General features: G+C 40.2%; 1 protein-coding gene and 1 long non-coding RNA gene across 2 annotated transcripts; one reads left to right on the forward strand and one right to left on the reverse strand.

Moving 5' to 3' along the window:
• Positions 1-32,954: 32,954 nt before the first annotated feature.
• Positions 32,955-82,284, forward strand: LOC306847263 (tripartite motif-containing protein 16-like). The gene is made up of 6 exons (XM_079381111.1): positions 32,955-33,617; positions 34,696-34,791; positions 34,918-35,151; positions 62,953-63,103; positions 72,307-72,354; positions 81,431-82,284. Exons 1-6 carry the CDS (start codon positions 33,042-33,044, stop codon positions 81,958-81,960), a joined length of 1,635 nt encoding a protein of 544 aa, XP_079237237.1. The 5' UTR covers positions 32,955-33,041; the 3' UTR covers positions 81,961-82,284.
• LOC306847268 lies at positions 41,069-48,653 on the reverse strand. Its single transcript, XR_013782139.1, has 2 exons — positions 43,915-48,653; positions 41,069-41,308 (listed from the first exon to the last, which is right to left on the reverse strand). It is a non-coding gene; the product is annotated as an uncharacterized lncRNA (long non-coding RNA).
• Positions 82,285-144,179: the final 61,895 nt, after the last annotated feature.

Raw genomic sequence — 144,179 nt, forward strand, 5'->3', positions numbered from 1 at the left:
GTACAAGGATTATTAAAGTATAAAACAATCGTCAGGCTGTTGGCGTCCCCTGCAGGCATTTGTTATAATGCGTAATGTACATGAGCTCCATTGTTTATAATACATTATGGCCTGGTTTCACAGACAGGGCTTAGACTAAGCCAGGACTAGGCAATAGTTCATTTAGGACATTTAAGTAATTTTTATTAGCGTGCCTTAAACATTACTGGTGTGCATCTTGAGACAAAACAGAGGCACTGATCTATTTTAAGATCAGTCAGTGCAAGTTTCTTTCAGTTAAACCAGCTCAGACTTACACTTTAGTCTGGTACTAGGCTTAAGCCTCGTCTGTGAAACTGGGGGTAAGTATTTTAATAGTTAACAAGTTCAATAATTTAATTACTTGCTTTTGATACTTTATTTGAAATAATTATTTTTGCCTCATTGCTATGTATCGTTATATACTGTATGTATTTTAAGTCATTTTAAAAGCAATTTTTCAATTAGGTCTATTTTTAATACCACAAAAAAAAAATATTATAATTATCCGATTACTCAATTAATCATCAGAAAAGTGATTTTATCAAAATAGCCAAAAGTGATTTTGCATAGGGTGTCAAAATGGCTAGAAACGGCCCGATTGTGATATACCGCAAACCTACCAGGACACCATAAATCAAGGCAATGGAAAAATGCCATGGACAAAGAGATGCGATCACTGGAGGAAAACAAGACCTTCACACTCACTCAGTTGCCACCAGGAAAACAACCAGTTGGAGGAAGATGAGTTTACGCACTTAAAAGTGACATTGATGGATCTGACAAATACAAGGCAAGATTCATTGCAAAAGGCTACAGTCAGAAACTAGGGACCGACTATGATGAAACATTCTCACCCAAAGCTGACATAAGTGTGAGAGTGGTTATGCAGAAGGCAGTGCAAGAAAATTTGATCTAGAATCAGATGGACGTTGAGACAGCCTATTGGCATGCACCAATTGATCACAAAATTTATATGGAACAGCCAGAAAGTTATGAGCAAAAATCTGAAACTGGTGAAAAGCTAGTATGCAAGTTAGAGAAATCTCTCTGTGGTCTTAAAGAATCAAGCAGAAACTGGAATGCTGCATTACATGAATGTTTGAATGAGATTGGTTTTGCGCAAAACCCAGCTGTTAACTGTGTCTATACAAAATAAACGCACAATGAGAACGTAATCCTTATAGTATGGGTTGATGACCTAATCATAGCAGCTAACAGTGAAAGCGTTCTGGAATGTTCTCTAAGAGGTTCAAAATGAAGGACATTAGAAGATTGAAATATTTCCTGGGTATAAATTTTGAACAAGCTGAAGGTCTACCCTGCAAACAAGCCTGCACTGGCCCTTTATGAGCTGCCAGAGATCAGCCTCTGGATGAGATCAGTGAATCAGGACACTACATTATGACTGAAACATCAGTAAGGAACCATCCCCATCTGAACAGTTTGTCTTCTCACAACTTTTGCTATAACAAACATGCTTCAGAAACACACAATTATAGCAGCCAAAGAAACATTACAATTAAAAAGTCAAGGGTCAAGAGCCCAACTAAAGCAAGTGTTTATCTCCATAACGGTGACTTCAAACTTTATTATTTTCAATAAAACAGTGCTTAGGCTTCCTGGAGGCTAAGTGAGGGCTGCCCGTGCAGGACCCCTGAGAATTTGCTCATTGGCAAAACGTTGCCCCCTATAGCACTGGCCCTGCACAGGCAGCCCTCACTTAGCCTCCAGGAAACATATGAACACTGAGCAGTGTGGGGACTTTGCTGTGAATTATTACATTAAACTTACTTTCAGACTTTCATTCACGTATGACTGATGCATATGAATCGCATTAAGTTTATTGATATATGTTAAAACTATGTAATCTAAATGGATAGAAAATTGTTATGCATTACATAAAATTACATAATTATGTATACATTAATGTAATTACATAAATTACATAAAATGTAAATTTAGGCCGAATCATTTTTTTGAGTGCAGGCTCAGAAAGGATCTCTAGTCTTAGAGGGTACTGGAAATTTAATAATAATCTTCTTAAGGATGATAACTTTAATGCTTGTGTTAAAAATATTGCCAAATATATTTTTGTAGGAATAAATGGGGGATTTAAAAATAAATGGGATTTTTCATATATAATGTCAGAAAGATTGTGTTATGGAAGGGGATGTACGCGCTGCGGAGGTCTAGCTTCGTGAAAATGGTGGCTCCGCAGAGATGTTCCAGAGCCGCTGGGACGAGAGGAAGGGGGTAGCGAAACTTCCCGATGATGTTGTTCAGTGCCCGGTAGTCTATACAAGGCCGCAAGCCTCCGTCCTTCTTGGCCACGAAGAAAAATCTCGAAGCAGCAGGGAAAGTAGAAGGGCGGATGTAACCTTGTTCAAGAGCCTCGCTGATATACTCCTCCATGGCCCTCTGTTCCGGGAGTGAGAGAGGGTAGATCCTACCCTTAGGCACTGGCTCACCTGGTAGGAGATCGATCGCGCAGTGCCATGGCCGATGAGGAGTGAGTTTGGAGGCCTTCTTCAGGCTGAACACGTCTCTGAAGGGGGCATAACATGGTCCTCCCTGGTGCGCCAGTAGACCTGGGGTTCATACTGTACGAACCAAGGGCGTCCGAGGACGATGTCGGTGTGAGCTCCCTCCAGAACCAATAGGGTGATTTTCTCCTCGTGCAACTGACCGAATCTAATGTGGACGGGCCCAGCGTGGAACCGGACGGTGGTCCTACCGATGGGCTTGCCAGTTATCGAGCGGATTTGATAGATGGTCGGGTTGGTAACTTTTGGGAGGTTGAGCTGGCGGCAGAGGTTGCCAGAGATGAAGTTACCGGCGGAACCGGTATCAAGGAGGGCTTGTAGTGGAACGGAGACATTAGAAGCAGTAAGCAAGACTTCGACTGTGAGTGGCTTTATATTTTGATTGATAGGTTGGAGGGCACTCACCAAGAGTTGAGGCGGACGGACTGGGCATGTGGATTGGATATGCCCGCTCTGACCATAGTATAAGCAAAGTCCCTCCCTGAGTCGCCTCTGCCGCTCGAAATCCGTTAGGTGGGTTCGGTCAGTTTGCATGGGCTCCTGGCTGGGTTCTGGAGGGAGACTGGGCGCTGGGTGGCGGAGAGGTGGAGAGCAACGAGCTAAGGAGGGTTGTTCCGCAAGGCAGGATTGCATGCGAGTGGCACAACGAATAGACTGTTGGATGAAGCTCTCCAAGCCGCAGTTGTCATCCAGTCTGGGTTCTAATCCTTGCCGGTAAGTGGTGAGTAGAGCTCTTTCATTCCATCTGCTGGCCGCCGCCAGGGTTCGGAACTGGAGAGCATATTCGAAGATTATAGCATATGTCGGAACAAGAACTCGTCGGAGGTGATCCACGAGCTCCTGAAACGGATCGGGACTGCTCATCTTGCTGTTCGGTGTGGTCTGGTCTTCTGTTATGGAAGAGGACTCAACACAAGAGAGATTGTAAAAAGGTAAGATTTATTAAAGCTGATGAGCGGTGATTGATGACTGACTAGGTGAGTTCAGATAGCAGATACTTTGAGATGACTGGATACTTGAATGACTGATCTTGGTGTCTTGACAGGAGCTTGTGGATATCGATGGTGCCACACACCTTACTTCTGGCTGGACAGAGACTCGGGAGAAGGATCTGGATCCTGGACACTGATGACGACAACACTTGGAGGAAACACAAGAGGTAAGTACACACACAGGTTGGTAACAGGTCGATAGCTGCGATAGCATATGTGAGTCAACTTCGTCTGAACAAGACCGGACGTCTGACGGTTGTGAGGTGTGTGGTTTTATAGTGGCTGGTGATGAGGTGAAGATTCAGTGCAGGTGTGCTCATTAGTACTCTGGTGAGGGTGCTCGCTGTGATTGGATGGACTGAGAGCCTGGTCGATCTGTGACAGATTGCTGTTAAACGCAGTAAAAATAAATAAATAAACAAACAAAAGGAAATATAATTATTATCCAATATATAATGTATATTGGAACAGAAGCAAATTCTTACTAAAGAAGATGAAGTTGAATTAGCTAAAATTCAATCTCAACTAGATCTGATCTACCTTGATCTAGCTAAAGGTGCTTTTATACGTTCAAGGGCAAAATGGCTAGAAGAAGGTGAAAAAAATACAAGCAATTTTTTCGCTCTAGAGAAGCGAAATCTTAAAAGAAATACTTTATCAGCTTTAAATATTAATGGAATCACTTAGAGACCATAAACAAATTTCTGATTCTGTTTTTTATATAGTAATTCATATAACTCTAAATTTGATCTGTTTAATTTTGAAAATTTAATTAAAATAATTCATCAGAACATACTATTGATAAATAATTGCATGATTTATGTGATTCAAACATAACCCGTCTTGTGGTTAAAGATGCCCTTCTTAGAATGAAAAAAAGGAAAGCACCTGGAATAGATGGGCTGACAGTAGAATTTTATTTACATTTTTGGGAACAAATTGAAAATACCCTTTATAATATGTTCATTGAATGTATTAATAGTGGGGAAATGTCTAATTACCATGAAACAAGGAGTCATTTCGTTAATTACTAAACCTAATAAAGACCCACATCTTTTAGAAAATTGGAAGACGATCTCCCTTCTAACAATTGATTATAAACTAATTACTTCGGTTTGCTAACAGATTGTGGAAAGTGTTAAATAACATAATCAGTGCATATCAAACAGGCTTTCTAAAAGGTCGTTATATAACTAATAATATTAGGTTGGTGCTTGACCTTTTGGTCTATGCTGAGAATGTAGAAGATGGTGCTATCATTCATTTTTTTTTTTTTTTTTAAGGAGTTCGACACAGTTGAACACAAATTCTTGTTTAAAACTATAGCACTTTTTGGTTTTGGGAATAATTTTCTAAAAATGATTAAGATGTTTTACACTGATATTAGTAGCTCTGTGATTCTTAATAACCCCACCACTAAAATATAAAAAAAAAAAAGGCCAGCCACAATAGTATGTTCCTGCACAACCGGAGGCTGCAGTTTCAGGACCGAAGTTCTAGGACCCTGTTTTTTTTTTGTAACAGCGCCACCTACCAAATTGGATAACCAAAGATGGACGACATGGACAGTAATCAGAGTGTAAGTAACTATATCGATTTTCAATTAAGTTTTATTTTATAACGTTAAAACGATGCAAAGTTTACAAAGTGAGAACTGCTAAGAAAAAATAATTAATTCCCACAAATTAAGAATTCGTTTGCTAGTTTTGATTATTATGATTTTCTTAATTCGTGGCCATGATTTAATTAAGGCTGGTTGACTTAATGACTGTGATAAGTAAATCTAGCCAGCATATTTATTAAACTTAAAAAGATGATACAAGCATGTTGATGTGAGATGTGTCAGATTTGCCTGTAGCTTGCTGTATTAGTGTGAAAACTTGTTTAATACTCATTGTTTTACCATATTAAGTATAAATTATCTTTCATAATTAAACTGCTGACTGCTTGGTTGCACCACGATATGTGCTATAAGACTGTCGTTTTGGCAGTACTTTAAATTAATCTTGTTGATGTTTGAAAGGCATGGTCAGTGGATTGCTTTCTGGACTGATGAGGCCAGAAACTTGCTTCAAGGAATTCTCCAGCCAGTGTACAAAGTCCTATCTCTGAGGAAATCCACATTCAGGCCTTCGATGACTGCACCGCAGAGGAAAAGAGACTGGTGGACTTCATTGTAAAGTTACTGGGCGCTGTTACTGTTATTCACGTCGGCGCTAATGATGTTCGACTTCGCCAGTTGGAGATCACTAAATATAATGTTAAAGAGGTGTGTGAACTTGCAAGTACGATGTCAGACACTGTAATATGCTCTGGCCCGCTCCCTGCTTACCAGGGTGATGAGATACATAGACAACCACCCATTGAGTGACGACAGTCTGCTAAGTGGTGCCCGCAGAATAACATAGGTTTCATAGACAATTGGAAGAATTTTTGGGGCAGACCTGACCTGTTGAAAAGAGATGGTCTTCGTCCCTCTTGGGGTGGTGCCACTCTTCTCTCTGGAAATATGTCACATAGTCTTAGAGTTCGTACTTGACTAACTGGGGCCCAGGTCAGGAACCAGACAGACTGGCTAAACCGACCATCTGCTAGCTGCCTCAAGTCACAGAAGTCAGTTAATTCTCAGCACATAGAGACTCTTTCACCTAGATATCACACTATAGAGACTGCGTCCATTCCCCAAACTAGAAAATACAGAAAACAAACCAAAGTCAGAGTAACAATTTAATTGATGTTCAACAAATAAAAAAACAGATATAATACAGATAAACAAATGATAAAGCTTGGCCTATTGAATATTAGATCCCTTTCTACAAAAGCACTTTTTATAAATGATATGATCACTGACCATAAATTAGATGTGCTTTGTTTGACAGAAACCTGGCTGAAACCAGATGACTACATTACTTTAAACGAGTCTACCTCCCAAGATTACAGTTACAAACATGAACCGCGTCCAAAAGGTAAAGGGGGAGGTGTTGCCACAATTCATAGCAATATTTTCAGTATTTCTCAGAGGTCGGGTTTCAAGTATAATTCGTTCAAAGCAATGGTGCTTCATATAATTTTATCCAAATACACAAGTGTTAATGATAAATCCCCTGCGATGTTTGTACTGGCTACTGTGTACAGGCCACCAGCGCACCATACAGACTTTATTAAAGAATTTGCTGATTTTCTATCTGAGGTACTGCTGGCTGCAGATAAAGTCCTAATTGCTGGTGATTTTAATATCCATGTTGATAATGAAAGAGATTCGTTGGGATCAGCATTTATAGACATTCTGAACTCAATTGGTGTTAAACAACACGTTTCAGGACCTACTCATTGTCAAAATCATACTCTAGGTTTAATACTGTCATATGGAATTGATGTCAGTGGCGTTGAAATATTGCAGCAGAGCGATGATATCTCAGATCATTATCTAGTTTTGTGTAGTATATTCCATATAGCTAAAGCTGTAAAGCCAACTCCTTGTTACAAATATGGTAGAACCATCACTTCTACCACAAAAGACTTATAAATAATCTTCCTGACTTATCTCAATTCCTCAGCATATCCAATAGCTCAGAACAACGTGATGATGTAACAGAAGCTATTGACTCTCACTTTTCTAGCACTTTAGATACGGTTGCTCCTTCACGCTTAAGGAAGATTAAGGAAAAAGAGTCCAACACCTTGGTATAATGAGCACACCCTAAAGAGAGCAGCCCGGAAGATGGAGCGCAGCTGGAGAAAAACTAAATTAGAGGTATTTTGTTTTGCTTGGTGGGAAAGTACCCTATCCTGCAGAAAAGCATTAAAAACTGCTAGATCTGCTTACTTTGTCTTTTTTAGAAGAAAACAAACACAACCCCAAGTATTTATTTAATACAGTGGCTAAATTAACAAAAAATATAACATCAGCAGGTGCAGACATTACCCAGCAGCACAGTAGTAATGACTTTATGAACTACTTTACTTCCAAGATCGAAACTATTAGAGATAAAATTGTAACCATGCAGCTGTCAGCCACAGTATCGCATCAGATGGTGCACTATAGATCCCCTGAGGAACAATTCCACTCATTCTCTTCTATTGGAAATGAAGAATTGTATAAACTTGTTAAATCATCTAAACCAACAACCTGTATTTTAGACCCTGTTTCATCTAAGCGCCTAAAAGAGGTGCTTCCAGAAGTAATAGATCATCTTCTGAATATTATTAACTCATCATTGTCATTTGGATATGTCCTAAAAACCTTCAAACTGGCTGTTATTAAGCCTCTCATTAAAAAAACACAACTTGACCCCAAATAATTAATTAATTACAGACCGATCTCAAATCTCCCTTTTCTGTCAAAGATATTAGAAAAGGTAGTATCATCACAACTATGTTCCTTCTTAGATAAAAATGCTATATGTGAGGATTTCCAGTCAGGTTTTAGACCATATCATAGTACTGAGGCTGCTCTCATTAGAGTTACAAACGACCTGATTTTATAATTTGATCGTGGTTGTATATCTCTATTAGTGCTACTGGATCTTAGCGCTGCGTTTGACACTATCGACCACAACATTCTTTTAAATAGACTAGAAAATTATTTTGGCATTAGAGGAAATGCACTGGCATGGTTCAAATCGGACTTATCTGACCGCCATCAATTTGTGGCACTAAATCAAGAGGTATCATACCAATCACAAGTGCAGTATGGAGTACCTCAAGGCTCAGTACTTGGTCCCTTACTTTTCACGCTTTACATGTTATCCTTGGGAGATATCATTAGGAAACATGGTGTTAGCTTTCACCGTTATGCTGATGATACCCAGCTCTAATTTCTTACTGCTAAATTCTGAAAAAAACAGGTGTTAATTATTGGACCAAAAACCTTTGCATGTAATAACCTAGATCACTGTCTAATACTTGATGGCTACTCTGTAAATTTTTCGTCATCAGTTAGGAAGCTAGGCGTACTTTTTGATAGCAATCTTTCCTTCGAAAAACATGTTTCTAGCATTTGTAAAACTGCATTTTTCCATCTTAAAAATATCTAAATTACGACCTATGCTCTCAATTTCAAATGCCGAAACATTAATTCATGCATTCATGACATCGAGGCTACATTATTGTAATGCTTTATTGGGTGGTTGCTCTGCACGTTTAATAAACAAACTCCAGCTGGTTGAAAATGTCAAGTCAAGTCAAGTCACCTTTATTTATATAGCGCTTTTAACAATGTAAATTGTGTCAAAGCAACTGCACAATATCAAAAAAGGAAAATAGTGTGTCAATAATGTAAAATTAAAAGATTAAAAAAGATTTTCAGTTAAAAGCATTTCATTATTGAATTCAGTGATTTCATCATCCAGCTCAGTTCAGTTTAAATAGTGTATTTGCAATCAGGTCGACGATATCGCTGGAAATGAAGTGTCCCCAACTAAGCAAGCCAGAGGCGACAGCGGCAAGGAACCAAAACTCCATCGGTGACAGAATGGAGAAAAAAACCTTGGGAGACACCAGGCTCAGTCGGGGGGCCAGTTCTCCTCTGGCCAAACAAACCAGCAGTTCAATTCCAACTGCAGCAAAGTCTGATTGTAAGGCTCAACTGGTTCCAGTGGTCTTTTCCCGATGGCTGTCTAAGTGGCGGGGTCCTCTCTAGGGATCTGTCTCTGGCGCTCATCTCGGTATCCTGGTCTCTGCTGATGTTCAGAATCAGAATCAGAATCAGAATCAGAATGAATCAGAATGAGCTTTATTGGCCAAGTATGTTTACACATACAAGGAATTTGTTGTAGTGACAGAAGCTCCACAGTGCAACAGAAAGACAGTAACAGGACAGGACACAGGTAATAAAACAAAATAACAAGAAATAGCCAATAACCAATGTACAAAGCAGCAAAAAAATAAAAAATAAAAAATACACAATATATAATATAGGCGACTATGTATGTACAGGTCAAGTATGTGCAAATTAGAAATGTTCCACGTTTATTTATTGAGTGTTCATGAGATGTATTGACTGAGGGAAGAAACTGTTCCTGTGTCTGGTCGTTCTGGTGCTCAGAGCTCTGTAGCGTCGACCAGACGTTAACAGTTCAAAGAGGTTGTGTGCTGGATGTGAGGGGTCCAGAGTGATTTTGCCAGCCCTTTTGCTCACTCTGGATAAGTACAGTTCTTGGAGAGTGGGGAGGGTTGTACCAATGATTCGCTCAGCAGTCCGGACTATTCTCTGTAGTCTTCTGAGGTCAGATTTGGTAGCTGAGCTGAACCAGACAGTTATTGAGGTGCAGAGGATGGATTCAATGATGGCAGAGTAGAACTGTTTCAGTAAGTCCTGTGGCAGGTTGAACTTCCTCAGCTGGCGAAGAAAGTACAACCTCTGCTGGGCCTCCCTGACAATGGAGTCAATGTGAATATCCCACTTCAGGTCCTGAGAGATGGTGGTGCCCAGGAATCTGAATGACTCCACTGCAGTCACAGTGCTGTTCATGATGGTGAGTGGGGGGAGAGCAGGGGGGTTTCTCCTGAAGTCCACGATAATCTCCATAGTTTTGAGCGTGTTAAGCTCCAGGTTGTTGAGACTGCACCAGACAGCCAGCTCCTTAACCTCCTGTCTGTAAGCAGACTCGTCACCGTCCTGGATGAGGCCGATCAGTGTGGTGTCGTCTGCGAACTTCAGGAGCTTGACAGAGGGGTCTTTAGATGTGCAGTCGTTGGTGTAGAGGGAGAAGAGCAGTGGGGAGAGAACGCAGCCTTGAGGAGCTCCAGTGCTGATGGTTCGAGTGCTGGATGTGAATTTGCCAAGCTTTACTAACTGCTGAATGTCTGTCAGGAAGCTGTTGATCCACTGGCAGACGGAGTTGGGGACGGAGAGCTGAGTTAGTTTATTTTGAAGGGTTTCCGGGATAATGGTGTTAAAAGCAGAGCTGAAGTCCACAAACAGGATCCTCACATAAGTCCCTGGTCTGTCCAGATGCTGCAGGATGAAGTGCAGTCCCATGTTGACTGCATCATCCACAGACCTGTTTGCTCTGTAGGCAAACTGCAGGGGGTCCAGTAAGGGTCCAGTGATGTCCTTCAGATGATCAAAACCAGTCTTTCGAATGATTTCATGGCTACAGACGTTAGGACCACAGGTCTGTAGTCATTAAGTCCAGTAATTTTGTGTTTCTTTGGGACGGGGATGATGGTGGAGTGTTTGAAGCATGAGGGGACTTCACACAGCTCCAGTGATCTATTGAAGATCTGTGTGAAGATGGGGGCTAGCTGATCAGCACAGATTTTTAGGCAGGCTGGTGACACACCATCTGGACCAGGTGCTTTCCTTCTTTTGTTCTTCCTGAAGACCTGGCACACATCATCTTCGCTGATTTGAATTGTAGGTGTGGGGGAGAGAGGGGTTGCTGGAGGTGTGAATGGTTGTGTGGAGGGGTGTTCTGGGCGGGTGTGGGGTGATCGTTCAAAACGACAAAAGAACTCGTTTAAGTCGTCTGCCAGGTGTTGATTCAGGGCTGTAGAGGTCGTCTCTGGGTGGTGATCCACCATCTGATCTGGATACGGACTCGATCTGGTGACTGCAGTTACCATCTGGGCCGGATACGGACCGGATCGGGTGACTACGGTGACTAGGGATATGTCCCCGGGGCTCATCCAGGTGTCCGGCCACATACATCATCTCCCGGCGCCGATACACCATCTGATCCGGACAATAAATCTAGAGTATGATTTTGACAATGAGTAGGTCCGGAAACATGTTGTCTAACCCCAATAGAGTTCAGAATGTCTATGAATGCTGATCCTAATGCATGTTTTTCCTTATCGACATGGATACAGTATTAAAATCGCCAACAATTAAGACTTTATCTGCAGCCAGTACTAACTCAGATAGAAAATCAGCAAATTCTTTAATAAAGTCTGTATGGTGCCCTGGTGGCCTGTATACAGTAGCCAGTACAAACATCACAGGGGATTTATCACTAACACGTGTTTCTCTAGATAATGTTATACGCAGCACCATAACTTCAAACGAGTTATACTTAAAGCCTGCCCTCTGAGAAATACTGAGAATATTGCTATAAATTGTAGCAACACCTCCCCCCCTTTACCTTTCGGACGAGGCTCATGTTTATAGCAGTAATCTTGGGGGGTGGACTCATTTAAAGTAATGTATTCATCTGGTTTTAGCCATGTTTCTGTCAAACAGAGCAAATCTAGGTTATGATCAATGATCAAATCATTTATAAAAAGTGCTTTTGTAGAAAGGGACCTGATATTCAGTAAGCCAAGCTTTATCAATTGTTTCTCTGTATTGTAAACATTTTTTATTTGTTGAACATCAATTAAATTGTTACTCTTAATTTGGTTTGGACGTTTTCTGTATTTTCTAGTTTGGGGAACAGACACAGTCTCTATAGTGTGATATCTAGGTGAAAGAGTCTCTATTTATGAGAATTAACTGACTTCTGTGACGTGAGGCAGCTAGCAGACAGTCGGTTTAGCCAGTCTGTCTGCTTCCTGACCTGGGCCCCAGTTAGCCAAGTACGAACTCTAAGACTATGTGCCATATTTCTAGAGAGAAGACCGGCACCACCCCAGGAGGGATGAACACCATCTCTTTTCAACAGGTCAGGTCTGCCCCAAAAACTCGTCCAATTGTCTATAAAGTCTATATTATTCTGCCGGCACCACTTAGACATCCAGCCATTGAGTGACGACAGTCTGCTATGAATCTCATCACCCCAGTAAGCAGGGAGCGGACCAGAACATATTACAGTGTCTGACATTGTACTTGCAAGTTCACACACCTCTTTAACATTATTTTTAGTGATCTCCGACTGGCGAAGTCGAACATCATTAGCGCTGACGTGGATAACAATCTTACTGAATTTATATTTAGCATTAGCCAGCACTTTTAAATTTGCCAAGATGACAGGCGCTCTGGCTCCCGGTAAACATTGGACTTTGGTGGCTGATGTTCCGTACAATAGAATCGCCAATAACTAGAGCACTTACATCAGGTTTCTCAGTGGGTGCATCACTGAGTGGGGAGAATCTGTTTGATGTTCTGATCGGAATGGAAGAATGGTGTTTTGACCCGTGACTAGGCCGCCTTACAGTTACCCAGTTGCCCTGCTGCACGGGCTCAACCGGAACCGAACAATGTACAGGAGTTAGTCGCATCCAAAGCAGTATCTACAGCCCTCACATTCTTACTTTCCTCAACTAAAGTTTGGATGCGTGTCTCTAATTCTGAAATCTTCTCTGTCAGCCTAACTATTTCCCTGCATTTATCACGTGTGAATCCCTCATCGCCGACAGAGAGAGATAAACTATACATGTGAAATTAAGTGCAAACAACAATAGCAGGAGAAGAAGCCATTACTCACCGTGACTGATGAATGATACCAACTTATCTTACCACTTACCAATGTAGTTTGATGAACTCGTGAAAAACGGAGCGAGAGAGAAATGAAAACGGAACGAGAAAAAAGAAAACAATAATAGGCGCGAATGGAAATGTGAATGGAACCGCCAGTGCAGCGCATCAGCTGGTTAGTTTGTTACTCACGGTTCCATTCACATTTCCATTCGCGCCTATTATTGTTTTCTTTTTTCTCGCTCCATTTTCATTTCTCTCTCGCTATAACAATAATAGGCGCGAATGGAAATGTGAATGGAACCGCGAGTAACAAACTAACCAGCTGATGCGCTGCACTCGCGGTTTTAAAAAGCGAACGATCAAATTAGTTAGATTAGTTTGATAGATAATACCAGAAATATGGTGGGAATTAATCAGGTCAGAGTAGAATATGAATTACTTTTTGCACAGTGCCCAGTGCACCCTTTTGTTACTGATATTTCTTTTAACCCAACAGTGATTGTTCTCTGATAACTATTTCAGTGAGGAATAAGATTTTAATAGAAGGATTGATGGTGACACTTTCTATGAAGCCTATATTAATAATACAGTAATGAATGAATAATGCATTATAAGGAACCTTGTAATATGTTGTATCATCTTATAAATAATCACAATAACTGTTTTAATGTATTATAATACTTATGTGTGGTTAAGAGTATGATGATTTATAACACAAATCAACATATTGCATCCACTTAAGTTACAATTAATTATATTTCTCATAGTTATAATGTATTAGGTGTCTTAGCTTGCCATTGTTTAAGATCTGCACAATAACTTATACATCTTATTACTGTTTTTACTGTAAAATAACAAATACAAAGTCTTCATGAAAACATTTCAAAAGGCTTTATAATGTGGTTGTATTATTTGGTCTTTGTCATGAAAAAAATATCATGAAATAAATGTTCCTGAGATTCAATATCTTTAACAACATGCATAAACAGTAATACAAACTAAACCACCAGGGTCCTAAAAATGCGGTCCTGAAACTGCAGCCTCCGCTATATCATCCAATTCGGTAGGTGACGCTGTTACAAAAGAATAGGGTTCTAGACATGCGGTCCTAGAACTGCAATCCTGAAATTGCAGCTTCTCCTATTGAAGGAACACCCTTCTCAGGCCAGCGGCTGATGATTATCTCATCATATAAAAACAGCTAACAGCTGTTCATTGCAGAGCACTGACCTCTCTGCTTTACAACACCACAGGCATTGCTACAGAGAAAGATTTAACACAGGAGTCAAGGGCCCAACTAAAGCAAACACTGATCTCCACTTTTGTGATGTTTATTCAAATGATTTAAAAGCAGAAAGTGTAAGCTAATCTGCTACCTCAAGCTTTTAATTCAGCAATATACAAATGTTTGCTGTGAAACAATACTACAAAACCTTAAAAGCAAATTACATTGAATTATTAAAAGTGTCAAGAGCCCAACTAAAGCTAACACTGATCTCCATGATGGTGGCATCATTTTAACCAATAAAACATCAACATCTGATCCTCTGTAATTCTCAATAACAGCAGGTGTTCATCACTAATGATCAATCATCATTTAATTAGTCACTTAATTGTCTCATTAACTGTAAGTCTTTGAGGACTTGGAATTCGACTTGAGACTTGCTTGTGACTTGAAAGGAATGGCTTGGTTCCTCCTCTGGTGAAATCAGCTGCCGAGTTCATGGGTGGAATAAACATATGGCAGGACTTTTACTTTCTGACCCCTGGACTATCCACCTCTGTCTAGAATTTATTGTTAACCTTTTTATTTTATTAGCAAAATTTCACATACATAAACTATACAATACAATACTATACAAAACTATACAATTTCACATACAAAAATTTCTTAATCTCCTATGTTACATTTGTTTTGTTCTGACTGTGACTTTTATATTTCTTCAATAAGACAAAAATCTGTGAAAACCTGGAAAAGTCAAGGAATTTTAAAACAGCAGTTTCCAGGCCTGGAAAGTTTTGGAAAAAAAATAAAGAAACCTGGAAAGTTTTGAAGTCATGTTTCACAATTCTCTGTACAATAGAATTATGTTTAATCAGGTCCTGAATTTCAGTACAGTATTGCGCATATCGCATAACTCATTCTCGCAGCTTTCTACTTTAAAATGAGGGAAATTCCTGCAAAACATTTATTCAATATAACGTGTAAATAAATTCACACAAACCATCAAATCAAATCAGTCATTTGAAAACAGCGTGAATGATTCAGCTGTAGCCTACCAAGTCCTCTCTCTTTTACTTTCTCTTCACCGGCGCATCTAGTGCTGCTGCACGCTGTGATACAAGACTTAAGTTTGCGTTTCGGTACAGTTGACAGAATTGTCAATTGCCTAATCGGTCATTGTTGCATCATCACAAAAATGTATTATTTGCACGTCTTTTTAAACCTTTCGGTACTCGCGTGCTCCAGAGGAGCTTTTCTGTACGCTCATAGTCACATCCAAAGCGCTTGCTGCGAGTACCAATTTGAGTTTGGTAGCTTGTTGTGCTTAAGTGGCCAAATACACACAAAATTACGTCAAAATGGTCATCCTGGCGAGTATCCTCATAAGCACTGCAGGTTTTGTCTTAAGTTAATGTAAACAGTTGCGAATGAAAACGCATGTGAATCAGTAATGGAGCCGTGAAACAGGCCTTGTGACAGCAGCCTAATAAAGCTGTGCCATCTGTCATCAATGTTAATCAAACAACAAAAGACAGAGAAAATCCCTCACTGCTCTTGACTAAATAATGTTTTGTTGAATAACTTTAATATGTTAATTTACTGCTTATTCAATTTGTGTAGCCTATTTTTAATACACGTTCATATTTTAGAAAATGTAGTTAATATTTGCATCATTAATGATTTATCTTACCCACCCGTAAATAATCAGAATGCAATTTTTTATTACCCGACCCACCCGACCTGCGGATTTTCCGCAGTGCCCGTGGATATAACCGCCATCCGTGCATCACTACAGTAGCCTGACTACGTCAGACTTCGTACTTCCGCTCAATTTCAGTTCACTTCTGTATTCAGTCTGATATGGCAAACCAGCTCCCAGATTATCTCCGGCTCCGCACCAACCGTCCAACCAACGAACAGAGGGCGGGCTGAGAGCCGTGACGTAGATGCTAAGTGCCGAATTTAAGATTGTAGTTTAGGTTAGGTAAATCTAAAATGACAGCGGACATGGAGACACGGGATGCTATTCGCTCTGTTGTGGAGAATATTCCCGGCATTTGCCAGGTCAGTGTCTCCTTTCTTTTCCAGTCCATGAATATTGACATGTCATGCTGTCATCTTGCAATTAAGTTGCAGCATTTCCGACAGACTCTAAATGAACGTAGAGCTGTGTTAAACAGAACTAATCCTAACTTTGACAGTTGGCTGCAAATATTTTCTTGTTTCTCTCTACTGTCAAATATTAGTTTAGATGCACTAATTGTACCGTGGATGTGTAGATTTACTTCACATAATCTGCAAAAGTCTTTCACAGCCATCTTCACTCCGGTATTTCACTCAATGGCTTTGTTTTCGCCGCATACTTGTGTTTACAGCAGAAGTTTGAGGCGGCTGAGCTGGCCGAGCTGGCGCATAACATGCGTCATAACCAAACGTTATGTGATTGACTTACGGGTACACCAATGATTTTAAACTTCAGACTGGTTCAATGGTTCATTGAATCATTGATTCAGTCGATTCGTTTAAAAATGTGGATTTATTAATGAAACGCTGCTGTGTGTTGATCAGAGATGCACAACAGCGGTCTGTAGCACAAAGCGGTTTCAGTTTTTACCCAGGTAAGTTCACGTTTAGTTTGAGCAAACTCTGAGTTTTCGGCCTCAAGGAGGTGGGTTGGTTTTTAGCAGGTGTCTTCACCATGTAACTTGTGCTACACAGCTACTCTGCTCTGGAGCAGGTTTTATTCTGGGTAAGAGATGCAAATCCAAACCTGACCAATCAGCTGTGAGCAAAATGACATATATCTGATGTAGGGGTGGCATGGTACACGGATAACAGATATATACACAGATATATATGTACACATGATACACAGATATATATGTATATCAAGATGGCGCCGCGTATGGCTGCTGTGGTGTGGAACGCTCCCGTGCTTTTGTTGTTTTTGTTTGTTTGTTCTGTGTTTAGTCATTCTCTTACTGTCAGTTTTACCAGAGACGAACTACTGGACATAAGGCAACACACACCGGACAATTTTTTTCCGGTTTTTGATTATTCAGACGCTTTGTTGGATGTTTTGGTCGGAGGGGCAGCGGTCCTAGTCAAACACGCACTCAGACGGAAAAGAGGGAAGCGCGCCGGCGCGCTGGTTAAACTCCTCGAACGCAACTTCCGAACTGCGCTCCCAAGTATTCATCTAGCGAATCTCCGATCCCTTCCTAACAAAATGGATGAACTACTTCTCCTCACCCACACAAATAAGGACTTTTCAAACTCTGCTGCATTGTGCTTCACTGAAACCTGGCTGAGTGAAAACATCCCGGATAACATGCTTCATTTGCCGGGATATCAGCTGTTCAGATCAGACCGCATCACGGAGCTAACGGGGAAAACGAGAGGTGGTGGACTATGTTTCTACATAAATGAAGGTTGGTGTTCAGATGTAACAACTCTGAAGAAGATGTGTTCTCCTAATTTGGAGGCCTTCTTCATAAACTGTAAGCCGTTCTATTCACCCCGAGAGTTTTCCTCCTTCATTCTCGTGAATGTGTACGTGCCTCCGGACGCGTGCGTGAGCGCCGCGATGCAACAGCTGGCCGAACAAATATCTGAAACAGAGCAAAGGTACCCGGACTCTTTTTTAATCATTCTTGGAGATTTTAATAAAGCAAATCTCTCCCGCGAACTGCCAAAATACAGACAGCACGTTACATGTCCCACCAGAGACAGTAATATATTGGATCATTGTTACACAATAATTAAAGATGCATATCACTCTGTCCCACGGGCAGCTCTGGGGCTCTCTGATCACTGTTTGGTTCATCTCATACCGACCTATAGGAAAAAACTCAAATCTTCTAAGCCTGTATTAAGAACTGTTAAGAGATGGTCTAATGAAGCAGAGCAAGATTTAAAAGTTTGTTTTGACCTCACTGATTGGAGTGTTTTTGAAGCCGCTGCCACCGATCTGGATGAACTCACAGAGACTGTAACATCATATATCAGTTTCTGTGAGGATATATGCATCCCCGCCAGGACATTCTTATCATTCAATAATGATAAACCGTGGTTTACTGGGAAACTCAAACAGCTTCGTCAGGCCAAAGAGGACGCTTACAGAAGTGGGGATAAAATCTTGTATAACCAGGCCAGGAACAGACTAACAAAGGAGATCAGAGTGGCTAAAAAGAACTACTCTGAGAAGTTGAAAAAAGAACTTTCAGCCAACGATCGGTATGGACTGGTCTGAGGAACATCACCATGTACAAGACACCACCCCCACAGTCTGTGGAGAATCAACAACTGGCTGACGATCTCAATGTGTTTTACTGCAGATTTGAAAAGGCCAGACTGACACCCAGCACCCGCTCTGATCTGCACTTCACACATTCACCTTCCCCCCCTGCAATCCCCCTTACTCCCTCCCCCACCATTCTACCTGCGTTTAAAGTCTGTGTAGAGGATGTGAACCGGGTCTTCAGAAAACAGAAATCTAGGAAAGCTTCAGGACCAGACGGTATTTCACCTGCCTGTCTAAAGGTCTGTGCTGACCAATTGGCCCCCATCTTTACACAAATCTTCAACAGATCTCTGGAGCTGTGTGAAGTTCCCTGCTGCTTCAAACGCTCCACCATCATTCCCGTCCCCAAAAAGCCCAAAATCACTGGACTTAATGACTACAGACCTGTCGCACTCACGTCTGTGGTCATGAAGTCACTTGAGAGACTGGTCCTGGCCTACCTGAAGGACATCACTAGACCCTTGCTGGATCCTCTTCAGTTTGCCTATAGAGCAAACAGGTCTGTGGATGACGCTGTCAATATGGGACTGCATTACATCCTGCAACACCTCGACAAACCTGGGAATTATGCAAGGATCTTATTTGTGGACTTCAGCTTGGCCTTCAATACCATCATACCTGACCTTCTCTCAGACAAACTGAGACAGCTCTCTGTGCCCTCCTCCATCTGTCAGTGGATCACCAGCTTCCTGACAGACAGGCAGCAGCTAGTGAGTCTGGGCAAACTCACATCCAGGACTCTCACCATCAGCACTGGCGCCCCTCAAGGTTGCGTTCTCTCCCCACTGCTCTTCTCCCTCTACACGACCCCTCTGTCAAGCTCCTGAAGTTTGCGGACGACACTACAGTCATAGGCCTCATCAAGGACGGTGACGAGTCTGCTTACAGACAGGAAGTTGAGCAGCTGGCTGTCTGGTGCAGTCTTAACAACCTGGAGCTGAACACGCTCAAAACTGTGGAGATGATAGTGGACTTCAGGAGAAACCCCCCTGCTCTCCCCCCACTCACCATCATGAACAGCACTGTGACTTCAGTAGGGTCATTCAGATTCCTGGGAACCACCATCTCCCAGGACCTGAAGTGGGACAATCACATTGACTCTATTGCGAAAAAGGCCCAGCAGAGGCTGTATTTCCTCCGCCAGCTAAGGAAGTTCAACCTGCCTCAGGAGCTGCTGAAACAGTTCTACTCTGCAATCATCGAGTCTGTCCTATGTTCTTCTATAACTGTTTGGTTTGGTTCAGCTACCAAAACAGACATCAGAAGACTACAACGGACAGTTAGGACTGCTGAGAGAATTATCGGTGCCCCTCTGCCCAGCCTCCAAGAACTTTACACCTCCAGAGTGAGGAAAAGGGCTAAGAAAGTCACTCTGGACCCCTCACACCCAGCTCACTCTCTCTTTGTACTGTTGCCCTCTGGCCGGCGCTACTGTGCATCTGTAAATAACCCATCAAACCTTCATCTGTACATAGGACACATGCACATTCACAGTTCTGTCTATGGTCATGTCTCTTTTCTGTATATTTTTATTTTTATTACTATTGTTATTCTTAATTATTGTATATTCTCTTCATTAGTGTTCTTTATCACCTTAATTATATGTTGTCTGCACTATGTTTGTACTTTCTGTACTGGAAGCTCATAACACCAAGACAAATTCCTTGTGTGTGCAAACACACTTGGCAATAAAGCTCTTTCTGATTCTGATTCTGATTCTGATAACACGGTACGTACCTCGTACCTCGTTTCGGGGGTCACGGTTCGATACGATTTCGGTACAACATATCATCATAGCAGCCATATCACCCTGCAGCCCAAGACTGGTTGCCCACTGAAGCCAAGCCGGGTTGAGCCTGGCCAGTACCTGGTTGGGAGACCTCCTGGGAAAACTAGGTTGCTGCTGGAAGAGATGTTAGTGAGGCCAGCAGGGGGTGCTGACCCTGTGGTCTGTGTGGGTCCTAACGCCCCAGTATAGTGAGGGGGACACTATACTGTAAAAAGCACCTTGTTAATCTTGTTTATCGGATGAGATGTTAAACCGAGGTCCTGACTCTCTGTGGTCATTAAAATTCCAGGATGTCCTTCAAAAAAAGAGTAGGGGTGTAACCCCGGCATCCTGGCCAAATTTGCCCATTGGCTTCTGACCATCATGGCCTCCTAATCATCCCCATACACTGATTGGCTGCATCACTCTGTCTCCTCTCCACTAATAAGCTGGTGTGTGGTGGGCGTTCTGGCACAATATGGCTGCCGTCGCATCATCCAGGTGGATGCTGCACATTGGTGGTGGATGAGGAGATTCCCCCCCTTCCATGTAAAGTGCTTTGAGTACCCAGAAAAGCGCTATATAAATGTAACAGATTATTATTATTATTACAACAGGAAAAAAACAACAAATCTACTATGCTCGGTTTATTTTCATTTATTTTGAACAGAGAGTAGTACAGTAGTAATACTAAATATTATATTACATTATATACACTCACCTAAAGGATTATTAGGAACACCATACTAATACTGTGTTTGACCCCCTTTCGCCTTCAGAACTGCCTTAATTCTACGTGGCATTGATTCAACAAGGTGCTGAAAGCATTCTTTAGAAATGTTGGCCCATATTGATAGGATAGCATCTTGCAGTTGATGGAGATTTGTGGGATGCACATCCAGGGCACGAAGCTCCCGTTCCACCACATCCCAAAGATGCTCTATTGGGTTGAGATCTGGTGACTGTGGAGGCCATTTTAGTACAGTGAACTCATTGTCATGTTCAAGAAACCAATTTGAAATTATTCGAGCTTTGTGACATGGTGCATTATCCTGCTGGAAGTAGCCATCAGAGGATGGGTACATGGTGGTCATAAAGGGATGGACATGGTCAGAAACAATGATCAGGTAGGCCGTGGCATTTAAACGATGCCCAATTTGCACTAAGGGGCCTAAAGTGTGCCAAGAAAACATCCCCCACACCATTACACCACCACCACCAGCCTGCGCAGTGGTAACAAGGCATGATGGATCCATGTTCTCATTCTGTTTACGCCAAATTCTGACTCTACCATCTGAATGTCTCAACAGAAATCGAGACTCATCAGACCAGGCTTTCCAGTCTTCAACCGTCCAATTTTGGTGAGCTCGTGCAAATTGTAGCCTCTTTTTCCTATTTGTAGTGGAGATGAGTGGTACCCGGTGGGGTCTTCTGCTGTTGTAGCCCATGCGCCTCAAGGTTGTGCGTGTTGTGGCTTCACAAATGCTTTGCTGCATACCTCGGTTGTAACGAGTGGTTATTTCAGTCAAAGTTGCTCTTCTATCAGCTTGAATCAGTCGGCCCATTCTCCTCTGACCTCTAGCATCAACAAGGCATTTTCGCCCACAGGACTGCTGCATACTGGATGTTTTTCCCTTTTCACACCATTCTTTGTAAACCCTAGAAATGGTTGTGCGTGAAAAATACTCAGACCGGCCCGTCTGGCACCAACAACCGTGCCACGCTCAAAATTGCTTAAATCACCTTTCTTTCCCATTCTGAAATTCAGTTTGGAGTTCAGGAGATTGTCTTGACCAGGACCACACCCCTAAATGCATTGAAGCAACTGCCATGTGATTGGTTGATTAGATAATTGCATTAATGAGAAATTGAACAGGTGTTCCTAATAATCCTTTAGGTGAGTGTATATAATCTGCAGTACATACCTGTATATACATACAAGGAATAAATGTAACATTTGTAACAAAGCCTTGTAACATATATGCTGAGTTTCAGTTAATTTTTGTGACAGTCTTAATTTGTTCACAGAAAGGAAACTCAAATGTGTTGTGATACGTAATATGTTACGCTATGTGCATGTACCTGAAGTATCTGTGTAGTTGAACATGTGTTGAGCACCTAGTGAAGACATTCATACCTACTTATATTGTCGTCCAGTAATACTTCATTGTGGCAGCGATAAACAACTACAGTTTCACCGCGTGAGTGTTCGTGACCAGTGAAGCGGAAACTTACTATGCTGCGAGTCTAATAATAACTGTGGCTGCTGTGCAACGTGCGAGTCCTCTCCACGACGCGATCTCTTGTACACCAATGCAGGACCGGGAAGAAGCACATTGTCTGCATGATAACTGCTAAAAGGTCCAGAGTAAACTTAAAACAAAAAACACGGAAAGTAAACGACTGCTTTTAACTTGAGTACAAGATAAACGCAACAAAATGGCATCACATTTACCGATGATGTACTGATCTGACCCCGATCTGAGTGAAGCAATGTCTTTATTCAGACAAAAAATTAATCTGTACCTGGAGGATGAAGAGATAACAGATGCAGAAAAACAAGCTAGGAAAATTTGTAGAGGAATTGGAGATGAAGGATTGAAACGACTCAATGCAAGTGGACTCAGTGATGCAGATAAGAAAAGGCCTGACACCTTGTGGACTTTTTTTAAAGGACAACTAAAATTAAATGTGAACTTTAGAATTCACAGACTCTATCTCATGCAATACAGGCAGAAATCAAATGACAGCATTGATGATTTTTTGACTAGAGCCAGACCTTTAGCACTAAATTGCCAATTTACTGACAACAAGCTTAATGAACGTCTCGTTGAGCTTATCATTGCCAGTACTCCTTTTGATGCTCTCAGAAATTATCTCTACAGCAAGCCCAAAGGCCATGTCATTGCTGACGTACTAGCAGAGGGGAGAAAGTATGAAGCCTTAGTAGCTGGAAACGAACAGATACAACAGCTTGGCATGTCAAACACTGAAAAAGTCCATACTGTAACAAGAGGACGAACATGTCAAAACCGTACCACGAACCACAAGCCAAGACACTGTCTGGCACAGAATGATACATGCTCTATGTGTGGTAATAAGAGGCCACTTGGCGAAGTGTTGTAAAAAGAGCAGACAACAAAGACAGCTGTCCAACCAGCACAGAAGGAGTAAGTCACGAACACACAACAGATACCAAAGCCACACCAACCCAAGAAAAGACTACAAACGCAGAGATGAGCCCAGCATTGATGTTGTAGATAGCATCAAAGATGATGACGAGTATGCATACCAAAAACACTTTTACTCCATCACTATCAGTGCAAAGTGCATGCACAGCATCCATGTGAAACCACCCAGGGATGAGGCATATACAAATCTGAATGTTAAACCACCCTTCCTGCAAGGACATGGATACACGCTTCGCCTGAAAATAGATACTGGGGCATCTGGAAACACACTTCCACTGCGTACATTCAAGCAGATGTATAGTACATCGACACAAAGCATTGAACATCTAAAGCCAGCATCCAATGTAAAACTAACATCGTACACTAGTGTGGAATTCCCTGCTTCGGAACTATCAGCATGCCATGCCAGTACAAATAATTCAGATGATAGATGCAAAGTTTTATGTTGTTGATGTACCTGGACCAGCTGTGGTTGTCATACCCACATGCAAGATCCTCAGTCTTGTGACAGTAAATGTTGATGTGATGGCGGAAAAAGAAAACAAATGTGAAGGAGGGAAGACAAACAAAAGAGAGAACGCGACGACACATAAAAAGCATCAAAGAACTGAAAGAGAAATGCCCAGACCAATTCATAAGTTCACACTTACATATATTTAGCACAAGTAAGGTAATGCGTATTTGGCGAGTATAGTAATGCGTAGTTGGCGTGTTGCCCTGGAAAGGGCTCCTGGCTCAGGATTGGTCCGAACCTAGAGTACCCCCCAAAAAGCAATTGAGTTACTCACTGAGATCTGGCGGGAGCTGGTTTTGAGAAGTCGCTTGTATGGTAGGCCGAAGCTTGCGTGCTCCGTGGGAGCGGCTTGGCATAGGATGGGTAGGCCTGACCGGCCGCTGGTGGACTGTGTGGTTAGGCGCCCGATCGGGAGGGCACGAACCAATGCTCAACAGTGTGCTCACTGCGTTGGAACGAGTGAGCCCTACCGGCTGATGGAGGAGGAGCAGTGTAATTGTGGCCCTGACCAGGGGGGCCCGAGTTGCCTTGAGTGGAGCAGCTCACGGAGTCGGCGTACCTGCTGGCCGTCAGTCCCTGCTAATCAGAGGACAGAGGGCGGGTAGCTGACCAAGAGGGCCCATGAAGCCTCCAACTGGAGATCAAGACTCCGGACGTCGGACGAGTGGGTCCTATCGGTTTGACAGGTAAAAAGAGTTTGAGACGTCCGACAAGGAGACTCTCGTGACATCCGATGGGAGATCAAGACTCACAGCATCGGATGGATGAGCCTCGCTTGCGGGCGGCAAGTATAGTAGCCCAGCCGGGAGAACTCTCACCGACGTCTGACGTGAGATCAAGACTCATTGCATCAGACGGGTAAGTCTCGCCGGGCGGGTAGGGAGAAAAGGAAAACCAGATTGGCAGGGCTCTCACAGCATCCGATGGGAGATCAAGACTCAAGACATCAAACTGGTAAGCCTCGCCAGGCAGGGGAAAAAAGATATGAGGTTTGGTGGAGAGGTTTCTGACAGCGTTCGGTGGGGGGGACGAGACCCATGGCTTCAAATGGCTGGGCCTCGCTGACCATCGGATGGAAGGTAAGGCTGGGTGGCCGGGAGACTCTCGGCGACGTTCAACGGGAGATCAAGACTCGCTGTGTCGGACGGGTAAGTCTCACCGACTGTAAAATGGATAGGGTAGTTTAGTCTGGCTGGGAGGCTCTCGCCGACGTCCGACGGGAGATCAAGACTCACTGTGTGGGTAAGGTTGTCTGGCCGGGAGGCTCTCGCTGCATCTGATGGGAGATCAAGACTCACGGCATCGGACAGGTAAGACAGAAGGGTAAAGATGAGTGGTCGGGAGGCTCTCGCCTACATCCGACTGGAGATCGATGCTCACAGTGTTGGATGGGTAAGCCTTGCCAGCCGTAGGATGGAAAAGGTAAGGTTGTCTGGCCGGGAGGCTCTCGCGGCAGCGGGTTAGCATTCATTTTACATTTTATTCATTTAGCTGACGCTTTTATCCAAAGCGACTTATAATTGCTATATATGTCAGAGGTCGCACGTCTCTGGAGCAACTAGGGGTTAAGTGTCTTGCTCAGGGACACATTGGTGTCTCACAGTGGATTCAAACCCGGGTCTCTCACACCAAAGGCATGTGTCTTATCCACTGCGCCATCACCACCCTGCGCCAGCATCACTGGTAGTTGAAAGAGAAATGTATTCTGAAGGCTCTTGTCGCATTCGATGGGAGATCAAGACTTGCGGCGTCGGTCGGGAATGCGGTGCCGAGCGAAGGGCGAAAGGGCAAAGTTATGTGGTCGGGAGGCTCTCGCTGACATCCGGTTGGAGGTCAATACTCACTGCATCGGATGGTTAAGCCTCGCCGGTAGGCAGACTGAAAAGCCAAGATTGCTCGACCGGGAGGCTCTCGCCAGCTTCCGACAGGAGATCAAAACTCATGGCATCGGACAGGTAAGCCTCGCCAGTAGTTGAAAGAAAACCATCTTCGGAAGGTTTTTGCCGCGTTCGACAGGAGTTCAATACTCGCGGCATTGGATGGATAAACTTAGCTGGTAGTTGGCTGGAGAAGTAAGATTTCTCTACCAGGAGGCTCTCGCCGGCATTCGACAGGAAATCAATACTCGCGCCGTTGGATAGGTAAGCCTCGCCAAACTTAAGACAGAAGGGTAAAGTTGTGTGATCGGGAGGCTCTTGCCGACGTCCAACTGGAGATCAATACTCACTGCGTCGGATGATTGAGCCTCGCTGGTAGACAGACTAAAGGGCCAAGGTTGCTTGACCGAGAGAGGCTGTTGTAGCGTTTGATGGGAGTTCAATACTCATGGCACGAGCGGGTAGGCATCACCGGTTGTTGAGAGAAAAACATATTCGGAAGGTTCTTGCCACGGCCGACGGGAGTTCAATACTCGCGGCATCGGACGGATAAGCTTAGCTGGTAGTCAGGTGGAAGAGGAGAGGTTTGCTCTGCCGAGAGGCTCTCGCCAGCATCCGATGGGATGGGAGATGGGAGATCAATATTCGCGGCGTCGGACTGATAGGCCTCGCCGGTAGACAGACTGAAAGGCCAAGATTGCTTGACTAGAAGGTTCTTGCCGCGTTCGACAGGAGTTCAATACTCACGACACGAGCGGGTAAGCATTACCGGTAGTTGAGCGAAAAACATATTCGGAGGCTGTTGTCACGTTCGAAGGGAGTTCAATACACATAGCATCGAATGGATAAGCTTAGCTGGCAGTCGGGCGGGAAAGGCCAAGGTTTGCTCGGCCGGTAGGCTCTCGCCGGCATTCGACAGGAATTAAATAATCACAGTGTCGGACGGGTGAGCCTCACTGGTAGTCGACAGAGAAACGTATTTGCTCCACCGGGCGTGCTCTTAGAGCATCTGACGGGGAGTTCAATACTCAGGATAATTTGAGTCGGCTAAAAGGGAAGATGCTATGAGGATTACTTGAGCAAATGTAGACAAATCCAATAAGCTGCTTCTGATAACGCATCGAAAATCTTGGTGTTGCTTGCGTTCGAAAGTTAAGCATACGACAAAATAGGATTTCCTCTGATAGCGTAGCCCAAATAAATGCCATGAATCTGGATGGATAGGCATGTCTTTGGAAGCGGAGGCGATGTCGACTTTTGACAGCCAGGTGCTGAGACCCATGATTTTATCAAATGGATTGCCTGATCGATGTCCAGCTATTGTGAGAGAATTCGTCGAAAGGAAATCGAGGCGTTTATGCTTGAAACGGGGAGTTATGCAGCGCAGATAGATCGATTAGAAGGCCTTTCTTACCCCGGAAATTTTCCTAGCAGCCACTCCAATGGGCTAATGATGAGAAGGCGGTCATTGAAATGGCTTATCATGAACCCTCGTTTAATTGCGCCGCCTATAGGGGAAAAGCTGAACAGATAACGGTGAAACGGCTGAACGTAATGAAAAACTCAGAAAAATGATGTCCACGTTCAATGATTTACGATTGTGGCAGCATTTCTATCATAAAGAAATGGCCAAATATTAAAGATTAAGTGGATATTTGAATTAAGAGTTGTTTAGCTGAATGGGGATTAGATCGCACAGTGACAAGTAGACGACTTTCGGGCCATTGGAGTCCTCTGTAGGCTTTGATGTAATGCGTATGCATGTTATATTGTTTGATACATTTTATTAAGTTTGTTCAACGGAACCATAAGTTATTTACTTTTGAAACTTCATTCGAGTCGAGTCAAGTCACCTTTATTTATATAGCGCTTTTAACAATACAGATTGTGTCAAAGCACTTAACAGTATCAAATTGGAGGATAGAGTGTCAGTAATGTATGTAAGATTAAACACTCAATTTTCAGTTAAAGGCATTTCATTATTGAATTCAGAGATGTCATTGTCTAGCTCAGTTTAGTTTAAATAGTATCTGTGAAATCAAATTGATAATAATAGCTAGAAATTAAGTGTCCCCAACTGAGCAAGCCAGAGGCGACAGCGGCAAGGAACCAAAACTCTCTGTGACAGAATGGAGACAAAAAACCTTGGGAGAAACCAGGCTCAGTCAGGGGGAAAGTTCTCCTCTGGCCAGGATATTATTGTTTATTTATTGTTTACTTATTGTTTTAATTAAAATGTTAAATGTATAAATGCATTATATTTCTATTTTTATATTGTTGCAATTTCTAACAATAATAGTATTATGTAGTTCGGTATTTTATTATATTTGTAGTTATTTGTTTTATTTTAAGCTTTATTGTATTTTAAGTTTAGGTCTTCACTGGGGATATGTCCCCGGGGCTCATCCAGGTGTCCCGGCCTCCGCCGACGATCAGGGCCACATACATCATCTCCCGGCGCCGATCCACCATCTGATCCAGACACGGACTGAGAAACAGAATAAGAAAGAAACAGACAAATATTAGCGTAGATGCCATTCTTCTTACGATGTAACGAGTACATCATGTGTTATGGGGAGTGTCCCCGGTTCCGGTTGATCTAATTAATGCAGCCTAACAATCCTTTAACGGATTTGAATAATAGAAGTGTATTAGTGTGTTATGTGTAAGCCAGGTTAAAGAAATGTGTCTTTAATCTAGATTTAAACTGACAGAGTGTGTCTGCCTCCAGAACAGTATTAGGTAGATTGTTCCAGAGTTTGGGTGCTAAGTTGGGGGTGGTGATGGCGCAGTGGATAAGACACATGCCTTTGGTGTGAGAGACCCGGGTTCGAATCCACTGTGAGACACCAATGTGTCCCTGAGCAAGACACTTAACCCCCTAGTTTCTCCAGAGGTGTGTGACCTCTGACATATATAGCAATTGTAAGTCGCTTTGGATAAAAGCGTCAGCTAAATGAATAAGTGTAAATGTAAAATGTAAGTAGGAAAAGGATCTGCCGCCCGCAGTCGATTTTGATATTATAGGTATTATCAAATGGCCAGAGTTTAGAGAACCCAGCGGACGTAGAGGATTATAATGTGATAAGAGCTCGCTCAAGTACTGAGGAGCTAAGCCATTCAGGGCTTTATAAGTAATTAACAAGATTTTAAAATCTATACAATGTTTGATAGGGAGCCAATGCAGTGTTGACAGAACCGGGCTAATATGGTCGTAATTCCTGGTTCTAGTAAGGACTCTAGCTGCTGCATTTTGGACCAACTGTAATTTGTTGATCAAGCGGGCAGAACAACCACCCAATAAAGCATTACAATAGTCTAACCTTGAGGTCATAAACGCATGAAATAGTATTTCTGCATTTGACGTTGAGAGCATAGGTCGCAATTTAGATATGTTTTTGAGATGGAAAAACAGTTTTTCAGATGCTAGAAACATGTCTTTCAAATGAAAGATTGCTATCAAACAGCACACCTAGGTTCCTAACTGATGAAGAAGAATTGACAGAGCAGCCGTCAAGTGTTAGATAGTGTTCTAGGTTATTACATGTGGGGTTTTTAGGTCTGATAATTAACACCTCTGTTCTTTCAGAATTTAGCAGTAAGAAGTTACTCGTCATCCAGTTTTTTTTTTCAGTTTAACGCATTAACGCTGTTAACGCAGGGGCAGGGCTTAGGGTTGGCCACCCCACTCATAACTGCTAATTCTGTCTCTTTTTTCTTGACAAGAAGTGCATTTATTCAGTTGCAGAATGTCTTTACGAGCACATCAAACAGGAGACGTTTCAGATGCACGCTCCAGCATCACTTCAGCGGCAGGCGCGAGTCAAACGAGCGGAAACTGTACTGTGCTCGCAGCACGTGCTCTTCAATACACACACAAAGGTGCCGGTGCACGCATAGCCTGTATCATTTCATATGAAATCGTGAAAGAAACTACAAGCGTGCAATGTCGTGATCAGTTAAGTCATGAAGTTACCAAAAAGGCGATTAAAGCTGCCATAAAACTATACATGCATGTAATATGTGATTTGCAGGTCTTTTCTTTTTCTCCTACAGATGACTTGCAGGAACCTGTTCGTTATTGTACTAAATTAGTTTTAATCGTTTAACCACCACAGCGTCTTGTGTCCATTGGCAACGCACACGATTCGTGTCGAATGCAAGTGGCGTCGCAGGTAGCGGAGAGAGCAAGCGGCGATTGTAAGTGACATTGTAATTTAGTTTCATTTTTCTTGTCTTCACCACCTGGCTACTGTTGTAAAATGTTGAGAGATTCAAACAAAAAATAATCAATAAATAGAACAAAATAAAAAAAATTAAAAAGACTCCAAGTGACGTCACCTGCGGAAGCGCAAGTGTCTGAGAGTGCAAGTCTGAGAGTGCAAGTGTAAGTCTGCAGCCAGACCTTTCTCACATGTATATAAACAATGCGGTATTAAAGACACAGCTTGCACAATGGGTCCAAGTGAAGTCGATTACAAATGTGTCCGCTGCAGCTCGGTAGACGCAACAATTGAAGCTATTAGAAGACATGTTTGTTGTAAGAGTTTTATAGTAACATAGCATATCAACATGATGATGATGAATTTGTAAGTAAATGTAATTAACAATAGCAAATATATTGCTTGCACATGTTTATTTACATTAAAGGCAAAATAACTGAAATAATTAGAGCACAAGTATAGATCTGGAACTTCTTTAACTCTGTCTAAATATCATGTAGTAATTGCAGTGTCTTCTGGTCCATATCCTTTCCTTAGGAAGGTGTGCTAGACATTGTTTAATGTAACATAAAAATGCTATACATATTTATATATTTTGATGTTGTATTGTGGAGTGACACTTTCATAAACTTGTCTATGCTCCTCTGATTATATAATAGTAAACATTTCAATAGCATAACACAACAGTGATCAGCAATAATGATAAGCCTAATACTCACAATAAAACTAATAAGGTCATATAGATCATAACAGTCTCGGAGGTAAGAAGTGGATTATCCTTCACCTGAAATGTTTGTCTTTTCATCCTGAAATGCGAGGCAAATGTTGGATCACAATAATTAGGAACCACAGTTTCCACAAATCCCTTCACTCGATTGGGATGTACTCTTTTATTCTGGAGGGCAAGGGCAGTGACTGTAACATTGAGCGTATTTTGCAGTATTAAACATGTACTTATACCGATTTCATCAGGCTCCGAAAATTCTTCAAAAAGAACACAAAGAATGGCCTTCTCAGCTCCCATAGTTGCAACTCTTGAGTCATCAGAACTGGGTGTTCAACGCACCACCATTTCCGTTTAATAAACGTTTTGCACCGTTTTGTCGGGGCTGAACGCAGGCCTGCTGTTATTGAGAATTACAGAGGATCAGAGGTTGATGTTTTATTGGTTAAAATGATGCCACCATCATTGAGATCAGTGTTTGCTTTAGTTGAGCTCTTGACCCTTGACTACTCTGTTAGATCTCTCTCTGTGGCAATGCATGTGATGTTGGAAAGCAGAGAGATCAGTGCTCTAAAGTGAACAGCTGTTAGCTGTTTTTATTTGATGAGATAATCTTCAGCCATTGGCTTGGTTATATCCAAAATATATAATTTTTTACATTTTGGTTTTGAATAATCAACCCCATGAAGCTACAGCATGCAAGCTTTAAATCTACTGTGCATGATGCATATAAATATTTGAACTCTTGTTCTAATTAGACACACACAGACATCAAGAACCAGCATATGAATCTCAACAATGGTGACAATCAACAAAAAGCTTCATGCTGCAATGTATGCTGGGTAACAACATAGTAAAAACTCCCATCATGCACTGCAGTATGAAAAATTATTGTCACCTATGTTGAGGATCATATAATAAGTGTTCATGTCTAAAAGCCTGAGTTTGTGCAGTTACTTTTTTTCAAAAATTAAAGCATTACAGTGGCATTTGCTTAATAGGACTTTTATTTATATGATTTGAAATGTAAACTGTTACCTGAAGCTTTTAATTCAGCACAAATGTTTGCTGTGTAATAATTTTGGAATTGCTTAAAAGCAAATTATGGTGAATTGTTAGAGGGGTCAAGAGCTAAATCAAACACTAAAATCAACTAAATAAACTAAATCAAACACTGATCTCCATGATGGTGGCATCATTTTAACCAATAAAACATCAACATCTGATCCTCTGTAATTCTCAATAACAGCAGGGGTTCATCACTAATGCACCATCATCATTTAATTAGTCACTAATTATGTCATTAACTTTAAGTCTTTGAGGACTTGGAATTTGACTTGAGAATTGTTTGTGACTTGAAAGGAATGGCTTGGTTCCTCCTCTGGTGAAATCAGCTGCTGAGTTCATGGGTGGAATAAATATATGGCAGGACTTTTACTTTCTGACCCCTGGACTATCCACCGCTGTATCTTGATCAAAAGATTAAATATAAGTATAGGTCAAATATTGAGCCTGTCCCAGTACACTTGGCAACTTGTATGACGCATATACTTTGCACATTTAATATTTTGCGCTTTAAAATAAATTGCGGTGCTTGTAATTATGTAAAAAAAAAGAGTTTTACAAAATGTACATACTCATACAGTATCAATAATATGCAACACGCTATGTTTTACACAAATTGTGATATAATTAACTTACACTGCAAATTTTTCCTCAACATCTCGGAATTTCGGTGCACGTGAGTTCCTGAACATGATGAATGAAGAGATACACTTAAGTCTGAAATACCATTCTGAAACGTGGGTTTAATGTGCATTAACAGCCATGAGCTTTGCCACTTTTCAGACTTGGGACAGTCTTGCACACTTATTGCCATGTGCTTATACTCTCAAGTGGCCAAGACCACAAGTGTGGGAATTTGAACAGGATCATATTTGCGCTTGTCAGTGTACTTACTGAAGAATACTTAAGTATTATCTTTTTATATATTTATCTTTGAATAGTAAATATGAGGTGTACTTAAAGTATTCTCTCTTACTTTATTATAATTATACTATTAGCACATTTAAATAAACTTTTTTTTTTTGTAAGGGTAGCTTATAAAAATGACACACTGCATGTCAGTGTGAGACTGACACCAAGTGGACATTTCAGTGTATGAGTTTACAGACTTACAAACACGCCTGTTTTGCACACGTCTTTTAAACACAGAACCAGGAAACTCAGTTAAAAAAAAACTGTCACTGATCTGCTGTTGAGCTGTTGTTTGTGTGTGGGTATTGCTGTAGACAGTGAAATGGCTGAAGCCAGTGTTTTTGCAGTGGAGCAGTTCTTGTGTCCAGTGTGTCTGGATCTCCTGAAGGATCCAGTGACCATTCCCTGTGGACACAGTTACTGTATGAGCTGCATTACAGACTGCTGGGATCAAGAAGATCAGAAGAGAGTCTACAGCTGCCCTCAGTGCAGACAGACCTTCAGTCCAAGACCTGCTTTAGGTAAAAACACCATGCTGGCTGAAGTGGTGGGGAAACTGAAGAAGACCAAACTAACAGCTGGTGTTCCTGCTGGACCTGGAGACGTGGAGTGTAGCATCTGCACTGGAAGAAAACACAAAGCTGTCACGTCCTGTCTGGTGTGTCTGGAGTCTTACTGTCAAACTCATTTTGAGCGTCATGAGGAGTTTCACTCAGGAAAAGAACACAAAGTGACGGATGCCACCGGACGACTGCAGCTGATGATCTGCCAGAAACATAATAAGATTCTGGAGGTTTTCTGTCGTACTGACCAGCAATGTGTTTGTGTACTTTGTATGACAGATGAACATAAAAACCATGAGACTGTATCAACTGCAGCAGAGAGGACAGAGAGAGAGGTATGAACTGAAATGACACATTGTTGTATTAATGCTGACACTTCAAGTGTTTTTCCTCACTGCAGTATTCAGCTGTATCATGGTGCATCATGATCTATTCTCCCATTGGGAGTTACTACATGTGTTTTTGAGCATAACATGTACTACCCTGTGTTTTTGAGCATAATATGAACTTTGCTCACATTTGTTACATCACTCAAGGTTTCTACTATAACTGAACTTGCATCAGAGTTGCTGTTTTTGCTGCAAATTGCACTCAGTTTGAATGTCCATTTCTGCTTCACATTAATTCATGATTGCAGAGTAATGATGACAGTATAATTATATATGCCTCCATTTATGGAAAGTAATGCGTTACGTTACTTTTGCGTTACTTTTTAAATATGAGCAGGGTTTGATTGTTTTCAATACAAGAAGTTCTAATCATAGCAAATGTAAAAGCCCTTTCACACCAAAAAGTGTAATGAATAAACCTCAGGCTGACGGGAAAGTAAATTCACGCCTGTAAAGTAGACCGCAAGAGAAGAGGGTTCAACACTCTTCAGCAATAAAAATACAATAAAGCACAATTGTTAGTTTATCTAAAGTAATTTTTTGCTTATTAGTATGGTTGAACTGGATCATTACAGGTCAGCAGCAAAGACATTGGTTAATAAAATGGGATTAGATATATTTGTGTTGTTTAACATATTTAAGTATTGCAGGTTTGCGTCATATTCTGAGTTTGCATTTCACTGTATTAATTCATTTTGATGAATACTAAATCTGCTTTTTGCAAGTGGGATGAATTAATGCACATTCACATTTAGTCTAGTACTACAGTAACAGCATGTTCACACAGTGCACTGTCAGTCAATAAATGGGAAAAAAGTAACTGGCGTTACTTTTTTGAAAAAGTAACTCAGATATTTTCTTGTAAATTAAAAAGTAATGCGTTACTTTACTAGTTACTTGAAAAAAGTAATATTATTACGTAACTCGCGTTACTTGTAATGCGTTACCCCCAACACTGGTCTTAATACTGAATAATCTGAATACTCTTAAGTGTCAGGTTTACTGTTTTTTGTTTCTCCTACAGAAACACTTGAAGGAGACACGGAGTGAAATCCAGCAGAGAATCCAGCAGAGACAGAATGATCTTGAGCAGCTGAGAGGGGCTGTGGAGTCTCATAAGGTGAGTTTGGAGAAGAAGAGAAGTTTGAGACTCAGTTTGACTCTCCTCTTTCAGTCCCACTGAAGCCGCTGTGGCTCTCAGGCTGTGAGGAAGCAGTAAGAGCTGATTGTGATGTGTGTCTAACAGCGCTCTGCACAGACAGCAGTGGAGGACAGTGAGAGGATCTTTACTGAGCTCATCCGCTCCGTTGAGAAAAGCCGCTCTGAGGTGACAAAGCGGATCAGAGATCAGGAAAAGACTGCAGTGAGTCGAGCTGAAGGACAAATGGAGCGACTGGAGCAGGAGATTGATGATCTGAAGAAGAGAAACACTGAGCTGGAGCAGCTTTCACACACAGACGATCACATCCATTTCCTGCAGGTAACAGAGATCTAGAAAAAAAAACGACAGTGGATTTTATTAAAATATGCTGTTACAGGTATTTAATGAGTCTTTGATTATGAGTGATTATTTGAGCAACACAATTTGTTTGAGGATACAATGAGTCAGTGGCATGTACAGACAGTGGCGTGTACAGGAGCAAAATGGCGTTACGAGAGCAAAATCGTGGACCGGGGAGTGTTTTGGAGATGGGGGGTTTTTGGTCCTGCTCTGCAGAAATCTCGGACTGGGGCCACGTAGACTGGACCGCAAGGGCACTTTAGCATCGAACCTCAAACGGGGCAGGGGCTCGATGCAATGAGCATCATGTCTGATGATGTTGTAATCTTTATTGGTTTCACTCAATGTACACTGCAGTAACGAGGTGACCTAGTGACCTATCTGTATCGCATACCTATCGCAGACAGTGTAAAGAGACTCTTTGAGAGAAGCAGTCAATCAGCGGAAGCAAAAAGCAGCTCGTAAGTGTATTTATTTCTCGTCTCGTTAGTGTTGTCGGGCGGTTGTCGTTGCTAAGAAACGCTTATTTTGTTTACTGTGTTTAGACGTGCTGAAGTCGTGTTTGGTCTCGTACTGTATTGCATACCTTGTCAGTGTTGTACGCTTGCTTGTGTAGCTAGGCTAATAATTATAAAATGTTGAATGTGAGTGAACTTCATCAAAACTTATTTCTTTTGTGTTTTACATTTATTGTGCTCTGAGTTAAAAGGTACAAATTGTACAACAATGGATATTGGACCGTACAATGGACATAAATTATTCTACACGGAACCATAAATTCAGAATTTTGTGTTATGAGGAGCACATATTAGTGACGCGCATGCAGAGGTGGATAGTCCAGGGCTGTATCTGAAATCGTCCCCTATACCCTCGTTCACTATTCCCTACATTAGTCCACTCATACAGTTCACTTGAAGGAGTGAATGAAAACAAGTGAGTGAATTCGGACACTGAGTGCACCGGAAGGACTGCCGCTTTTGCATAGTTTGCTTGCTGTTAAATAATAATATGAAACGGGCAGCTCCAGTAGTAAGATTGAAGGATATATCTTGAACTCTGTCACGGAGATTATGTATAAACCCTAATAGTCGATTTACAACTAATTTTGTACCTGTGTTGTATTACGCCGTGGACGAGCGCTTCTAAAATCAATTAATGGTTGATCCAGCTGCGGGCGCCATCTTCTGGTGAGACGCGGGAATTCACTCGGCGCGCGACTCTCACAGTGCATTCTGGGGATTCTCTAGCCGTTGAGTGTATATCGGTTGTACACTCGTTTTTGCAGTGCATTGTGGGATTGAATGAGTGCACTTGAGAACATCCACTATGGTTTCGAACACCACTTAATATGGCTCTAGTGCACTATTTGAGGGTATAGGGGGCGAATTCGGATACAGCCCAGGGGTCAGAAAGTAAAAGTCCTGCCATATATTTATTCCACCCATGAACTCAGCAGCTGATTTCACCAGAGGAGGAACCAAGTCATTCCTTTCAAGTCACAAGCAAGTATTGAGTCAAATCCCAAGTCCTCAAAGAGTTAAAGTTAATGAGATAATTAAGTGACTAGTAAAATGATGATTGTGCATTAGTGATGAACACCTGCTGTTATTGAGAATTACAGAGGATCAGTTGTTGATGTTTTATTGGTTAAAATGATGCCACCATCATGGAGATCAGGGTTTGCTTTAGTTGACACGTGACTCCTGTGTTAGAGCTCTCTCTGTACCAATATATATGGTATTATAAATCAGATAGAGGAATGCTGTGTAGTGTAAGCAGCTAAGCTTTTATAGCTGGCCTAATTACATCCAAAATAGCTTCTTCTTTTTTTATTTATATGTTTAGGTTTTGAATAAGCAACCCTGTGAAACTACAGTATTCAAAGAAAGTGTTGCTTTAATAGTTATAATGAATTATTTTGAAATCTACTGTTTGTAATGCATATACAGTCATTGCCAAAAATATCCGCAGCCTTTGTAAATGTGATCAAAGAAAACTAGACTAAATTAGTCTGCATTGTTAATCCTTTTGATTTTATATTAAAAAAATTCACAAAAAATCTAACCTTTCATTGGGTAATAAGAATTTAAAATGGGGGGAAATATCATTATGAAATGTTTTTCTCAAATACACATTGGACACAATTATTGGCACCCCTAGAAATTCTTATGAGTAAAATATCTCTGAAGTATATTCCCATTCATATTCACAATTTTGAGCACTCCAGGGTGATTATGAACATTAAAGGTGCCATAGAATGAAAAACTGTCTTTACCCTGGCATATTTAAATAATAACAGTTCTGTACATGGAAATGACATACAGTGAGCCTCAAACACCATAGTTTTCTCCTTCATATGTAAATCTCGTGATTAAAAAAGACCACTGAAAAACAGGCGAATCAGAACATAACACCGACTGTGACGCAACAGTCGGGATCACTACGCCCCCAACATTTGCATAAACCCGCCCTTGTTCTAAGCCGGCCGAACCATCAGAAGCTCTGCAGGTATTGTAAATAAACAAGCGCGGACAACAGCGAAAATAACACAATAAATGTTATGTTCCAGGCCATGCAGGGGGTGTGAAGTGCAGGGATGGGTTGGTGTCTGTATTCAGAAAGGCACAGAAAGCAAATAACGCGAGCCACTAAAGGGACATGGTTAGCTCCTTGCTAGCGGTAGCCTGTTACAGTACATAAGATTTACATAAGATTTCACTCTCAGTAAGGAGAGATGAGGATGATGGCGAATGACTTACAGATCCTGAGCACCACTGACAAGCATCTGATCTTGTGAAATGTGTGGTAAGTACTGTTGCTCCATAATGCACTGTAAAACCCAACAAGTTAGGGTGACAAACCGTTTGAGTAAACAAATTCCCTTTGGTTTAAACCATGTAAGTGTTAAAACTTGCAGTTAAGTAATTAAGTGATTAATTAAGTGCTGATCGAGCATTAGTGATGAACACCTGCTGTTAACAAACAGAATCACTGAAGAAAAGAGAAACACCATGGCCTTAGATGAACTAAATAAACTGAATAGACTGAAAGAAAATACATTAAATCTCTCAAAATCTGATTAAACAACCCCACAAAGCACATCACCAGCTCCACTTATTAATAACCAGACTGAAACATCTACAGAAGATCTTATTGAGCTTTAACTAAGGTTTAGATGTTGATTTATTTTCATTTGAAGTAACCATGTTTGAGATCAGTGTCTGCTTTAGTTGGGCTCTTGACCCTTGAGTTTATTTCTTTCTTCTTTTTCTCTGGCTGTTGTAAGCAAGTGTTCCTCGAACATATTTGTTGCAACTTAAAAGTCCAGCGATAATGATCAGTTGTTGGTTGTTATATATTTATAATGACAATCATCTGTTAGTGAACTGATCTCATTGAGAGTGAACTTAGACTCATTGTGTGTCTAATCTCTGCTTAAATGGATGTTGTATTGATTATAGAGAAAGTGATTGTGACAGTCAGCTAATATAGAGAACTTTCCAAACAGTTTGTCCACAAAAAAGTTTTAATCCATGGCATCAGATGGACTCACACAGACATCAAGAGTCAGCTTATGAATCTCAACAATGGTGACCATTAAAAAAAGCCACTGATGAGTTTTGTCCTATGCTAGTACCCAGCATGCATTGCAACATGATTATTATTTTATTTCTATTTTTAAATGGTCACCATGGTTGAGGTTCATAAGCTGATTCTTAATGTCTGTGTGAGTCAAATTGTTGCCATAGATTAAAACTTTTTTTGTGGACAAACTGTCAGGAAAATCCTTTTTATTAACAGACTGCCACGGAACCGTTGGCTCTTAGAATCACTTTCACTACAATCAATACAACATTCATTTAAACAGATTAGTCATTTAAGCAGAGATTAGACTGGGTCTACTCTGCTTAAATGGATGTTCAGTCTATGTTCACACATAAGACTCAATGTCTTGAACAATGAGATCAGTTCATTAATAAATGATTGTCACTATAAATATGTAACAATCAACTACTGACAATTTTTTCTGGGCTTTTGAGTTGCAACAAATATGCTCGAGGAACACATGCTTACAACAGCCAGAGAAAAAGAAGAAAGAAATAAACTCTAGGGTCAAGAGCTCAACTAAAGCAGACACTGATCTCTAACATGGTTACTTCAAATGAAAATAAATCAACATCTAAACCTTAGTTAATTCTCAATAAGATCTTCTGTAGATGTCTGACAGAAATAAAGTCAGTCTGGTTATTAATAAGTGGAGCTGGTGATGCTGTTTGTGGGGTTGTTTAGATCTTGAGATTTAATGTATTTTATTTCAGTTGATTTCAGTTAGTTGTTCTTGTGTTTCTGTTTTCTGTCAGTGATTCTGGTTGTTAACTGCAGGTGTTCATCACTAATGCTCAATCAGCACTTAATTAATCACTTAATCACTTAGTGAACTCAACTGAAATAAGTTCAGAGTACTCATAATTGTTAGTTTTAAGAAACTTAAACGGTTTAAGGTAATTAGTTTCATCAAACGGTTTGAGTTAGCTTAACTTGTCGGGTTTTTAAGGCAATCAGTTTACTCAAACAGTTTGAGTCACCCTAACTTGTTGGGTTTTACAGTGTGTAAACATAGTTTGTGTGATTGCGTCTCTTGAAAGTGAACTATAACGCGATCGATGGATCGTTCAAAAGCAGTTTCAATGCCTCGCATATTAATAACGGCTCCCTGATGCCCGCGTTTATATACAGTATAATTACCCGACGATATAACTGCGAGAGAAAGTATTTAAATATATATTTTCCTCCCTGTGCTTCCTTCTTGCTGATGAGCCGTACTGTGAAACAGCCAATCAGAGCAGAGCTCATTATTATTCATGACCCTGCCAAATAAGCCAATAACAGACCGTTTCATTCCAGGGAGAAATCCTAGGGTTGTAAATGGACATGTAAAATCGTTTCTGGAGAGTTTTTGCCCTTACCTAAGCCACATACCTTCTGTGTAGATATCAGAGAACAATTTAAAATACTGTATCAATGCATTCTATGGCACCTTTAAATTATCCAGCCATGGCTTCCTGCACAGAAATACACTCACCTAAAGGATTATTAGGAACACCATACTAATACTGTGTTTGACCCCCTTTCGCCTTCAGAACTGCCTTAAATCTACGTGGCATTGATTCAACAAGGTGCTGAAAGCATTCTTTAGAAATGTTGGCCCATATTGATAGGATAGCATCTTGTAGTTGATGGAGATTTGTGGGATGCACATCCAGGGCATGAAGCTCCCGTTCCACCACATCCCAAAGATGCTCTATTGGGTTGAGATCTGGTGACTGTGGGGGCCATTTTAGTACAGTGAACTCATTGTCATGTTCAAGAAACCAATTTGAAATGATTCGAGCTTTGTGACATGGTGCATTATCCTGCTGGAAGTAGCCATCAGAGGATGGGTACATGGTGGTCATAAAGGGATGGACATGGTCAGAAACAATGCTCAGGTAGGCCGTGGCATTTAAACGATGCCCAATTGGCACTAAGGGGCCTAAAATGTGCCAAGAAAATATCCCCCACACCATTACACCACCACCACCAGCCTGCACAGTGGTAACAAGGCATGATGGATCCATGTTCTCATTCTGTTTACGTCAAATTCTGACTCTACCATCTGAATGTCTCAACAGAAATCGAGACTCATCAGACCAGGCAACATTTTTCCAGTCTTCAACTGTCCAATTTTGGTGAGCTCGTTCAAATTGTAGCCTCTTTTTCCTATTTGTAGTGGAGAGGAGTGGTACCCGGTGGGGTCTTCTGCTGTTGTAGCCCATCCGCCTCAAGGTTGTGCGTGTTGTGGCTTCACAAATGCTTTGCTGCATACCTCGGTTGTAAGGAGTGGTTATTTCAGTCAAAGTTGCTCTTTTATCAGCTTGAATCAGTCGGCCCATTCTCCTCTGACCTCTAGCATCAACAAGGCATTTTTGCCCACAGGACTGACGCATACTGGATGTTTTTCCCTTTTCACACCATTCTTTATAAACCCTAGAAATGGTTGTGCGTGAAAATCCCAGTAACTGAGCAGATTGTGAAATACTCAGACCGGCCCGTCTGGCACCAACAAACATGCCACGCTCAAAATTGCTTAAATCACCTTTCTTTCCCATTCTGACATTCAGTTTGGAGTTCAGGAGATTGTCTTGACCAGGACCACACCCCTAAATGCATTGAAGCAACTGCCATGTGATTGGTTTATTAGATAATTGCATTAATGAGAAATTGAACAGGTGTTCCTAATAATCCTTTAGGTGAGTGTATAAATGGGGGTGGGGGGGGGGGGGGGGGCAAAGCCCAAATTCCCTTAATCATCCATCACAACGAGAAAAACAAAAGAATATATGTCTTATGTACAGCAAAAGATAATTGAGCTTCACAAATTAGTGAAGTGGCTTTAAGAAAAGAGCTAGAGCAGTGAAAATTCCCATTTCCACCATCAGGGCAATAATTAAGAATTTCCAATCAACATTAAATGTTACGTAACTGCCTGGAAGAGGACGTGTGTCTATATCGTCTTAATGCACGGTGAGAAGGAGAGTTTGAGTGGCTAAAGACTCTCCAAGGACCACAGCTGGGAAATTGTAGAAAATTCCAAAAACAATCTCCAGCATATTCAGTTACCAGACACGACTGGAACTTCAAATGGGACTGGCTTCTATGGTCAGATGAAACTAAAAAAATGATCTTTATAGCAACAAACACTCAAGATGGGTTTAGTGCACACAGGGAGAAAAAGTACCCCATGTGTACAATCAAATATACTGCTGTATTTTTGATGTCATGGATTCTATTAAATACCAGCAGATAAAAAATCAATAAGTGACTGACTCTGTTAGAAATCTTATAATGGGCCATGTTTGGATCTTCCAACCGGACAATAATCCAAACACAAACCACAAAAACAACATAAAAATGGGTCACTGAGCACAAAACCAAGCTTCTGCTGGCCATTCCAGTCCTCTGACCTGAACCCTGTAGAAAATGAGTGAGGTGAACAGAAGAGAAGCACCACCGTCATGGAGCTGTGAATCTAAAGGGTCTGGAGTGATTCTGGATGAAGGAATGGTCTCTGATCTTTTGTCAGGTGTTCTCTAGCTTCATCAGGCATTATAGGAGAAAATTTAGAGCTGTTAAACTGGCAAATGGAGGTTTCAGAAAATATTGAATAAAAGGGTGCTGTTAATTGTGACTAATGTGTATTACAGAAAAACATTTATTTCATAACGATATTCCCCCCCCCCCATTATAAATTCTTATCCAATGAAAGGTTAGATGTTTATGAATTTTTAACAATGTGGCCTTTTTGATCATGTTTCCCAAGGGTACAGATAGTTTTGATCATGACTGTACATATTTGAGCTCTTTTGTTGGTTAGAAACACACAGACATCAAGAACCAGCATATGAATCTCAACAATGGTGACATTCAACAAAATTCTTCATGCTGCAATGCATGCTGGGTAACAGCATAGTAAAAACTCCCATCATGCACTGCAGTATGAAAAATTGTCACCACTGTTGAGGATCATACAGTGTGATCTTGAGTTGAGACTTGCTTGTGGATTGAAAAGAATGACTTGGTTCCTTCTCTGGGGAAATCAGCTGCTCAGTAGTGATGGGAAGTTCGGATCATTTTACTGACTCGGACCTTTGAGTCTCGTTCAGCAAAATGAACAAATCTTTTTTTGAGTTATTTCGTTCATTTTAGCAAACTATAATTCAAATATCATGTGTTATTTTCCAAACACATCTACTACTTATGCAAACATTTATCACACTACAAACAATACAAAACTATGCTATAAGAAACAGAAAATATTACTTAATTGTTTACCTGGGTCATTCAGCACTTTGTATTGAGAGAACCTTTGTAACGAGAACTTTTGTGAGAGAGACGTTTTGGTTGGAGAAACTGTTGGTGTGTTTTATTTTCATTACGTTGTTCACATGTATGCTCATTGTGCTTTGTTTTGGCTGTGTCCAAAAACTTTCTCATTCATGATTGTTGCCGTCGACAAAGGAGAAGGGGATAGGTAAGATTGTCACGTGACACATTGTACACACGTAGTTAACCTTGTCTGTATAAAAACACTAGTTAGGGATTTGTGTCACCCATTGTATTTATGTTTATTAGTTAGTGTAGTTTAGTTAAGACGTCCTAGACATTGAAGATTGTTTTCTTTGATCTTTTCTTTTTAGCTTAGTGTTAGAAGTTAAATGCGTTAGATAACCTTTTTGATTATATTATTTTCTTTTGATTGGCACAATCCATTTTTCCCCTTTTTCCTTTGTGGTTGGGTTTTTGTTATGGTATATTTATTAATAATAAATTTATTAAACTTATTCACTTTATTCAGTGATCTCTCGTTTTTCTCATCTCACTCAGTGTTGTCTGTGGATGTGTGTCTGGGCTGGTTACATGTGTTCCCCTCTTAAAAAGCCCTAGACGGGCACGAGCCATAGGAGGGTCGTAACATAATGTGATGAACGAACGACTCAAACCCGAGACTCGATATAGACGAACTAATCAATTCTCTTTCCGGCTCAGGCTGCATTGGTTAAGCGTATGGGGCTGTCACGTGATGAACGAACGACTCAAACCCGAGACTCGATCAAGAACTAATCAATTCTCTTTCCGGCTCAGGCTGCATTGGTTAAGCGTATGGGGCTGTCACGTGATGAACGAACGACTCAAACCCGAGACTCGATATAGAAGAACTAATCAATTCTCTTTCCGGCTCAGGCTGCATTGGTTAAGCGTATGGGGCTGTCACGTGATGAACGAACGACTCAAACCCGAGACTCGATCAAGAACTAATCAATTCTCTTTCCGGCTCAGGCTGCATTGGTTAAGTGTATGGGGCTGTCACGTGATGAACGAACGACTCAAACCTGAGACTCGATATAGAAGAACTAATCAATTCTCTTTCCGGCTCAGGCTGCATTGGTTAAGCGTATGGGGCTGTCACGTGATGAACGAACGACTCAAACCCGAGACTCGATATAGACGAACTAATCAATTCTCTTTCCGGCTCAGGCTGCATTGGTTAAGCGTATGGGACTGTCACGTGATGAACGAACGACTCAAACCCGAGAATGCTGTGCAATGCACATGCGCGACTGAACGAATCACTCCCCGAGACGACTCGTTCTTCCCGAGTCACATTAAATATTCGTTCAAAATGAACGAATCGTTCAAGAACGACCCATCACTACTGCTCAGTTCATGGTTGGCATAAACTTATGACAGAGCTTTTATTCTCTGGTTCCTGGTTTATCCACTTCTGTGCACATGATGCTTCATGCTGCAAGCGCCATCTGTAGAGTGCTGCTGACGAAGTCAGATGTGTTCTCACTCACTCTGCAAAAGACAGCCTGATAAGAATGTATAGTCCCAAACTAAAATGTAAGTATGAGCTGTTTCAACTGAAAGAAACTTGCACTGACTGATCTTAAAATATATCAGTGCTTTTGTATTGTCTCAAGATGGATACCAGTATTGAGCGCACCTGAATATAAGCCGCACCCATTGAATTTAACATAAATAAGCCACACATGTCTATAAGCCGCAGGTGCCTACCAGTACATTGAAACAAATGAACTTTATACAGGCTTTAACGAAACACGGCTTGTAACAAAAATAAATACCGGTAGGCTTTAACGAAACACGGCTTGTAAAAAAAAAAAAAAAAAATAGCTGTAAACAGTAGCCTACCAAGAAAGTCATTGGTCACTATCGTCCTCCTCCTGTGCACTGAAACCACTGAAGTCATCTCCTTCGGTTTTCGGAGATGAATAGCCTCAGACTTGCTTCATCCGATATTGGATCGTTTTCATTGTCGCTCTCGTCACTTTCATCCACAAGCAAATCCCCCGCTGAGCCCTCTTCAACATGCAGCAGTCCAGCCTTTCGAAACCCGTTGATGATAGTGGATTTTTTGACAATGCTCCACGCTGTCAGGACCCACTGGCAGACTTGACCATAAGTTGCTCTTCGCATGCGGCCCGTTTTAGTGAAGGATTTCTCCCCACTTGTCATCCAAGCCTCCCACTGAACACGGAGCGCCACCTTAAACGCACGATTTACACTGATGTCGAGTGGCTGCAAATACTTTGTTGTGCCTCCAGGAATCACAGCTGGAATTGAGTTTGTCCTCTTGATGGCTTCTTTCACCGAATCTGTTATGTGGGCCCTCATGCTGTCCAAAGCGAGGAATGCCTTGTTCCTGTGAAAGAATCCTCCCGGTCGCTTGCCGTAACACTCCGTATGCCATTCATGCATTAGGCTTTCTGTCATCCATCCTTTCTTGTTGACTTTCACATCAATTCCTCTCGGGAATTTTTCTTTTGGCATCGTTGTGCGTTTAAAAATCACCATCGGTGGAAGCTTTTCTCACAATGCCGTGCAGCTCAGAACACAGGTGAAGTGTGTTTTTTCATGCCCAGTTGTTTTCAGCGTGACGGATGATTCGCCTTTCCTGTTGAGAGTCCGAGTGAGAGGCAGGTCAGACGTCAGAGGAACCTCATCCATATTTATGATGTCGTGCGGGCCAATGGAATGCTCCGCTATCTTTGCATCAGTGAATTTGCGGAAGTTTGAAACTTTTTCCTCGTAGGCGGGAGGGAGCTGCTGACACAGACTTGTCCGTACCCTAATGGACAGGCCTTTACGTCTCATAAATCTGAGACACCACGATGGTCCACCTCTAAAATCATTAAACTTCATTGCGGTGGCGATTGTTTTGGCTTTCAGTCGGATCTGCACAGTTGAAACACCTCGGCCGTCTGCTCTATGTGTGTTGACCCAGTCTTCGAGCTCATTTTCTAGTTAGGGCCATCTGCTTTTCTTCTCTCTGAAAGCTTTAGTTGTCTTTTTGCACTGAGTCAATTCCTCACTCTGCTGTTTCCAACGTCTTATCATCGACTCATTAAGACCAAGCTCCCGTGCAGCAGCTCTATTTCCTTTTCCAACAGCCAGATTAATTGCCTTCAACTTGAAAGCTGCATCATATGCATTTCTCTTTGTCTTTGCCATGATGAGGGGGACAAAATGACTACTGTAATCAGAATGATGGGAAGTTTGAGCGCGCTCGATTTAATCTAAACAGTAAACAAAAAAGTTGTTTGACCTTAAACCGTTCGGCAATTTCATTGGTCTAATGAAAGCTTCATGCTGCCAAAAAACTGAGCATGTCACAGAATGTTTTTTTTTTTTTTTATTATTTCGAAAGCGGGAAAAATCCATATATTAGCCGCTTCATTGTTTAAGCCGCGAGGTTCAAAGCGTGGGAAAAAAGTTGAGGCTTATAGTCCGGAAATTACTGTATGGCCTAATCCTGGTTTAGTCTAAACCCTGTCTGTGAAACCGGGTGTTAAAGTGCACTAAATGAGTTCAGTGGGTTATTTCATGAGATAAAGAATGTCTAAATGTAATGTAAAGCTGTGATGTCATTAAAATGAATGTAAATGATTGCATTTTGACTGGTATAGTTTACAATTTCTCTGTTCTGTCTGGGCAGAGTGAAGGGGAGAGACGCGTGTCCAAAGAAATAATTTGTGCTCTGTGTTTCAGCAGGCATGCTGTATGCTTATTGTGTTATATGTTGAGAAATGTTTGAAATATTTAAAATGAACTTTAAATGAGTTTGATATAAAAACGTGATGTCATATTGAATATTTTGATACATTTAATTTCAAATTTTTATTTGATACATTCGTTTTGATATACATATTTAATGCATTCATATTTGAATGTTTGTTTATTTGTGAATGTTTGAATGTTTGATATTTTCCATCTTATAATAACTTATATGCCAATATAATACCTTATATGCCAAATAATAATAATACGTATTTTGTTGGCTACTCTATTCTGTGGTTTATGTTTGTGTTTTGTGTTGTCTTATGTTTTGTAATTATTACTTTGAGTACATTGTCATCTTTAGAATCAAATTTGTCACTGGCGGGGTCAGATGTATTCTCTCTCGCTCTGCTGACGAGAGCCTGAGTGATGGGGAGAGACGTGTGTCTAAAACATTGTGAATAAAAAACCTTGAGACCTCCATCATCAACATCGTCTTTATTGAATAAAAGCACAACCAGAGTAAAACTGCTACATAAAAATGGTGCCATGACCTACTGGATCAACTGGATCAGCCGCAGCCGACCGCCAGAGTTGTGCTATGTGCTCATGATGTCTGTAGGAAGTGGTTTCGTCATTGCTCCAGTTGCAGGAGAAGAGACTGTAAAGTGAATAGAGACTTCTCTGCAGACTGACACACTGAGTGCTGAACGTGGAGGCTGAGGAATCGGTTTCACTGCTGTTCCAGTAGTTCTAACAGGAAAAGAGACTGAAAGGGAAAATAGACTTTTCTGCTGAGTGATACTGAGGAAATGTTGGTTTCTTCTCATCATACCTGTCTGACATTCTCTGAGGTCAGTTCTCCTTTGTGTTTATTATGTTATTGTTGTGAGATCGTACTATGACTGGTGTAAGGAAAGACTCTGAAATGATGACACTGTACCTTGGGAGGGGTAGAGGGTTGTTGGGGGTGGAAGAGCCTGCCATTGGTAAACCTGGAGTGCAGTGTTAAACGGAAAAAAAAAATTGTGACTAAGACGAGATGTTGACGAGCTAAAACTAATATCTGATGATAAAAAACTATGACAAAATTAATGCCGCATCTTCATTAACAAGACGAGACGGGACTAAAATGCTATTTGAGGACTACCGGACATTCAAAATACATGTTATAAGCAAAGTTAACTGTCTTGTCTTTCAGAATGTGCATCTCTGTAATTGGATAAGGGGCGTTTGCATATCTAGTCTTAGAATGGCAGGCACAGTGGACGGATAGGCTACCAAAAAGTGAACTAGCGATCTGAAACAATGGCCTCAGCACCCAAAGGGTTAGGGACTGGGTGACCAGATGTCCCGTTTTTCCCGGGAGTCACAATTCGTTGTCGATTAACTTAAAGTTAGTTAAAAAGTAGCTTACTTTACGTCTCTTTTAGAAGAAAACAAACACAACCCCAAGTATTTATTCAATACAGTGGTTAAATTAACAAAAAATATAACATCAGCAGGTGCAGACATTACCCAGCAGCAAAGTAGTAATGACTTTATGAACTACTTTACTTCCAAGATCGAAACTATTAGAGATAAAATTGTAACCATGCAGCTGTCAGCCACAGTATCGCATCAGATAGTGCACTATAGATCCCCTGAGGAACAATTCCACTCATTCTCTTCTATTGGAAATGAAGAATTATAAACTTGTTAAATCATCTAAACCAACAACATGTATGTTAGACCCTGTTCCATCTAAGTTCCTAAAAGCGGTGCAAGTCAAGTCAAGTCACCTTTATTTATATAGCGCTTTTTACAATGTAAATTGTGTCAAAGCAACTGCACAATATCAAAAACGGAAAATAGAGTGTCAATAATGTAAAATGAAAAGATAAAAAAAAAAAAAATTCAGTTAAAGGCATTTCATTATTGAATTCAGTGATGTCATCATCCAGCTCAGTTCAGTTTAAATGGTGTCTTTGCAATCAGGTCGACGATATCGCTGGAAATGAAGTGTCCCCAACTAAGCAAGCCAGAGGCGACAGCGGCAAGGATCAGGGCCACATACATCATCTCCCGGCGCCGATCCACCATCTGATCTGGACACGGACTGAGAAACAGAATAGAAACAGACAAATATTAGCGTAGATGCCATTCTTCTTATGATGTAACGAGTACATCATGTGTTATGGGGAGTGTTCCCAGTTCCAGGTGATCTAATTATCCAGAAGTAATAGATCCTCTTCTGAATATTATTAACTCATCATTGTCATTAGGATATGTCCCAAAAACCTTCAAACTGGCTGTTATTAAGCCTCTCATTAAAAAAACACAACTTGACCCCAAATAATTAATTAATTACAGAACAATCTCGAACTAGATAATTATGTTGGCATTAGAGGAAGTGCACTGGTATGGTTCAAATCGGACATATCAGACCGCCATCAATTTGTGGCAGTAAATGAAGAGGTATCATACCAATCACAAGTGCAGTTTGGAGTACCTCGAGGCTCAGTACTTGGCCCCTTGCTTTTCACGATATACATGTTACCCTTGGGAGATATCATTAGGAAACATGGTGTTAGCTTTCACTGTTCATGATTTCACATGCTGATGATACCCACCTCTATATTTCTTCGTGACCTGATGAAACTTACCAATTTGCAAAATTAACGGAATGTAAAGTTGATTTCAAAAACTGGATGACTAGCAATTTCTTACTGCTAAATTCTGAAAAAAACAGAGGTGTTAATTATTGGACCAAAAACTTTTGCATGTAATAACCTAGATCACTGTCTAATACTTGATGGCTGCTCTGTAAATTCTTCGTCATCAGTTAGGAACCTAGGCGTACTTTTCGAAAAACATGTTTCTAGCATTTGTAAAATTGCATTTTTCCATCTTAAAAATATATCTAAATTACGACCTATGCTCTCAATGTCAAATGCAGAAACATTAATTCATGCGTTCATGACCTCGAGGCTAAATTATTGTAATGCTTTATTGGGTAGTTGCTCTGCACGTTTAATAAACAAACTCCAGCTGGTTCAAAATGCAACAGCTAGAGTTCTTACTAGAACCAGGAAGTATGACCACATTAGCCCAGTTCTGTCAACAGTGCAATGGCTCCCTATTAAACATCGTATACATTTTAAGGTCTTGCTAATTACCTATAAGGCCCTGAATGGTTTGGCACCTCAGTATCTGAGTGAGCTCTCATCGCATTATAGTCATTCACGTCCGTTGCGATCTCAAAACTCTGGCTATTTGATAATACCTAGAATTTTAAAATCAACTGCGGGCGGGAGATCGTTTAACTATTTAGCGCCCTGACTCTGTAACAATCTACCTAACACTGTTCGGGAAGCAGACACACTCTGTCAGTTTAAATCTAGATTAATGACCCATCTCTTTAACCTGGTTTACACATAATACACTATCGCATTTCTATAATTCAAATCCGTTAAAGGATTGTTAGGCTGCATTAATTAGGTCAACCGGAACCAGGAACACTTCCCAAAACACCCGATGTACTTGTTACATCATCTTGTAACAAGTACATCGGGTGTACTTGTTACAAAATGGCATCTTGTCAGTTTATTATTTACTATTAGTCTGTTTATTTTTTATTCCGAGGTCACCGTAGCCACCCAGATCCAGACAATATCCAGATCAGATGGTCACTGCAGCCATCCGGATCCAGTCCGTATCCAGATTAGATGGTGGATCAGCACCTAGAGATGACCTCTACAGCCCTGAACGTCAACGGAGACCAGGACAACTAGATGAGCCCCAGAGACTGATCCCCAGTGAAGACCCTGTCTCCTAGACGGCCATCGGGACAAGACCACAGGAACCAGATGAGTCCTTTGCACAATCTTACTCTGCTGCAGCCTAGATTTAAACTGCTGATTTTGTCTGGCCAGAGGAGAATAACACTATTTCGAAAACCTATTTCCCTGTCTAAATACTGTAAAGCTGATATAAAGCCACCTAGCTTTATATCAAGCTGATGTAAAGCTGCTTTGACACCATTTGCATTGTTAAAAGCGCTATACAAATAATAGTGACTTGACTAACTGCAGTTTGACTAAAAGTAATGACTAAAATTTGACAAAAATTCAATGACTTTTCGTCAACTAAAACTAGACTAAAACTATGAAAGACTCAAATGACTAAAATGTGACTAAGACTATTAAGCATTTTCATCTCAAGATAAAGACTAAGACTAAATCAAAAATGCCTGCCAAAATCAACACTGCTAGAGTGTTAGTTTTTAGTCCCCAATCACCTGATACACCAAAAAACCTGTTGGTCTGACTGCCTCTACTCCTAGTAATGGTAATGATAACGTTGCACAGCAATTACGTGATCTTATTGGTGAGTCAGATAGGGGATTCCATTGTCACTCGGCTGTTGTCTAGTCAAACCCCAGTTGCCCCCTCCAGTTCAGTCCCATTCAGTGCTGTTGTGCCTGAACCTTCCAACACAGTCCGAAGTCTTACCAGTGTCGGCCTGATTGTCAAGCCAGATGTCAGAGAACCTCCAATGTTCAGAGGAGATGGAACAGACAAATACAAGGTTCAGCAATGGATCGAGTTGGCAGAATTGTATCTCCACAAAGCGGATTGCTCTAACACAGATAAAGTAGATGAGATACTGAGCCACTTGCTAGGCAGGGCCAAGAGTATTGTTAAGGTCAGATTTAAGAGCAGCCCTAATGAAGCCATCTCCTCTGGGACCATCTATGATGTGTTAAGGCGAAAGTCCTGGATGAAAGTCCTGGATAATGTCAACCTCTGGCTGACTTTTATGTGACACAACCCAAAACAAATGAGTGCCCTGTCGACTACTGGGTTAGATTAAATGCAGCTACTGAGTTAGCAGACAGTCATTTGCAGTTACAAGGTGCAAAGATGAGAAACGTGATTTCTGAAATTGCGATGACGTTCATCAGGAACTGTCAGAGGTGGATAGTCCAGGGGTCAGAAAGTAAAAGTCCTGCCATATATTTATTCCAGCCATGAACTCAGCAGCTGATCTCACCAGAGGAGGAACCACGTCATTCCTTTCAAGTCACAAGCAAGTCTCAAGTCAAATCCCAAGTCCTCAAAGAGTTAAAGTTAATGAGATAATTAAGCGACTAATTAAAGGATGATTGTGCATTAGTGATGAACACCTGCTGTTATTGAGAATTACAGAGGATCAAATGTTGATGTTTTATTGGTTAAAATGATACCACCATCATGGAGATCAGTGTTTGTTTAGTTGGGCTCTTGACCCTTTTAATAATTCAATATAATTTGCTTTTAAGTAATTACAGTGTTGCTTCAAAGCAAACATTTGTGTATTGTTGAATTTAAAGCTTGAGGTAGCCGATTAGCTTGCACTTACTGCTTTTAAATCTTATGAATAAACATTATGAAAGTGTCTCTCTTTGGTTTACTGACTGATGTTCAGCTATTACAGAACTGCAAAAAAAGTCCTATTAAACAATAGGGATGTAAGAAAATATCGATACACGTGAGTATCGCAATATTTTGTTTGGCGATACTGTATCGATTCTCCAAAATGGAATATTGGTATAAAAAAATTTTTTTAGAGGGCAGTTGTTTCATCTTGAGTTCATATCCCGACCGCTAGATATCAGTCTTCATCTCTGAACATAAACAGTGACAGGAAATGCTAGCATTAGGGCACTCCACTAATGTTAGCGTTAATATAGTTCAAATGTTATGACATTGTATGTCACAATTGTAAACTTAAACTGTTAACCTTTAAAGTAGTCTATAAATATATATTTTTCTTTTTATAAAATACATTTTATACATACATTTAACTAAAGAATCATGCAAACACTTGAATATTTCCCCCTTTACTCGTTCGTGCTGCACAAAAAGTGGTTCAATAATGTTGAATGTTATAGGGACCGATTATTGCAAATTCCAGTGTGTTCTGGTTAAACTATTTTTATTTATTTATTGCTAAGGTTTGCATATGGTGGTGTGTTCTTAATGACAGCTTACCTAAAAAATATATATCCTATTCTTAAAATAAAAAAATCCCAATATATCGCCTTGTTTACAGTATTGCTATGTATCGTATCACTAGACGCTTGCCAGTACACAGCCCTATTAAACAAATGCCATTGTAACGCTTAAAAATTGGAAAAAAGAACTGTATTAGCTCAGGCTTTTAGACATGATCACTTATCATATGATCCTCAACAGTGGTGACAATAATTATTCATACTGCAGTGCAGTTTTTAACTATGTTCTTACCCAGCATTCATTGCAGCATGAAGCATTTTGTTGATTGTCACCATTGTTGAGATTCATATGCTGGTTCTTGATTTCTTTGTGTCTAATTATAACAAGGGTTCAAATATTTCTATGCATTAAGTACAGTAGATTTAAAAGTAATTAATTATAACTATTAGAGTAACACTCTTCTTGCATGCTATGGTTTCATGGGGTTGATTATTGAAAAAACCTAAATATATAAATAATGGTTATTTCGGGTGTAACCAGGCCAGCGGCTGATGATTATTTCATCATATAAAAACAGCTAACAGCTGTTCACTGTAGAGCACTGACCTCTCTGCTTTACAACACCACATGCATTGCTACAGAAAGAGATCGAACACAACACAGGAGTCAAGGGTCAAGAGCCCAACTAAAGCAAACACTAATGTTCAATTTTGTGATGTTTATTCGAATGATTTAAAAGCAGAAAGTGTAAGAATTTGCGACCTCAAGCTTTTAATTCAGCAATGCACAAATGTTTACTGTGAAACAATATTACAACTTAAAAACAAATTACATTGATTTATTAAAAGGGTCAAGAGCCCAACTAAAGCAAACTCTGATCTCCATGATGGTGGCAACATTTTAACCAATAAAACATCAACATCTGATCCTCTGTAATTCTCAACAACAGCAGGTGTTCATTACTAATACACAATCATCGTTTAATTAGGCAGTTAGTTATCTCATTAACTTTAACTCTTTGAGGACTTGGGATTTTACTTGAGACTTGTTTGTGACTTGAAAGGAATGGCTTTGTTCCTCTGGTGAAATCAGCTTCTGAGTTCATGGCTGGAATAAATATATGGCAGGACTTTTACTTTCTGACCCCTGGACTATCCACCTCTGGTCATGAATCACACGTGAACTCTATCGTAGGTTGATTTGTGTGCATGGATCTGTGCTCGTTTCCACGCTAGATTGATAAATGTGTCTCAATGGGATAAAGTGATGATAGTCAGCTATTGATGATTCTCCAATCATAATGTAATGGTCTGATTCAGTAGTGTCATTTGACTAACAATCGTGTTGTGCCAATAATACATTTGTTGTATAAAACTGCAGAGTAAGATCAACAGTATTGCAGAACCAGTTAAAAGTTTTTTTTTTTAAAAAAGAGCAAAAAAGTTAAACTCCAATAATACACAAATTCATCATACATCAACTAATGAACAACGATGACAGTAAAAATTGTTGCAATGCATGCTGGGTACCATAGTACAAAACTCCCAGCATGCATCCCAGCATGAATTACTTATGTAGCTGAATTGTCCTGTTATTTTCATTCTAAAATAATATTAGCAAACAAAATATTTTAATTACTTTAATTCTAACTTTGGTTCAAGTATTTATTTTGTATTTTTCCTATTTTTGTTGTTGTTGTTGTGTCTTTAGTAGCTTTTGTGATGTCCAGAATTGATCCGATTAGCAGAATATTTTGTCACCATTGTTGAGATTCATATGCTTATTGCTGATATCGGTGTGCGTCATTGTTGTTTAATTTTTTTTGTTTAGAACACATTGTCACAGCAGCCAAAGAAAACAAATTATTGTAACATCTGCTTATGATCTTTGATGGTCGTTGGGACTTTGTCTTAAGAGACCCCTTTTGACATTTGCATATATTTCACAGACCTGGCCCCACATTCTTCCTTTATATGGGTGCTAAATTGCCAATGGTTGTCCCCACCACTGTCAAAAAGATGCTAAACAGAGCAATTCTCTGTTTTCTCCATCGGACTTCAAACACATTCCAGAGAACTAAATGACCCTCGATACCAGACACCAACGGCCTGGCTGACCAGTGGACTACCTCCACGATTACAACACACATAACACACACGCATAGAGACATTTCCTTTATTTAGACTATAATCAATCAGTTACAAATGTATATTGTATATGCACGTGTTGTTTGTATGTTTCCTTAGTATATTAGCCTAGTTACCACTCGTTATCTGTATTAGTTAAGCTATAAACGCTCATATTCAGGTATATGAATGTATCTCTGGTTTATTATCTTCTAGATGTCGCTTTCTTGATATCAAAATGATCTGCTCTTTATTCCTAAAACAATGATGTACACTATGTGATCGTGAAATGCATCATACTAGTTTTACTGTACTGTGAGCAAAACCAAACAGATTCTTCACTAGTCATAAAACATGCAAATGAGGTGTCAAATGGGACAAAGAAACACTTTCCCGCTGAAACTATGCACCTTGTTATTGGTAAAACTAACCAAAATGGGTGTTACAGGGAAACCAGATACAACTACTTCCACACTCAAAGGGTGGTTCATCTCTAGACTTTCGGTTCCCTGGAGACACACATCTCACCTTGGAAATCACGACTCCCCTTTCGGGGGGAGTCCGAGCTTCTAGCAGTTTTAAGTTCAGTAACTTTTGTCGAGTCACTTCGGACCAATCAACCCGTAGCTGGAATGATGAAGCTTTCACTCCTAAAGGAATTCATCAAGAATCTACGCATTATACATGCAACAGAATAATTTACTCAGCACCAACAAAACCAATGAAAGTTACTGTTTGTTAACTATTTAGATGCGTTTCTAGGCTTCGACCCCTTTTAATTAAGGTGATGTTAATCTCTGATGGTTCTTAACAGGTTGTGGTTAGCTGATGTGTAAATCCTGTCATTACACTCTACTCTCTTGCACGCAAACACTCCCTCTCTCTCTCTCTCTCTCTCTCTCTCTCTCTCCATGCCTTCCTTGCATTGGCATCTATGTTTAATGTGTGTGTATGTTTGTGTCTACTTAGATGTTGCATGTTCCCCTATAGTGTAGTTTAATAAACATCTATATGTATTCGCGCATGGTTGTCTGTCTGTTGCTTACAGAACGAGGTCACTTTAACGTACCGGTTTGGTTACATGCTCTGTGAGCAATGTATCAGTAAGGAAATTATTTTTCGTGGCCAGAGAAATAATTTTCGTTAGAGTCAATAGATGATTAGAACTGTCATGCGGACGAACAAATCATTTTATTGTACTATTGATGCTACAGTTAAATTCCTGAAGATGAATATGATTTATAACAACCCGTAATGATTAGTTATGTTCATCTCAGTTGGAGCTAATTTGCAACAGTTTTGGTGGAGAATGCGGGCAACGTTTTAAACCTGGTTCTGTGAGTAGACTCAGTCACGATGGTGTGTTTCTTATGTTTATTGTTTATTCAAACCAGTCACCACCTAAGCGCCATGGCCCAGCCCACGACCCAGACTCCTCCTGCTCTTACATCTTGAAAGGCACATCACTGTGATAGATGCTTCATCAGAAAGTCGTCACAGTTCCTCACCAATAAGGACACATCATTTTGGAAAACAAGGCGAGACTTGGAGCTCTGGTGACACTGGAGTTTTATGCCAACTTTTATGTCACTTCCAACTCTTTGGCAGACCCCAAGTTGAAGCTCAGAAACAGAACTGAGCTCTTAAGGCCCAAAGGTGTGCACTGAACATGCAGTCATACATGCATACCACCTTCTCAGTGATAAAGAGCTGCTGACAGCCGAAACCCCAGGCTGAAGTGCGAGAACCCCTGCCACTCCAGCCAGACAGGTCACACAGACAGACTGTCAGGTCACTGAGGTCACGGGAAAATCTCACAGCCAGGACATGACCTGAAGCCTCACACGCTTCAAAACTTGCTTTGCGAAGGCAGGTCTGGTGTGTTCTCTGTGAAGCCATACCAGACATTTACTCTGGTAAAAATATTAGACTGCAGTACCGGGATACACAAAAGGGGAACGGACAGTGACAGTATGACACACAGACAGCGTGGCCAAACCCTCAACCACACACCTTCAAGGAAAGGGAGGGAACCTGGCCCCACTCTGAGCCATCGCCCCCTTTTTCTAAGAGACATCCTGCACCTGCCGACAACTGCCAGTGTCAAAGCTGCTCTTCACAAGAGGCAATGATGCAGAGCTAATGTCAACTATGTGGACTATCTCAACTGACTGCTGATGATGTAATGTCAAGACCACATTACATCATCAAACTCAAATGGCATCTGCACTCTACACCATGCCTGATTTACTCTCATCCCAAGGAGTTTCATCTGACAGCTGGATTCACCAACTACTGCCTTAGTTGGTGAATCCAGACCAACATGTTGTTGGTCTACACCAACAACATGGCCAGAACTAAAGGGGGGTTGCCCACTTCAGCAAAACACTGCTCCCACTGGAGCACTAACTACTCAGATGACAAAAGAGCCCTGCTCTGCACTTAATGAACCATCCAGCAATTTTCCAATTACAATGGAACATGGAAAGTGATCACAGAGACGTGCCGCTAACCAGTAATGACCCTCAACAGCCAACACATCCAAAGCCACATGGTCAATGGCCTTTTAAGGATGCAATGCTGAGGCACGGGGTGCCCAGAGCAGGAGTTTTGTGGGTCAACAGCAAACCTCTCCCACAGCAACACTTCAAGCTGGACTCCCAGTCATCACAGTACAAGTGACAGCCATCCTGATCACCCTTTAAATCGCATCAGCTCAAAAAACTGCATCAGAGAATTCCTCAGCTACACAGACTCAAATTATTTCCAAGCTCAGCTTCACACGCCACCTCCTTGGCTAGGAAAAAGATGAGTTTTCCACAATGAACAAGAAGCCAGTCAAGCACCAACACCTGTCCCAGGCGTGCAACAACATCACAAGAGCACTGCATGGTGAGCTATGGTCTCAACCAAGACCCACCCACCCATAACATGGCAGCCGTAACCAACAGTAGACCAACTTTTACCTCCATAGTACCCACCTCGCAGGCCTGGCATTAACCTAATAACTATCCATGGATGGTATTGCCTAAATCAGAGGTATTCAACCCTATTCCTGGGGACCCACTATCCTGAAGAGTTTAGCTACAACCCTAATCAAACACACCTGAAGCGGCCAATCAAGCTCCTCAAGACTGCTTGAAAATTGCAGGCAGGTGTGCTGAAGCCGGTTGGAAATAAACTTTCCAGGACAGTGGGTACCCAGGAGCAGGGTTGAAGACCTCTGGCCTAAATGCAAACCTCTTACTGATCAATGACACTTATTCTTTGCCACCTACCTGACCCCTCCAACCACCCTATCACATTGACTCAACTGGCTGCTGCTCCAGCCCTCAAACTGCTGCATGACATCAAACACATGCTGCGTGTGCTGAGCAACATTCTATAATATGTCCCCGATGACCACACTGCGCCAAAGCTTGTGGTGCCACAGTGACAAAGGGGAGTCAGGTTAATGTATGCCCACAATGCACCATGCGCTGGACACCACAGTACTAGAGACACTTATGAGACACTAAAACAAGTGGCATACGGGGCTGGCATACAACAAGATGTGGCGGAATATGTCAGAGCATATCAGGTTGCTGTCAATTCCGAACAGCAAACCGGAACCACAAAGCCCCACTACAACACACTCCACTTTGGGTTTGCAATCACTGACATGACACTTAGCTGTTTCACCACATATGGGCCTACAACACCATACAGATCTGTGTCAGTCCTCACTTTCCGGTCTGCCAGCATGTCACAGACTGCAAACCCCACTGCCCAAGAGGGAGATGTGAATACCTGGCTAAGAGGCATTACAGATAGTCTCACCCACAAGACCATTGAACTTTTAATATTCTGAGTAATAGTCACGATTCGGAAGAGACTCCTGACACATGACTCAAGTCAGAATCACCACCACGGGGAGCTAAACAAGGCCATCAGTTCCCTTAGTTACGCCTTCACAGCCCAGCTGACACATGCCCAAAGCTGCATAGACAAACTGGCAGTGAAAGTGGTCTGATGCCTGAAATCATCCTAGACTGAGTTCAAGGTTGAGGAAAATTAGAAACCACTTGTCATCCGTCCTGTCTGATCCACCTGCCATCCGACCATCATGATCCACTGTTGTCTGAAGATGTCTACAGGTGAACATCTTCAGCCAAAAGGGGGGATTCTGTAACATCTGCTTATGATCCTTGATGGTCGTTACGCCTTCACAGCCCAGCTGACACATGCCCAAAGCTGCATAGACAAACTGGCAGTGAAAGTGGTCTGATGCCTGAAATCATCCTAGACTGAGTTCAAGGTTGAGGAAAATTAGAAACCACTTGTCATCCGTCCTGTCTGATCCACCTGCCATCCGACCATCATGATCCACTGTTGTCTGAAGATGTCTACAGGTGAACATCTTCAGCCAAAAGGGGGGATTCTGTAACATCTGCTTATGATCCTTGATGGTCGTTAGGACTTTATATCTTAAGAGACCCCTTTTAGCCTTTAGACATTTGCATATAATTCATAGACCTGGCCCCACATTCTACATTTATATGGGTGCTAAATTGCCAATGCACCCCCCCCCCCCCCCCCCCACTGTCAAAAAGATGCTAAACAGATCGATTCTCTGTTCTCTCCATCAGACTTCAAACACATTCCAGAGAACTAAATGACCCTCGATACTAGACACCGACGGCCTGGCTGACCAATGGACTACCTCCACGATTGCAACACACATAGCACACACGCATAGAGACATTTCCTTTATTTAGACTATAATCAATCAGTTACAAATGTATATGGTATATGCATGTGTTGTGTGTATATTTCCTAAGTATATTAGCCTAGTTACCACTCGGTATCTGTATTAGTTAAGCTATAAAAGCTCATATTCAGGTACATGAATGTATCTCTGGTTTATTATCTTCTAGATGTCTCTTTCTTGGTATCAAAATGATCTGCTCTTTATTCCTAAAACAATGATGTACACTATGTGATCGTGAAATGCATCATACTAGTTTTACTGTACTGTGAGCGAAATTACACTGATTCTTCACTAGTCATAAAACATGCAAATGAGATGTCAAATGGGACAAATAAACACTTTCCTGCTGAAACTATGTGCCTTGCTTTTGGTCAAACTAACCAAAATGGGTGTTACAGGGAAACCAGATAAAACTACTTCAAAAGGTGGTTCTTCTCTTGACTTTCAGTTCCCTGGAGACACACATCTCACCTTGGAAATCACGACTCCCCCTTTCGGGGGGAGTCTGAGCTTCTAGCAGTTTTAAGTTCAGTAACTTTGTCGAGTCACTTCGGACCAATCAACCCCTTGCTGGAATGACGAAGCTTTCACTCCTAAAGGAATTCATCAAGAATCTACGCATTAAACATGCAACAGGACACTTTACTCAGCAGTCAGCAACAACAAAACCAATGCATGTAACCGCTTGTTAACTATTTAGATGCATTTCTATGCTTCGACCCCTTTTAATTAAGGTGATGTGAATCTCTGATGGTTCTTAACAGGTTGTGGTTAGCTGATGTGTAAATCCTGCCATTACACACTACTCTCTTGCTCACGAGCGCTCCCTCTGTATCCTGTGCACTCTCTCTCTCTCTCTCTCTCTCTCTCCATGCCTTCCTTGCGTTGGCATCTATGTTTAATGTGTATGTTTGTATCTGGTTAGATGTTGCATGTTCCCCTGTAGTGTAGTTTCATAAACATCCATATGTATTTACGCTTGGTTGTCTGTGTCTGCTGCTTACAGAATGAGGTCACTTTAACGTACCGGTTTTGTTACATGTTCTGTGATCAATGTATCAGTAAGGAAATTATTTTTCGTGGCCAGATAATTTTTTTTCCTTAGAGTCAATAGATGATTAGAACTGTCATGCGGACGAACAAGTCATTTTATTGTACTATTGACGCTAAAGTTAATTCCTGAAGATGAATATGATTTATAACAACCCGTTTTGATTAGTTATGTCCATCTCTCTTGGAGCTAAGATGTAACACGATCAAGCAGAAAAGTTAATAGCTCAACTAATTGAAACACCAGTCACCATTATGGTGACTTCAAATGAAACAAACATTAGATTCAAACCTCTGTTAATTTTCAATAACAACTTCTGTAGACCTCTAACAGAGTCAGTCTGGTTAGTAATGAGTTAAGCTGGTAATGCTGTTTGTGGAGTTTTTTTTAAATCCTCCTCTGCTAAGATCTTCAGAGATTTAATGTCTTTTATCTTCAGCAGAATTCATCTAAGGCTGTGGCTGCAGTCAGTGGTAGTTCTTGATTTTCTGTTTGTCTCTTTTTTTCTGTTCTCTTCTTTTCTTCAGTGATTTACTTGTTAACAAGCTTAGACAAGCTGAGAGGACTCTATAAATAATATATGCAGATTTTGTGGCTCAGATAAGGACCAGTGTGGTATACTTATCTGCTCTTAGCTGGCTTGTGGCATTGCTATATCCTGCTTTTGGCCCAGATCTGGCAAACAGGAGCGGTCCACCCAAGTTCCATTTTTCCACGCTACATGTGGGCCAGATAATCATTCCATATGTGCCAGATGTGAGCCGGATTTGGGCAGACAATATGTTGCTATCTGGGTTTTACCCACCCTTTTTAATATTCATTTATTGTTGCTTAGTGACCCCCAGCACCACAAGGTAACTTGGATGAATCAGATGTGCTGCTCTCAACCTTTGAGGATGGTACTTCCTTAGTTTTGCATGGAGACTTCAACATCCACCTAGATAAACCTCAGGCTGCAGACTTCCACACTTTGCTTGCCTCTTTTGATCTCAAGAGAGTGTTAACTATGGCTACTCACAAAAACGACAACAAGCTGGACCTTATTTACACACGACACTGCACCGATGATCATGTGCTGGTTACTCCACTGCACACCTTGGATCACTTTCTCCTCACTCTTAACCTCAACATGGTTCCTGACACAACACCTACCCTCTCCACATGTCAACTTTTGACGTAACCTACGCTGAATCTCACTCTCCCGGCTATCTGCTATAGTTTCATCTTCACTTCCTCCCCCTAAACAGTTCTCATCTCTTGATGCTAACAGTGCTACTTTTTGCTCTACACTTACATCTTGTTCAGACACTGTTTGCTCCTTGTCTTCCAAGCCAACCCATACCACCTTCTGCCCATTGGCTGTCTGATGTTCTCTGCAAACATTGTTCTAAGCTCAGGTCAGCTGAAAGGGTTTGGCACAACACAAAAAATCCTACTTACCTTAATGTATATCGGTCACTCCTCTCGTCCTTCTCCACTAATGTCTCCATTGCTAAAAGGACAAACTATCATAACAAAATTAACAATTCATCTAACACTTGAATGCTCTTTAAAACATTTTCCTCCCTCCTCCTCCTCCTCCCCATCCTTCACCATCTCTGACAGCTGATGACTTTGCCGTGTTCTTCATTAATACAATTAAAACCATCAGTGCACAATTTTCTACACCACAATCTGTCAAGCACATTTTACCAGCAAACATACACTCGTTCACATCCTTCTCTTTACTCTCTGTGGCAGAAGTCACAGAAAACCTTGCTTTGTGTACTGCGTTAGGCTAACTGAGACTTGTCATAGCACTTGCTCTTTTGTTGAGTTTGATTGCTTCCATTGTCCTCATTTGCAAGTTACTTTGGGTAAAAGCGTCTGCTAAATGACTAAACGTAAGTGTATTGAAACATGCTACTAATAGAGACCATTATCCATTATAACATCCACAATTTTATTTACCAAATCATTAATTATTAATATCATCGTCTTAATAATGTTTAAAAGTCTCCTCTTAATGATGAATCATGAGAGAGTAAATCTGTCATATATCATTATTTATTTCATTTTAAGCGGGTAGCTTAACATGTTTCATTTGTAAAAATGTGTTGATGTGTTTCTTTTTTAAATTGTTATCCATGTCATGTTTGCTTAAACTTAAAAAAGTGACTGTAATAAATATGTATATTAGTAGGAAACAGCATCTTTGTATTTACAGTTATGTTCTTCTTAGATTTATTTCTGGTTTATCCATTTTTATTCCTGTAGAGTCTTCTTCAGTCTCACTCAGCTCCTCCTGAATCTACAGAAAACATCTCTGTCAGTTTCCTCTTTTCTTTTGATGGTGTGAGAGAATTTGTCTGTCAGCTCAGACAGAAACTGGAAGATTTCTGCAAAGAGGAGATGAAAAAGATATCTGGTAAAATATTACAGATTCCTCTGCTCTCTTTAATGAGCAAAACGTAATCTAATAGTATATAATAAACCTTAGAGCATTCTAGAAATGTATAAGGAATAGAGATGCACCGATCGACTGGGCAGGGGCTGATTTTCCACATGATCGTCCAAGACCGGTGACCGGCCGGTCAGTTTGCAGATTCTAAGCCGGTCCGTTTTGACATCACACTTACGCTCACATCTGCATGTCTAAACATGTCGTTTTTAAAGGGGCAAGTGAGAGAGAACTGACTTGCCCGACCGGACAAGAAGTCTGATTAAAACGTCAATAACAAAAATAACTAGGGAAGAACTGTAACTCGGCCAATCATTCTCGAACGATTCTGATTTCCCTTCTAGGGATCTCGTGCTGCGTCCCCTAGGGGACACATTCGGGATTGCTGCCTTACGGGGCTAAATGTTTGTGTCTCGCTGCGCGGTTCTGCCGTTGCCGCGGCACAGTTTATCTCAGCTTATCTCAGATTGCTTTGATCGGCGGGATCCACACGCCCTCTTTAAACAGGTTGTCAGATGCTGCAGACAGTATTTGGGTTGTTATGACGAAGAAGTGTGAGCACAGAGTCATTTCAGCCCAGATCTTGGGAAATCACGGGCGGAGCTATATTCAGCTCAGCTGTGCCTCTCTAATATGCATATAGTGTATGGAGAGTCTCGCTGTGCATGAATGTACACTGCTCAAAAAAATTAAAGGAACACGGTTTAATCAGAGTATAGTATCAAGTCAATTAAACCCCTGGGGTATTGATCTGGTCAGTTAAGTAGCAGAGGGGGCTGTTAATCAGTTTAAGCTGCTTTGGTGTTAATGAAATTAATAACATGTGCACTAGATGGGCAACAATGAGACAACCTCTAAAACTGACATTTTGTCCCTACTCATCTTTTCACTATTTTTGCATTTGTCCGGGGTCAGTATCACTACTGGTAGCATGAGGTGATACCTGGACCCTACAGTTGCACTGGCAGTCCAACTCCTCCAGGATGACACATGAATATGTGCCATTTCAAGAAGGTTTGCTGTGTCTCCCAGCCCAGTCTCAAGTGCATGGAGATTCCAAGAGACAGGCAGTTACTACGGGAGAGCTGGGCAGGGCCATATTAGGTCCTTAACCCATCAGCAGAACCGGTATCTGCTCCTTTGTGCAAGAAGGAACAGGATGAGCACTGCCAGAGCCCTGCAAAATGACCTCCAGCAGGCCACTGGTTTGAAAGTCTCTGACCAAACAATCAGAAACAGACTTCATGAGGTTGGCCTGACATCATCTAGTGGGTCCTGTGCCCACTGCCTGGCACCGTTTAGCTGATCGGCATATGCCATTGATCACCAGAATTGGCAGGTCCTCCACTGGCACCCTGTGCTTTTCACAGATGAGAGCAGGTTCACCCTGAGCACATGTGACAGATGTGAAAGGGTCTGGAGAAGCCATGGAGAATGCTATGCTGCCTGTAAGTCGAGTGAAGTCAAGTCACCTTTATTTATATAGCACTTTTAACAATTTAAATTGTGTCAAAGCACCTGCACAATATCAAAAAAGGAAAATAGTGTGTCAATAATGTAAAATGAAAAGATTAAAAAAAAGATTTTCAGTTAAAGGCATTTCCTTATTGAATTCAGTGATGTCAGCATCCAGCTCAGTTCAGTTTAAATAATGTCTTTGCAATCAGGTCGACGATATCGCTGGAAATGAAGTGTCCCCAACTAAGCAAGCCAGAGGCGACAGCGGCAAGGAACCAAAACTCCTTCGGTGAAAGAATGGAGAAAAAAACCTTGGGAGAAACCAGGTTCAGTCGGGGGGGCCAGTTCTCCTCTGGCCAAACAAATCAGCAGTTCAATTCCAACTGCAGCAAAGTCAGATTGTAAGGGCTCAACTGGTTCCAGTGGTCTTTCCCGATGGCTGTCTAAGTGGCAGGGTCCTCACTGGGGATCTGTCTCTGGCGCTCATCTCGGTGTCCTGGTCTCCGCTGACATTCAGGGCTGTAGAGGTCGTCTCTGGGTGCTGATCCACCATCTGATCTGGATACGGACTGGATCTGGTGACTGCAGTGACCATCTGGGCTGGGCCGGATCGGGTGGCTACAGTGACTGTGGATATGTTCCCGGGGCTCATCCAGGTATCCGGCCTCCGCTGACGATCAGGGCCACATACATCATCTCCCGGCACTGATCCACCATCTGATCCGAACACGGACTGAGAAACAGAATAGAAACAGACAAATATTAGCATAGATGCCATTGTTCTTATGATGTAACGAGTACATCATGTGTTATGGGGGAGTGTTCCCGGTTCCGGTTGATCTAATTAATGCAGCCTTACAATCCTTTAACGGATTTGAATAATAGAAGTCTATTAGTGTGTTATGTGTAACACCTCTGATTTTTCAGAATTTAGCAGTAAGAAGTTACTCGTCATCCAGTTTTTTATATCGACTATGCATTCCGTTAGTTTCTCAATTTGGTGTGTTTCACTGGGCTGCGAAGAAATATAGAGCTGAGTATCATCAGCATAACAGTGAAAGCTAACACCATGTCTCCTGATAATATCTCCCAAGGGTAACATGTAAAGCATGAAAAGTAACGGCCCTAGTACTGAGCCTTGAGGTACTCTGTACTGCACTTGTGATTGATATGATACCTCTGTCATTCACTGCTACGAACTGATGGCATTCTGATAAGTATGATTTGAACCATGCTAATGCACTTCCACTAATGCCAACAAAGTGTTATAGTCTATTTAAAAGAATGTTGTGGTCGATAGTGTCGAACGCAGCGCTAAGATCCAGTAGAACTAATAAAGAGATACAACCACCGGTTTGGTGGTGGGTCTGGGGAGGCATATCCATGGAGGGACACACAGACCACTACATGCTAGACAATGGCACCCTGACTGCCACTAGGTATCAGGATGAAAATCTTGGACCCATTGTCAGTCCCCACGCTGGAGCAGTGGGTTTTGGGTTTCTCCTGGTGCACGACAATGTCTGGCCTCGTGTGTCTAGGAGCTCAGTGATGCCCTGGTTCAGATCTGGGAGGAAATACCCCAGGACACCATCCGTCGTCTCATTAGGAGCATGCCCCGACATTGTCAAGCATGCATACAAGCATGTGGGGGCCATACAAACTTTCATTCCTAGCACATTACCCAGTCCATATCAGTATAGATATCCAGCATGATATTTTTCCCCATTGAGATCTGATGGGTTTTCAAAGTGTTCCATTTTTTTGTGTAGTGTATTTAAATACTCTATGGAGACATGCTTGCGAGCTTTCTCTCCCAGAGTGTTTCAGTACCTAAAGTGGTTATGGGGAGTGTTCCTTCCTGTGTTAAGCCGGATGGGTTTAGGAGTGGGCTGTCTCCCCATGCTTCTGGGTATTTTTAAGTGGACGGCCCCTCTGAATCCTGCTTATTAAGTCTAGGCTGAGTAGATTGTTCCCCCTCTTCAAGATTTTTAGTGAACAGCCCCTGCTCAGACTGTGCTGTCTCCACTTTCTGGGTTTTAAGTAGATGGCCCACTTCCGTGGTCTGAGCAGTCTTCAGCCTTATCTGAGGGAACTGCTATTTGAGGATAGGAGTGTCCAGCCACTGCTTACATCAGGCTTTGGTCTTGGACTAATGTTGTTTTATGTGTTCCCTCTTTTGCAAATTATTTACTGATGGTCTTGTCCCCTCTTGTAAGCTTCTGGTCAATAACACAGTGCTTTGCTAGCCTATTGTGGGACTAGCACAGATTGGGCACCTCCTTAGTTTGGCATCTGAGGGTGTTTATATTCCAGCCATTGTTATGGCAGGACGAGCTTACTTGAAAACAGCTATCTGAGGCTAGCTGTGTTTTAACTGGCAGTTGCAGTGAGCCCTCTATCTGAGGATAGCTATGTTCTAGTTCGGTGATTGCTCCCCTGCATGGGATGTTTAATTAGCGGTCTCCTTGAGCCCTGACTAGATAGTGCTGTCTGATAGTATCCTTACAGTGTTTATATTTAGACAGCCCACTGCTGGTGGTCTTGGCAATTGCAGTGGTCCCCTTTCCTAAAGCCTTGCTATCTGAGGATAGCTATTTGCTAGTTCATTGATTGCTCGCCTGCTTAGGGTTTTTTTAAGTCTTGTTGAGCCCCTATGCTTTCTACACTCTTTGGGTTGTAAGTACCAACTCTCTGTGGTCTGGTTGGTTTCAGTCGGTCCCCCTTCTGGTATCCCCTTCCTACCCTGCAAACAAGCCTGCACTGGCCCTTTACGGGCCACTTAGGGCTGCCGGCGCAAGGCCCCTGATAATTTGCTCATTGGCAAAACGTTGGCCCCTTAGCACTGGCCCTGCACGGGCAGCTCTCACTTAGCCTCCAGGAAGCCTAAGCGCACTTTTATTGAAAATATTAAAGTTTGAAGTCACCGTTATGGAGGTAAGTGCTTGCTTTAGTTCTTAGCTTTAATGTGAAAAGACAAACAGATCAGATGATGATGGTTATTTATTGATGATTTCGTTGTCATGTAGTGTCCTGATACACTGATCTCATCCGGAGGCTGATCTTTGAGAAGATTATTTAGTTTCAATAATTTCACTTTATAGTATTCCTAGAATACCACTGCATGAAATGTTGCTCTTCTTTAATACGTTATAATATAAGTAATTATACAGAAGTTATTTGAACAGAACCATGTAGACTCACACAGATATCCATATTCAGCATATGAACCTCAACAATGGTGAAAATCAACGAAAAGCTTGTTTTGTGATGTTCAGAGTTGATCGTTTTGCCAACAAGCAAATTATCAGGGGCCCTACGCTGGCAGCCCATAAAGGGCCAGTGCAGGCTTGTTTGCAGGGTAGGTTCATAGCTATCTGAGGATAGCTATGTGCTAGCTCAGTGACTGCTCCCTTCTTTGGGTCTTTAAGTAGTGGTCTCCTTGAGCCCTTGCCTAGACAGTGCTATCTCCCCTACTAGGGTTGTAAGTCTCACCTGGCTATCTGGGCTAGATGTGTCTTGTTTATTCTGGTCTACGAGCCTTCATAAGACTCTTAGGGTATAGCTTTCTGAGGACAGCGGTGTTCTATCTCAGCAGCTACCTGGTATTTGAGTAGTGATCTCTTTGAGCTCCTGAGGCTTTCTAGTTTAGCTTTTTCAGTGGTCTTGTATATCCAGGCTGGTATTGTTCACATATTATAGCTATCTGAGGATTTATGTGTTCTTAACTTGGTTGGGATGTTCCCCTTTATCTGAAATCGGCTTCCCTCATTACTACCAGGTTATGTGAGTGGCCTGAGGTGTCAGTGGCTTTCTGAGAAAAGGCTTGGTGTATGTCTGTCACCTCCTTGGTTCCCTCTCACCAGGTGGACAGGCATGTGCCTCTGCATGGCATAGTTGCCATTTCTTTCGCCAATGTGTCCCCTAGGAGACACAGCGCGAGTTCACTAGAAGGGGAAAGTCTCGGGTTACGCATGTAACCATGCTTCTCAGAGAGGGAACGAGATGTTGCGTCTCCTCGCCATGCATTAAATTTCACTTACTACATAAACAGAGTAAGAAGAGATGACTGAGAGGATGAATGATTTGCACATCCTGAGCACCACTTACAAGCATCTAATCTTGTAAAATGTGTGGTAATGACTGCTGCTCTAGTATACACATAGCACGTGTGATCGCGAATCTCGAAAGTGAAAGTGATCATGCATTCAGAAGCAGTTTCAATGCCCCCCACAATAGCGGCTCCCTAATGGCCAAAATTTATATACTGTATAATTACCCAACGATATAACTGCGAGAGAAAGTATTGAAATATATATTTTCCTCCCATCTTGTATTTATGATATTTAGGGGTTCTGTAGTACGTGTCATTTTCTTTCCTAACACGGTATTGGGATGTGGCAGGTTGTGGGGGAAATGGGGGGGTGGGGGTGGGGGGGGGGGGGGGGGGGTGGTGGGGGTTCACGATGCCACCTCAACATCGTGATGTCTATCAGCTATCACCGATGGACGATGGCATTGTCTATCGGCCCGACCCTAGGAACCATGAGGTGTTTTATTGCATTCAGTGTAAACGCCAACTGATTTATGTCATGCAAGATGAGGCTCTCGCAGCCTGAGTGAGTATGTGAGAGAGACTCGTGCAGAACAAATGAGCGCAACAGCACATATAGAAAGTTATAGATGCATACTGCTGTAAGAAAAAATTAATAAATTCTATTATAAGATTTAGGTAAGCAACATTACACGACCAAGATGTTTCCCCAAATATCATCACAATTGCAATGTGACACTCAGATCAGATGGTGGATCAGCACCCAGCGACGACCTCTACAGCCCTGAACGTCAGTGGAGACCAGGACACCGAGATGATTGCAAAGACACTATTTAAACTGAAATGAGTTGGATGATGAAATCACTGAATTCAATAATGAAATGTCTTTAACTGAAAATGTTTTTTTTAATATTTTCATTTACATTATTGACACACTATTTTCCTTTTTTGATATTGTGCAGTTGCTTTGACACAATTTACATTGTTAAAAGCGCTATAAATAAAGGTTACTTGACTTGACACTGAGTTTATGCAATAGTAATTCAATAAACAAGTTAAAATTAAGTGAATTACATTTTAGACACATTATTGACTGTTTTTGCTCAATTTCGGTGTGGAATCAAAGCCACAGTCTTATTACTGAATGAATCCACGTTTCTGAACGAATGGAGTGAGTCAATGATTTAGTAAACCATTCATAAAAGACAGGCTGTGTTCGAAATGCCATATTATCATATTACTCTTACTATTTCTGCAGCATGCAGTATGTATAGTACAGTATTGTATAGTATGCAAATTTTCTGTATGCATAAAATACCCGGATGACATACTATATTTGCCGGAATCTGCTAAATATAACTCAGGTATACTGAAATCAGTACAGAAGCTGTGTTCTGAATGGCATACTATCATACAACTCCTACTATACTGCAGTATGCTGTGTGAATACTGTGAATAGTATGTGAATTTTCTGTATGCATGGAATGCCCGGATTACCTGCTACATTTGTTGAAATTTGATGTATGCATCTGAAGACACTGCGTGGGATACTGTTTCCCAGAACGCAACGCGCTCTATATGTGACCTTTCATCTTCAAACCGCTTCAAACGCGTGAATGAACTAGAGGGGGGGAATAGTAATTATAAATGTTACACTTGCAAATGTACGTAGCCTATGTAAATTACAAACTATCGCTGTGCATCTAAAAACCATATAATTTGTAGGACATAAATTGTACTTTAATCTCTATGGTACTTTTCCGATCAAGTCAAATGACATCACCGTTATCTCTATAGCGCTTTATAAAACATTTCAAAGATATTACATAATAATATTTATATTGCATTAATATAATATATAAATAAAATATATAAATAAAATGTATGTTTCAATTAAGCAAACAGAATTAAATTGCGCTGTCAAGCAGCTCTAAAAAGAAACAGAGCGTATCTACTCTAAAGACAAATAGACCAATTGGTTAGCGGCACCAATGCCTGGCTGAGATAAACAACACTGCAAAAGACACGTGCATTTCTGTAGTATCAGTGGCGCAGTGAGTAAAAGATGTCAGATGTGTGCTGTTGATACGAGGGATCCGAGTTCAATTCTGGCTTTTGTCAAACTCGTGCAATTCCTTTTCCCATCACATACCAGATCAGAAAGGCATTTATTTTCAATAAAAAAATAAGAAAATATTTGAAAAGTGGAGATTAATACAGTGTGCTAGCTATAGGTAGGTTTTTGTCCCAGTAAGGTGGCGTTCATCAAATAGAATTTGATAATTTACACTCAAAATGTAATTGCATACTGTTTTATAATGTACTACAGTATTGAAGTATAAATATCTGCCACCTAATTACTATTTACACACCTGTTGCTAAAAAAAATGCTGCTATTTTAGTGTAAACATAATTTATAAATTTTTGCACTGAGTGTAACTAGAATATATCACTTTTTCCAATTAGTGTAACTGACAAAAATATAATTGTACAGTTAAAGACAGCTCATTCAGTTCAGTCCAATAGCCCATGTAAAGTTCTTCAATTATGAAATGAGTTCAATTGGGCAATAGCCTATAGCATTGTTTCCTGATATGAAGCCTTTGTAAAAAGAATAGTTAGCACATTTGTTTGTAAGGTAACAACCTTGTCAGCTGTGCTAAATTAATGTTTGTGTTTGTCATGTGACAATTAAGCATACTCTGAAATATTTGATGCTTATTGTATACTGTTTCACACACTATTCTTTAAAAAATAGTAGGCATTATGCACTGTGTACTGGACAGTAAGCAGTAAGCATGTATGCCATTTCGAACACAGCCACAGTCACTTGCCTCGAACGAATCAGTTGAATGAATGACTAAATGACCCATTAATGAAAACAATCATTTCCCGCCACCTACTGGTGTTTTGGTTTCATATTAAAAAGTATCATTGCATTTTTCCTCCAACATTTCTTATTTGTATGTTAAAAAATATGTAAAACATTAATCTTATAAAATTATTTATGCATTTAAAATTTTATGGTATTTATAAATATAGCATAAATATATATTCAGCTTCATTAAACAGTCTGTGTAAATATATCTAATGCCACTTCAGATGCAGTTTCCTCTGCAGTGGAAAAATGGGAGTTTTTTTTATTATGATTTTGTTTGAATGCTAAACAACTCTATAGTTTCTTATCATTCTTACTGAATTAATTGAAACAATGTAAGAATTTGATGTGAAAGATGACACATTTAATAAGGTTAGGGGGAAAAAAAAGAGCATTTATAAACAGAGGGAAATTATATCTGTTTTGTTATATACAGTAACTCATTTTTAGTTAACTATTATTTCTACCTCTTTCCAGTCATTTATTTTGAGTTGTTTAAGTAAGAGAACATCTGTAACGTAGTCCAGATTGGGGTAATTGTATTGTTTAAAAAATACTTTTATTATGTAAATATTTTTTTGCATTAAAAAATATATATTTTTGAATATGCTGTCAAATATAATTCTTAGAAAAAGAAAATTGGTATTGGCAAGTCACACAAAATAATCGGAAATCGGAATCAGCCAAGAAAATTGCAATCGGTGCATCTCTACTAAAAATGAATACAGGAGTGAATAATTTTCTGTCTATACTGAGTGTTTATATCTGTTATTTTCACAGTCACTCACAGTAACATTGTTCCCAGGACCAGAGAGGACTTCCTACAATGTAAGTCACTGTTCCTACTTACATTCTTACAATGTAAGTCACTCAGTCAGCTCCCTAGTTCAGTGGTCAGGGCACTGATCAGGGAGCCGGCCATTTTAAGGGCCGTCTCAACCGCAAAATTTTGCTCCTTGAAAAATCCCACGATGCACCGCAAAAACTAGAGAACATCAGTGCTCACTATGCTCACTTACTGGAAATTATGTCACATTTCTGAAGCGCAAAACATAAACCACACAAGCCAACTCTATAATTGCAATGACACGTGATAGAAGATTTGAAAAAAATTTTTTTTTAGTATATCTCAGCATAAGCACAATCGCTAGACAGGTAATGAATACATCTAGTTAACAATTAATATTCGGATGAAATGTTGTAAGAATATATAACAGAACAATGTGTTTAAAGAGAATAGAAATAATATTAAAAATAGTTTGGTCCTGTCTGTTGTTGAATAATTTCAGCGGTGATGTTCTACTATGTTGTCCGTTGAATGTAGAATGTTGGCAGAAATTGAGTAATCAGCAGTGAGCCAGGGTACTTACCAGCGATTGGATTCATGTACACGATATACTGATTCACAAGCTCAGCACTAGGGATGCTCATTTCAGTTAATTTTCCTGACCAACAACTGCTGCTCGTTAACCAAACATTAACCGTTAACTGATAAAATTAGAATAATAAATTAGGATTAAATAAAAATAGAATCTGTGATGACATAAAAAAACAAACAAATATATTATTTTAACATGCAGCATACAGAGCAACAACAAAACCTGGATTCACACATCCTCAAATTATCACGCACGCTTTTGCAGCGTTGAGCAATATAGCCAATCACAGACATATCTGTTGGCCAATCAGAGGTGGTTAAGTTACAATTCTTTCACCACCCAAAATGCCGGTGTTCTGTTCAGTTCTGCTGAGTTCTACACGTTCGCAAACTCTCTCATTAAAGGGGACCTATTATGAAAAAAATCACTTTTATAAGGTGTTTGAACACAGTTGTGTGGCCACAGTGTGTGAGAACAACCAGCCTAAAATGCTAAAAATCCACCAACTAATTTTTTTATAAAACCAATAAATCATGAACAGCCTCTCCAAACGACCTATTTCAGATTCTCTGTCTGTTCACATCACAGAGGGGAAAAAGTCCCGCCCATTTGTGACGCTCTCTGCCCTATTAGAATAAACACAGCCCTGAGTTTGAAGCTGCGGTCCACCATTACTGGAGTTATATACAATGTCAGCGTCAAAGAGGTTTTACAAGTGTTTTGGGATGCAATAATGAACATAGGAGTCGCCATTATCCCCCCTCATCTGAGCCGAGGACACTGTGGTTAAATTTCATTTTCTAAGGAAATATCCTGGAAAAAATCTGTAACGTCACCTAAATGTTTAGGAATCAATACCAGCGCTTTGTGCGCAAACGTCAGATCCAGACAAAGTATTATGCGTTTGTTTTCCAAAGTGCCTTTCTGAAAGAGCTTCTTGGCACTCTGTAAGGCTAATTGCTAAAGCTATCAATGACTACGTTTACATGGACATCAGTAATCCAATTATTTACCTTATTCTGAATAAGACAATATTATGATTAAGGTGCTTACATGAGTTGCTTTTAGAATAATCCTTTCATGTTCCCGCTTTACATATTATAGTACATAGATCGATTAATGGCATGCATCATTACGTCATCACACGACGTAATTCGACGTCCCCTCCAGAATTTCACGTATAAACATAGTTCGTCTTCGTGATGATGCCATATACAGTTTTGGGTGTTTCATTTTTAATATTATGAAAGCTTCGAGTGCAGTTAATTATTTGTATGTGCAAACAGATGACGGTGGCGTTGAAGCTCTTTTATTTGAATTCTATTCTTTTATTTTATTTATTATTCAAACAGTTGATCACTGCCGTGTGTGTATCCTGTCGCAAAATGCGGCGAAAAGTCCTACACAACGGTAATAGTTTGATTAAGGTGTTTACATGTCTGTACTGCACTTCAATAATGTGATTAAAATAGGAGTACTCCACATGTCTTTGTGTTTACTTTGATTATGACTTTAGCCAGATTAAGGTAATCAAAAATCTCTGTTTACATGGTAGATGCTTAATCAGAGTATTGTCTTAATCGTATTAAAATCGGAGTATCAAGTCAAGTCAAGTCAAGTCTGCTTTATTGTCAATTCTTCCACATGTACGGCACATACATACAGACAATTGAAATTGCGTTACTCTCAGACCCTTGGTGCATACAGTTAACATTAAACACGTTCAAATACAGATAATACAGTTTAAACATTGATATCCATGTGAAACCGAGTATGTTTTCTGTAAAGATAACAGGCTTGTACTAATAGTGGAATGTTGGTTTGCAAAGGCTAGCACTGCTATTGCCATGAGCTTGAGCTCTTGAAGCTCCGCCCTCTTCTCTGGGAAAAACAGCTCATTCGCATTTAAAGCAACATACTCAAAATCAGCGCGCTTTGGCTCATACCCTAAAAGTGGCAATTTTGACAAGCTATACAAATTTATCTGTGGGGTATATTGAGTTAAAACTTCACATATACGCTCTGGGGACATCAGAGACTTATTTTACATCTTGTAAAAAGGGGCATAATAGGTCCCCTTTGAAATAAGTGTAGTCTTATTTACATGATGTAAATAAGAGATTAATTGTGTGGTGTAAAGGTTCTTTTATTACTTCTTTTCAACTTTGTGAGATCGCGATGAACTATGGTAAGATGAGTGACAGCTTTCCAGTGATTATAAGGGCAGCACTCATTGTGCACTATAGGCTGTGAACCATTCAGAATTTGAATACGTTCATTCATGGATTCACTCTCTGATAACCTTTTATCCAATATTGCCACCTGGTGTTGCGTTTTCTACATCAGTTAACTTAGTGAAGGTGAAGCAGGTGCTTGCTCAGCGAAATATGTCTAGAGACACACGCCTGTGAGTAAACAAATAACTTATGTATTGCATTATTTTTTTCTTTCACCATGCAGCATACATAAAAAAGAAAGAAAAACGTTTAACTGGTAATATTAATCGGTTAAAATTCTTACTGCCGGTTAACGGTTAAACGGTCAATATGAGCATCCCTACTCATTGTTTACGAATAGAATAAATGAAATGAAACAAAGTTAATCTTGACAAACTATATATCATTCTGAAGGTCTAAGCCTCAAGCATCGATGATAGATCACTGTTTTTCAATGGAAAGCTTATAAGGAATGTATTTGCTAAATTTGTGTAAGCAGTACACAAAACATGCAGAATAAAAAAGCAGTATGTACCATTATCATTGTAATAACGAGTCACAGTAGAAAGGCAAGGGTCCACAGAACAACATCCCAGCGAGCACTTTTAGTCCAGTGAAACAATAGTTGTAATATGGATGGATATTCCTTTGTTTACCTTTCATTTCTTCTGGAGAGTTATTGTTTGTGTCCGTTAAGGAATAAATTACACTCAAAAACAGTTTCTTGGTGGTAAAAAACAACACGGTTTTGTAGCATACAGTGTTTGAGACCATCCACAAAAAAAAAAGTCACAGATACGCAGAATACTGTTTATTTGAATTTGGCGCTCTTTTGTGACAGCGCGTGAAGCACGCTGTGACACACCTGTCATTTGGGGCGGAACTTAGCGATCGGCTTTATGCACAAATAATTAGTTTTCTTTTTTTTCTGCAACATTTTTCATATATATGTGTGTGTGTTGTGGGGAATGTAGCTGTATCTGCATGATTACCATCTGTATGAACACACATCACCATGACCGGTCCATGACCGGCTGTTATTGATTATATGGCCCATCTGTATGATTATCACCTGTATGGACGCACATCAGCATGTGATTACTGACTGCAATCAGTGTGAATGTCTGGCAATATCAGTTTATGTCTGGCAATCATAGTATGCACTTGAGTATGTACTACATACAAACCAAATTCTTTTTTATTACTCAAATTATTCTTATTGTATTTTTTTAGATCTCAAATAAATCACTTATATGACGTCTAAGATTCTGTCTATTATTTTGTAATTGAAAAACTATGCAGGGATATGTATAATTCTGCAATACATTTGGTGAGCCTACAGCTATTACAGAACTGCAAAAAAAGTCCTATTAAACAAATGCCACTGTAATGTTAAACTATCAGAAAAAAGAACTGATTCAGCTCAGGCTTTTAGACATGAACACTTATCATATGATCCTCAACAGTGGTGACAATAATTATTCATACTGCAGTGCATGATGAGAGTTTTTACTATGTTGTTTCCCAGCATGCATTTCAGCATGAAGCATTTTGTTGACTGTTACCATTGTTGATATTCATATGCTGGTTTGTGATGTCTGCGTGTGTCTAATTAGAACAAGGGTTCAAATATTTATTTGCAGTTTAGTAGATTTAAAATTAATTCCTTATAACTGTTAGAGCAATACTCCCCTTGCATACTGTAGTTTCTTGTAAATATAAAAGCATGAATGAGCTTTTCGAGATCACGAGTGGACAGAAATGATTTCACTATCGCTATTAATTTCAAATGATAGAAACAAGACTTAACGACAGAATAAATCTGTCTCTCAAACCTGAGATCACTGTCGAAAAGAACACCTAGATTTCGGACTAATGGCTTACAAAAGGGGGCTAAATCACGCAGATCATCAAAATTATTTGGAACTCCAAACCACACAACTTCAGTTTTCTCTTCATTTAGTTTAAAAAAATTTAAAGATAACCATGACTTAATGTCATGTATACAATTTCGCAACAACTCTATTTGGTTCTTGCAGTTTCTTTTTTCAGAGGGAGATAAATTTGCATATCATCTGCATAAAGATGAAAGGGTATTCTATGCTTGCTAAAAATTGACACAAGGGGTAGCAAATACAGGGAAAACAAAATTGGGCCAAGAATGGACCCCTGTGGAACCCCACAAAGCAGAGAGGCAGGTTGTGAACTATCTCGACCAATCTTTACCGAAAAGGTTCTATTTAAAAGAAAAGACTTAAACCATGCAAGCGCTGTACCTTGAATTCCTACTACATTTTCTAGACGTGTAAGTAAAATGTTGTGGTCGATGGTATCAAACGCAGCGCTAAGGTCTAATATAACAAGAACTGCAGAAGACCCTGAGTCGACTGCAGTCAGTAAGTCATTTAAAACCCTAATCAAGGCGGACTCTGTACTGTGAAAAGCCCTAAAACCTGACTGAAAAACCTCAAAGATATCGTTCTGAATCAAAACGCTATTAATTTGATTCAAAACGACCTTCTCCAAAACCTTGGACAAAAAAGGTAGCTTCGAGATTGGCCGATAGTTTGATACGACAGCAGGGTCCAAGTGAGTTTTTTTCAAAAGGGGCTGAACAAGGGCATATTTAAAATGTTTAGGAACAACTCCAGTTAAAAGACTATTGTTTATAATGACTAAAATACTATGGCCAAGAACATCAAATGCTTCCATTATCAATTTAGCTGGAATAATGTCTAATGAACAGTCAGTTATTTTTGACTGTTTGATTACCTCAGCTAGTGACTGCAAGGAGATCATTTCAAAATGGTCAAATGTAACAAATGGTGGCCGAACAACAGAGGGATCAAACAAACTAGGTTTGATTGTAGTTTTAATATCAGAAATCTTTCGGACAAAATAATCCAAAAAAGTCTCACAAGTTATGGCTGGCAGATGGAATAGCACATCTGGTTTTGGATTAAAAACAGAATTTACTATATTGAATAAAACTTGGGGCTTGCTACTATTATTTGTAATTACTTCTGAAAAGTAATTCCTCTTAGCCATCTGTACGGTATTCTGATAGATATCTTGAGACTCCCTTAGCATTTGAAAAGATACCTGTAACTTATCTTTTTTCCATTTTCGTTCAAGTTTTCTACAGGTTATCCTCAACCCACGAGTCACATCATTCAGCCAGGGCTCTGATCTAAATTTGCACTTTTTGACATGAAGTGGGGCTACTGAGTCCAAGAGGGATAAACAAACAGAATATAGCACCTCAAGTGAGGAGTCCACATTAAGAGAGAAACTATCCATAAAATAAAAAGGGTTAATTTAAAAAAAACTGATCTTTAAATTGCTCTATTGCTCCAGCATTCAAAGCTCGATGTAATTGGCTTTGAACTCTAGGTTTTTCAACTTTACGTGGTGTCAACATCTTAAAAATAATTGACTTATGGTCAGAAAAAGCTTGATCTGATATTTCAACATCAGCAATAGATAAACCATGAGTCAAAACTAGGTCTAAGATATGACCTTGAACATGAGTGGGTTTATGCACGTGTTGTATAAGATTAAAAGAATCAATTACATTCAAAAAATCTCTTACCAATGGTTTTGTAGGACAACACACCTCTGCCAAATGCAGGGTCAAAACAACCCAACTGCTGGGTGTGTCCCTTTATAACGCAGCGCTGGGTTATATTTAACCCAGCATTTTTTAGAGTGTAGTGACCAAACCTCTGAGAAATATCAGTGCTTTGAGTAATAGGGATGCACCGATACCACTTTTTCCAGTACTCGCCCGATACTTTTATTTTTGGTACTTGCCAATACAGAGTATCGATACCGATATTTATATATGTACATGATTGTGTTTTTGAGAAAGCAATGTTTATGGCTGGTTAGTGAGAAACTAAAATTTTGAAGTCACTGAAATAAGGCCATAAAAAAACATACAGAACATTTGTTCACAAGACTTTTGAGAACTGGATCTTGTAGTGTAGAGGTTTTGCTTCAAAATAATGTGAAAATCATCTTGTTTACTAGCTCACAGAAAACATTCTATTGATTTAAATTAAAGTAACTTTTTGAGTAAACATTATTTTATTTTAATTTTTATTATTATTATTATTATTATTATTTTATTTGTATTATTATTTTTATCCTTTTATTATTAATGCTGTGATTCACACCTGAGAAGACAAAGGCCTGCATTATGAGCCATCCAGTCAGGTATGTGACTGAGAGGGAAGAGTTACAAGAAAGAATATGAAGACAAAATTAATTTGTATTTTTTTTTTGTTTGTAATATATTTAGCTATCACACAAAATAACTTGAGATTCACTTGCGAGTGCAGTTAAACAGTTTATTAGGAACAATCAAAGCTGACTTTCAAAGCTAACTTTTTAGTATCATTACTCTAGTCACATGATCCTTCGGAAATCATTCTAATATTCTGATTTGCTGCTCAAAAAACATTTATTATTATTATTATTATTATTGAAAAGTGCTGAGAAGAAATTGTTTGTTTACGCAGAGGCGATGTGGGCGTTTACATTCATGTGCGTCTCACGTGGATGTTTGAATCAATCGGTGCGTGGGCGTGACCGCATTAGATGTAATGAGTTGAGACGGAAAACTGTTCACGTTGGTGTCATACGGATTACTTTAACAGAGAATGTTTGTTTTAGATGTGACTAACTTCATTTAAAAGTATACATTCCAAGCTTTCTAGACATATATTTCTCATGTATTTGAGGCGAGTATTCGCGGAGATTCATGTTGTTTTATTTACGTGTCTGTGAAGAGAGGTGACAGAGACAGAGCCAAGAGAGAACGCACCCTATTTATTTTCTCTTATTTTTTTAAAAGCGCATTGTTTTGTTGTTATTATGACTATACACAAATAAAAGTAGACACTTTGCCGTTTCAAACCTTGTTCTTATATGTACGATCAAAACTCACAGAATATTTTTAGTTCTTTTCACAACATAAAGAAAATACAAGACAGCCCGCACTGGTGCAGGCTTCGACCCCAGGGGATTAAAAACATTAAAGCAGGACAAAATTTCATGCAGTGGTATTCTAGAGCAACAGTACAGTGAAATTATTAAACCTAAACAATGCTGTCAGATATCAGCAAATCAGGACACTACATAACGATTGAATCTTCAATAAATAACCATCACCATCGGATCAGTTTATTTTCTCACACTTTTTGCTATAGCAAATGTGCTTCAAAAACACAGTTATGACAGCCAGCGAAACAGAAAAGTTAAGAAGTCAAGGGTAAAGCAAGCACTTACCTCCATAACGGTGACTTCAAACGTTATTATTTTCAATAAAACAGCGCTTAGGCTTCCAGGGGTGTATTCCAGAAAGCAGGTTATGTGACATACTCGGGTAAGTTTGAGGATAAGCGAGATAACCTCATAACCTCAGCTTTCGGTTCCAAAATCAGAGGTTACTTTCGTGGTATGTAAGTAACCATAGTAACTTGCTTTCTGAAGATAACCTCCTCCAGAGCAGGTTATGTTCCAGGGTTAGTTCACTTCAGTGATATCAGTGCACGCGTGACATACTGACCAGCCTTCAGTGGGCCTGACAGATAGCGCACAACATTATATAATATTAGATTATATAATATAGCCTTATATATATATATATATATATATAAAGTGCTAATATAAGTAATAAATAAGGTAAGATATTATTCTAATATGGTTATTTTATTTATTGTATTGGTATATATAACAGTTATCTGTATAAATTATAAAACACTATGACAAGGTAGTCAATAACAACTACATTTATAGGTTTCTGTGCTCGTGTGTGAATTATAGACCTACAGTATATGTGAATGTGTTTGTATTTGTGTTTATGTAAATACAAAATATATATACACGCATAACCAAAAAAAAAAAAAAAATTTTTGAAAAAGCACTTGTTTCAATCTGAGCAAAGAGCTTTTATAAAACAAAAAGATAAAAAAGGGATTTTGTCTTAAATTTTAAAGAAATTTGAGACAGACATATGAGAGGGGAAATCTGGACATGAAACTTTCCAGATACAAACTTTCAGTGTGAGAAGAACCGATTTAGACAGATCAAGTGAATAGATCAAACCAATCTTCAGAGTTTAAGTCCTGGCTCGCGGACCTTTCCTGATCCTGCCCCCCTCTCCCACTTCGCTTCCTGTATAAATACTGACCTATCCTAATAAAGGAAAAGATGTAAAAAAATCATTATTTATATTTATTTACAAAAAAAAAATTAATTAAAATGTTCAACTCCTGATTCCAGTGTTTTTTTTTTCTTCATCAGATTCCCATCAGTTCACTCTGGATCCAAACACTGCACATAAACGCCTCAGCCTGTCTGAAGGGAACAGGGTGGTGACTTGCACTGGCACACTCCAGCTGTGTCCTGATCATCCAGACAGATTTGATGGATACCCTCAGGTGTTGTGTAAAGAGAGTGTGAGTGGACGCTGTTACTGGGAGCTTGAGTGGAGTGGATCTGTATATGGTGTTGGTATTTCAGTGTCATATAAGAGCATCAGCAGGAAGGGATCTGGTTATGAGTGTTTCTTTGGATTTAATGATCAGTCCTGGAGTTTGTCCTGCTCTTCCTCAAGTTTCTCATTCTGGCACAATAACAATCAGACTAAACTCCCTGTTCCTTTCAGCTGCAGGATAATAGGAGTGTATGTGGATCACAGTGCAGGAACTCTGTCCTTCTACAGTGTCTCTGACACAATGAACCTCATCCACTCAGTCCAGACCACATTCACTCAACCACTCTATCCTGGGTTGAATGTTTATGGTCGTCAATCATCAGCAAAACTATTATAAGTATGTAAATTGGAGAGAGATTTTACACATTGTACTGTTACTTGCCAACTCTGAGCTGTATAAAACAGTAGAATATTTATGTTTTATGTGTATTTATTTACTAGGCACTTTTATCCAAAGTGGCTCACAAATAAGAAACAGTAAGATGTTGTAGGTCTTCTGTTTTTTAATCTTTAAAAAACAAATGCAGCTTGGGCTTCAGAAAGGAGGTTAAGTGAAAACTCTGAATATCTTAACCCTGAAGTGAGGGAAACTCTGGGTTTGCAAACGGAAACAAGAATAGGCCTATTTTTAATTTCTTACCCCCATTGCCAGATAATTAGCAAAATAAAATAAAGAAATCACTTAATTTTTTATTTTTTTTTCCCTTCATGGAAACAAGACTAAATACCTTATATTATTTATTTTATTATATATATATTTTTTACACCGTATTCACGTGCATACACTGTAAAAAAGCGGTTTCAACTAATTACTATTTAGTAACTAGTTCCACACAAATTTTACGTTCAGTCAATTTCTGACTTCAAAATGTTTTCTGAATTGTTATTTTTTAGTTGGCTCAACCTTTACTGAACTAGTTTTATAGTCCATTCAACTAAAATGTTTTAATTGGTCAGACATTTAGAAAACTACAGCAAGTTATGTCAATTAAAATTTAACCGTTTACTCCATGTGTTTTATATGTTACCTCAACTAAGATTTATTATTTGGGCATCATACGAAATTGCTGGGGAACTACATAAACATATATTTTTATAGTTTAACAAAATTATAAAAAATGATTAACTGGTATTTATCAATCACTAAAAACACACTTTACAACACATAATAGCCTTTATTTAATAACAATCTCCATTTTTGAAAATTTTCATACAAACTAAACATACATGAATGAAGAAAAACAGTCACCTACATCTTGGATGGCCTTAGGGTCAGTAAATTAACAGCAACTTTTCATTTTTGTGTGAACTATCCCTTTAAAGCTCCAGTTGACCGGTTGACCTCTGAACCGGTTCAAGGAACGAAAATGAAAACTGGAAACGAACAAAATTTTCACAGGAACAGAAACAGAAACGAAAACTAAATCAATTTTAATCGTTCGGAACAGAAACACTTATTTCAAATTACCATTAACCAGTTCATAACATTATTTTATCGTTCGCTTTAATATTTTAATTAGGCAGTGACAAATCACGAATTGAATAGTAGAGCACATGACTGACGCATCAAGCGTGAGTGAAATGCCCACACAGCAGTCATAGGCAGTCCATCTCTCCGGCCCGATTAGGTTTGTCTTAACCACAAAGTTGGCTACCCATCAAATGTTCAGAGGTATGTTTAAATTAAAATATGCTTAGAAATGAAGATTAGCCTTACATAGTAATGCAATCTATATATATATTTTTTTGTTTTGTTTGCTTCTCTTCTGTAATTAATGTGTGAGCTAATTTTTAGAACGTAAAAATGTCATAGGCCTATAGTAAGCTTATACCACTGTCAATGACTTTTTTAGATGGGTCGCCACCAAGACAATTCTTTTCGTCAGTATTTCGCCTATGACAAGTCATCTAACAAGTCTTTCTGCAATATTTAGGGATGCGGGGCAGAAATAGCCGGGAATCACGGAGGTAACTTGCAGAGGCATATTCAACGTAGACATCCAGCAAAGTATACTGACTCAAACAGCAATAAAAGACCAGTTAACGTTACAGCAGATGGACAAACAACTCTGGACGCGGTCATAGTGAAAAAGCCAAAGACAACAGGCCTACATATTCAAATGAATCCTGATGTTCTAAAAGATGCGTGCATAGAGCTAGTAACTGTAAACGGGAGACCATTTACATTAATGGAAGAAACCGGCTTCAGAAAAATTATCGAGCCAATACAAGCGGCTATAGGAAATTATTTCACCATCAACTCCTCAAATATCCATGATATGGTGTCAAGTGTTGCTCAGGCGGGAAGGGAAATGCTCAAGAATGAGTTAAAGGGGTGGCTACTAATGCTTAAAAATGATTTAGCTACATGCAGAGACCAACTGTGCTTGGAGTAAATGTGCAATACACTGTCGGAGAAAAAATACTGTACAGACTTTAACATTAAAACAAGGTGATCTTGCTTTTGTGGGGAAAATAGCATACCTGTCTCAGCAGCAACTGTTTCCCCTCCACCATGTTTAAAGTTTATGGCCTGCACAACTCAGAAACTTGGGTATAAAACTTATAGTAGAAAATATGACAACAGTATTCATGTCCAATTTCCAACTAGAAAAGTCATATACAAAAAAATTGGATAGCTTGTGAAGGCAGCATAAGATAAGGTAAGGATGTCATTTGCACTTGTTGATTAAGGTTAAAATGGAACACCATTCAGATTTGCATTTAGTTAGCAATAGCATGAAGGAAAAAAAAAAGAGCACTTGCAAGGGGAGCATAGCATTAGCACTAGTCAGTCTTAATAGTTTTTTGGTCAGATTTTGGTTTTATCAATGAGCCAGTCAAATGTGTTCATTAAACTTTAAACATTACTGCTTGCTATAGCGATATGTCAATATAAATGTTGGCGATTATATAAAGTGTAAATCGAAAAACTTTTTCTATATCATTTATATATTGTCCTGGCATGCAAATATATTTGTGGAGCTTATAGTGGGCAGGAGTTATTGACACGTCAGAGTGATAAAGTATGTATTTCGTGTATTTTCAAAATACAAAATACTGTATTTGTATTTAAATACATTTTCTCACACAGTATTTTGTATTTTTATTTTAAATACATTTTGATGTATTTGTGCCCATCTCTGGTTGACAACGCATTAAAAGAGCAACGGTCATCCAATTTGATTTCTAAAGCGAGACATGTTGCAAAAAAGTTGCGCACACAGAACGTTGTCACTCTTCTTATAAGAATGGGGTATAAAAGGGCAATTGTTGACTGTCCAACACGCTGGCATTCAACACACGATATGCTGGAGCGGCTTTTAGAGCTCAGGAATTTTTGCGAGGACACGTCACCAAATATTAAAGAACTACATTTAGGTGAGAATGAATGGGAGACAGTTTCCAACTTGGTGAGTGCACTGAAACCAGCGAAAAATTGCTACAAACAGCCTCCAATCGGACCAGCTCACAGCAGGTGACTTCTACGGTGTTTGGCTTCAGTGTGTACAGTGTGCCGACAGAACTGACAATATCTTTGCAAAACGCCTAGTTCAGTGTCTCAAATCCCGACAAATAGCCCTCTTTGACAATGATGCCTTTGTGGCTGCTTTATTATAAATTGTATCGTAGATTCAGACTTTTTCTCAGCGTTCTTCAATCCGAAAGTGCAAAAATTCACTTATGTCGTGCCAGGGAAGCCATTCAGAATTTATTCCAATCATCTGACGATGATGACGAGATAGAACAGCTGTTGATGGCAAAAGAAAAAGAAAGCACAACAGTAAAACACACTTGTGTTCCAATCTTATCTGTTTTGGACATGTATTCCAGAGAAGCACGCCTTAAGAGGAGTGAGTGTCTTTTTAAGTACTGGACAAGTGTTGCTCCCACTAATCCAGATTGCACAAACTTGCTATGAATGTAATGGCACTACCTGTAACGCAAGTCAGCGTAGAGCGCGCATTTTCATGCCTGAAGTACATTCTTTCCCCACTGAGGTCTTGGAGGACATTATTTTCTTACGTTTAAACAAGCAGTACGGGCTTTAGTCTCAAATAGACTGATTAAGTTTGTGCATTTCGTTTAAACCTATCCAAATAGCAACTATTGCACGTTTCTACTCGTATTTCAGGTAGCCCAAAACAGGTCCGTGTGATTTCTTTATAGACTTTTAATGCCTTGTATTAAATTGTAGAAATGTTGTTGTAATTTTATTTTACAATGTTATATTGCATTAAATGATCGAGCTTAATTAGCGAACTGAATTTGATTATGTGATGCAAGGACGTGTTGCGCAGTGCATTATACTTTTAAATTAGCAGTTGACGGTGCAGATTCTCCCCCCTTTTTGGGAGCCTCTGCTTTCTTGCTGTCGACAAGTCAGTAGTTAATTTTATTACTGTAATTAAGAAATGCAACAGGTTGGATTAGAGAATATTTAATTATGTGAAAAGAGTGTTAGACTATGTGGAAAAAGCTGCAGCGCATTGAGATAGACATTGAATGATATTTAGTGTCAAATGTTTATAAAGTCATTTAGCCCACACCCATGAAGCGTTACCTTGGTTGAATTGTGTTTTTACACTTCATTTTTAGCTGCTGCCACGTTCTTGTTTCTTTTTTTCTGTCTTTTTCCTTTTCTTTTTGCCATGGAATACCATTAAAAGTAATTTTAGTCAAATAATTTACAGTTTTCACCTCTGATATGATAACAGTTATTAAGTTATTGACAGTTATTATCAATTAAAGTTAAGCATTGATGGAAGTACGCGCGTAGACGTCTTTTTGGCAGGAGCTGTTGCCATGGTGAATCGTAATTTCGGAGCTCCACTGATCATGACTTTTCATATTCATGGTGAATGTGCTTAACTCAGAGTTAACCTACTCAGAGTTGAATAAACACAATTCAGCCGTTCTGAAACCGAAAACTCTTGAGTTTCCCATCTCAGGGTAAGTCAACTCAACAGTTCAGGTTTAAACTGAGTTGGTTGAACCTCCTTATTGAAATGGGCCCCTGAACTTCTGTCACTGACAATAGCATATATTATACAATAAAAGTGAACAAGTACGTTTTCATCAGATTAATCTAAAATTGATTGCGAAATTGGGAAACTACACTGTTTGTCTATGGGAAAAAATTGTTAAAATCTCATTCCATAACCAAAGTGACAATTTGAATTATTCAGGCGTGCCAAAAACAAAGTCTGAAAATTGTCACCCAAAATAAATTGACACAATTTGACATAATTGAGATGACCCAGAGAGAGCATTCTCAAACTAGAGATTGCTAATCAGTGATCACTGCCCTCTAATGCCCTTTGGATGTGTCACTTCCTGTTTGCCTGTGCTGCTGAGAGGTTTGCGATTGTAGCTTCATGTAGCTTCGCTTTTCTGTTGAATCTCTGTCTTACTTTCACTCTCTGTTATTTAAAGTGATAAAATATAACTTAATTCACACCATATATCTGATATTATCTATCAAACTAATCTGACTAATTTAATCGTTTGCTTTTAATGTAAACACTGCTCAGAGTCTTAACACTGAAGTAACACTGAAGCAGAGTTAAAGTTAATGAGATAATTAAGTGATTAATTAAATGATGATTGAGCATTAGTGAGGAACAGCTGCTGTTAACAAGCAGAATCACTGAAGAAAATAGAAACTACAACTGACTTCCGCCACGGCCTTTGATAAAATTAACTGAAATAAAAGAAGACATTAAGGCCCGGTTTCACAGACATGTCTTAGACTAAAGCCGGGCTCACACTGTGCGATTTTTAATAGTCTTTTGCGATTGCTGCTTGTCACACTGTACGAACATGATCCCCATGTCAGACTGTAGGATCTCAGTTGTCTTAATGTCAGACTGTACGACAGTCAAGACGCGACAAAAACAGACGTACTCAAGAAGACTTGTCTGGAGTTTTATGTCATCAATACGTGACCCGCGTTATAAAGGTAGCTAGCAAACAACAGCATAAAGGTATCGTTAGTTTTATTAATTACATGCCTTGATGTAAAAAAAAAGAAGAAAAAGACGACGTGGCCCTTGGCCCTTGTATAACTTTTAAATAATTGCTTCTAAGCAGTTGTAATAGTGTTTCATTACAAACACTTGAACATTGCTGAATCAGAAGCTTGATGTAACAGATTACTCTTTCTGCTTAATAAAACACATGATTGATCGACACAAAGTGATTTTTCTCTCTTTCTCTTTGGTTATTGACTGAAATGCATCAACTAATAAATAGCCCCCCCCAAAAAAAAACGTTAGAGCCCTGCATTTCGGCCCGGCCCGGGCCTGTTTTAGGCTTCTCCTTATTTTTATATTTTAGACATCCATCAATTAGTGATGAAAAAAATTGCCCCGCTGGTGGAAACAACACGAGATGGTGTTTAGAGTCCCGCAGCAGCAGCGAGCGGCGTCTGCGCAGCTGAAGAGTTCTGTATTCAAATACGCGCAATAGGCTGAAGCTTGCTGCAAAGCCCCAGCAAAAGTAATTACCATGAATGTGTCGGGGGGGGGGATAGTAAGGCTGTATTTGAATTACTTACTAAAAAACTTGTTTTCTGTGTCAGTTACACAAAGATGAAGATGATGATCCTGAGCCATCTTTTAAATGTAATTAATCTAAAATATATGAAAGTTTAACTTTTTGAAATAAGTTACAAGAAAAAAAATACTTTTTCAAATCAACACTGCTTCAGAGTGTATTTGGTCCCACTTAAAACAGTGTTAAAGTAACGCTGAAGCAGAGTTAAAGTTAATGAGATAATTATGTGATTAATTAAGTGCTGATTGATCATTTGTGATGAACAGCTGCTGTTAACAAGCAGAATCATTGAAGAAAATAGAAACACAAGAACTACGATTGACTTCAGCCACAGCCTTTGATAAAATCAACTGAAATAAAATACATTAATTCTCTCAAGAGCTCAGCAGAGGATTAAACAACTCCACAAACAAAATCACCAGCTTCACTCATGATTGACTTTATTTTTGTCAGATGCCTACAGAAGCTCCTCTTGAGAATTATCAGAGGTTTAAATGTTGATGTTATATTGGTTAAAAACAATGCCACCATCATGGCGATCAGTGTTTACTTTGGTTGTGCCTTTGACTTGTTGTGTTAATTTTTTTTTGCAACAATGCATGCGTTGTTGTGAAGCAGAGAGATCAGTGCTTTACACTGAGTACATAATAGATGCTTTTATGTGATGAGATAATCATTGTGAGCTGGCCGGAAGGGTTTTTTCCCCCTCCTCCTGCCATTTCTATGTTAAGGGTTTGCATAACTAACTCTGTGAAACCACAGTATGAGACTAAAATTTAGCAGTTAACAGTTAGCGTTAATTATTTTAAGACCATGTGCAAGACTTTTTTTTTTTTTTTAAACTGCTGTATCATGTAGACACACACAGACGTCAAGAATCTCAACAATGGTGACTCAACAAAACGTTCACACTGCAATGCATGCTGGGTAACACCATAGTAAAAACTCCCATCATGCTCTGCAGTATGAACATTTATTGTCACCACTGTTGTGGATCGTATGAGGAGCGTTCATGTCTAAAAGCTTGACCTGAATCTCTTCATTATTGAAGTGTTCTGGTGCTGTATGTTTAATACATATTTTGGGGTGTTTATTAGTTGATGAGTTTTAGTCAAGAACCAGAAAGTAAAACCGCTTTGCGTTAATCAGTCATATGATTTATGAGCAGAAAGCATAATCTGTTACATCAAGCTTTTGATTTATCTATGTTCAAGTGTTAGTAGTGAACAGAGATGGGTACAAATACATCAAAAATCTATTTAAAATAAAAATACGAAATACTATGTGAGAAAATGTATTTAAATACAAATACAAAATACTGTGTGAGAAAATGTATTTAAATACAAATACAGTATTTTGTATTTTGAAAATACACAAAATACATACTTTATCACTCTGACGTGTCAATAACTCCTGCCCACTATAAGCTCCACAAATATATTTGCATGCCAGGACAATATATAAATGATATAGAAAAGTTAAGTCGATTTACACTTTATATCATCGCCAACATTTATATTGACATATCGCTATAGCAAGCAGTAATGTTTAAAGTTTAATGAACAGGTTTGACTTGCTCGTTAGAGAGATGGTAGGGCACCTTGTCTCTAAAAATTGATAAAAAATGCGGTCATAAAAAATTCACCCCCACCCATCTAAGTGGCCATCTGTTTCATCCACCCCAGTGATTTTAAGGAATTTATAACAATGTGTGTGGGGCCAGTGTTATGTGGTTTAAACTTTAAATGGTGAAATTGTGTTAAATGGGATAAAGGAAAATTTTTATTAAAGTGTTTTCACATACATTTATAGAAAAAATATCAAACATACGCGGAAAATGTACAGCGACTGTTTTTTTTTCCCCTACAAGTTGAGACAGTGTTGTTAAAACAGTTTTAGGAAAAACGTAGAAAATAAAGCAGAAAAGCATTAGATACGATAGTTTTTTTCTATCATTAGAATTTAAAACTAGTTAGTTTGGCAAAGTTAAAAAGAAGAAGAGGTGAGTGCGTTCGTTCATCTATAACAAAAAAGCATCGGACGCGTTAGTTAAAACAATAAGATATATTTATCAAAATCTATGTTGCGCTTTTTAAAAAAGTTTGAGTTTATAACAGATACAAAGTTAAATAATATAGAATTGTTTTATCTTACCGTGATGTGAAATAAAAATATCAGACCGTTAAAACAATAGTATAAGATACTTGTAAAAATCTTGTAACATTACAATTTAAAAGTTAGCTTTTGTCCCAACTTAGAAAATTAAAAGAGCAATCTATTTTACACAGCATCCGTCAGATAACCTCTCACTTCTGCGTCAAACTGAGAATGAACTCACGGGCGCTGCGGTCAGGCCACACCTACATCGCCCCTAACGCTGTAAGAAGAGACCGAAGTGAAGATTTAAATGTTAAAAGAATTGAACAAAGTAACGTTTTTAAGTTATTTTTAATCAATCTTTAGCGTTTCTTAATTAATGAAACCATTCAGTATTCATCCTAAAGCTTTTCACTTTAAAGGTTACACACGTTTTCTTTTAAACATTCACCTCTATCCCACAGGAAAATGTTGTTTTATTTTATTTTAGTTTAGTTATTCACACTTAATACCTTTTATTTACTCTTTGATTTTGTCAATCTTAAAACTTCTAATGTGATATGTCAGTTAAAATACACATATATAAGAACAAACTGAAATGAAAGCAAATGTTTTGGATTTTCAGTCATTATTAGACGTCTAAACTTTTTTTTATTTTTTTACAACATCTTACGAAATGTAAATATTTTGTCTCACGCAGAGCGACAAAATGAGAAAGGCCACTGTGCTTCTGGCCGTATGATCACTGAACCGGCCTTATCTGATCAACATCTAAAGTTTCTGGGATTGAACTCATTCTAAATCTAATGAGTTTTTGAGGGGATCTGGCGTCGTAAACTTTGTTAGAACGTGAGGTAAAAAGTTTGTTGATCAAAACAGAACATCTTTCTAAAATGTTCGGTGATCAAAGGACATCCGTGTTAACCATTTTATGACATGCACCTGCGAGTGTGAACTCTGTCAAAGGTTTAGGTACGGGTCAAAGGATGTGTGCCCTATTGAACCTTTTATGACACATCTGGTGAAGCTAGGTAAAGTTGAGAATTGAGTATTTATAATGAATTTATAATCTATTCGAATGCGGTTTCAAACTGATGTTCAGGATGAGATGAGATAGATAAAGAAGAAGTCGCTAACCGTAAACTTAAATAAATAGAGGTCCCCAAAGATAATGGTTTTAATAAGATGGTCTCCGCTGTTGGAAAATCTTGTTTAATTTAGTTCATTTTACATTATTTCTTTATCCGATCTTTGATTGCTGCTTCGCTTAAAACATAATTCTTTCCGACATAAGAATTAAATCAGACCTACTTCAAATGTATATTTGAACGGGTGGTTTACATCGCACGAGATCAACAAACAGATATTCAGAGTTTTGATTTTGGCGGCTAAAAGGTCCCGTTGAGTTCAAACACGCATAGATAAGGGAAAAACTGAACAACAAGAGGGACTATGCGAACACCTCCAGCTGCTTTAAGTAAACTGATGAAGATGACGGATAACTGCGTCTGATGAATTTACGCGGGAGTTTTTGATGAGATTTATAACAAAAGTCAGATTTTAAATAAACATACGACGGTCGCGAACGAAAAAAGTACTAAATATAAATGGATTCAGAGTTTTTGTTTTAACAAATGCGATGTAAATCTATCTTGTATCCTCAGGTAAATTATGTAAACAGATGCGAGACTGATATATAAATGTAAAATAATAAAAGTATTAGTTTTATGTAATTACGAGCTAATGAGCGTATTATTTATAGAATACATTTCATTATGTTTAAACACAGATTTCGTAATATTTGACCGTACTATTTCACAAATTAACTTTATACCATATTAAAGATTTGTGGTATTAGGTCACCCCCTGCAGGGTGTTATCATGTTTACGATACAATGCCAGAAAACGCCCACTCTCTGAAACGTTAAAAAAGCTAAAGTTATAGCATGTTCATTATCTTTGTCATTTTACTTTACTTTTGTCATTTAGCAGACGCTTTTGTCCAAAGCGACTTACAAATAAGAAAAAGTAACTAAAACTAAAAAGTTACAACTCTATATATACTATCTACCCACATATTTAAGAAAATAAAGAAATTAAATAAAATTAACACATGCATATAACAACAACATTTCAATAATAAACATATCAATGAAAAAATTAAATAAAAAGCTACTACTATCCCTTGCCGGTGTCCCTGCCCGGTGGAGTCGCACGGTAGAGTCGATGGTCTTTACACTCTTTACTTTGTAAACTCTTACAAAGTTCTTTATCTGTAAACTCTACTTCTCGTACGACAACGATATACCTCAACGATCGGCGGAACAATGGCGGACAATTTACGACGGTAAGTGTGTTTTGTTCACAGACAATATTTAAATATTTTAACCCTCTGGGCCCTGAGGGTGTTTTGGGGGTCTGGAGAACTTTCGACATGCCCTGACATTTGTGCTTTTTTCAGTTGCTTATAAAAATATAAATGGCTAAAGTCTAATAACACTGTAAACAGCACAAACTGGGCTACAATATTATGTTAGCAGCATTTATGTACATGATTGTGTTTTTGAGAAAGCAACGTTTATGCGTGGTTAGTGAAAAATTACAATTTTGAAGTCACTGAAATAAGGCCATAAAACACACACAGAATATTTGTTCACAAGACTTTTGAGAACGCGGTCTTGTAGCCTAGAAATTTTTCTTCAAAATTATCTGAAAATCATCTTACTCACTCATTCAGAGAAAACAATATATTGATTTAAAATTTCTAAGTCACTTTTTGAGTAGAAAGGGTCTATGCGAGAGGGCGTGAGCTATCATTATCAATGCAGAGATTCACACCTGAGAAGACAAAGGCCAGCATAATGAGCTGCACATAATGAGCCATTCAGTCAGGTGTGTGACTGAGAGGGAATTGCTACAAGAAAGAATGTGAGGAAAAAATAAATGTATATATTTTTTGTTTGTAGTTTATTTAGAATATAAAGCTATCTATCTATATATATATATATCTATATCTATATATAGTCGTGACGTATTGTCAAGTATGGTGACCCATACTCGAAATTGGTGCTCTGCCTTTAACCCATCCAAGTGCACACACACAGCAGTGAGTAGTGAACAAATCCACACACACACACACACACACACACACACCGTGAACACACACCCGGAGCAGTGGGCAGCCATGCTGCGGCGCCCGGGGAGCAATTGGGGGTTCGGTGCCTTGCTCAAGGGCACCTCAGTCGTGGTATTGAGGGTGGAGAGAGCGCTGGACGTTCCCTCCCCCCACCTACAATTCCTGCCGGCCGGGGGCTGGAACTCGCAACCTTTCGATTACGAGTCCGACTCTCTAACCATTAGGCCACGACTTCCCCCTATATATATATATATATATATATATATATATATATATATATATATATATATATATATATATATATATATATATATATATATATATATATATATATATATATATATATATATATATATATATATATATATATATATATATATATATATATATATATATATATCTCACATAAAATAACTTGAGTTTCACTTGTGAGTGCAGTAAAACAGTTTATTAGGAACAAACAAATAAATCAACAACAGAAGAGTCAAGACATTGTGGGTGCAAAAACAAGGGCAGGAAACTTTAACACAGGAAAAGCGGGAGACAGCAGAAACTGCATGAGAAAACAAAGCGAATCTGGTTGTAACATCTGCAACTGATTATTAATCAGATTGTGTAACTGATCGGTATTATTTTGAAACTAGTGTCTAGGTTTTGTAGGATATCAGAGACTGAATCAGACAAATTTAAGATGCGATAAGAGCATTGAAACATGAGGAGCTGGAATTCTACCGAGAAACCCAGGACAACGTCATAAATCTGTCCAAATCCTAGCTCCAACTAGTCTGAAGCAAACTAACCAGCAAGCCTCTTTCACAGAATAGCTTACAACCTCGAGACAAAAGAACACTTATTGATAATTCCAATTCAGGAAGGAGACTGTCAAATTTGTTGCAAGTAATCAAGGCTGATGGTCACATGTAAACCTGTGATAGAAAATCACGAGCTACAGACTCTCTTGGGAGGGTCTTCCCCCATACAAGACAAAGACAGACTTGAATTCCTTTGTCTAAAGAACATGCCTTTGTTCTCCATAGAACTACACAAAGACTTTCTTTTTCATATGCACATAAAATCATCCTAAAAGGACATTTCTATGCAGAACCCCATATTATGTTTGTAACCCAAACATTTGACTATCCTTGTTTTAATCAACCTCGCTCGTCATGATCTTGTTCTGTAAAAAGAATAACAATAATAATTTTATTAATTTATTAGATAAAAGTCGAACGTAAACGCGATAATGAGATTTTCTAACAAATGAGATGTTTTAATACATACCATTATTTTCTGAAGTCCTTAAACGGCTGGTGTCTGCCGTTTCCTGTTCGGACAATCTCACGTGTTTTACACCCTGACCGCACCCGTACATTCGCGGCGTGGGAGAACAGGTCACGATCGTGTGCACACTCGCACAGGCCGTAGACGTGTGAACTCTTTCCGCCGAACAAACAAATATGTATTAAAGACCCATCTCTTTAACCTGGCTTACACATAATACACTATCGCATTTCTATAATTCAAATCCGTTAAAGGATTGTTAGGCTGCATTAATTAGGTCAACCGGAACCAGGAACACTTCCCAAAACACCAGATGTACTTGTTACATTGTTAGAAGAATGGCATCTACGCTAATATTAGTCTGCTTCTTTCTTATTCCGAGATCACCGTAGCCACCCAGATCCAGACTGTATCCAGATCAGATGATGGATCAGCACCTAGAGATGACCTCTACAGCCAGGACACCTAGATGAGCCCCAGAGACTGATCCCCAGTGAAGACCCTGTCTCCAAGACGGCCATCGGGACAAGACCACAGGAACCAGATGAGTCCTTTGCACAATCTGATTCTGCTTTAGCCTAAATTTAAACTGCTGATTTTATCTGGCCAGAGGAGAATGACACTATTTCGACAAACTATTTCCCCGTCTAAATACTGTGAAGCTGATATAAAGCCACCTAGCTTTATATCAAGCCGATGTAAAGCTCGTTTGACACCATTTGCATTGTTAAAAGCACTATACAAATAATGTTGACTTGATTTTACTTGACAGTCACAAACCTTACGGTTTTCCTCCAAAATATCTTAAATTGTGTTCCCAAGACAAACAAAGCCTTTACGGGTTTGGAACGACATAGGAGCAAGTGATTAATGACAACATTTTCATTTTGAGGTGGAGTAACCCTTTAAGTAATTTCTAGAATTCAATCAATAAAAAAAGAAAAAGAAAAAGAGAGATATAAATCAATCTAAATGATCTACATTTCTCCATTAGTTTAAGAATTACGAAACTATGAGGTTTGTTTTAAGGATTTTTTCCTTCATATAATTGATGATGTAATGTTGTTTTCCAGTGTATAGGCAGGTGGCAGTGTTCACCATATTATAACAATAGTTCTCTATCTATGCCACTGACCTTGAGACGTGCTGCCTGCACATTTCTCATACTCAGCTAAGTAAACTTCACACAAACCCAGCTAATAAGACTTAAGTTGACAACCTAAAAACATCTTCACATTACTTTACTGTGAGCAGCCATTCAATTTATAACAACTAAAGTTCCACAATTAAAGCTAAAACTAATCCAGACTGGCTCTTCAAGAAATTTTAAGGGCAGTGTTCCAGTTTGATTGCCTGCATTTCAATAGATTGAATAAAAATAGCTGAAAGTTAACCTGAAATGGCATATTTATTTCCATAATGTAAAATAATTCTGAATAAAATATAAAATTCAGTGAGGAAAAATGACACAAATTAATTTTATTGCACATCATAAGATGAGAAATATGTATTAATAAGAAGAGCCAGTTTTTATATTGACTTCAACCCATCTTTGCACAAACACATATAAAGACCTTATACAGCAGAGAGTGAGATCACTGGAGGACATAGACAGATCATCTTCTGTCATATGTGACAGTGTAATTGAACTCAACCTACTATTATATAGGCCATTTTCTCAGTAGCCCAGAGGACATATTGTCCTCTTTAACCCTCATCAGATGTTTCACTCATTTATACAGGCTCTGATCTCCCACTTGTACTCTATCGGCGGTGGAAATCAAATGTAGAGAAATACTGGAGCAGAGCGACAACAGCTAATTCACGTGCTGAGACGAGCGCTTGATCTCAGCCTGGGGCTGGGCTCTTCGCTGTACGTGTGCAAAATAGTCACCCAACACGGTCAGAGTAAGCGATAAGACTCTTTTAGTTCATCTCTGACAACAAGGCTGATTTAATTAACTCTCCCCTCCCACTTTGTGGTTCAAGCCTCTCTACCAACAGCTCTCTAGTTATTTACTCTAATTAAAACCCAACCAGAGGAATCACATTTGGAGAGGTACAGTCAGACAGATCTGCCACACTAGATCAGTCATGCACGCACTCATAATATTCCACATAGTGAGCTGCCTACATTAACAGCATTTTAAGGCATCATAGGCATGCTCTTTATGCAAAGCCTGCTCCAAACACTGATGAACACAATGATGCCTTCTTTTAAGATACATCATTTTGGCTGAGTTCTAACATCAAAGGCCTTCACAGATAAACACTCACTGAAAAAAATAAATAAATAAAAATAATGGTGGAATGAAATGAGAGAAATTTCAAATACACTAATATTTATTCAGTGCTGAAAATTACTGATAAAAATAGTTTGATACAATCAAAAATAGCAGCCCAAGCTCAGTGGAAAAACATGCCTGAGGTGACATTTCTGCAACATGATATTACATTGCTTCTTTTACGCTTCAACACTGAAAACTTTCAAAGTGAACTTATCAAAGTGTCAACTTATTCTACTAACCCTAACCATAACCCAATCTAATACTCTACTAATACTCTAGTTAAGAGTTAGTTGACATGTAGTTGCAGGGTTAAGAGTCAGCAACACATGACTTCCATTCATATGTATGCGAATGTGGGAGAGTGGAAACGCTAGCTCATGCGAAGAAGTTTTGCATTTTACTGTGCTCCAGAGTTCAAGTTTGGTGACCAATTGAAGATCGATATGTCACGGCATGACTTCATACCCGAATTAAAAGAACATAAGATTAAAACTGCAGCATTGCAGGAGTAGATTGTATGTTTTTTTTACATTTCTTTTACATTACAATTTTGGTTTTTCAATAGAGTGTGACGTCATATCAAGAAATATTGTATGCTCAAAGTCTAGTGTTACAGCGGCTTTAATTTTTCAAAATAAAGTTTAACGACTTTCCAGTAACACAATATAATTTCTGGTAAACAATGTAAAGAGAATATAGCCCACAACAACAGATTTTTGTCATATTTTCCATGCTTATGCCATTAATTCAGTGAGTAGGGCTGCTGTTGCGTTAGCAGAGTCACATGGGTCCTTACTGTCAGATAATGCTGGGAAATTCAGTTTGGTGAAGTAAATCTATTCTTCCAGACTGCACAAAAATGTAAACTTGCCTTTTCTAAAAACAATTCATTTCACTGTCACATTGTGGTACGAAAATGTCAAGGTTAATTTTTCTGACTTCAAGACAAGCCAATTTGCTTGGTGGCCATCTTTGTAACACTTGAGCTATAGTCTAGTCATGCAAATATAATTCCAATCTATTTGAATGTGGAAAGACTGAAGTTTAAGTTTCAAAAATGCATAAAAAAATGATAACCTGCCCCCTGGCCAGAGGAGAACTGGCCCCCCAACTGAACCTGTTTTCTCCCAAGGTTTTTTCTCCATTTTTGTCATTGATGGAGTGTTGGTTCCTCGCCGCTGTCACCTTTGGCTTACTTAGTTGGCGACACTATTGGAAGAGAGCTGAACTGGAAGATGACATCAGTGAATCATCAATGAATTCCTTAGCTGGAAAAATGACTCTTTATTATTGTCCTCTTCCATTATTGACAAACTATTTTCCTGTTTGACACTGTAAAGTTGCTTTGACACAATCTGTATTGTATAAAGCGGTATATAAATAAAGGTGATTTGACTTGATAAAAAAATAACCAACAAAATCAGGCAAAAAAAAATGGTATTCTTTTTTATTCTTTTTTTTTTTTGTTGGTTGAAATAAGGCTACAATACTGTAATTTTCAGTGTTGTCTAAACTGCACGTGCACTCTAGAGAATTTCATTAGCTCAAATGCATGATTGCGCTTTGTACACTGTTTGTCTTTAGTACATTTATTGCTCTCTTGCCTGCACTCTATCGCTGTCATGTATCTCATTATGTAGAACAGATGACATTTGAGCAGGCGTTACACTGTGAGCTATCTTCATGTTATCTGGGCGTCTCGCTGGGCACAGAGTCCTCTCTTCCACTCAGACATCAGCTAATTACATTTGCGCTCTCTCTCTCTCTCTCTCTTCACAGCGATTTAGAGGCAGCTGGTGCTTTTCCTGGAGCTTAAACACTGAGAAACATGAATCAGTCTCTCCCTCTCCCTTCTCTCGCAGGTTAAATACTCATATTATGAATCTCTCACTGGTCTTTTATGCATAAATGCATCGTGTCAAGTGAGAAATGACTGTGAAGACAAGAAGAACATTGATTTTGTCTCATTCAATGAAGAATTAAGATTTAAAACATTTGTAATTTTTGGTTAACATTCTTATTTGCATATACAAAGCCAATACCATTTATTGTCTCAATGTATGGATACAGCTTGCCACATACCTTGTTTTAATAATTGCTGTAAAAATGTCACGTAGGTCCTCTCTGGATGTTAAAGGTCACCGTATATGTTTAAAAGAAAACTAAAATATTAAACACACATGCTTATAATAAACACAACATTGTTTATATCTTACTAGAAAGATTATATCTGATTTCAGATCAGTTTAATCAATTTGTACACATTTTAATGAGACAAAATTTGAAAAAAACTTTTGCAATGTATTTGTAAAAGCTTTTTAATGCATGTTTGGTCTGAGCTCCCCTTCAGGAACTCGAGCTGCATCGAACGCTTTGGGAATGTCCTCAGCAAAACACCGTACTGAAGCATCTGTAAAATCAGTCCAATAGTGAAGCGAGACATCACGAGTGGGGTGACGTGAGCAACCACAAAGCATAAAGGCGCATAGGGCAAACGCACATGTTAGCTTCTGCTCTTACGAGATCTTGAGAGAAGCAATATTCGTCTTGACTCTTCAGCCCCACTGTATCAAATTATGCTGACATTTCGGGGTTGAATGAGAAGGGATATGGGACGACGCCAGCGGTAGAGAAGACGTTTGCGAGTTATCTCTCGCCATCTTCAGCATTGTTCCTGAAGGCCCCGAAGCTTCCCACCAGGCCGGGTTAAACTGACATCGAACCTGGTTGGGAAAGCTTATACGGCGGCAGGTCAGGCCGGTGTGTGTTTGCACACTATGGTGGTGTTGCAAGTGTACCAGGCCGACCTGTTAAAAGACCTGGACGATAGGGGGGAAGAGGAATCCGACATGGTTGCTGAACTGCATCGGGCCACAGAGCTGTTGCTTCCGGCCACCAAGGAAATTGCTAGAGCCATCGGCCGTTCCATGGCAGCAATTTTGGCCACGGAGTGACACCTGTGGTTGAGTCTGTCTGAGTTACAAGATAAAGACAGATTCTTCCTGCTGGATGCCCCGCTATCGCTCTCTGGCCTTTTCGGCGGCACAGTAGATACTGTCGTCGAGAGGTTTCAGGGGCGAAGAAGCAGGCGGCGGCATTCCAGCTCTTCCTCCCTCGCCGTTCACAGGTCTTTGGGACTGCTGAGTGGGAGCAGTCCCAGCCGTCCAGCTCCTCATACCACCAGACCCAGAAACAGAGTGTTGCAACCAGGGCCCCCCCGCAGAAAGATCAGGGGCGGAGCGACGCTCTTGGCTGGGGTCCTCGAAGCAGAAAATGGATCTGCAGACCATTATTCGGTCTAAGAGGTCCTCGGGCAAGCAGGAGGGTAGCCCACCCTGGGGAGGAGAGGTACACACCTCAGTATACGGTCCCCAATCCTCCTCAGTGCCCTCAAGGGGCTGCACTGATACCCCTTCCACCCCCGGTACTTCAGGGCTCAGTGAGCTCCGACGAGCGCATCTCTCAGCTGACCCCCACTTATGGTACGGCACGGGAAAGCTCGTCCCCTCAGAAGAGGGCGCTAGAGCAGTCAGGTCTGTCGTTCCCTGCCAGTCAACCGCTTCAGGGCATCGAAGTGGCTCCTCTAGTAACACCAGAGGCCAGTCTCAAGAGTCTGGTTCCCTTAATAGACTTTCTGACAGTGTGGAAACTTCTGCCAAATATCTCACAATGGGTCCTGTGTACTGTAGAGAGAGGTTACAGAATTCAGTTCGGTTTTCATCCATCTCATTTCAAGGTTATTCACACTTTAGTTGGCCCCGAAAAAGGCTCTGGTATTGGAACAAGAAGTAGAAACTCTCTTGAGGAAGGAGGCCATAGAACGTGTTCCACCTCTCTCTCGAGATAATCAGGTTTCTACAGCCGTTACTTCATCGTTCCGAAGAAGGATGGGGGGGTTGCGTCCGATCATAGATCTGCGTCTATTGAACCACGCTATCAGGCGATTTCGGTTCAAGAAGCTCACTATCAAACAGGTCGTGTCTCAGATCAGGTCCGAGGACTGGTTTGTCACGATAGATCTCATGGACGCATACTTTCATGTATCCATCCTTCCTCAACACAGGTAGGTTTGCTTTCGGGGGCGAAGCATATCAATATCGGGTTCTTCCATTTGGCCTATCACTCTCACTCCGCACTTTCACGAAGTGTGTGGATGCTGCCTTCGCTCCGTTGCGACTCCAGGGTATTTGCATACTGAATTAAATCGACGATTGGTTGATATTAGCTCAGTCAGAGCACATGGCGGCTCGGCATCGAGATGTCGTCCTCGCCCATATGAGAGAGCTGGGGTTACGGTTGAACGCCAAAAAGAGTGTGCTTTCTCCACTACAGAGAACCACTTATCTGGGCGTGATATGGGACTCGACAACGATGCAGGCACAGTTGTCTCTTGCTCGTATCGAAACAATTCTCGAAGCCGCGAGAGCAGTGAGGGAAGGCCAGTCACTCACTGTCAAACAGTTTCAGACACTGTTGGGTCTGATAGCAACTGCGTCCAACGTGATAACTTTTGGCCTGCTGTACATGAGACCCTTGCAGTGGTGGCTCAAGGCCAAGGGGTTTTCGCACAATCAAGGTCACATGGTGATGCTTACGTGCCTTAGACATGTGGAAGAAACCTTGGTTCCTGCCTCCCTCACGGGTTTACATTTCCTTCCAGACCTAAGGTAGCACTATGTGCTTGTCCACACAGACAACACATCGGTGATCTCCTACATAAATCGGCAGGGGGGGTCTGCGCTCGCGCCCCCTTCACAGGTTGGCACACCAGATCCTCCTGTGGGCTCAGGTAAACCTCCTCTCTCTCAGAGCAGTGTGTATCCCTGGGCACCTCAATCAGGGAGCAGAAATCCTGTTGAGACAGGGGCTGAAGCCCGGAGAGTGGAGACTCCACTCCGAGGTGGTGGAGCTCTTTTGGGAAGAGTTCGGCCAGGCGGAAGTGCATCTATTTGCGTCGCAGGAAACAATACACTGTCCACTCTGGTTCTCCCTCACGCATCCAGCTCCACTTGGGGTGGATGCCATGGTGCAGACATGGCCGAGGCTTCATCTGTACGCTTTTCCCCCGATTACCCTGCTCCCGGGAGTACTGGAGAGAGCACGCCGGGATGGGATCAGTCTATTTCTAGTAGCCCCATTTTGGCCCGTCCGAGTATGGTTCTCAGACCTTGTGGCTCTCCTCGACAGCTCTCCACTGGAGATTCTGATCAGAATGGACCTCCTCTCTCAGGCGAGAGGCACCATTCTTCACCCCCACCCGGAGTTATGGAAGCTGTGGGCGTGGCCCCTGAGGAGGCACATCTCATAGCATCCGGTCTCTCAACAGAGGTTGTTGAGATCATACTACAGTCCAGAGCTCCCGCCACGAGGAAACTGTACTCCTTGAAGTAGAAAATGTTTACTTCTTGGTGCGGACAGCTAGTGCTAGACCCAGTTAACTGCCTGGTTGGTTCAGTGCTAGAGTTTCTGCAGGAGCGATACTCTGCAGGGTTATCCCCCTCCACTCTAAAGGTTTACGTGGTGGCCATAGCTGCTTACCACGCCCTTCAGGGTGGTCAGTCAGTGGGAAGACACCCGTTGGATAAACGTTTCCTCTATGGCACACAGAGGCTAAGGCCAGTACAGCGCACCAAGGTGCCCTCATGTGACCTGGCAGTGGTTCTGGAGGCTCTGTGTAAGGCTCCATTTGAACCCATCGAAGATGTCTCAGACAAGCTCATCACGCTTAAGACTATCTTTTTGCTCACCATATCCTCGTTGAAGAGGATAGGGGACCTCCAGGCACTTGCTGTGTCAGGCCTGGAGTTTGTACCTGGCATGGCTGGGGCCCGGGTATGTTTCTAAATGTTCCTTTATGTTCCTAAAGTGCCCACCTTCTCGCCAGATCCTATCGTACTGCAGGCCTTTTGCCCGCCTTCCTTCCAAGAAGCAGGCCAGGAAAGGTTCAATCTGCTGTGTGCAGTGTGAGCACTAGACATTTACGTTCACAGACCTGCCCAGTGGTGTAAAGCCGATCAGTTGTTCGTTTGCTTTGGTCCACCTAAAAAAGGAGTTCCAGCGACCAAGCAGACCATGAGTCGGTGGGTGGTCGAGATCATCACACTAGCCTATGAGTTCTCTAGTCTCCCGTCACCGATGGGTGTCAGAGCACACTATCGTCTTGATGTGCTCGCCAGATACACACCAGACAAGGACTTGCTGGTATGGCGCAGTGGGCATTCTCGTTCCCACAGCGTTCGATGCAGCTCAAGTTCCTGAAGGGTAACATCTGAGGTTACGTATGTAACCGTGGCACCCCGAAGGGAACGAGACGCTGCGTCTCCTTGCCATAGTCCCTGCATCCCTGCAGGCACTTGCGTCCACAGAAGCTAACATGTGCGCTTGCCGGATGCACCCTTATGCTTCCTGGTTGCTCACGTCACCCCGCTTGTGACGTCTCGCTTCGCTATTGGACTGATTTCACACATGCTTCGGTACGTTATCTCACCGAGGGCATTCCCAAAGCGTCCGACGCAAAGTATCATTCTCTTTAGAGAGCCATGGTTACATACATAACCTCAGACGTTTTCGTTGTAGAAAAGTTTTAACCAGCAAGTCTCACCAGTGTGTGGAGTTTCTACAATGAACTATTTTACAAAACAACTTGTTATATAGGTCAAAAGTTCTGAATTGATTTGCTTTTTAATTAGAAGCATTAAATATTTCTATATCTTTTATATATATATACATACACACACACACACTCACTGGCCACTTTATTAGGTACACCTTGCTAGTACTGGGTTGGACCCCCTTTTGCCTTCAGAACTGCCTTAATTCTTTGTGGCATAGATTCAACAAGGTGTTGGAAACATTCCTCAGCTGCTGCAGATTTTTCGGCAGCACATCCATGATGAGAATCTACTGTTCCACCACAACCCAAAGGTGCTCTATTGGATTGAGATCTGGTGACTGTGGAGGCCATTTGAGTAAAGTGAACTGTCATGTTCAAGAAACCAGTCTGATTTGAGCTTTGTGACATGGTGCATTATCCTGCTGGAAATAGCCATCAGAAGATGGGTACACTGTAGTCATAAAAGGATGGACATGTTCAGCAATAATACTCAAGTAGGCTGTGGCATTTAAAAAATGCTCAATTGGTACTAAGGGGCCCAAATTGTGCCAAGAATATATCCCCGACACCATTACACCACCACCACCAGCCTGAACTGTTGAGACAAGGCAGGATGGATCCATGCTTTAATTTTCTTTACGCCAAATTCTGAACCTACCATATGAATGTCTCAGCAGAAATCGAGACTCATCAGACCAGGCAACATTTTTCCAATCTTCTATTTTCCAATTTTGGTGAGCCTGTACGAATTGTAGCCTCCGTTTCCCGTTCTTAGCTGACAGGAGCGGCACCCGGTTTGGTCTTCTGCTGCTGTAGCCCATCTGCTTCGACGTGTTGTGCATTCAGAGATGGTATTTTGCATACCTTTGTTGTAATGAGTGGTTATTTCAGTTACTGTTGCCTTTCTATCATCTCTAACCAGTCTGCCCATTCTCCTCTGACCTCTGACATCAACAAGGCATTTTCGTCCACACAACACTCTCAACACAACGCTCACTGGATATTTTCTCTTTTTCGGGCCATTCTCTGTAAACCCTAGAGATGGTTGTGTGGGAAAATCCCAGTAGATCAGCAGTTTTTGAAATACTCAGACCAGCCCTTCTGGCACCAACAACCATTCCACATTCAATGTCACTTAAATCCCCTTTCTTCCCCATTCTGATGCTCGGTTTGAACTTCGGCAAGTGGTCTTCACCACATCTAGATGCCTAAATGCATTGAGTTGCTGCCATGTGATTGGCTGATTAGCAATTTCTGTTACCAAGCAACTGAACAGGTGTACCTAATAAAGTGGCCGGTGAGTATATATATATATATATATATATATATATATATATATATATATATATATATATATGAGGCGCTTAGAACGCTAGACAATAGTTGCCCCAACTTACAAAAATTGTGCATTTGAAATCTCTTGACAGCGATTCCGTAACGGTGTCGGGGAATCTCTCTTCCAAAACTATGCTAATGACAGCAAATACCCTTTTTAACGACACATTCTTACATTTAAAAAAAAAAACAACCAAAAACTCGGATCAGTTTTTGTTCCATCAGAATTTCAAATATTTTTTGTTCAAGTTTGTCAGTCTCCTTACAAATAAATTTGGTAAAATAAATAAATAAATATAATATTTGGACAACTTTAAAAGGTGATTTTCTTGATATTTAGACCAAAACTCCATCGGTGAAGAATGGAGAAGAAAAAACCTTGGGAGAAACCAGGCTCAGTCGGGGTGCCAGTTCTCCTCTGGCCAAATGAACCAGCAGTTTGTTCCAACTGCAGCAAAGTCAGATTGTAAGGGCTCAACTGGTTCCAGTGGTATTTTCCCGATGACTGTCTAGGTGGTGGGGTCCTCACTGGGGATCTGTCTCTGGGGCTCATCTAGGTGTCCTGGTCTCGGCTGATGTTCAGGGCTGTAGAGGTCGTCTCTGGGTGCTGATCCACCATCTGATCTGGATACGAACTGGATCTGGTGACTGCAGTGACCATCTGGGCTGGATACGGACCAGATCGGGTGGCTACGGTGACCTCGGAATAAGAAAGAAACAGACTAATATTAGCGTAGATGTCAATCTTCTTACGATGTAACAAGAACATTGTGTGTTATGGGAAGTGTTCCCGGTTCCGGTTGACCTAATTAATGCAGCCTAACAATCCTTTAACGGATTTGAATATTAGAAGCATATTAGTGTATTATTTGTATGCCAGGTTAAAGAGATGGGTCATTAATCTAGATTTAAACTGACAGTGTGTCTGGCTCCTGAACAGTGTTAGGTAGATTGTTCCAGAGTTTGGGCGCTAAATAGAAAAAGGATCTGCTGCCCGCAGTTGATTTTGATATTCTAGGTATTATCAAATAACCAGAGTTTTGCGATCGCAGTAGACGTGGAGGAATATAATGCGATAAGAGCTCGCTCAATTACTGAGGAGCTAAACCATTCAGGGCTTTATAAGTAATTAACAACTTTTTAAAATCTATACAAATATATATAATATTATATTTTAGGGAGCTTAATAGGGAGCCAGGGCAGTGTTGACAGAACCGGGCCAATGTGGTCATACTTCCTGGTTCTAGTAAGAACTCTAGCTGCTGCATTTTGAACCATTTGTAGTTTGTTTATTAAGCGTGCAGAACAACCACCCAATAAAGCATTACAATAATCTAACATTGAGGTCATAGACGCATGGATTAACATTTCTGCATTTGACATTGAGAGCATAGGTCTCAGTTTAGATATATTTTTAAGATGAAAAAATGCAGTTTTACAAATGCTAGAAAAGTGGCTGTCAAAGGAGAGATTGCTATCAAATAACCTGACTGATGACGAAGAATCGACAGAGTAACATCAAGTGTTAGACAGTGTTCTAGGTTATTACTTGTGAGGGTTTTAGGTTCGATAATTAACACCTCTGTTTTTTTCAGAATTTAGCAGTAAGAAATTACTCGTTATCCAGTTTTTATATCGACTATGCATTCCATAAGTTTCTCAATTTAGTGTGTTTCACCGGGCCGCGAATACATATAGAGCTGAGTATCATCAGTATAGGAGTGAAAGCTTACACCATGTTTCCTGATGATATTTCCCAAGGGTAACATGTAAAGCGTGAAAAGTAACGACCCTAGTAATGAGCCTTGAGGTACTCAATACTGCACTTGTGATCGAAATGATACCTCTTCATTCACTGCTACGAGTTGATGGCGGTCAGATAAGTACGATTTAAACCATGCTAATGCACTTCCACTAATGCCAACAAAGTTTGCTAGTCTATTCAAAAGAATGTTGTGATCGATAGTGTCGAACGCGGCGCAGAGATCCAGTAGCACTAATACAGAGATACAAACACGATCAGATGATAATAGCAGGTCATTTGTAACTCTAATGAGAGCAGTCTCAGTACCATGAGATGGTCTAAATTCTGACTGGAAATCCTCACAGATATCATTTTTCTCTAAGAAGAAATATAATTGTGAGGATACTACCTTTTCTAGTATCTTTGACAGAAAAGGGAAATTCGAGATCGGTCTGTAATTAACTAGATCTTTGGAGTCAAGTTGTGTTTTTTTAATGAGAGGCTTAATAACAGCCAATTTTAAAGGTTTTGGGGACATATCCCAATGACAATGACAAATTAATAATTGCCAAAAGAGGATCTATGACTTCTAGAAGCACATATTTTAGTAGTTTAGATGGAATAGCGTCTAACATACATGTTGTTGGTTTAGCTGATTTAAGTTTGCCATCTTATATAATAACGTTAATCGTGTAATTTGTCATTATTAATCTAATAATATCCAAAAGACAAAGAAATCATGCAATCAGGGTGTTAAAATAAACAACAACAACAAAAAAACACTCACCTTTCAGTTCACCAACAACTCAACCAATAGCCACTGCACAATAAGCAAATCCAAGCTGGTCCGTCACTTTTTTTGGGTCCCCTTGAAACATTTCCATTGTGGTCCATGCAGCGCGTTTTTGTGAGGATTTGCAGCGTTTCTTAATTTGCATGTGTTGTGAGCATTTTCAGCGTTTCTTAATTTGCATGTGTTGTGAGGATTTGCAGCGTTTCTTAATTTGCATGTGTTGTGAGCATTTGCAGCGTTTCTTAATTTGCATGTGTTGTGAGGATTTGCAGCGTTTCTTAATTTGAATGTGTTGTGAGCATTTGCAGCGTTTCTTAATTTGCATGTGTTGTGAGCATTTGCAGTGTTTCTTAATTTGCATGTGTTGTGAGCATTTGCATGTGTTGTGAGCATTTGCAGCGTTTCTTAATTTGCATGTGTTGTGAGCATTGGCAGCGTTTCTTAATTTGCATGTGTTGTGAGCATTTGCAGCGTTTCTTAATTTGCATGTGTTCTTAGGATTTGCAGCACATGTGCTGTCAAAATGATGAAGATGTTTTCTTGATTTGCTGGTGTTTTTTTTCTATTTGCATGTGTTTTCTGAAGTTGCAGCGCGTTGAGCTCTCTCGGCCACCGTAATAAATACCTGGGGATATGTTTGTTTTCTTCTAAAAGAGACAAAAAGTAATCAGATCTAGCAGATCTAGCTTAATGCTTTTCTGTAGGATAGGGTACTTTCCCGCCAAGCAATACGAAATACCTCTAGTTTAGTTTTCCTCCAGCTGCTCTCCATTTTCCGGGCTGCTCTCTTTAGGGCGCGAGTGTGCTCATTATACCACGGTGTTGGACTCTTTTCCTTAATCTTCCTTAAGCGTAAAGGAGCAACCGTCTCTAAGGTGCTAGAAAGGAGAGAGTCCATAGTTTCTGTTACATCATCAAGTTTTTCTGTGCTGTTGGATATGCTGAGTAATTGAGATAAATCAGGAACATTACTTACAAAGCAGTTATTATGCCTATTATGTCTAGCATTACTCCTTCCTCCCCAATGGAGGGTGCTGGTTGACATAGGTTGAGTTAAAATCCAGTTGACAGCTTCATAGCGTAAAAGTACAGAGGCCATTTCGCAGCAGAGAGATTGTGTGTTCCTTTCATCTTCTTCCAATCTGTTGTGTAAAACCCTTAAGAAGCTTTGCTTGTAAGTTTATATTATTTATTTAAAGTCGTGACGTATTGTCAAGTATGGTGACCCATACTCGAAATTGGTGCTCTGCGTTTAACCCATCCAAGTGCACACACACAGCAGTGAGTAGTGAACAAATGCACACACACACACACACACACACACCGTGAACACACACCCGGAGCAGTGGGCAGCCATGCTTCAGCGCCCGGGGAGCAGTTGGGGGTTCGGTGCCTTGCTCAAGGGCACCTCAGTCGTGGTATTGAGGGTGGAGAGAGCGCTGTACATTCACTCCCCCCACCTACAATCCCTGCCGGCCGGGGACTCGAACCCGCAACCTTTCGATTACAAGTCCGACTCTCTAACCATTAGGCCACGACTTCCAGTCTTTCACGACTTTATCTTTTATACTTTGTGTTTGCATTTTGTTAAGAGTCATATATGTAGGAAGCATGCTAGCTTTTCACGGGCATTATATTCACATTCAAAATCGGCATAACTAACATTACTGCAGTTTACCAATATAAATGTTGTATAACGAGTTACAGTATTTTGTTTATTTAAAGTAAGCATTTATTTGATTTATTTTGCAGTTTCACAAAAGAATGTAACGGAGATTGAACTACATGATTTCACTCAAGCAAAAGTAAAGAGAAAATTACTCTATCATCTGAGTGGTCATTGAAGCTGGTCATCATCTCCTTGCAATGTTTGGCTATCTGTATGCAGAGGACAGAATAGCAGTCTTTTGTGGTAGAAGTGATGGTTCTACCATATTTATAAGGAGGAGTTGAATTTACAGCTTTAGCTATATGGAGTTTACACAAGACTAGATAATGATCTGCTTTGCTGCAGAATTTCAACACCATTAACATCAATTCCATGTGACAGTATTAAATTTAGAGTATGATTTCGACAATGATTAGGTCCTGACATTAAAAAGTACACACCTTGCCATCTACACCACTGAAACTGATATTTAATGAGTGTCTTTTTTCAGTATTGAGTATCCCAATCACACATTGGTGGGCAGAGTTAGTGTAAATAGCCTCTGCCAACAAGGCGGGCTATTTGCACTTAGTGTAAATAGACACTCCATATTTTTAAAGTGTGGAAAATGCACCTTTAAAGGCATCCTTACACTTACAATGACCAAGTCAAAAACAGGAACCAAAAACTCTCTGTGGTCCATATGGGAGTGTGGTTAGCATATGCCACAGCAGGAACAGGCAGTGATCCTCCGGTGTGATGCACACACTGAAGATTAGGCACTGCCAATGAACTGAGGCTGTGTCTATGGGCACTGCATGCATCCACCAATCAGATGACGTGAAATGTTGAGAATGCTGTTTCCTGTGACATTCCGCTGGCAGGGCAAGAGAAAACACAGAGATGCCAGAAGAATAGGCTTTATCAGTGTGGAGGCCACACAGTACAGACAAAGACACACAATGTGCCTTAAAGGACACACAAAAACACTCTGATAAGGCTGAAGAGCATGTTGTGAGCACAGGGATTACCTGCTAACACTTTACAATAAGATCTCATGATTCAATGCATTAACTAACATTAAGGAACAATACGTTACAGTATGTATTAATCTTTGATAATGATTGTCATTGATTATTATTTCATCTTAGCTCAGCTCCATTGAACCATATTAAAAGATATTTTATTGTTAGGTCATGTTAACATAGACAAAAATATAAAAAACTAAATTCTGCGCCAATTAAATAAAATAAAATGATGTTTGCTTATTTTGTGTGCACAGTCACTTTGTTTGTTTGTGCACTTTAGTTTTTGTTGTCACCTTTATGTAAATATTCAGAAATATTTTTTTGTTCAAAGGACTTTGAACTTTTGCCTTAACTTATGTAGACAACCAATGTTAACAGAAGAAATCTCATTGTAAAGTGTTTTCATGTCCCCACACTCATATGTGCTTGTGCGTGGTCTCAAGCTGCTTCATTTTTCAAGTTCTCACACACTTTGTTTCAGTCCTGAAGTACTACTAGGGCAATATCTCTGCATCTAAACCATCACTGTAGTCTTTATGTTATTTATGTCAGCAACTGGCTGTGCTATGTAATTTCTGCTGCAGAACAAAGTCTCTTCATGTAATGTTAACCACAAAAGGATTTTTTTCTCATCAAACCCATAGAAAATTCTCACGGGAACTCTTGGCTCGAAAACGACAATTCTCTTCAGAGATTTAGGGTTGCATTTGAACAACAGTTTATAAAAGATTATTTTATTTGTACATAGGCATGCAATATTGCCATATAGCCTAGTGTACATTTTACAAGTTGCTATCAAATTTGATGGCTAATTATCAAAAGCATAGTTCACCCAAAAATGAAAATTCTGGTCATTCCAAACTGGTGTGAATGTAATGTATTTGTATTTTGAAGAATGTTGGTAACCATTTTGGTAACTGACATTTGTCCAAATATCTTCTTTTATGTTTCATAGAATAATGGACAGCATACAGGTTTAAAGTGACATAGGGTGAGTAAATGATTACAAATATTCAGGTGAATAATCTTGGCTCATGTTGTCTATTTTTACACAGTAATTTCACTCTTAAAAATAAAGATACTTTTAGGGCATCTATGTTTCCATGAAGAACCTACAACAACTTTGTATTAATAAAAAAAAAAAAAAAAAAAAAAAAGGTTCTTTAGACAACAAAATCTAAGAAAAAAAATTATTCTGAGAATTGTTCTCTGAAAGGTTCTCAGTGGAATCAGAAATTATTCCTCTATGGCATCACTGTGTAAAACTCCCCTTTGAAACCTTTACTTTTAAGAGTGTTGTTAAAACTCACATAGCATTTCATTGTACAAAATGACTAAAACTACTGTTAAATCCTCAAAATATGTACTTTTTAATGTGGAGCTGAAGATTTTGGCTCTTTTATCAGACTTTCCTCTCCTCACGCTGTTTTTCAGTTCATTATGCTAATGATGTGGCATGATTGGGTTTGATCCTTAGCAGCTTGATTGAGCTCATCCCTGGTGAATGTATCTCTCCTCCCTCTTTCTTCAGCTCTCTCTCTTTCTCTCTTCACATCGCTGATTGCAGGTGAAATATGATTAAAGTGAAGACACAGCTGTTCAGATTCGAACTGACAAAACAGGAAACATAATCATCTGTCCTGCTCTCTGAGTGTTACTGTCACTCTTCTCCTCATCGCCGGAGCCAAAAGCCTGAGGAAGATACGTTTATTCATGTTTTATTCACTTTTAATTTGGTCTCTCTCTTATCGACTGATGAGCTTCATCAAATGCCTACAGAGCTCAACGGCTCCCAAGGTAAAAAATCTCTGTAAGATAGATTTTTAGAAATAATACATCAAAGCCGCTTTTACAATGAACACAGGAATTGCAGATTTTTCTGTAAATCTCACAAATTACAGTTGTGAGATTTGCAGAAAAATGGCTAGCTATGAAACATTTTCTAACTTTAATTCTCTACCATAACTACCCACCAAATTATTTAAGGTGAGCAGATTTCTGAATCGGATACATTTCCTATTTGAGTGGTCAAAATATCACTGAAATCTCATTTATTTAAAAAAAATAAATAAAATAATAAAATAATAATAATAATAAAAAAACTGGGACAATACAATTTTGAATGTTTCTGTTTTGTTGTTGTTGCTGTGGGCTCCATATATTATTATAAAAATGTATAATTATTATGATGTTTAGTTTGATTATTAAGTTTTTACAGTGTGGTTTTAATACAATTCTCCAAAAATTAGTTAGTAGCAAACGGTTTATATATATATATTGTGGCGGGAGGAGCAAACGACAGACACAGTGGGCGTGGCGTCAAGCCTCGGAGAGGTTTTTATTAAACAATAAGGTATAAATAAAGTGTCCAAAGGGGAAAAAGTGTCCAAATAAACGGGGAATCTGGTGTCCTCGTTGTGCCGCGGGGATTGTGCAGGAAGGTAGTGTTCAGAAGGGAAGGGTCCAGGGAAGGGGCGGAGTCCGGTGGCCGCACGCGCTCCCCTCTCGGGGCCGGGAGCGAGTGGCGGCGGCGTCTCTTGCGCGGCTCCTTCCATCTCCTTGGTTCCCGGCGCTTCTGGGGGATTCGACGGCCCGGCATCCTGGCCCGTCAGCCGTCTCACGGGTGCGGCAGTCCTCCTCGACGCACCCTTCCTGGACCCACGAGGACACCAGCGTGCATGCACGGGGAAGAGACCGGTCTCCCGAGGAGAGGCGCGCTCGGCGTTTAAACGGCGGCGGTGATGAGGCTCTATTCACATCAGGTGCGCCTCATCACACGCCGCCAGCCCTAGGTGTTCAGCGCCCCTCCTCTCTCACACACCCACTCCCGTCGGGAGCCTGGTGAAGGGCGGCGAATACGGGACGGGGTGGTGATGATGGACAGGGGGGAGGCAGCCGACTCGTCACATCCCCCCCCCCAAGCGACATCCCCGTCCGAGGGTCGCCGCCCACGCGGGAGTGCTACCTTCCTCAACCAGGCTCCAGCGGTCGGAATGGGTGGGGCAGGGATTCCTCTCCGGGCAACTCTCCCTCTCGCACCGCGCCGGAACCGGGACAGAGGAACCGGGTATTAGTTATCAGCCTCAACCAGCCACAGGGTAAATGACAAATAGAAAGAACGTCACTTACCCCTTTGGTGGCTGGGAGGCTGTCCCCGTCCTTCCTCCGTCCCCGTACGGGCTCGACGGCTTCTTGCGAGCGAGAGGGGATGACGTCATCTGATGTTGCCCAACTACGCTGTCTAGGCTTCGCCTGCCCGCATTCTCCACCACTGTGGCGGGAGGAGCAAACGACAGACACAGTGGGCGTGGCGTCAAGCCTCGGAGAGGTTTTTATTAAACAATAAGGGATAAAATAAAGTGTCCAAAGGGGAAAAAGTGTCCAAATAAACGGGGAATCTGGTGTCCTCGTTGTGCCGCGGGGATTGTGCAGGAAGGTAGTGTTCAGAAGGGAAGGGTCCAGGGAAGGGGCGGAGTCCGGTGGCCGCACGCGCTCCCCTCTCGGGGCCGGGAGCGAGTGGTGGCGGCGTCTCCTTGGTTCCCGGCGCTTCTGGGGGATTCGACGGCCCGGCATCCTGGCCCGTCAGCCGTCTCACGGGTGCGGCAGTCCTCCTCGACGCACCCTTCCTGGACCCACGAGGACACCAGCGTGCATGCACGGGGAAGAGACCGGTCTCCCGAGGAGAGGCACGCTCGGCGGCGGTGATGAGGCTCTATTCACATCAGGTGCGCCTCATCACACGCCGCCAGCTCTAGGTGTTCAGCGCCCCTCCTCTCTCACACACCCACTCCCGTCGGGAGCCTGGTGAAGGGCGGCGAATACGGGACAGGGTGGTGATGATGGACAGGGGGGAGGCAGCCGACTCGTCACAATATATATATATATATATATATATATATATATATATAGATATAATATATGAAGAGTTCAGATGCAAAAGCCTCTAAGTGCTGTCTGAAATTTTCATCTAAAATGAGCATTTTTCTCACACGCCTGTGTTTAGGTTCAGTAATTTCAATTTAATGGCAATGAATAGGTCCTTTTCTTTGCAATTAAAGTGAAATAATTTAACATAAATATAGAAACCTGATAAAAATGCTCCTTTTCGAAGAAAATTTCAGATGGCACTTAGAGGCTTTTACATCTGAACTCGTCATATATATATATATATATATATATATATATATATATATATATATATATATATATATATATATATATATATACAGTAAATACACACACGTGGTCAGAATTGTTGGTACCCTTGGTAAATATGATCAAAGAAGGCTGTGATAATAAATGTACATTGTTAATCCTTTTGGTCTTTTATTTTTTTTAAATCACACAAATCTAAGCTTTCATTGGAGAATAAGGATTTAATATGGGGGGAATTATCATTGTGAATATTGTAAAATGTAAAACATTGTAAATGTTTTTTTTTTTTCTCAAATACACGTTGGACAAAATTACTGGTACCCCTAGAAATTCTTATGAGTAAAATATCTCTGAAGTATATTCCCCTTCATATTCACAATTGAGCACTCCAGGGGGATAATGAACATGAAATTACCCAGCCATGGCTTCCTGCTTCACAGAAATATAACTAGGAGGGAAAACAAAACAAAGGCCAAATTAATCACCCATCACCATGAGAAAAAAACTAATAATATATTATACTAATAATATAATACAGTCAGAAAACCTTTTTTTTTTTTTAAAAATGACATCACCACATGTTGTTTGGGAGGGCATCAAGCAAAAAAATTAAGAAAAGGAAATACTTTCACCAAAAAACATACTCCAGCATATTCAGTTGTCAGACACGACTTGAACTTCAAATGGGACTGGCTTCTATTGTCAGATGTAACTAAAATAATAGCTTATCAGTAGCGAACACTCAAGACTGGTTTGGTGAACACAGGGATAAAAAGTACCCCATGTCTACAATGAAATATACTGCTGTATTTTTGATGTTGTGGGCCTATATGTCTGCTGGAGGTCCTGGACATCTTGTTTAGACACATGTTGTAATTGTATTACATATTTTCAAACCAATTACAATACCCTACAATTACAATTACAACCTTTGTAACTTCTCAAATGTTTTGTCTTGTTCGTGTTTGGAAATGACTTACTATCCGCAATTAAACGTATTATAAATTTAGGCTCATTGTCTTTTCTCTTACTGTGGAATAGTTGTAATTGAGTAATTGTGTATTTATGTATTTGTCTTTCTTTATTATCTGATTGTATTTTCAACATGTGATATAGTTAAGATGTGTGTGTGGAAATTTTGATGGTGGAAATTTTGGGGACATTTAATACTGACAGCAAAACAATCCAGCACCCTGTTGAGGCCCTGTTATGAAGCACATGCAGACAATATTACTTCAATGTATCATGAATCTATAGTATGTTACTACTGTCACGGTTCATGAATTCACTGTGTTCTTCATGTCTCGTGTATTGGTGTTTGTGTGTGTGTGTGTGGGCGTGAGTTACGTCACCGCTCATCAGCGCGCCAGCTGATCTCACTCCCCGCACCAGCTGCTGTCAATTCACCTCTCTATAAAGCCTCATCGCTCTCTTTCCTGTTTGTCAGATCGTTGTTTGATGTCGTCCGAGTGTCTTCCGTGTTTCTCCTGGTTCCTGGTCTGTGTCTTGTCTTCACCTTGGATTACCTCAGCTGGATCACCCCCTCATCGGATTACCTTCACCTCTGCACCTCACGCTGACCGTCTTGTCTCTGCGTCACCTACCCATCCGGGAGATCGAGCTGTACTTTGTGTTATCATCCATATCCTCCCCAATAAACTGGCTGCTTGCATCCTTGCTTCCTGTCTTTGCTTTGCCGTGACAGAACGATCTGACCAACAATGGAAGCAGCAAGTGCAGCCTTTTTTCCGTGGGAGGAATTTGTTCGAGCCAGCGTCTCTCGGATGGATGCCCAGGAGAAGAGCTTGAAGGAGTCTGGGCAGGCTATTCGAGCTCTGATGGCGCAGGTGTCCGAGCTCACCCAGCAAGTTCAACATCGGCAGATTCCAGCTGCGCCACCCACACCGCCAGCTTCCCTCGTACCACCGGACTATGTCTCCCAGTCAGAGCCCCGCCTACCTGTGCCAGAGGCATACGACGGTGAGCCAAACTTTTGTCGCGCATTTGTGACTCGTTGTGCTATGCATTTTTCCTTACAGCCGAGGACCTTTGCCAACGAGCAGACCAAGGTGGCATTTGTGCTCACCCTTCTGACTGGGAGAGCAGCACTATGGGGAACAGCGGTGTGGGAGAACCAGGATCCATGCTGCGCCTCGTTTCAGCTACTCGCCGCCGAGATGAGGAGAGTTTTCGACCGCGCGGTTGCAGGGAGAGAGGCCGCGCGGATCCTGGCGGATCTCAAACAGGGGGAGAGATCCGCCTCCGACTACTCCATCGAGTTCAGGACCTTGGCGGCGGAGTGTCAGTGGAACGAGGAGGCGCAGTGGGATATATTCCTGCATGGGCTGGCTGATCGCGTCCAGAATGAGATCTATGCCCTGGACCTGCCCCCCACCCTGAACGGGCTTGTCGATCTGGCGCTGCGTGTAGACTCCCGACTCTCTCGAGTGGAGCGGCGGAGGTCACCCACTCGGCCTCCAGGGGAAACGTCTACACCGCGAGCCAGCGACAGAGACGCGGTCAGTCCCGTCTACGATCCCGAATCCATGCAGGTTGGGCGAGCTCGGCTTTCTCGGGAGGAGAAGTCCGGTTAAGGGGGCAAGCCCGGCAGGAAGTCTGAGGCTACTGTCGGGTGGGATTTCCGCGGAAAGGACTTCATCTAAATCGACCTCCACACTCCTTCCGGTAAGACTAAGATGGTCAGCCCACTCTCACGACTGCCACGCCCTTCTGGACTCTGGGGCAGAGGGGAACTTTATGGGCAACAGATTTGCACACAGCATTCAAGTTCCCCTCCTACCCCTCACCCACACCATAGCAGTCCACGCTCTCAATGGCCAGACCTTGCCTATCATTTCTTTTGCCACCGAACCCATCACACTCACTGTATCAGGTAACCACACTGAGACCATCTCCTTTTACATCCTGGACTCCCCCCTCGCACCTATTGTTTTAGGTCACCCCTGGCTCACCGAACATAACCCCAGAGTTGACTGGCAGCTGAAATCTGTGTCTGAGTGGAGCAAGAAATGTTATGAGTCCTGTCTTGTGTCTGCTTGTCCGTCTGTCTCTGTTTCTGTGTCACAGGAGGAGGCAGTGGATTTGTCTAACGTGCCCACGGAGTATCTAGACCTGAAGGAGGTGTTCAGTAAGTCTCGTGCTGCTTCTCTCCCTCCACATCGTCCCTATGACTGTGCTATAGAGTTACTGCCAGGTACGTCTCCGCCTAAGGGCAAGTTATACTCACTTTCTGTTCCAGAGAGAGAGGCTATGGCGAAATATATTTCTGATTCTCTAGCAGCGGGGTTCATCCGCCCCTCCTCTTCTCCAGCGGGGGCGGGGTTCTTTTTTGTGGGGAAGAAGGACGGATCCCTGCGACCTTGTATTGATTACCGGAGACTGAACAACATCACGGTAAAGAATACTTATCCTTTGCCGTTAATGTCTTCAGCCTTCGAGAGATTGCAGGGAGCATCTATTTTCACGAAATTGGATTTACGTAATGCTTATCATTTGGTCCGCATTAGGAAGGGGGATGAGTGGAAGACTGCTTTTAACACCCCTAGGGGGCACTTTGAATACTTGGTCATGCCCTTTGGGCTGTCCAACTCCCCAGCGGTCTTCCAGGCACTCGTCAATGCCGTTCTGCGAGATATGGTAGATCAGTTCATATATGTTTACCTGGATGACATACTGATTTTTTTCTTCATCTCTCCAGGAACATGTGCAGCACGTCCGGCGAGTGCTTCAGAGGTTGCTAGAGAATGGCCTTTTTGTCAAGGCGGAGAAATGCGCTTTTCATGCACAGTCTGTTCCTTTTCTAGGGTACATTGTGTCGTCCGAGGGAGTGTGCATGGATCCTGACAAGGTTAAGGCTGTGGTGGAGTGGCCAAGTCCAGATTCCCGTAAGGCCCTACAGAGGTTTCTGGGCTTCGCCAACTTCTACCGGCGTTTTATTCGCAATTTCAGCCAACTAGCCGCACCTCTGACCGCCTTGACCTCCCCCAGGACTACGTTCAGGTGGTCAGACGCAGCTGAGGCTGCGTTTGCCAAACTAAAGGGCCGCTTTGTTTCAGCCCCCATCTTAGTCACCCCTGATCCATCACGTCAGTTCGTGGTGGAGGTCGATGCATCAGAGGTGGGGGTAGGTGCAGTGCTATCCCAGCGCTCTCCGGCGGACGACAGAATGCATCCATGCGCGTTTTTGTCCCATCGTTTGTCCCCTGCCGAGAGTAATTATAACATTGGTAACCGAGAGTTGTTGGCAGTCAAGTTAGCTTTGGAGGAATGGCGTCACTGGTTAGAAGGGTCAGGGGGTACCTTTTATCGTATGGACCGATCATAAGAACTTGGAATACATTAGAACTGCCAAAAGATTGAACTCCAGGCAGGCTCGGTGGGCACTTTTTTTCGGACGTTTTGATTTCACTCTCTCGTACCGCCCGGGTTCCAAGAACATCAAACCCGATTCCTTATCACGTATTTTTGACCGTTCCGATCGCCCGTCTACTCCCGAGTGCATTTTTCCAGAGACACTAATTGTCTCCACACTCACATGGGAGGTCGAATCGAAGGTCAAAACAGCCTTACAAGGGGTAACGCCTCCGGTCAGCTGCCCACCGAACCGGTTATTTGTGCCGGAGGGATTACGGTCCGACGTTATTCAGTGGGGTCATTGTTCCAATGTGGCTTGTCATCCAGGAGTCAGTCGCACTACATCTTTAGTCAAGCAACGATTTTGGTGGCCACTTATGGCTCGTGATGTTCACAGTTTTGTTTTGGCTTGCTCAGTTTGTGCCACTGGTAAGACTTCCAATAGACCCCCAGATGGGCTCCTTCAACCGCTGCCGGTCCCTTCGAGACCCTGGTCCCATATCGCTCTTGATTTTGTCACCGCCCTCCCACCCTCTCAGGGTAACACGATAGTTTTGACCGTGGTGGACCGATTCTCGAAGGCGGCCCACTTTATTCCCTTGCCCAAATTACCCTCAGCCAAGGAGACAGCGGTAACAGTCGTTGACCACATCTTTCGGTTACGTGGCCTCCCGACGGACGTGGTTTCCGACAGAGGTCCCCAATTTGTGTCCAAATTTTGGCGAGAGTTTTGTAAATTGCTGGGTGCTACTGTTAGTCTGTCCTCAGGGTTTCATCCCCAGAGCAATGGTCAAACTCAGAGAGCCAACCAGGATTTGGAGAGAACGTTGCGATGTCTGGTCTCCAAGAATCCTTCCTCATGGAGCCAACAACTGTCAATGGTGGAGTACGCCCACAATTCGTTACCAGTGTCATCTACGGGCCTGTCTCCGTTTAAATGCAGTATAGGTTACCAGCCACCAATTTTTCCTAGTCTGGAATCCGAAGTCGCGGTTCCCTCCGCCCACGCCTTTGTCCAGAGGTGTCATCGCACTCGACTAGAGCCCGTGAGACTCTACTCCAGGTGGGAGCGCGCACCAAGGCCAAGGCCGATCGCCACTGGTCTAGACCTCCCGTATACGTCGTCGGTTCCAAAGTGTGGCTTTCTACTAAGAACATTCCTCTCCGCTCCGTGTCTAATAAACTTGCTCCTAAATTCATTGGCCCGTTCGCTGTCACCAAGATCATTAGTCCGGTGACAGTCCGCCTCAATCTCCCTCCAGTGTACAGGAGGATTCATCCTGTTTTCCATGTGTCCAAAATTAAACCCGTGTTTTATGCACGCATAAATCCGCCAGCCCCGGTTCCCCCACCGCCGCGACTCGTAGAAGGGGAACCCGCTTATTCGGTCAATCGTATTCTGGACTCTAGGCGGCGGGGACGCGGATTCCAGTACTTGGTGGACTGGGAAGGTTACGGTCCGGAGGAGAGAAGTTGGGTACCGGCTAGAGACATCCTGGATCACTCCCTTATTGATGATTACAATCGACAGGTAAGGGAGTCTGGGAACGCCAGGAGGCGTTCCTAGGAGGGAGGGTACTGTCACGGTTCATGAATTCACTGTGTTCTTCATGTCTCGTGTATTGGTGTTTGTGTGTGTGTGGGCGTCAGTTACGTCACCGCTCATCAACGCGCCAGCTGATCTCACTCCCCGCACCAGCTGCTGTCAATTCACCTCTCTATAACGCCTCATCGCTCTCTTTCCTGTTTGTCAGATCGTTGTTTGATGTCGTCCGAGTGTCTTCCGTGTTTCTCCTGGTTCCTGGTCTGTGTCTTGTCTTCACCTTGGATTACCTCAGCTGGATCACCCCCTCATCGGATTACCTTCACCTCTGCACCTCACGCTGACCGTCTTGTCTCTGCGTCACCTACCCATCCGGGAGATCGAGCTGTACTTTGTGTTATCATCCATATCCTCCCCAATAAACTGGCTGCTTGCATCCTTGCTTCCTGTCTTTGCTTTGCCGTGACAACTACACTGAAAGCGATTACAATGTCTTCTTTTCTAATTGATGATAACAGTGCTCCACTCTTGTCCAGGCTCAGTTCTTCATGAAGTAGAGACGCCCAAGTAATCACTCAGCTTTTTATGAACGCAGTGTGGCACAGTCACTGATGTACACAGATAACGCATACTTTTTTGTCTCACTTTTGAGATGTGCTCACATTTAAACGTTGCTTTGTGAAAGATGAGGACTAAATCCAGTCATTTCAATAAGAATCCACTCGAGAGTTTCATGCATGGGTGAAAAAGTTAATCACATTCAAGTTGGTTCAAGTTGGTCATGTGAATTTGCCGCACTGACCAACAGAAAGCTGCTTGGATTGAAAGTGACTTCTGTGTGAGCCGTGTTTCAAACATCGTTATACTATTGACAATAGATTGTGTACATTTCAAATTTCACTGAAATTTAGCTAATATGAGCACCTTTAATATGATTATTTATTCCATGGTAACAACAACAAAGTCTTGAGATCTGTGATGTCCAGTTAACAAACAAATCGCAATTTTGAACCGGGTAAACCAGTTCACCAAAATCAGACTAAACCATCTGAAACAGTTTGTGCCTCGACTCAACACAGACTATTGTTTACAGAATATTATTTACCCACAGATAGTGATATTTTCTACAAAAACAAGTTCCTTTGAACACTTTGTTTAAAAAAAAAAAAAAGATTTTACGTCATCACATAATGAAGTCACATGCTATTATCACAGCACCAGTAATGGTGAAATGTGCATGTTTTTACATGTCTAAAGCATATAAAGTCTTACTCAACCTGCTTTTTACATAAACCACGTGTTACAATACAGTAACCTGCATTTGGCCCTCGTTCAAGTCAACTATCATCCAACAACACACCACTATAACAGTGACACTTAAAATTATAAGTAGCTCAGCTGCTTCCAGAATAATGCAAGCAACCTATTCCAGTGATTTATGGTGCAGTGCAACAATATTTTTAATGTCACATTTGTATTGCTTTTTTTGCTGTACAAACAGAAGCAAACAACCACACTATTGGCTCTTTCTGATGCTGGTAAATCAGATTCATTTTTTTTGTCCTAAATGGTCCTCTCTCTCATATGTAGCTTTGGAAAGCCTGATTCACTCTAGCGAATCTGTTCATCTTAAATTGACTCATCTTTAGTGTTATTCATTCGAGTGAATAATTTTGTTGGAACGGTTCTTGCAAATGAACAGATCACAAAAATAATGAATTTCCTCATAAAAGACAGTCCACAGTCTTGTGTATTTGTCTTGGCCTCATATTGTACAGGCTATACAGCTCTGAGGTTGTAAAGCTACATGCATTCAAAAATCATTGAATACCTCTTTCATTCTCGTGCTGTTGTCCCTTAATGCAGTGACAGTAACGGCTGCTCTGGGATATGTACTTTATGACTGTTATATAGAGAAGCTCAGTGAACCACAAATACTACAGTTATTTACATGTTCATGTAATTTCAGTACTGCTTTAATGTTTAATAACCTGGAAAGTGATAGAGATGAAATGTGTGAATGTCTGACTGCTGATATTATTGAAAGAGACAAGCTATATCAAGCTCAATGGGGAAAGCTCCCATGAAACCAATTATTCCACCTGAAAACACATTCCCCAATAAATATTGTGAGTATTCTTACACTGCTAAAGAAAATGATCTGACATCAACAGAAACATAAACTCGAGATGTGTGAATGTGTCAAGTGCTTAGGTGTGTTTTAGTAAAAGTAGTAGCAGTCAAGTAGTGTTTGGTAAAGCAAGCATCACAAGTAAGCAATAAGGTACTCGAGGTGTGCTTTGTCATATATTGTCAATAAGCCACGGCTAGGCATGTGACGGTATCACATTTTCACGTTGCAATAATTGCTGAAGCTTTTATCACAGTATATGGCATTACCTAATGCCATATACTAATGAATTAACTAACTAATGCACTTAACTAATGAATTAACTAATGTTAAATAATAAAGCCTTAATGTGAAGTGTGAATGTCACCGAACAATAAAGAATCAAAACATTTTCAAACAATATCAAGGACATGTTGTAACCAGAGCCATTGAGAAACAAAGAGCAGCTGCTTTGTTTACAGGGGTTGCAGGAGTAACGCTACATTTCTGCTGTTCCTTCAGCACCAACTGCTGTCAGAGAGTGAATGTGCACTTTCATTCATTGCATTCAAAAAATCGTAATAATTTGTAATAATTATTACGAGTATTTTGAAGTTCCCAATATAACAATTTTGTGATAAATTATATTACCAAATACCAGCTAATGTCTGGTCACAGCTGAAGGGCGCTACTATGCATGACGCAAAGCGAAGTCACTGCAACCCCTTCAGCTGTGACTTATTCACAATACAGCACACCTCGAGTACCTTATTGTTTTTATAAAACAGTTACCACACAATACAAATGTTAAAACCAAAACTGTATGTATTGATGTAACTTTTTTCAAGTAAATTCATTAAATATCTTTCCAATAAAAATAGTGAAGTGAATAACAAAAGAATGTTCTGGTGTAACATGCCTCATCTTATGGAACTCAAATAAAAACAGAGGGTAGGAAGCATTCTCATCCGCCATGTCATTCATTCATTTCTTTATCATATATGATTTTTTCTCAAATATATTTTCTGCTTTTCTCTCAACATGAGAAAATGTCCATCATTTTATTTAAAACAGACAGATTTGCGGCACAGCTTGAATTTGCAAGCGTCATTACCGGGTAAACTGATGAACATACGGTAACACACCTGAAACAGAATAGTAAATACAGTAATGTGGGGTTTTTTTGTTACCAAATACGGTTTCCGTCATTTGAGGTAGGTCTTATCATGCTGATTTATGTTAAAATGTTCGATTTTCTAATAAATTTACTTTATGCTAGTTATTTGATGCAGGGGTGGCGTCATGATTGTGAGCTTGCTATTGGGTCTGAGGGAGTTTGGGCGGGTCTTTGAGACTGGGATCCAGATGAATCACTACCGCACAGACTCTGGCTCCAAATGAATCATTACTGCACAGCAGTGTTAATTTTGGCAGGCATTTTTGATTTAGTCTTAGTCTTTATCTTGAGACGGAAATGCTTAATAGTCTTAGTCACATTTTAGTTATTTGAGTCTTTCATAGTTTTAGTCTAGTTTTAGTCATTTGAGTCTTTCATAGTTTTAGTCGACGAAAAGTCATTGCATTTTTGGCAACTTTTAGTCATTACTTTTAGTCAAACTGCAGTTACCAACATTTATTTTGGTAGCTATTTTATATGTAGTATTCAAACAAAAATAGTCATTAATTCTTCTCTCTTTAGACCAAATCAATTAAGCTTATGAGAAATTTGAATCAAGGATTGAATTTGGAAAAACTGGAATAAATTTTCATTTTTTGGTAGAGATATAAATGAAACTCACTTTTCAGATACAGTAGGTTTACTTAACAAGTATACATTTATTTAACATCTTTTGTTGGTTAACATTTATGACAGATAATTAGGAATGCTGTCGATTTAAGATGGAAGGTATGTATGTAATAGCCTACTGACATACATTCAGTTTTCACCCACCTGTTTAGCTCACTTAAACCATAACGGACTGCATTTCCGTGAGATGCTCTACATGAGAGACATGTGGACTGCTGTGTGTGTATTTGACAACTGAGAACTGATCGCGCACTTCTATCAGCACGTTTCCGCCTATCGCACCTTCACTGACTTTAAGTTAATCGACAATGAATTGTGACTCCCAGGAAAAACGGAACGTCTGGTCACCCACTCCCTAACCCTTCGGGTGCTGAGGCCATTGTTTCCGATCGCTAGTTAGCGTTTTGGTAGCCTATCCGTCCACCGCGGCTGCCATGCAAACGCACCTTATCCAATGACAGAGACGCACATTTTGAAAGACAAGACAGTTAACTTAGCCTATAGGATGTATTTTGAATGTCCGGTAGTCCTCAAATAACATTTTAGTCCCGTCTCGTCTTGTTAATGAAGACGCGCATAAATTTCGTCATAGTTTTTATCATCAGATATTAGTTTCAGCTCGTCAACGGTCTCGTCTTAGTCACAGAAAAAAGGTTCGTTGACGAATATTTTTCGTCGTCGTCTTCGTCAACGAAATTAACACTGCTGCACAGACTCTGGCTCCAAATGAATCATGTGCGACACTACTTTTTGTTGACTTCAAAACTCAGCATCTCTACAAAAATGAGTCAGATAGGGAGCTTTTAATTTTAGCCTATAAATCCGACATAATCTTTGGCAATATTCAGCGCATATGAATGTGCCGATACACAGGACACATTTGCTGTAGCAGAGCGGACACACATACCGGAAGTGTTTACTTGGATGAGAGCACAAAAATGAATGAAACAGATCACTGCTGTTGCGAAGGACCAGACGGAGTTAGATCCATTTGCAGTTCTTTATTCGGGATAGTCAAACAAGCAGGGTCAATCAACAGCAAACTGAGCAATGTAGGCGAGGCAGAGACAAGAGTTGTGAATACAGGCAGAAGATCGGGGCAGGCAGCAAGAATCAGAATCCGAATTACAATCCAGGTCAGGGCAGGCAGCAAACAATCAATAACGGTAAACAGTCCAAGGTCAAAACTCACAGAAAACAAACACAGGCAATAACGCTCAGAAATGACAGCCGGGGCAAATCAAGACTTCGCGGAGTGTCTATGTGATGTGGCAGCTTATATGTGTGTGTGTTAATGAGATGCAGGTGTGTGAGTGCAATCAGTCCCAGGTATGAGGCATTATGGGAAATGGAGTCCGAATCAAAACTAATACTCAGGCGATGGCTCCCTCTGGTGGTGCGAGGGAGGCGGCACAGGAACCTCCTCTGTAACAACTGCAGCTTGACAGGCTATTTAAAAGTAACCGTTCAATACACACCACATTAAAAACGTGAAGCTGAGCACCAGTCAAAGTCGAGACGAAAAGAGTGTGCTTATTATTATTATTATTATTATTAGGGTAATCTGCAGGACGTGCAAAAAGACAATGAAGTGTGAGTTTATCATTGTGTCATGTATTTACTCAGATAAAGACTGTGACTGAAGAAAAAAATAAAGTTGTTCTTAAGAATATTTGAGAAATTATTAAGAATTTTTCAAGAATTGCACTTAAGAACATTATTACAAACTTTGTGGAATTCATCTTTAGAAATTTCTTAACTTTTTTCTTAAGAAGATTTTTGTGAATTTGGCCCCAGATGAATCACTACCGTGCAGACTTGGATTCCAAATGAATCATTACTGCTCAGACTCTGGCTCCAAATAAATCATTGCCATGCAAACTCTGGCTCCAAATGAATCATTACTGCACAGACTCTGGCTCTAAATGAATCATTACTGCACAGACTCTGGCTCTAAATGAATCATTACTGCACAGACTCTGGCTCTAAATGAATAATTACCATGCAAACTCTGGCTCCAAATGAATCATTACTGCACAGACTCTGGCTCTAAATGAATCATTACTGCACAGACTCTGGCTATAAATGAATCATTACCATGCAGACTCTGGCTCCAAATGAATCATTACTGCTCAGAATCTGGCTCCAAATGAATCATTACTGCTCAGACTCTGGCTCCAAATGAATGATTACTGCACAGACTCTGGCTCCAAATGAATCATTACTGCACAGACTCTTGCTCCAAATGAATCATTACTGCTCAGACTCTGGCTCCAAATGAATGATTACTGCACAGACTCTGGCTCCAAATGAATGATTACTGCACAGACTCTGTCTCCAAATGAATCATTACTGCTCAGACTCTGGCTCCAAATGAATCATTACTGCTCAGACTCTGGCTCCAAATGAATCATTACTGCTCAGACTCTGGCTCCAAATGAATGATTACTGCTCAGACTCTGGCTCCAAATGAATCATTACTGCTCAGACTCTGGCTCCAAATGAATCATTACTGCTCAGACTCTGGCTCCAAATGAATAATTACTGCTCAGACTCTGGCTCCAAATGAATCATTACTGCACAGACTCTGGCTCCAAATGAATCATTACTGCACAGACTCTGGCTCCAAATGAATCATTACTGCACAGACTCTGGCTCCAAATGAATCATTACTGCACAGACTCTGGCTCCAAATGAATCATTACTGCACAGGATCTGGCTCCAAATGAATGATTACTGCACAGACTCTGGCTCCAAATGAATCATTACTGCACAGACTCTGGCTCCAAATGAATCATTACTGTACAGACTCTGGCTCCAAATGAATCATTACTGCACAGACTCTGGCTCCAAATGAATCATTACTGCACAGGATCTGGCTCCAAATGAATGATTACTGCACAGACTCTGGCTCCAAATGAATGATTACTGCACAGACTCTGGCTCCAAATGAATCATTACTACACAGACTCTTGCTCCAAATGAATCACTACTGCTCAGACACTGCCTCCAAATGAATCATGACCGTGCAGACTCTGGCTCTGGCTTACTATTTTGGCTTCACTTTTCTATAGTGGAAGGAAGTGGAGACGTGTAAGTGGATAACTCCAGCAGGGGTCACTCATAATTCATTACATAAATAAAACTGTTAATTTTGCTGAAATACATATGACATGGAGTAGTTTTGATGCTATATTGATTGTTTGTGTTGCTAAGGGTGCTGGTCAGTGATACTCTGGGTGAAGCGGTCATAGCAGTGCTTTATTGTGAATGAAACACATCTGCTGGCCAATCAGAATCAAAGACTATTATTAACTCAAACATATCATTGAGACATTTGCAAATATAAGTGGTTGTTAAGTGATGACACGCATTTTAGTTGTGACACAGACATTGCACTTTGTTCTTTTTGTGACTTTCTCATTTTTTGACATTTTCTAAAAATGAGACCGTTTAGCACTGTGGGCTAGTGCAGTGCTCTTTTGATAGGGATTGCAGCAGCTGGGAGAAACAGCGGGCGGCTCTGTTGTCATCACAGGCAGATGCAGCAGCTTGTGATGGCAGCACCAGAACACAGCCAGACAGGGTCACGACACCCTCAGAAGTCAAACCTGCACTCCCGCACATGCAGTGCGCTGGTTTGAAGTGTTTTGCAGGGTATTGCAGCAAGCAATGTCAGTGGACCTGATCAACAGCTTCCACATCTCTTATAATCTTTAATCCTCAGCGGTTCCTACCATGTTTGTTTTCCTCAGGTCGCGTGTTGGTGTCTCTTCAGATTGGGTTTCCACTGACAGAATTTGGCTACATTTTCATTCATCTCTTGTGGAAACCCAGGAGTGCGGCACGGTGGCAGGCAAATTATCACTGGAAAGGGAATTCCATGCAGGTTCCTCCATCAAACCGGGTCTGACTACATCCTTCCACAACACCCATTTAAACACAAGCAAATGTAGTCAAATAAGGGATGGCTCCACCTGGGCTTAACTTCGTTATGTAATGTTAAGAACACTCCTGTTCTCTTTATGAAAACACTCCATTACACTGGACAAACAAAACTGAGTACGTTTTTGCATTGAGTTTATAGGGCACCTATTATGTCCCTTTTTACAAGATACAAATATTGATCTTGGGTTTGCCCAGAATGTGTCTGTGAAGTTTCAGCTCAAAATACCCCACAGATCATTTATTATAACATCTGGAAATGTCATTTTTGGGTCGTGTCTGAAAAAAAGAGCTGTTTTGGTGTGTATCACTTTAAATGCATAAGAGCTGCATATCCCTGCCCCATTGTCAGAAGAGGGTGTAAGCGTATACATCTCTGTGCATTGCATATCTACAACAATAAACAGTCGGTAGAAGAAGCAACATGGCTGAGAGCGAGAGAACCAGTGTTCAGCCGTACACTGTAAAAAATAAAATAAAATAAAAATAATAATAATTTTATGGAAAATAACTGTGATTTTTTTTCAGGTTGTTTTCTTTTATTTTAAATTGGCATCAAAACTTTAAAATTATCTCAGAAATAACTACTTGGTTGTTATTTTAAGCATTATGACATTAATGACAAAATACATTAATTCACATTTTTAAATTACAAACAAAGGTATGTAAAATTACAAAAATAATCTGTAATTGATACAATAACAAAGCCATTAGATGACAAAATGGTCATGGTAATGCAGGTTTGGCTGCATTAACAGCAGCCAAAACAAAAAACATAAAATTAAAGTAAAATCTCCTTTTTTAATTAAGCTGACACACACTGCTATTTTACAGGTATTTCCTGAATTTTTAAGATCAAATACCTTCACTGAAAAAAAGAAAAGAAAAAAAAAACCTGTCAAATGACTGGCAGCACAGGGTGCCAAACAAAAACCGTAAAATTAAAGTAAAATCTAATTTAAACAAGCTGAAAACGCTGTTAATTTACAGGCATTTCCTAAATGATTACAATCAAACACCTTCACTGTAAAATTAACTAATTAACTAATTAATTAATCGTCACATGACTGACAGCAACAGAACAGGAAACACCACCAAATCTCTTTAGATCTCAGCATCTTCACTTATTACAAACCAGTCTGACTTTATTTTTTCATACAAAAATTCTTATTGAGAATTAACAGAGGTTTAGTTGTTAATGTTTTATTGAAAATAATAAAGTTTGACCGTTGTGGAGATAAATGCTTGCTTTAGTTGGGCTTTTGACCTTAGACTTTGTAATATCAGCTCTTCTCTGGCTGCTATAGCTGTGTTTCTAGCACGTCTGTTTAACAAAAGTTGATTGTGAAAAATCTGATCAGAAAAACTTGGTTTACTTATTGATGATGAGTTAATCATCATATAGTAACCTGATCACATCATGAGTATTGTCTCTGAATATGTTAGCTTTTAATATTGCTTTTTACAACAGTCTTGTAATGTTATGACAGTCAGGGATTAACTTTATCATTTTATAGAAAGTGTCTTTTTGACTCACACAAGCGTCAAGAATCAGCACATGAATCTTAACAATGGTGACAATCAACAAAAAGCTTGTTTTGTGATGATCAGAGCTGATCTGAATATTTTGTCGATTGTCACCATTGTTGAAGTTCATAGGCATATTCTTGATGTCTGTGACTACATGCTCTTGTCTAAATTTTTTTTTCAAAATGACTTACAAACCTTCAAAATATCAAAGCAGGGCTACATTTCAAGCAGTAACATTCTAGCGCAACAATAAAATGAAATTAATAAATTTAACGTGTCTAACAGACATTTGACATCACTGATGAGGTTAACGAATCAGGCCACTACATGATGATAAGATCATCATCAGTATGTAAACAACTTCATATGATCAGAAATTTCTTGCAGGTTTTTCTATAACAAATGTGCTTTAGAAAGACACAGTTACAGCAGCCAGAGAAAAACTACTGTTAAAAAGTGAAGGGTCAGAAGCCCAACTAATGGGCTTATCTCCATAACAGTGACTTCAAACTTTATTAATTTCAATAAAACATCAACATCTAAACCCCTGTTAATTCATAATAAGAAATTTTGAATGAAATAAAGTCAGACGGGTTTGTAATAAGTGAAGATGCTGAGATTTAGAGAGATCTGTTAGTGTTCAATCAATTGCTGATCGATTGCTTCTGTCTGTCCCTGTCTGTCATGCTGCTGAGAGGTTTACGATTGTAGCTGAGTGTAGCTTCACTTTTTTGTTGAATTTCTACTTTCACTCTCTGTTGTTAAAAGTAATAATATATAACTTAATTCCCACCATATTTCTGGTATTATCTATCAAACTAATTTGATCATTTGCTTTTTAAAACCGCGAATGCAGCGCGTTAGCATTCGTTAGCCGGTTAGCTTGTCACTCGCGATTCGTGCCTATTATTGTTTTCTTTTTTCTTGCTCCATTTTTCAGGAGTTCTTCAAACAACAGTGGTAAGCAAATCATTATTCAATCACGGTGAGTAATGGCTTCTTCTCCTGCTATTATTGTTTGCACTGTTTGCCACATGTACAGTTTATCTCTCTCTGTCGGCGACGAGGGATTCACATGTGATAAATGCAGAGAAATAGTTAGGCTGACAGAGAAGATTTCAGAATTAGAGACACGCATCCAAACTTGAGGATAGTAAGAATGTGAGGGCTGTAGATACTGCTTTGGATGCGACTAGCTCAGGGAGTCCTGTACATTGTTCGGTTCCGGTTGAGCCCGTGCAGCAGGGCTACTGGGTGACTGTGAGGCGGCCTAGTCGCGGGTCAAAACACCACTCTTCCATTCCGTTCAAAACATCAGACAGGTTCTCCCCACTCAGTGATGCACCCACTGAGAAACCTGATGAAAGTGCTCTAGTTATTGGTGATTCTATTGTACAGAACGTGAAAATAGAGACACCAGCCACCATAGTCCAATGTTTACCGGGAGCCAGAGCGCCTGACATCTTGGCAAATTTAAAAGTGCTGGCTAATGCTAAACATAAATTCAGTAAGATTGTTATTCACGTCGGCGCTAATAATGTTCGACTTCGCCAGTCGGAGATCACTAAATATAATGTTGACGAGTTGTGTGAACTTGCAAATACGATGTCAGACACTGTAATATGCTCTGGTCCGCTCCCTGCTTACCGGGGTGATGAGATACATAGCAGACTGTCATCACTCAATGGCTGGATGTCTAAATGGTACCCGCAGAATAATATAGGTTTTATAGACAATTGGAAGAATTTTTAGGGCAGACCTGACCTGTTGAAAAGAGATGGTTTTCATCCCTCCTGGGGTGGTGCCGCTCTTCTCTCTAGAAATATGGCACATAGTCTTAGAGTTCGTACTTGACTAACTGGGGTCCAGGTCTGGCTAAACCGACCGTCTTCTAGCCGTCTCACGTCACAGAAGTCAGTTAATTCTCAGCACATAGAGACTCTTTCACCTAGATATCACACTATAGAGACTATCTGTTTCCTGAACTAGAAAATACAGAAAACATCCAAACCAAAGTAAGAGTAACAATTTAATTGATGTTCAACAAATAAAATATATAATATATAATACAGATAATCAAATGATAAAGCTTGGCTTATTGAATAATAAGTTTTGTAGACTTGTGTGAAACGAATGGTCTTAGGCTTAATGCTAGTAAGACCAAGGAAATTGTGGTTGATTTTAGTAGATATCCTCACAAAGTGGTGCCAGTGAATATTCAAGAGTCTGAAATTGAGATTGTCACGTCATATAAGTACTTGGGTGTATATTTGAATAACAAGCTTGATTGGTCTGACAATACAGTACAGGTTTATAAGAAGGGTCAGAGTCGCATTCATTTATTAAGGCGACTGAGATCCTTTGGTGTGTGTCAGGCACTGTTGAAGACTTTTTATGATTCTGTGGTGTCATCTGTGATCTTGTATGCTGCCACCTGCTGGGGGGGGGGGGGGGGGGGGGGGGGGGGATTGCTAGAGAAGGAGAAGAATAAACTCAATAAGCTGATAAAAAAGGCAGGTTCTGTTGTGGGTTGTGTGTTGCCCACTATTGATGTGATTGCACAGGATAGAATGACTGATAAACTGGTCAGTATAATGAAACAAGATTGTCATCCTCTTCATGGAACAGTTCAAGCATGTGTGAGCACTTTTAGCTCAAGATTATAAAAAGTCATTTTTACCAACAGCCATTAGCTTATATATATAATCGATGTCATATTAGATGACTGATGGATTATTTTAAATTGTATTTATAATATAGTGTAGAGTGTATTATGATGCTTGAAACGAGGGGGCTGTATGAAATATTGTATTATGAAGTATTTTTTCCTTTTTATTTTTTGTGATGATTAGCTGCTGTGACGTGAATTTCCCTTTGGGATTAATAAAGTTAATCAATCAATATTAGATTCCTTTCTACAAAAGCACTTTTGGTAAATGACATGATCACTGACCATAAACTAGATGTGCTTTGTTTGACAGAAACATGGCTAAAACCAGATGACTACATTACTTTAAACGAGTCTAGCCCCCAAGATTACAGTTACAAACATGAACCACGTCCAAAAGGTAAAGGGGGAGGTGTTGCCACAATTTATAGCAATATTTTCAGTATTTCTCAGAGGTCAGGTTTCAAGTATAATTCGTTCAAAGTAATGGTGCTTCATATAACATTATCCAAAGAAGCAAGTCTTAATGATAAATCCACTGCGATGTTTGTACTGGCTACTGTATACAGGCCACCAGGGCACCATACAGACTTTATTAAAGAATTTGCTGATTTTCAATCTGAGGTAGTGCTCAAGATTCAAGATTCAAGATTTTTATTTGTCACATACACAATTATACATAGTATAACCAGCAGTGAAATGTAGGTCAGGTCCGCTCCAAGGACAGTGCAATTATATAGAATACAAATATTAAGAAAAAGAAGAGTAGAAAAAAATAAAAGAATAAAATAAAAGGTTAAAAATATAAATGTGCAGGTCAGAATGTTGTTGACTTAAATAGTAATATAACAGGAATGTGCAAAAAAGTTGTACAGGGTGTGTAAATAGCAGCAATATGAGGTAGAGAAAAATTATGAATAGCTTATTGATATGGTGATATTTACATGGAGTCAAGTGATGTTATGACACAGAGTTAGAGTTTAGGAGCCTGATGACCTGGGGTGCCATCAGGCTACGGAAGCGCTTACCAGATGGAAGCAAAGTGAATAGACGGTTAGACGGGTGATTTGAGTCCTTGATGATTTTGACAGCTCTATTTTTGCAGCGTTTGAGGTAGATGTCCTGCAGAGAGGGGAGAGCAGACCCTGAGATGCGCTCAGCTAAGCGCACAACTCTCTGTAGTGCTTTGCGGTCCTGATTGGAGCTGTTTCCATACCACACTGAGATGCACTGAGTCAATACACTTTCTATGGTCCCTGAATAGAAAGTTTTCAGGATTGCTGGTGAGACCCTGAATTTCCTCAGCTGTCGCAGATTGTACAGTCTTTGCCTGGCTTTCTTAACCTGTGTTTGGATGTGTGTAGTCCAAGTCAGGTTCTCGGAGATGTTTACACCGAGGTACTTGAAGCTACTCACCCTCTCCACAGGGGTCCCACTGATCATAAGAGGAGTGTAGGGCTGCTGCTGTCTCTTCCTAAAGTCCACGATCAGCTCTTTAGTTTTGCTCACATTCAGAGAGAGACAGTTGTCCTGGCACCATGATGCGAGTCTCTCTACCTCATCCAAGTATGCGGTCTCATCGTTGTTGGAGATGAGGCCCAGAACCACAGTATCATCAGCGAATTTGATAATATATGTGGAGCTGTGAGAGGACACGCAGTCATGCGTGCAGAGAGAGTAGAGCAGGGGACTCAGGACACAGCCCTGTGGGGCTCCTACGTTCAGAGTGATGGAGTTGGAGGTGAACTGGCCAACTTTCACCACTTGAGGTCTGCCGGTGAGGAAGTCTTGAATCCAGTCACAGATTGAGGAGTTTAGGCCGAGGTCTGTGAGTTTAGATGCTAGCTTGATGGGGACTATAGTGTTGAAAGCTGAGCTATAGTCAATGAATAGCAGCCTTACATAATTCCCATTGTTGCTGTCCAAGTGTGTGAGGGAAGAGTGGAGGACGTGAGAGATGGACGTGAGAGATGTGCTGGCTGCAGATAAAGTCCTAATTGCTGGTGATTTTAATATCCATGTTGATAATGAAACGTCTATAAATGCTGATCCCAAGATACGTTGGGATCAGCATTTATAGACATTCTAAATTCCTTTGGTGTTAAACAACATGTTTCAGGACCTACTCATTCTCGAAATCATACTCTAGATTTAATACTGTCATATGGAATTGATGCCAGTGGCATTGAAATATTGCAGCAGAGCGATGATATCTCAGATCATTATCTAGTTTTGTGTATATTCCATATAGCTAAAGCTGTAAAGCCAACTCCTTGTTACAAATATGGTAGAACCATCACTTCTACCACAAAAGACTACTTTATAAATAATCTTCCTGACTTCTCTCAATTCTTCAGCATATCCAATAGCTCAGAACAACTTGTTGATGTAACAGAAACTATTGACTCTCACTTTTCTAGCACTTTAGATAGGGTTGCTCCTTTACGCTTAAGGAAGATTAAGGAAAAGAGTCCAACACCGTGGTATAATGAGCACACTCGGCCCTAAAGAGAGCAGCCCGGAAAATGGAGCGCAGCTGGAGAAAAACTAAATTAGAGGTATTTCGTATTGCTTGGCGGGAAAGTACCCTATCCTACAGAACATAATTAAAAACTGCTAGATCTGCTTACTTTACGTCTCTTTTAGAAGAAAACAAACACAACCCCAAGTATTTATTTAATATAGTGGTTAAATTAACAAAACATATAACATCAGCAGGTGCAGACATTACCCAGCAGCACAGAAGTAACGACTTTATGAACTACTTTACTTCCAAGATCGAAACTATTAGAGATAAAATTGTAACCATGCAGCTGTCAGCCACAGTATCGCATCAGATAGTGCACTATAGATCTCATGAGGAACAATTACACTCATTCTCTTCTATTGGAAATGAGGAATTGTATAAACTTGCTAAATCATCTAAACCAACAACCTGTACTTTAGACCCTGTTCCATCTAAGCTCCTAAAAGAGGTTGCTTCCAGAAGTAATAGATCCTCTTATGAATATTATTTACTCATCATTGTCATTAGGATAAGTCCCAAAAACCTTCAAACTGGCTGTTATGAAGCCTCTCATTAAAAAAACACAACTTGACCCCAAAGAATTAATTAATTACAGACCGATCTCAAATCTCCCTTTTCTGTCAAAGGTATTAGAAAAGGTAATATCATCACAACTATGCTCCTTCTTAGAGAAAAAATGACATATGTGAGGATTTCCAGTCAGGATTTAGACCATATAATAATGCTGAGACTGCTCTCATTAGAGTTACAAATGACCTGCTTTTATCATCTGATCGTGGTTGTATCTCTCTATTAGTGGTACTGGATCTTAGTGCCGCGTTTGACACTATCGACCACAACATTCTTTTAAATAGACTAGAAAATGATGTTGGCATTAGAGGAAGTGCACTGGCGTGGTTCAAATCGTACTTATCTGACCGCCATCTATTTGTGGCAGTAAATGAAGAGGTATCATACCAACCACAAGTGCAGTATGGAGTACCTCAAGGCTCAGAACTTGGCCCCTTACTTTTCATGCTTTACATGTTACCCTTGGGAGATATCATTAGGAAACATGGTGTTAGCTTTCACTGTTATGCTGATGATAACCAGCTCTATATTACTTTGCGACCTGATGAAACTTACCAATTTGCCAAACTAACGGAATGTATAGTTGATATCAAAAACTGGATGACTAGCAAGTTCTTACTGCTAAATTCTGAAAAAGACAGAGGTGTTAATTATTGGACCAAAAACTTTTGCATGCAATAACCTAGATCACTGTCTAATACTTGATGGCTGCTCTGTAAATTCTTCGTCATCAGTTAGGAACCTAGGTGCACTTTTTGATAACAATCTTTCCTTCGAGAAACACAAAACATGTTTCTGGCATTTGTAAAACTGCATTTTTCCATCTTAAAAATCTATCTAAATTACGACCTATGCTCTCAATGTCAAATGCAGAAACATTAATTCATGCATTCATGACCTCGAGGCTAGATTATTGTAATGCTTTATTGGGTAGTTGCTCTGCACGTTTAATAAACAAACTCCAGCTGGTTCAAAATGCAGCAGTTAGAGTTCTTACTAGAACCAGGAATTATGACCACATTAGCCCGGTTCTGTCAACACTGCACTGGCTCCCTATTAAACCGTATACATTTTAAGATCTTGCTAATTACCTATAAAGCCCTGAATGGTTTGGCACCTCAGTATTTGAGTGAGCTCTTATCGCATTGTAGTCCTTCACGTCCGCTGCAATCTCAAATCTCTGGCCATTTGATAATACATAGAATATCAAAATCAACTGCAGGCGGGGGATCGTTTTCCTATTTAGCGCCCACACTTTGGAACAATGTACCTAACACTGTTCGGGAAGCAGACACACTCTGTCAATTTAAATCTAGATTAAAGACCCATCTCTTTAACCTGGCTTACACATTACACTATCACATTTCTATAATTCAAATCTGTTAAAGGATTGTTAGGCTGCATTAATTAGGTCATCCGGAACTGGGAACACTTCTCAAAACACCTGATGTACTTGTTACATTGTTAAAAGAATGGCATCTACGCTAATATTAGTCTGTTTCTTTCTTATTCCGAGGTCACCGTAGCCACCCAGATCCCCAGACTGTATCCAGATCAGATGGTGGATTAGCACCTAGAGATGACCTCTACAGCCAGGACACCTAGATGAGCCCCAGAGACTGATCCCCAGTGAAGACCCTGTCTCCAAGACGACCATCGGGACAAGACCACAGGAACCAGATGAGTCCTTAGCACAATCTGATTCTGCTTTAGCCTAGATTTAAACTGCTGATTTTGTCTGGCCAAATGAGAATGACTATTTGACTATTTCAACAAACTATTTCAGTCCAGGAGAAGACCAAGAAACATTGATGTTATGCTGCATGTCGCTTTATTTAAAAGCAGTAACTGTGGAGTTATTGTGATCGTTATTAGTTTTTGCATGTGTGCTGTTGATAGCTGCAAAAAAAAAAAAAAAATTCACGGAGAATGTTTCACAATGGTAATCCAGACCTGTAAAGTAACAATAAAAAAAAAAAATAATAATAGGATGTTGTACCTTAATTTTACAGTCTTTGTTTGGCAGCTGCTTCTGCCAGTCATTGAATGTAAAAAAAAAAAGAAGTTCTTTAAACATTATTTCCATAATGGAAAATGTTTGGCACCCTGTGCTGCCAAGCATTTCACTGTTTATTTTAAAGATTAATTTTTATATAGTGTACATATGGGTAATGTTGCTTTCGTCAACGAAATATCGCCGTCAACGAACCTTTATCACGTGACGAAAACGAGACGAGACGCAACGTAAATGCTGGTCATGTGACAATGTCTATAATTAAATGTATAATGCAATATTGTTGACGAATAAAAACGGGACTAAATGTGGTTTACAAAATAAAAACTATGCTAAAATGTCTCTTCATTTTCATTGACCAAAACGAGACGAAACAAAATGTTATAACATTATTTTGTCTCGTTTAGTCGTGTTATTATTATTATTTTGCAGTATTTCTGTTTCCTGTGTCTCACTTTAGGGGCTGCATCAGGTCACACTGCGCAGACGCAGGCGACGTCACTTCCTCAAGCCCCACTCGTGTTATTATTTAGAAGACAACAAAGGGACTGATGGTCGGCCAGCCGGGGTTCGTCTTTGGGAGATGTGTGTGTACTTCTAACATGTTTGTTTGGTAAAATAAATGTTGTAAATTCAGAGCATCTTACGTGTCTGGAATGGATGTATTCTTGAGTCTATAAGGTAACAATAATATAATAAGATAACCTGTTTGAAATGGGTTTGGCTAAAATACAATTTTGGTTTCGTCGATACTACTAGGTACTTATACTATATTGAGTGGGTTAAATAGAATTGTATTACTAAAAAGAGACTAAAGTACAATTTTCATTGACGAAAACTAGACTAAATGTCATCAGTTCTTGTCGACTAAAGCTAGAGTAAAATGTCATCAGTTTTCGTCAACTAAAACTAGACGAAAATAGTCATGGATAATAATGACTAAAATAAGACTAAAATGCTCAGACTTTTAGTTGACTGAAATTTGACTAGACTAAAAAGAGTATGAACATGACTAAAACTAATAAAAACTAAAATGACAGAATCAGACAAAGACTAGACTAAAACTAAAATTAAAACAGGCCGCCAAAAACAACACTACATATGGAAAGCCAAATGCACTGAAAGTGGGACAAAACAGCGCAACGTTACAGAGCTCGTGCTGCGCTGACCTTATCTCACAAGCACGGCACTGATCAATTAAAATACTTTGATAACGCATGCGCGCGTTAATTTGATTTAAATTGAACATCAAACATATTGGCCTACATATATATTAAACCAATTTCAGTGTGGGATTAACTTCCTATATTCACCAAATTACTACTGGGAGAAATGCTGACCAAACTAAATTTATGCTATGCTATGATGTAGCATATTGATCAAATCTTGACTAATGCAGGTGCATCTCAATAAATTAGAATGTTGTGGAAAAATTCATTTATTTCAGTAATTCAACTCAAATTGTGAAACACGTGTATTAAATAAATTCAATGCACACAGACTGAAGTAGTTTAAGTCTTTGGTTATTTTAATTGTGATGATTTAGGTTCACATATAACAAAAACCCACCAATTCACTATTTCAACAAATTAGAATACTTCATAAAAAAATATTTTAAGTGAATTGTTGGCCTTTTGGAAATTATGTTAATTTACTGTATATGTACCCTGTACTTGATAGGGGCTCCTTTTGCTTTAATTACTGCCTCAATTCGGCATGGCATGGAGGCAATCAGCCTGTGGCACTGCTGAGGTGTAATGGAAGCCCAGGTTGCTTTGATATAGTGGCCTTCATGTCATCTGCATTGTTGGGTCTGGTGTTTCATCTTCCTCTTGACAATACCCCATAGATTCTCTATGGGGTTCAAGTCAGGCGAGTTTGCTGGCCAATCAAGCACAGTAACACCATGGTCATTGAACCAGCTTTTGGTACCTTTGGCAGTGTGGGCAGGTGCCAAGTCCTGCTGGAAAATTCAATCAGCATCTCCATAAAGCTTGCCAGCAGAAGGAAGCATGATGTGCTCTAAAATGTCCTGGTAGATGGCTGCGTTGACTGTGGACTTCAGAAAACACAGTGGACCAACACCAGCAGATGACATGGCAGCCCAAATCATCACTGACTGTGGAAACTTCACACTGGACTTCAAGCAACATGTATTCTGTGCCTCTCCACTCTTCCTCCAGACTCTGGGACCTTGATTTCCTAATGAAATGCAAAATTTACTTTCATCTGAAAAGAGGACTTTGGACCACTGAGCAACAGTCCAGTTCTTTTTCTCCACAGCCCAGGTAAGATGCTTCTGACGTTGTCTCTGGTTCAGAAGTGGCTTGGTAGCCCTTTTCCTGAAGACGTCTGAGCGTGGTGACTCTTGATGCACTGACTCCAGCTTCAGTTCACTCCTTGTGAAACTCTCCCAAGTGTTTGAATTCCTTCCTTCCAGTCAACTTTGCATTTAATATGCTTTGATACAGCACTCTGTGAACAGACACTCCTTTCAGTAATGACCTTCTGTGACTTACCCTCTTTGTGGAGGGCGTCAGTGACTGTCTTCTGGACCATTGCCAAGCTAGCAGTCTTCCCCATTATTGTGTTTTCAAAGAACAAGAGATACCCTGAATTTATACTGTAGAGATGGTTGTTTAATGAAACTGAAATATAAATATTCGTATATATTGAGATACTGGATTTTGACTTTCATGAGCTGTAAGCTCTAATCATCAAAATTAAAACAAGATAACTTTTGAAATGTCTTACTTGGCATGTTATGAATGTAAAATCTATATGAACGTTTCACTTTTTGAAATAAGTTACAAAAAAAAAGTTTTTCACGATATTGCATTTTTTTTTTAGATGTACCTGTATATGAAACTGAAATCAAGCTAAGAATATACTCTACAGAAATATATATTGCAGTCTTCTTAGATTATCTATAATCTAACAAGGTCTATAATCTATAATATGTCTATAATATATGTTATATTTTCTATAATATAATCTAGGTTGTATGGTATTGCTAAAACTACTTAAATGCAAATTTTAAGTAGAGAAACCGTCTATTGAGCACTAGTTTCTATGTTACTACATGACAGTGTTGTATTTTGTGTGTGTGTGTGTGTGTGTGTTATTCTCCATCATCACCTCATTAAGGCTGGAACAGCAGGTGAGCAGAACCTGGCCAATGAGAGCTTTAATCAATCAGCTGCTAATGATGCATGCTGGGACAGGGACAGTGTGAGGTGAGGGATGCAGGTCTTTAGCATTGGTTAAGTGGTCACTGAAGCTTTCTTTTTGAATGGATACAGTGTTGACCATCTGAGGGAGAATCTCAGAACACTCAGAAGTAATGAAGAGAGTAGACAGGAGAATAGCTGGATGTGCAGATGGCCCTTGCTTTTCAGCACAGAAGAATATTACGTAAGTAGATTGAGCCCAGAAGCCTGAGCGTGCCAGGTCTTGCTGTTGCATCCCGGGAATATGTGTGCATATGGGTATGTGTGTGGGAGTGGAAAGAGAGACTGTGTGTGGAATTGTAAATAGCACAAGTGTTAATAACACTCATATTTTGGACACTCATATTTTCCTGTCACTGTCTTGTATGACTATATTACATGCTCAATGATTCACCCCTCCAGTAAGTTTGTGTGTATTATTATTATGTTTTTTTTCTTGTGGTAAATAATAAAAAAAACATTATTGAAATATTATAACCATTTAAAAATAACAGTTTTCTGTTGTAATGTTCTTTAAAAAGTTATTTATTTATGTTATCAAAGCTGAATTTCAGCATCATTACTCCAGTCGTCAGTGTCACATGATCCTTCAGAAATCATTCTAATGTGCTGATTTGATACGCAGTTATTATCTGTGTTGGGAATTGTTGGACAGCTTTATATTTTTTGGAACCTGTGATAATTTTTTTCAGGATTCTTTGATAAATAAAAAGTTAAAAAGAACTGCATTTATTTGCAATATTTTTTTTCTAACAATATAAGTCTTTACTATCACCTTTTCATCACTTTAACACATCCTTGTTGAATAAAAATATTAATTTCTTTCTTTAAAAAAAAAAAAAGGTTAGTAGTGTATATTGGTCCAAAGGATTTCTATTTTGAATAATTGCTGCTCTTTTGAACTTTTTGTTTATCAAAGAATCTTGAAAAAAAAAAAAAAAAAAAAAAAAAAAATATATATATATATATATATATATATATATATATATATATATATATATATATATATATATATATATAATACAGTCATGGCCAAAAATATCGGCACCCTTGGTAAATATGATCAAAGAAGGCTATGAAAATTAATCTGCATTGTTAATCCTTTTGATCTTTTATAAAAATAAAAATAAAAAATCACAAATATCTAACCTTTCATTGGAGAATAAGAATTTAAAATGGGGGGAAATACACATAATACACATTGGCCACAATTAACAGCACCCTTTTATTCAATAATTTTTGAAACCTCCATTTCCCAGTTTAACAGCTTTAAATGTTCTCCTATAATGCCTGATGAGGTTAGAGAACACCTGACAAGAGATCAGAGACCATTCCTTCATCCAGAATCACTCCAGATCCTTTAGATTCACAGCTCCATGACGGTGCTTCTTCTCTTCAGTTCACCTCACTCATTTTCTACAGGGTTCAGGTCAGAGGACTGGAATGGCCAGCAGAAGCTTGGTTTTGTGCTCAGTGACCCATTTTTGTGTTGATTTTGAGGTTTAGTTTAGTGGAAAGTGGCTTCACCACACAAATGCATTTAACATTTTCACAAAATTCACGTAAAAAAAAATAAATAATAATAAATAAATAAAAAACACAAGTAACACAATACCCCCATCTCAGACTTAGATCCCAGTATTTAAAATCCTAACAGCAGTTTGCACAAATGACATTTGGTACACATATTTCCTTACTTGAGGTTGCCTAAAATGTCTTTTTGATGGTAAAAGGTGAAATTTAATATTCAAGGGATGAGAACAATATTCAATAATGACCTGTGCTTTTTGTTTGACTCTTGTTTGATAGATTTCATTCAGTTGTATTTGTGGTTGTCTTACGATTGCACTAGCAGTTTTTTTTTGCTTTTCTTTAACTGCCAATAGTCCATACCACATGGTCATGTTAAAACATACAACACTCTAAACAAGATTCCTATAAACCATTTCTAAAATATGTTGACTCACTCCAAAATGTTGTAACCTCCTAATAAGATGTAATCTCTGCATTGCTTTTTAAAAAACATACTCCACATTGCCAGCCAAATTTACTATCAATAAACGTTCCTAAATATTTTAAACTTCCAACTGTCTCTATTTAATGTCCATCAAGTATCAGAGGTTCTATCCCTTCAATAAAATCTGATTTATTCCTACTAATGACCAATTCCTTGGTTTTGTTCACATTTATCTCCTGTGCACTCAGTTTACACAAATTTTTAAGCAAATTTATGTATCTGTAATATCGCGTATCTCCCTCTGTTCCAGCTTTACTCAACCGGCCAACAAGTGCCATATCGTATTTATTTAAGTTAAAATTTGAATCCTGGATCTTAAATTCATTTGTATACAACGAGAAAAGTAAGGGTGATAAAATAGTTCATCGTGGAACTCCTATATTTACAGTGATTGTCTTTGACACCATATCATTAACAACTACTTTTTGAGGACGATGTAAAAGAAAATCTTTAATCCACCAAATAAGATCACCATTCAGTCCAAAGTTAATTAATCAATGCAAAAGAATATCAATCCGAATCGAATTAAAAGCTGAGCTAAAATCTATAAATAAAATCCTAACATAATTTGTAGTCGTCTGGATGTGTTCAGCTACCAAATCACATAAGGTTATAACAGCATCATTTGGTGCCCCTCTTTCCCCTATAAGCAAACTGAAGGGGGTCCAAATCTCTGACCACATTATTCCAAATATATCTTGTTAGTAGTTGTTCCATACATTTACCCAACATGGATGTTAGAGGTATCGGTCTAAAGTCTTTTAAATGATTGGCATTAGATAGTTTAGATACTGGGACAATCTTTGTTTCTTTCCATGAATTTGGAACCACTCTACAATTTAACATTAGCTGGAACAATCGGGTAAGGAGACTAGTTAGTTGGAAAGCACAATCTTTTAGCACACGACCCTTTAGCCCGTCTGGGCCAGGTGCTTTATTTGGCTTAATGCTAGCAAGACTGGCTGCTATTTCATACTCCTTAAATTTAATAGGCTCATATGCCGGAATATTGAAACATATTCTCTCACATTTGGTAGTACAATCCCCCCTATCAAACCTAGTAAAGAAAACATTCAAATCTTCTACAAAATGTGCACTATGTAAGGAACACACGTTTCTTATTCTCTCTTCCCATAATGCTATTAAGCCCTTCCCATGCCTTCTTAGCATTGCCTGTATATAACCTATTTTCAATTATCCTTAAATGCTAGTTTAGCTTTCCTAATTAGACCCCTAAATTCCTTCCTTTTGTCTCTAACCAGTTCCTTATCACTATTTGAAAAGGCAATTTTTTTCTCATTTAAACACATTTTAAGATCTTTAGTAAACCATAACCTATTATTTGAATACACTTGAATTGTTTTAATCTTAACACAAATACTTTCACAAAATTTCATATAAGATGTAATGGTATCAGTGGTCTCATGTACATCTTCACATGCATCAAAGAACAATTGCTACTCTGTGTAGCAGATAATATAAGTATAATATAATGATCTGACCTCCCCCAAGGAGGGCAACACACAACTTTATATCCATCAAATA

This window comes from Barbus barbus (genome assembly GCF_936440315.1).
Source record: "Barbus barbus genome assembly, chromosome: 27".
Classification (NCBI taxonomy): domain Eukaryota; kingdom Metazoa; phylum Chordata; class Actinopteri; order Cypriniformes; family Cyprinidae; genus Barbus; species Barbus barbus.

Coding starts and splice junctions, on each gene's coding strand:
- LOC306847263 (XM_079381111.1), top strand. CDS start 33,042: ATGGCTGAAGCCAGTGTTTTTGCAGTGGAGCAGTTCTTGTGTCCAGTG. Junction 33,618..34,695: donor CAGAGAGGACAGAGAGAGAG/GTATGAACTGAA, acceptor TTTCTCCTACAG/AAACACTTGAAGGAGACACG. Junction 72,355..81,430: donor CAGAGAGGACTTCCTACAAT/GTAAGTCACTGT, acceptor TTTCTTCATCAG/ATTCCCATCAGTTCACTCTG.